The sequence below is a fragment of the Bubalus bubalis genome, chromosome 17, assembly GCF_019923935.1.
Source record: "Bubalus bubalis isolate 160015118507 breed Murrah chromosome 17, NDDB_SH_1, whole genome shotgun sequence".
Taxonomy (NCBI): Eukaryota; Metazoa; Chordata; class Mammalia; order Artiodactyla; family Bovidae; genus Bubalus; species Bubalus bubalis.
Window position 1 is genome coordinate 10,486,822 of NC_059173.1, and position 112,850 is coordinate 10,599,671.

Genomic DNA, 112,850 nt, shown 5'->3' on the forward strand with positions numbered 1-112,850 from the left:
GAATTTCCAAAACTCTGTTCAAAGACGGTAAAACCAGGACTTTCTCTGTTCAACAGAAGGAAGAGCAATGTAAATATCTGAGAAAGTTGTTACATGCCACACTGCTTCCCTTACAACCACACAGTAGAGGGCCTGGAAATACTTTGTATAAATAATAACTAATAATAACTTGAAATTTATTTTTTTCCAGAAGAGACTCCACAAATCTAATATCTATTCAAGTAATATGAGTGTATCTCTTAGGTGGAAAGTAGCTTCATCTCCTTGAACAGTGACTTAATCTGTGAATCTAAGAAGAATGGATAGATTCCACCCACTTCAACTAGAGTAGCTACCAATCATGGTACTATATTCTCTTTCACTTCTGTAGCTTAAGGTATGGTTAGAAAAGACTTAAGATGTTGACCACAAACACTCTGCCCAAACCATTAGTGCAGAATAATTCCAGTTCTGGATGCTCTAGTTTTATAGTTTCAAAGAATGGTAGAGCTGCTAGTAGCAAAAGCAAGAGTTGACTCCAACGGATCTAGGCCCCTGCAATAGAATCTTTTCTGTGAGCATAACAATGGTGTCTGGGTGTCTGCATCACGCCGAGCCTCTTGCTTTAGTTGGTAGAACTTGTACTGTGTCCAGCCATATACTCCACAGTTGAGCAGACCCTGAGATGATGTTGTTAGAGCCTGGAGGAGATGAAGGGGTGATGGAGCCCATCCTTCAGGTTTTCAGAGATTTGAGGAGGAGTTCCATTCCTCTTATTTATACATCATTGTTATATTCACTTCAAAAATCAAGATTTGGTGTTGTTTTTAAAAACCATTTTTCATCTCTTCCTGAACTCACTTTTCACACTGTTCTTTGTCATGAGAGTTAGTCATATTTCTTACCATATACATACAGACAAAGAAGTGGTTTCAATATCCCACCTTATTGCCCCATTTCCTGGGTTAGGCTTGAGGAAACTGCCAAGCAGCATAGTCTGAGAGCCCCAAAAAACCTACTTAAATCTGACAAGGAGGGAAAGAATCATTCTTTTCTTTGTTTCTTTCTCTCTGTTCACCTAGAATAGCTAATTTATCTATTCATTTCACTCTGGATGACAGACAATCATGTCACTATCAGTGTTTCATAAGAACATTACCTGGAAGAGCTTGTCTTTTGTTACCCATCCCTTAAAAAAACATATCAATAAAATGAAATTGGTTAGAGACACACAAGCTCTGAAATGCATGGCAGCACTTTCATAAAGATATCCACCTCCTCAATGGGGAAATTTTCACATTTTTTAGAACTGAATGCAAATAATATATTTTTCTCTTGCAATGTAGAAAGAAATACCCTAAGCGGGGGGCGGGGAATGTGCTTACTGAATTCTGGCAGTGTAAGAGAACAGGATAAGAAAGTGTAAGAACAGACATGCTGGATGTTTTTTTGAAGATGTTACCTGGAGAACATAGAGGGCCATATGAAGTCTGGTGTCCTGTAGTTTTGTCAGCTTTATGATCATCAGAATGACAGCTGTGAAAACACCAAGCACAGATCTTGTTGCCAATTCTGGGTATCTGAGCATAAATTTTTTCAGTATAAACACTTAAGCACTGTGAGAATTACAGGAATAATGAAGACTAGCAGTGAGATAAACCAGTTATATAAACCACTGGCTTCAGGTCTCTTCCAACAGCAAGTCTCCACTGCTATTCCTCAGCGATTAAACTCTGCAGATTATTAAGAATAGTAATGGAAGCAAGACATACTATAGGAAGGACATAAGTTACAATTTTTAACTTATGTTTATTAAGCCTTTTCATAAACTTTATCCAATCTGATCCTCACATTATAACTCTGTGTAGTAGGAATGGCAGGTGTTAATATCTCTGAGTTCTGTCATGACATTTCCTCTCATATTATTTCATGTCTGCTGCTGCTGCTGCTAAGTCGCTTCAGTCGTGTCCGACTGCGCGACCCCATAGACGGCAGCCCACCAGGCTCCGCCGTCCCTGAGATTCTCCAGGCAAGAACGCTGGAGTGGGTTGCCATTTCCTTCTCCTATTTCATGTCTAATTATCTCAATTTCTAAAAACATAAGAAGGAAAAGAAGTTAAGGAGGTTGAGAAAAACTGGAAATATGGGTGGGACCAAAGTAAATTTTATATGCTGGATAGGAATTTGTAGTCATACTTCTTGGTGAAACTACTTTGCTTGATTACAGTCTAACAATTACCCTTTTCACTGCCCAGATCTTTCAGTTAAGATACCCACCTGGGCTCCAGCAGCAAAAGAAGGCCACTGGGTAGAAACGTACTCGCTGTTCCATGATATGAATCACTGCCCACTGTTCACTCCCCAGAAAGCCAGTCGATTTCAGAAACTTCTTGTAAAGTGTCTGGGCTTGAATGAGTAAGACCTAAACATGGGTTAGAGCATTGAGTAGTCTGCCTAACGCTTTCTAAAATTTCCCTGTCTAGCCTGTCATTTTGGAGAGAGCCTTCTCTTAGGATCTGACAGCAGGAAAGACCATCCTCTTATCTTTATTGTCTTTACTATCTGAGATCAGGTTTTTCTTTCTTTTTTTTTTTTTTTTGAGAGAAAATTCTCCAGAGTGATCTTTTGCTTGGCCAGGGAAATGGACAAATGTTAGTCAAACCTGTGGTTATCATGTTCAATATAATTTACATCAACCCTAAAGCTTTTATTTTTCTCAATGAGGTTACTTGCAATAATGCATGGGAAATTAAAACTAAGATATAACCAGATTCTCTTGTAAAACACTTTCTTAGAGGTTGTGTTAGTGTTCTAGCTTAATACCTTTTAAATAAATTCTTTAGCACTTGGCAGAGCTTAATATTCTCAGCTCCCCCCAAAAAAAGTTTTAGGAAGTTTCTTACTATCTTTAGATGGAAAACAGATTGTTTTTCCCTTCCAACTGGGAACAATTTGAATATGCTTTAGTTAACAAAATAAATATACGTTAGTTAAATATCTTTTCTGTGGGGGAGTGAGTTAGGTAATAAACCTGAGCTTCCCAGGTGGCTCTGTGGTAAAGAATCTGCCCACCAATGCAGGAGACGTGGGTTCTATCCCTGGGTGGGGAAGATCTCCCTGGAGAAGGAAATGGCAACCCACTCCAGTATTCTTGCTTGGGAAATCCCATGGACAAAGGAGCCTGGGTGGGGCTACAGTCCATAGAACTGCAAAAGAGTTGGACACAACTTCAGTGACTAAAACAAATAAAACAATAACAACAAAAAAATGTGACCAAATCTGAAACTTTTTTCAAATAATCCAGATCTTCCTGGTGGCTCAGACAGTAAAGTATCTGCCTTCAATGTGGGAAACCCGGATTCGATTCCTGGGTCAGGAAGATCCCCTGGAGAAAGAAATGGCAATCCACTCCAGCACTCTTGCCGGGAAAATCCCATGACGGAGGAGCCTGATAGGCTACAGTCCATGGGGTTGCAAAGAAGTCGGACATGACTGAGCGACTTCACTTTCACTTTTCACTAAGTTAATAACCCAATTCCTTAAGTTAAGTCATGCATTTTCCTTTACCCACAGACACAGGAATCAAAAGGAGGCGGAAGCTTGATTTGAGATTATTTATGTCTAGTAGAAATCAGTTTACCATCTGCTGATTAAAAAAGAATCAGAATGCCAGTTCTGAATGCCCACTGAAGTCTGGGTTATTCTGAAGGAGCAAACAGGAATCCCCAGGGTCTCATGTTTAGGGAGACCTGTCTCTCTTGTCAATCAGTTCTAAGTGAAAACCATCAAGGCCATTTTAACATAAAGTAGTCACTGTGCTTTCTTTACCAAGTCACTGATTTGATCAAAGCTACCTCCATAAATTACTTTTGAATTATCAAAGAAAATACTCCACAATTGCATTTCATTCACACATGCTAGGTATGCTAGCAAAAAAGAAAAAATCTGTGGGATAAAGTTGGTCTACAAGCATAATTTATAATCCCTGAACTAGCATGTAAAGAGGAGAAAACGATACTGAAAAGTAGATTTGGCAAATAAAAAGGCATATTTCCTTGCTTACTGATTTTGTCCTAGGCAGTTATATATAAATAACATATTGTCCCACAGATGATTATTTGTCCATCATTCTGATGATATCAAAGGAATATTTAGTAACTGTATAACCACTCTGTACTTTAAACTCAGTTAGATATAGGATAAGTGCAAATTTATATTCAATAAAGAACTGAGAAAAGAAAACTCTAATTATTTGGAAAATTAAATCAAAGAACATGTTCTGTGCTCCAGAAAATCATACTATATAAAGAATATGCTTGACACACACTAGTTTTTTGGTCTGGTCCTTCATGAGGATCCACAGGAACACATACTAGTTCTAGAGTGAGCATAATTCTCACCTAATGAATACAGGCTCTTTTCCCCACTTACCATTTGACCTTGGGAAGTACAAAAAACTGAGGAAGTAATTAAATTATCAATATGTACCAGTCACTTTCTTGGTTCTAGGACTATAAGAAGTGCCTCTGTACCACATCTTTCCCAGGCAGGCCCAGAAATATTACACCACCTCACCCCACCCCATCCCACTTTCCATAAAGGCAGATGGGGAGGTACAGTACCACAATGGTGAAGAAGCTGAGTACAAAGCTGGCCAAGAAAATGATGAGCCCATAAAAATAAAGTGTGCTACAGACTGATGTGTTGGCAGAAGGCAGGAGCTCAGCCATGGCTGGTGGTGGTGAGTACATCAGGATACACCTAGGAAGAGAATCAATGGTCAGGAGTGTTGCTACAGGTTTAAGACCAGAGAGATAGCTATTTGGTGCGACAAAAGTTAATGAGTATGTAATTTTACTTACGGAGAAGGCAATGGCACCCCACTCCAGTACTCTTGCCTGGAAAATACCATGGACAGAGGAGCCTGGTAGGCTGCAGTCCATGGGGTCGCTAAGAGTCAGACACGACTGAGTGACTTTACTTTCACTTTCCCTTTCATGCATTGGAGTGAGAAATGGCAACCCACTCCAGTGTTCTTGCCTGGAGAATCCCAGGGACAGGGGAGCCTGGTGGGCTTCCGTCTGTGGGGTCGCACAGAGTCGGACACGACTGAAGTGACTTAGCAGCAGCAATTTTACTTATCATCTAGCTAAGCCTTGTCTATAATATCTTGTTCCTTCTACTGAAACATTCTCATCTAGTCACTTTATGTCATATTTCTACTTAATGTATTTTTAGCCTTGACTATAGCCCCTAGCCATAGCCCATGTAAAATACAAGCACCTTGGCCAGCATGGATGTACAAAGTCTTCTTCCATCTTTATTTATAGAAAAGAATAGGTGTAGTCTACCATGGAAATGATAGGTTTGTCCTCACTTACCTGTGGCTCTGGCTGAAGTTGCGGAAACATTCACTGACATTGCCCAAACAGAATACAGGTACCATCAACAGTAGAGGTATCAGACTGGGAGGAAAAAAAATTATCACCCTAACATTCAGACTTTTTTATGCCTTTTCCCCTGTGCAAAATATTCTCCTATCCTTCTCCCAATACCATTACCCTACCCACTCTTCATGAAAACCTACACATTTAATTTCTTCAAGAAAAATACTTCAAAAACTTTAAGTATACTTTTGTTTCAAGTTCCTGCTGAAATGAAGCACGAAATGCATTTTATATCTAGGTTAATAAAACCTAACAGATTTTCACAGAGAGTCTCTGGGAACTGTGGGCTTCCCAGGTGGCAAAGTAGTAAAGACATAAGAGATGTGAGTTCAGTTTCTGGGTTGGGAGGGTTCCCTGAGCAGAAAATGGCAACCCACTCCAGTATTCTTGCTTGGAAAATTCTATGGACAGAGGAACTTGGCAGGCTACAGTCCATGGTATTGCAGAGTCGGACATGACTGAGTGACTAAGCATGCACTCTGGGAGTTGCATGATCAGATTAAAAAACCAAGTGGGTCAAAATGAAAAATCTATCAAGGACCTATGTGATCTGTCCATTCCCTAAGAAATTTTCCAAAACACAGTCTTAAGCAGTTATTTATCCAGCTTAATATATGCAGATTCCTATAACTGGAAAAGATCCAGGAGTAAAAGATTACAATGTCTAAAATCAACTCAATGTGACCATCACTTTAGGTGAGATACAGATCCTTTCTGAGTTTAGTAAAAGAGTCTCACCCAATGTTTTAAACGTGAATAAGTTCTTGAAAATCATCTATTACAGCTTTCATGATATATGAAAAGGAATTAGAAGTCAAAAGACTTAAAGGAAAAATATTCACTCAAGGTCACATACAGTTAACAGCAGAATTGGGGCTAAAACCCAATCTGTAACTTCAAATTGCTTGCCTATTTTACCTGGGAAAATGAAATCAGTGATTACACATTTGTTGCTTCCTACTCAATAAAGCTATGTGAGGACCAAGGAGTGACAGAATGAATGGAAATAAGAGCTCTGTCCTTTTAATTGTTCCCACCTGGACCCAAGAATGATGAGTGTACACCACACTAGGAAGAAAAAAAAAATCTTACCTGGACAAAATGATGGCTATTTGACCAATTCGGCAGGTATAATCTATAACCTATGAAAATAATAAATGTGAGTAATGTCTTAGGATATTGCCAATCATATTATAATACCAAGTCATCACTTACTATTTGATAGTACAAAAATTCCCAATAACAGGTTTGCTTCAGTTAAGCAATATTTGATAAAAAAAGTAAATAAAATGAATAGTTCCTTAGCACTGAAGATAAAGAGAATTTATCTGTATTATTGTATATTAAAAAATACACCAGTAGCCACAAAGAGGGCCTGCAGAGAGTAGATTAATATAAGATTTGGATACCATAACAAATTTTCTTAAGAAGAAAGGCAAATATGAAATTACACAGTAAATCTTCATCTTCTAATAACTGCTCAATCCTCTCCTCTTTGAAATCAAGGAAGGTGTAAACTGTTCAGACCTTATAGGTGGAGTAAAAGTCTATGTATAAGATGACCAGCAGAACCATTAACAGCCCAGGGTTAGTATAAGACAGAATCAAAAAAGGCACCTTGAATATAAGACCTATCTAGAAGGAACCCATGTTCCCTGCATCGGAAGGTGGATTTTTAACCACTGAACCATGAGGGAAGTCCCCCTGCCCTTCATTTTTATGATGAAAAATTGAGGCCCAAGAAAGGAAGATGATGTGCCCAAGGTCATACAGGAGATAAATGACAGAAATAGGTTTAGAGGACAGATCTCCTAATTTACTTTCAAATGCTCTTTTCACAATGCTAAAATACCACTTATTCATTCAACAAACATTTGCTGCATTTAATCATGTGCATGACAGGATACCACTTTCATTTGTTCTAAAACTGTAGGCTTTGGAAAAAATATGCTGGGAGGCTTTCTAGATTCATTTATTCCATGGTGCTCTTGAACAAAAATTCTCTTTCAAAAAGCCATGACAGAATGGATAAGGCATAAATAAGATGACTAGAAAATTGAGTAAGATAAAATACACACAAAGACAGTTAAAGAAATGAACATTGCTAACAACATAAAAATGTATTCTGCTAAATCACCTAGTGATTTACTTAAAGAATCAAAAATAAGGAAGTAAGAGTACTATACAATGGAATACTATTTAGCAATAGAAAGGAATGAATTACTTATATACAATGAATGAACTTCAAAAGCATTATGCCAAATAAAATAAACCAGACACCAAAATATTTTGTATGATATATAAAATATCTATATGAAATGTCCAGAAAATGAAAATCTATAGAGACAGAAAGTGTATTAGTGGTTGCCTATGGCAGGGTGAGCCAAATACAACATAGAGACTGAACAACAAGGGCAGGGCACCGTATGGAAAACAAATTTAACAGTAAATGTGCATGAAGGATTTTACTGAGTGAAGAAAATATTTTGAAACTGATTTATGATAATTTTACAACCTGGTAAGTTTACTTTTAAAACCACTGAATTGTACACATGAAATAGGTGAATTATATATGTAAGATATGTATACAAAGAAAAGGATCCAGGTATACTGACTTATTTACCAAATGTTCTCTTCTCTTTCTGCAATGCTAGACAGTGTCAACAACTCTTCTGTGACTCAAAGAAGGAACAAGTTGCTTCCTGGATCCATCTTGTTTTCTAATTACCATGCATTTATTCCTCTGCCCTTCTGCAAACCAATATGTGTTACCCACACATACCAACAAAACATGTCAGAGCACAACACTCTGCCTTTCCAATACCCACAACCCAAATCCCATGTAAGCTAGCTGGGCATTTTCCTACCTGCTCACCAAGATCGTCTTCTTTAACAGCAATGATGGATTGGCATAGAACCAAGAAGGATTTCCCTTACTGAAAGGAACTAGGCAGGAATGGTAATACTGTAAATAATGTTTCCTATAATCAAATCCTGTTGGTGGTGGTGGTGGCGGCAGCAGGGGTGGTGATGGTGGCAAAAGAGTAGAGAAATCATGTCAACAGAGTGGACACTCCATGAGTTTTCTCTTTTATTAACTCCCATGAATTCACCTAGTCAGTGCTAAGTGCTAAACAATTTGTCAAAGACATGTGGATTTGTTTTAGCATACTGTTCTTAACTATCTGCTCTGAATAAAACTTACCAGTGAAAAGGTCCTCTGTGCACTCTGGCTAGGTTTCATCCTCAGTTCTTTGTACAAATACCAGATATAATTGATGGTGTAGAAAAATGAGGAGATGTACAATACCTAGATGAAAATCAAAACAACTGATCATACCTGTCCCACTATGGCTTCTTTCAATTTATTTCATTATTTCCTACTGTAAGAATCCTATCTACTGGTCTATTAGTAACTTACCATCTAGTATCTCTATTATGCAAAACTGGGCCAAGTCTGAGAATTCAACCCAGGCCTACCTAAAATATGTCCCAGCGTCCTTATTTTATCCTTTTGACTGTTCAGAGGAACCACATTATCCACCTCCTCTCAGTCAACTGTTCTATTTTTCTGAGGATATCATAGAATCTTTTTCTATTTCATTTTTTAATTGAAAAGGATATCAGAAGGGTACAAACGAACTTTTTTACAAAATAGAAGTAAAATCACAGATGTAGAAAATAAACTTAAGTTTACCAGGGAATAAGGGGTGGGGGAGGGATAAATTGTGAGATTGGGACTGACATATACAGACTCCTATATAAAAAATACTTAACTAGTTAGGACCTACTGTATAGCACAGGGAACTCTACTCAATACTCTGTAATGGCCTATATGGGAAAAGAATCTAAAAAAAGAGTGGATATTTGTTTATGTATAACAGATTCACTTTGCTGTATACCTGAAACTAACACAATATTGTAAATCAACTATACTCCAATAAAAATTTTAAAAATAAAGAAAAGGACATAAGAATTTCCATTTCTAATAATGAAAGCCTAGGCTATCTAAACCAAACTTTCTATTCAAAAGAACTAAACATGAATATTTTTTTAATCTTTAAAAACAATGAAGAGCTGACAAGATTGCAACAAGCCAGCAGGACAAAAATCCAAGAGAAGGAACTTTTGCTTCCATCTTTGATGAAATAAAAGGAATAGAATTTGCACCTCAGCCTTAAAAAACTAAAACCTGGACAAAATACATGAAAACACCCTGTTTCCAAACATCGGATAACAATCAGTACAGAACAGTAATCCCTGAAAAAATAAAAACAAACAAATTGAACCCAGCTAACCAGCTGGGCAAAGTGAGTGTGGTGAAGGGGTATCCAAAAGAAATAAGCTGTCTGTGAGTTGAGACAGATTTCAGTGTTCATGGAGGCCAAGGCAGCTAAAATATGTGAAACAAATTATCAGAGAAGAGGCAGATACATAGAGACCTAGCGCTCTGGAGGTTTGCAGAGGTACCTTCAAGTTTTTGGTTAAGTATTAATCTATACACATGGGAGAGAAAACCATGAAGAAGAGAGAAAGAAGCACCAGAAAGGAGTATGTAGAACAATCTTCAAAAAAAGAATCCCTAAAGGAATAGTTTGTGTCTCCATAAGCCAGTGTGGAAATACTTCCTAATCCATAGGCTGAATGTCAGTATTGTAGAATAATAATGTAAAATCATAAGAAGAGTACTGCCCTACTAATCAAACCAAATTAGCTGTACATGAAATACTGCCCTGCTGCTGCTAAGTTGCTTCAGTCGTGTCCGACTCTGTGCGATCCCATAGATGGCAGCCCACCAGGCTCCCCCGTCCCTGGGATTCTCCAGGCAAGAACACTGGAGTGGGTTGCCATTTCCTTCTCTAATGCAGGAAAGTGAAAAGTGAAAGTGAAGTCGCTCAGTCCTGTCCAACTCTTGGCGACCCCATGGACTGCGGCCCACCAGGCTCCTTACTGCCTTAACTAAGCTTAAAAGCAAGCCTTCAAAAAAAACAAAAGATCAAACAAACGCAGAGTTAACTACATTGAAGACAAAATTCCTGAATTTAAAGGGGATTTATATGTATATATAAAACCTAATACTCAACAATATAAAATCTATAATATCTGGTGTGTATTAAAATATTTTAAGTCATGTAGATAGGCAGGAAATTATGGCCCATAATCAAGAGAAAAATTAATCAATAGCAATGGACCCAGAAACAACATAGATTATAAAAATTAGGGGAAAAAAGTTAAAGGAACTATTGTAAATATACTCAGTATGTCCAAGAAGGTAGAGGAAAGCATTTGCACAACATTGAGAAATGAAAGGTATAAAAAAGATCAAAGTTGAAAGTCTAGAGATGAAAAATATATGGAATTTAAAATACGGAGAATTAGAAACTGCAAAAAATTAGTAAACTTGAAGACACAGAAATGGAAACTAAAATGAGACACCTAGAGATAAAAGATTTTGAAAAAAGGAAACAAAACTTCAGTAAGTTATGTAACAATACAAGCAGGCTAATAATCCCTAATATGGAATTGGAATTCCAGCAGGAGTAGAGAGGAAGGGAGGAAAAAAATATATTTGAGGGAATAATAACCAAAAATTTTCCAAATTTGATGAAAATACAAACCACCATGTCCAAGAAACTTAATAAAACCAAACATAAGAAACATGAAGAAACCATACCAAGGTACAACATAATCATGAAATTAGATGTCAAAATCCTCAACAAAATATTAGCAAACCAAATTAAACAATACATAAAAAGGAACATACACCATGATCAAGTGGAATTTATCCCAGAATGCAAGAATGGTTCAATATCCACAAATCAGTCAGTGTGGTATACCATATTAACAAACAGGAAAATAAAAATCATGATGATCACAATAGATGCAGAAAAAGCTTCTGACAAAATTCAATATCCATTTATGAAAAAAACTCTCCACAAATTGGGTATAGAGGGAACATACCTCAATATAATAAAGGTCATGGATGACAAAACCACAGCTAATATCATACTCAACAGTGAAAAGTGGTCCTCGAAGATCAGGAATAAGACAAGGGTGCCTATTTTCACCACTTCTATTCAACAGTAATAGAAATCTTAGCTACAGCAATCAGACAAGAAAAAGAAAAGGCTTCCAAGTTAGAAGAGAAGAAGTAAAATGGTCACTATCTGTAGATGACATGATACTACACATAGAGAACCATAAAATCTCTACCAAAAAATGACTAGAGCTCATCGGTGAATTCAGTAAAGTTGCAAGACACAAGACTGATATACAAAAATCTGTTGCTTTTCTATACATTAATAAAGAACTATCAGAAAGAGAAAGCAAAAAAACCAATTCCATTTAAAACAGCATAAAAAAATAAACTTAACTAAAGAAGTGAAAGACATATTCTGAAAACTATAGACAAAGGAAATTTTAAATGATACAAAGAAATGGAAAGATACACCATGTTTATGGATTGGAAGAATTAATATTGTTAAAATGTCCATAGTATCCAAAGCAATCTACAGACTCAAGGCAACAATCTCTATCAAAATACCTAGGAGTACTAGAACAAATAATCCTAAAATTTATATGGAACCACAGAAGACCCAGAATAGCCAAAGAAAGCTTGAGAAAATAGAACAAAGCTAGAAGTATCACATTCCCTGACTTTAGACTACAGTACAAAGGTATGTCATCAAAACAGTATGGTATTGGCATAAAAACAGGCACATAGATCAATGGAACAAAATAATGAGCCCAGAAATTAACCACACACTTTTGGTCAATTAATCTATCAAAAGAGGCAAAAATAAACAATGTGAAAAGATACTCATCAATAAGTGTTGCTGGGAAAACTGGACAGCTATGTGTAAAAGGATGAAATTCAAACATTTTACCACACCATATAGTGCCTCCCTTGGTGGCTCAGCAGTAAAGAATCAGCCTGCCAGGCAGCAGATGCAGGTTTGATCCCTGAGTCAGGAAGATCTGTGCAAAAGGAAATGGCAACCCACTCCAGTATTTCTGCCTCAGCAATCCCATGGACAGAGGAGCCTAGTGTGCTACAGTCTAAGGGGTCGCAAAAAATTGGACATGACTTAGCAACCAAACAACAACTATTATGATCACACCATATACAAAAATAAACTAAAAGTGGATCAAAGACCTAAATGTAGGACAGGAAACCATAAAACTCTTAGAAGAAAACATAGGCAGAATACTATGACACAGAAATATTTTTTAGGATGTCTCCTTATGCAAAGGAAACAAAAGCAAAATAAACAAACGAGATCTTATTAAACTTAAAAGCTTTCGCCCAGCAAAGCAAACCACTGAGAAAAAGAAAAGACAAACTACAGAACAGGAGAAAATATTTGCAAATGATATATCCAATATGGAGCTAATATATGAATATCTCATACAACTCAATATCAAGAAGCCAAAAACCAAATTTTTAAATGGGCAGAAGAACTGAATAGACATTTTTCCAAAGAAGACATACAGATAGCCAACAGGCACACACAAAAATGTTCAATGTTGCTAATTATCAGGATAATGCAAATAAAAACCACAATGAGATATTATCTCACATCTGTCAGAATGGATATCGCCAAAATGACCACCAATAACAAATGTTGATGAGGATGTGGGGAAAAGGAGAACCCTAGAACAGCTGGGAATGTAAACTGGTTCAGCCACTATGGAAAACAGTATGGAGGTTCCTGAAAAAAATATAATTACCGTATGATCCAGCAATTCTACTTCTGAGCATATATAGCCAAAGAAAAAGAAAACAGTAATTTGAAACGACAATTTCAAACTCCAATATTCATAGCAGCATTACTTATATAACCAAGATATGGAAGAAACTTAACTGTCCATCAACAAATGAACAGATACAAAATATGTGGTATATAAATAAATAAATAAACACACACACTAGAATATTACTTAGCCATAAGAAAGAATGAAAATTTGCCATTTACAACAACATAGATGGAATGGGAAAGTATAATGTTTAGTGAAATAATCAGAGAAAGAGAAATACTCTATGTTACTACCTATATGCGGAATCTAAAAAATAAAACAAATTAATAAATACAACAAAACAGAAACAAACTCACAGATATACCAAATAAACAACTGGTTGTGCTAAGCTGCTTCAGTCCTGTGTGACTCTTTGGGACCCTATGGATTATAACCACTTGTTTATATTCTTGCCTGGAATATTAACAAGTGGTTACCAGTGGAAAAAAACAGATGAGGGAGGGGCAAAAAATTGGGTAAGGGATGAACAACTACAAGCTACTATGTATAAAATAAACAATATACAAAGATATATTATACAGCACAAAGAATATAGCCAATATTTTATAACTTTAAACAGAGTATAATCTATTAAAAAGTGAATCACTATGTAGTACATCTGAAACTAATAAAATATTATGCATCAATTATATATTAATTAAAAAAAAGAAATTCTGACACATGCTACAACATGGATACACCTTGAAGACATTAAGCTCGGTGAAACAAGCTAACACAAAAGGTCAAATACTGTATTATTCTACTGATATGAGGTACCCAGTGCTTCCCAGGTGGCGCTAGTGGTAAAGAACCCACCTACCAATGCAGGAGACAAAAGAGACCTGGGTTCAATCCCTGCATTGGGAAGATCCCCTAGAAGAGGGCATGGCAACCCACTCCAGTATTCTTGCCTGGAGAATCTCCATGGACAGAGGAGCCTTGTGGGCTATAGTCCACAGGGTCGCAAAGAGTCAGACATGACGAGTCAGACAAGAAGCAACTTAGTACACACATGAGGTACCCAGAGTAGTCAAATTCATAGGTGGTTACCAGAGGCTGGAAGGTACAAGAAATGGAGAGGTATTATTTAAAAGATACAGAATTTCAGTCTGGGATAATAAAAATATCTGGAGGTGAACAGTGGTAATAGTTGCACAACAATGTGAATGTATACTGCTGAACTGTATACATAAAAGTTGCTAAAATACTAAAGTTTGTTATGTATTTTTACCAAAACCTAAAATTTTTTAACAGTTAAATGGAAAATTCTATGTTAAATGTGTTTTACCACAATTTCAAAAACTACAACTAATTCATTAAATAAATAAGCTACTGTTTTTAAGCCCTCTATAGCCCATCCCTTCCACTGATTACAAACAAAAACTATCTGGTAAAAATATAAAAATCAACTACTTGAGGACTGTGAAAAGTAAACAAAAGCAAGTGGATTACAGAAGACAGTCAAATGTGAAGAAGTGAACTGCACAGAAATAAGTTTCCCAAACTTTTTCTCACAGTTTTGCCTCAAAGGTGTGCCCCGATCATGCTGCTGCTCAATGTAGGCACCTAACACTCTAATAGAAACCCATCCTTTAGGCTACAGAAACCAGAGAAGGGCTCCCATCAGATAGGAAGGTATGGAAAAGTATGGGGAGAATCCCAGAAATGATAAGAGTCAGAAATGAGGATGCTCTGATTCTGTGTGTGATTCCATATAAGTCTCAGCCTAATCCCTACACCATGCATGAGCTTGGCAGTCCCAAAACAGCATAGCCAAGGCTTAAAGAAATAGACTGAGATCTGAAACACTGCCTAAAAATGATGAGATGATAATTACATTCTATATATAAAGAAAAGAAAAATGTCACTGACTCTCATGGGAGAATATAATCATCAAACGCCAACTCAGGAATGAGCCAGATGTTGGCAACATCCAACCGGTATTTTTATTTTTATTTTTTTGCTGTCTGTAGCAGAGTTTTATTAAAGTGTAAAGGGATAGAGAAAGCTTCTGACATAGACATCAGAAGGGGACATAAACAGTGCCCCCTTGTTAGTTTTTAGCAAAGCATTACATGCTGATTACCAAGCATTTTGAGATAGTTGTTAATTTTTAGCAAAGCTTTCTATACTGGTTAGCAAGCATTTTGAGATAGAATTGGCACAAAGAGAGTCATCTCTGGCCATAAAACAATTGACATGAATCTTGAAGACAGGCAGATTTCCAAGCAAATACAGAGGTTCATTAATATAGCTTATTAAGAAAAACATTTTCATGAGTAAGACGTATTGGTTTGCTGAGCCATTAGCAGCTCAAGGCTTGAGAAAAACGAGTTCAGGAGGAACCAAGTGTCGTCATGGAGCCTCCTTTAATCCTGTGTAAAAGAAAGAAAGTCAAGTCGCTCAGTCGTGTCCAACTCTTTGTGACCCCACAGACTGTAGTCTACCAGGTTCCTCCATCCATGGGATTTTCCAGGCAAGAATACTGGAATGGGTTGCCATTTCCTTCTCCCCACCCAGTATGTTTAAAAGCAACTATTTACAATGCATTTAAGGAGAAAAAAGTAATGCTGAAAATTCTCCAAGCCAGGCTTCAGCAATACGTGAACCGTGAACTTCCAGATGTTCAAGCTGGTTTTAGAAAAGGCAGAGGAACCAGAGATCAAATTGCCAACATCCGCTGGATCATGGAAAAAGCAAGAGAGTTCCAGAAAAACATCTATTTCTGCTTTATTGACTGTGCCAAAGCCTTTGACTGTGTGGATCACAACATACTGTGGAAAATTCTGAAAGAGATGGGAATACCAGACCACCTGACCTGCCTCTTGAGAAACCTATATGCAAGTCAGGAAGCAACAGTTAGAACTGGACATGGAACAACAGACTAGTTCCAAACAGGAAAAGGAGTACGTCAAGGCTGTATATTGTCACCTTGCTTATTTAACTTATATGCAGAGTACATCATGAGAAACGCTAGGCTGGAAGAAGCAGGAGCTGGAATCAAGATTGCCGGGAGAAATATCAATAACCTCAGATATGCAGATGACACCACCCTTATGGCAGAAAGTGAAGGGGAATTAAAAAGCCTCTTGATGAAAGTGAAAGTGGAGAGTGTAAAAGTTGGCTTAAAGCTCAACATTCAGAAAACGAAGATCATGGCATCTGGTCCCATCACTTCATGGGAAATAGATGGGGAAACAGTGGAAACAGTGTCAGACTTTATTTTGGGGGGCTCCAAAATCACTGCAGATGGTGACTGCAGCCATGAAATTAAAAGACGCTTACTCCCTGGAAGGAAAGTTATGACCAACCTAGATAGCATATTGAAAAGCAGAGACATTACTTTGCCAACAAAGGTCTGTCTAGTCAAGGCTATGGTTTTTCCTGTGGTCATGTATGGATGTGAGAGTTGGACTGTGAAGAGGGCTGAGCGCCGAAGAATTGATGCTTTTGAACTGTGGTGTTAGAGAAGACTCTTGAGAGTCCCTTGGACTGCAAGGACATCCAACCAGTCCATCCTAAAGGAGATCAGCCCTGGGATTTCTTTGGAAGGAATGATGCTAAAGCTGAAACTCCAGTACTTTGGCCACCTCATGCGAAGAGCTGACTCATTGGAAAAGAGTCTGATGCTAGGAGGGATTGGGGGCAGGAGGAGAAGGGGACGACAGAGGATGATATGGCTGGATGTCATCACCGACTCGATGGACGTGAGTTTGAGTAAACTCCGGGAGTTGGTGATGGAGAGGGAGGCCTGGCGTGCTGCGATTCATGGGGTCGCAAAGAGTCGGACACGACTGAGCGACTGAACTGAACTGAACTGAACTGAAGGGAAAAAACACTTGAAATAATTTTAGGGGTGAAAGAAATAGGAATGTTTATTAACTTGATTGCAGTGATGATTTCATACATATATTAAAAATGTACACTTTAAATATATGTAGTTTTTGAATACATAGCTCAATAAAGTTCAAAAAATAAAGTAACATTAATCACATCTGTGCCAAACACAAAGTAATTGTTATTAGCGACAGTTTTATAGATTTAGGAGACTGAGTTCGGAAAGATGAAGTATTTGCCTAAGGTCACAAAGTTAATCAGGTCCAGGATTCCAATGCAGATTTTTTTCTTCTAGTAAGATAATGCTCAAAAGCCTTCAAGCTAGGCTTCAACAGTACATGAACTGAGAACTTCCAGATGTACAAGCTGGATTTAGAAAAGGCAGAGGAGCCAAAGATCAAGTTGCCAATATCCACTGGCTCACAGAAAAAGCAAGAGAATTCCAGAAAAACTTCTCCTTCATGGACTACAGTAAAACCTTTGACTGTTGTGGATCACAACAAACTGTGGAAAATTCTTAAAGAGAATTTTACCAGACCACCATACCTGCCTTCTGAGAAACCGGTATATAGGTCAAGAAACAACAGTTAGAACCGGACATGGAACAATGGACTGGTTCAAAATTAAGAAAAGAGTACATCAAAGACTGTATATTGTCACCCTGCTTGTTTAACTCATATACAGAGTACCTCATGTGAAATGCCAGGCTGGATAAAGCACAAGCTAGAATCAAGATTGCCAGGAGAAATATTAGTAACCACAGAAAAACAGATGACACCACCCTTATGGCAGAAAGTGAAGAGGAACTAAAGAATCTCTTGGTGAAGGTGAAAGAGGAAAGTGAAAAAGCTGGCTTAAAACTCAACATTCAAAAAACTAAGATACGGCATCTGATCCCATCACTTCACGGCAAATAGATGGGGAAAAAAATAGCAACAGTGACAGACTTTATTTTCTTGTGCTCCAAAATCACTGTGGACTGTGACTGCTGTCATGAAATTAAAAGACACTTGCTCCTTAAAAGGAAAGCTATGACAAACCTAGACAGCATATTAAAAAGTAGAGACACCACTCTGCCAACAAAGGTCCATATAGTCAAAGGTATGGTTTTTCCAGTAGTCATGTACAGATTTGAGAGTTGGACCCTAAAGAAGGCTGGGCACCGAACAATTGATGCTTTCAAACTGTGTGCTGAATGAAGAATCATCTTGAGAGTCCCTTGGACTGCAAGATCAATCCAGTCAATCCTAAAGGAAATCAACCCTGAACTTTCACTGGAAGGACTGATGCTGAAGCTCCAATATTTGGCCACCTGATGCAAAGAACTGACTCACTGGAAAAGACCCTGATGCTGGGAAGGATTGAAAGCAGGAGAAGAAGGGGCAACAGAAGATGAGATGGTTGGATGGCATCCCTCATTCAATGGCCATGAGTTTGAGCAAGGTCCGGGAGTTGGTGAAGGACAGGGAATCCTGGTGTGCTGGAGTCCATGTGGTTGCAAAGAGCTGGACACAACTGAGCGACTGAACTGAACTGAATTGAATGAAGGACAGGGAAGCCTAAAGGGCTGCAGTCCATGGGGTCGCAAAGAGTCAGACACAACTGAAATGACTGAACAACAACAAAGATTATAATATTAATTGTTTATTATTACCTGAGAAAATACAGCCTTAACCCTATCTATGAGGTTATAAGCAGGACTGAATAAAGTATGTCTCTAAGATACTTAAATTCATACGAGATAGGTAACATATTATTAGTACCCGGAGTTCATATCACTAATTACATATTAGTATTTTCCTACTAAATTAAAACAAATTTCCCCTCTAGCAACAACTCCCAGAGGAAGTAACCAGCAGTGAGTATAGACTGCACATTAACCTCTACTTTTTTCACATCCCAAGTCTCAGAAACATTATATACTGATAGTACTAGATAGGTTAATCTACTGATAAAATCTATGAAAGATATATAACTTACATATAATCATATGTAGCATTTCTAAAAGTCAACGTTTATTATATTAATAAAAAATGCAATAATCTCAAAAGATGTTGACATATACTCCATTACATGAAAATATGGTCACAGTATGTTGAATAATAAGAGCACATTATAAAGAGTATAAATATATTATATTTGCTCTAAAATGCATTTATCTATAGAGAAGAAGATTGAAAATACATAATATACATAAAATATTAAAGAGTAATTATATCTGGGATTTAATTACCTTTTTGCTTCTCCATATTTTCCAAATTTTCTATAGTAAGTAGTTTTTTAATGTGGAAAAACAGTAAAAGCTATTATTTCAAAGTGTACCAATAAATAAAAGGGTCCCACTTTCCAGGATGGGTTACCCTCACTTCTTATTTAGATCAGAGTGTGCCTTTCATACCAGATGTTGTCACAGTCTAGTAGCACTCACCTGTCCAACTACTTGCAGGTTATAGCAGACAATGTCCTTATTGGCTGCTGAAGTACCATAGAGAAGTGCCTCAGTGAGCCAGTATATCCCCAAGAGGAGGTCAGAGAAGCTCAAGTAAAACAGCGGTCTTCTCTGTCAAAGCAAGAAAATTCACACTTTCAAAAATGATGCAGCCAAAAGGATGTATCAATCAATTAGGTTTAACCTTTCTAATATAAAACTGGGCATAATTTCTCTGGGGCCTCTGCTACTGGCTAACTGTAGGGAATCTAAATGAACAATCCAGGTAGGAAGGAATCTGTAATCTCAATTATTCCAACTGTTCTGGAACCAGAGGAACTTCTCCCTCACAGAGACATTCCTTCCTCAGATACAGGGTCGAAGGAAAGAACAAAAAAATGAAAAATTCTGTAATGGAGACATACCTCAAATGGGAAATTTTAAGTGTTCAAGCTGCACAGCCAACATCTTCTAACAATAAGACATGAGATCTGAGTGTTTTAGGATATGGTTAAGAACACGAAGAACATGAAAACAGGTGTTTTTAAATTTTCGTATAGTTTAATTTGCAATTTTTCTTTACTGATGTATAACTGACAAATAAAATTAAAAGATAATTCAAAGTATATGTGATGATCTGATGTATATATACACTGTGAAAGGATTTCCTTCAAGTTAATAAACACATCCATCACCTCACATATTTAACTATATAACATAAATGTGTGTGAGAACATTTAACATTTACGTCCTATTCTCTGAGCAAATTTCAACTATACAATATAGTGTTATCAACTATGGTTATCATGTTATATACAAGATCCTAAGATTTTATTCATCTTATAGGCTTTCATATTAATGAACGTCAAGATGGAGAAAAATACCAGCAAGAATTATGTCTTTCAATTTCTAACTACATTCTGAAGTTTGTCTGTCTCACTTTCTAGTATCCTTCTCCTTTTGGTCTACACACTCCCACTTTCTTGAAAACAGTTTTGGACCCCCATGGAGAAAATTATAAAATGTTTATTAAAAGACCCCAAAGATCTAAGGTGACTGCTCATGAACTGTAAGATCCAGTATTATGAAAATGTCAGTTCTCCTTTAACTGATACACAGATTAAATGTAAATCATTATATCTCAACATATTTTCTTGTATAGTTTGATGAAGTTGGCTCTAAATTTGATACTGAAACACAAAATATCAAGAAAACCATGACATTCTTCAAGAAAAAGGAGAAAGAGGACTTATCCTACACATAGCAAAACAATGTAAAGCTGGAACAATATAAAGCAGATACAGTGGTACTAGCCCAGAGATGGACAAATAGATCAATGGAACAGAATGGAGTCTCAAACAAGCCTAAGCATGCAAATATATATATAAGATTCATAAACTTTTGATACATGACAGAGGTAGTAGCTTTCTGGGTGGAGAAAGAACAGGCTTTTCAAAATGTGATACTAGAACAACTGGGTATCCATATGGATAAAAATGAAATTGGGCCCCAACTTTCTATTTCACACACTCAAAAATTAGTCTCAACTGGTTCAAAGACCTAAATGTGAAAGACAAACATCTATAAAGGTTTTTTAAAAAAAATTTTTAAGGCAATATAGAAGAATGTCTTCAATTTTAGGGAAAGTTTTTCCTAAACAAAATTCTAAAGGAAATAGTTAAAAATTTGCCCACATTGAAATGAAAAATGTTTGTCAAAAGATACCATAAAGAAGGTGAAAAGACAAGCTACAAGGTGGGAGATCTTTGCAACACATATGACTAACAAAGGAACAGTATCCAAACAATATTAAAGACAAACAAAAACTCTTAAAATGCAATAAGAAAAACTAATTTTAAAAATGGACATAAGATTCGAACAGGTAGTTAAGAAAGAAATTCAAATAACCATAATCATGTGAAAATACATCTGACCCAATCAGTAATCAAGGAAATTAAAAAATTAAATTTACAAGGAGACCAAAGTCAATCAATCATAAACTACAAGGGGACCAAAAGTCAAATCAGTCAATCGACAATGAGACTGGGACTTCCCTGGTGGCCAAATTAAGTGGTTAAGAATCTGCCTGCCAATGTAGGGGACACAGGTTCAATTCCTGGTCTGGGATCTAAGATCCCACATGCCTCAGGGCAACTAAGCCTGTGCACCACAACTAGAGAATAGCCTGCTAACTGCAGCTAGAGAAAGCCCACATTTAGCAACGAAGATCCAGCGCAGTCAAAAATAAATAAACTTTAGTTTTTAAAAAAATCTACAGTGAGACAAAAATTACACACCCATGGCAAAAAAATTTTAAAGTCTGACAATATCAAATACTGAGGGGAGCATGAAACAATGAGACAGTTCATACGCTGCTGGCACAACCATTTGAAGAAAGCTTGGCATTATCTACGGGATATCCATATCCTATAGCAACTGTATTATTAGGTAAATACATTAGAGAAAATTTTTGCATGTGGGCATCAGAAGACACCTACCAGATTGTTTATAGTAGCACAGACAGATAAACTGTGGTATGTTCATAATACAGAATGCTAAACATCATTGAAAAAGAAATGAAGCAGAGCTATACACAACACCATGGACAAATCTCAGAAGTAATAATGAGGGAAAAAAGCAAATCACAAAGCAATACATCCTCAAAAATGCAATGTTATCCCATCTATATTAAGTTCAAAAATGCAAAAACTAAATTCTTTCACAGATTTTACTGGTCTATGACCTATCACAAGTTTATAACTGTTAATGGGTAAAAAATTAAAACAGAATACAAAATAAACTCTGGAGCAGAAAGGCAGCCAAGTAGCTCTTGTGAGCAAGAACATAATTATAGTCAATGATTCAACAAATAACCTTAAACATAGGGAACCGCTGGTCATTAAAACATACCTAAGGTCGTTCCTGGAGAAATAAAGGATAAAAAGAGGTTTATATACTTTCACTCATGGTTGGAAAATCATGAGTTCTAGTAACAGGAGACAAAATTAAATAAACAACAAAACCTGGGGCTTCCCTGGTGGTCCAGTGGCTGAGACTCCCAATTCCCAGTGCAGGTGATCCAGGTTCAATCCCTGCTCAGGGAACTAGATCCCACATAACGAAACTAAGAGTTTGCATGCCACAACTAAAAGATCTCGTGTGCTGCAACTAACACCAGGTACAGCCAAATAAATGAATAATATTTCTAAAAATATATATGTAAAGTATCAGATCAGATCAGATCAGTCGCTCAGTCGTGTCAGACTCTTTGCGACCCCATGAATCGCAGCACGCCAGGCCTCCCTCTCCATCACCAACTCCCAGAGTTCACTCAGACTCACGTCCATCGAGTCAGTGATGCCATCCAGCCATCTCATCCTCTGGCGTCCCCTTCTCCTCCTGTCCCCCATCCCTCCCAGCATCAGAGTCTTTTCCAATGAGTCAACTCTTCGCATGAGGTGGCCAAAGTACTGGAGTTTCAGCTTTAGCATCATTCCTTCCAAAGAAATCCCAGGGCTGATCTCCTTCAGAATGGCTGGTTGGATGTCCTTGCAGTCCAAGGGACTCTCAAGAGTCTTCTCCAACACCACAGTTCAAAAGCATCAATTCTTTGGCACTCAGCCTTCTTCACAGTCCAACTCTCACATTCATACATGACCACAGGGAAAACCATAGCCTTGACTAGACGAACCTTTGTTGGCAAAGTAATGTCTCTTAAAAACAAAACTGATGCATCTATTGTTGAAATCAAAAGATATGTCACCCCTTCTGTTTAACAAGATACTATATAAAAGGCAATACAAAGACATGTATGATAGAAACCATACTTTAAGAAAAATACAAAACATAAAAAATTTAAAACTTTTTTAAAAAGGTGGTCCACTGGTAAAGAATCTATGCTTCCACTACAAGGGACACTGGTATGATCCCTGGTCAGGGAACTAAGATCCCACATGCCATGTGGCATGGCCAAATGTTTTTTTTAAATAAAAAATGTTATAATAAAAATACAATCAGCATAGTAGTTAAGAAAGACATGAAAAAGCTTAATAATGATCCTAAACATTAAAGAAAAATCTTAAAAAAAAACACATATATTTGTACTTGTCTAACTAAAATCAAGAGCAAAATAAAATGCAGAGACAGAATGCATTATGTGAAGGTCTTTCCCTGAGGAGGTTCTGGGTCCAGGTCTATCCGGTAAGGCAAAACACCTAAAGCAACCCATATTAACACTCTCCCAAAGCCCCACTTCCCAATATTTCCAGTGAAATCAAGTTACAAAGAATATCAAAAGTGACCTTCATACGGAAATGAAGTCACACAAGTGTAGTGAAGTACATCTATTTGCCTTTTTTTTTTTTTTTTAACATTGGCTGGCCTAAGCCACTTTCTTCTCTTTTCAGGTTGCTTCTCTGAGTCACTGTTTAATCAGCTAGTCCACTCAAAGATTTCCCATGGATTTCTCCAATTTACCATAATTATTAATTTAATAATTATCTTTTTCTTCAGATTATACCCTCATGTGTCTTTGTTGTTAAAAATGTTACTTAACAAATAAATAAAACAGTGTAGTATGACTGACCAGAGAAGGCCATGGCACCCCATTCCAGTACTCTTGCCTGGAAAATCCCATGGATGGGTAGGCTGCAGTCCATGGGGTCACGAAGAGTCAGACACAACTGAGCGACTTCACTTTCACTTTTCACTTTCATGCACTGGAGAAGGAAATGGCAACCCACTCGTGTTCTTGCCTGGAGAATCCCAGGGACAGGGGGAACCTGGTGGGCTGCCGTCTATGGGGTCGCACAGAGTCGGACACGACTGAAGCGACGCAGCAGCAGCAGATGACTGACATTTTTATGCTGGAAAAATTAGAATCTTCCCTAAATCAAGAAAACAGAATGTGTAGGAACCACTGAATTAATAATTACTAAGGTCCTTCAGGCTCTGGTTATGTGAAAGGTATGAGCATTGAAGCCAGAGAAATTGAAGGTTGCACTCCAGGCCAAACTAGACCCCACATCTTTATAAAGCTCTAACACACGGTCATGGCAGAGGTCACCCTAGAGCAGCGATTTTCAACCAGGAGTGACTGTCTCTTCCAGGAGACATCTGACAACATTTGAACATATTTTTGGTTGTCACAACTGGTGAGGAAGGTTTCTGCAACATCCAATAGGTAAAGTCTGCTAAACATCCTAAGATGCAGGACAGCTACCTACAACAAATAACCATATAATCCCAAAGGTCAATAGTGGCTGAGACTGAGAATCTCTACTTAGCCCTCTCTATGTAACTTTATATTTTATTAACTTAATCACACCTGAATTAAAATTTTAATAAACATCCAGGAAACAAACATTAAGGAAATTCACATCACAGGAAGATGTGTGGCCTAAGACTACTTTGGCAGGCAACTAACAATACAGCATCAAGACTTCTACTTTCTAGTTTTACTTACATAGCCACATTCTGTCTCTGAAATTCAAAATTCTCTTTTCATTAGGCATTATATTTCAGTGGTTTAAAAGTGTATAGGAGAGGGACTTCCCTGGTGGTCCAGTGGTTAGGATTTTGCCTTCCAGTGCAGGGGGTACAGATTCCATCAGGGAGCTAATATCCTACATGCCTAAGGGCCAAAAAACCAAAACATAAAACAGAAGCAATATTGTTACAAATTCAATTAAGACTTTTAAAATGGTCCACATTAAAAAAAAAAAAAATCTTAAACAAAAAAAAATACAGGTGAGGAGAGGCTTTGGAACAAGATAACTCTGAACCCAAAATCTAGTTTTAATACTTACTAGCTATGAGACCTTAGGAAAATCCATCAATTTAATAAGGATTCCATTTCTCCATCTATAATATCAGACTAATAATATCTACCTCACAGGATTATTTTAAGGATTAAATGAAAAAAAAATTTTTTTTTTTTTTGGCTGCCCTAAGCAGCATGTGGAACTTTCCCAACCAGGGATCAAACCTACACCCACTGCAGTGGAAGCACAGTATTAACCACTGGACTACCAGGGAAGTCCTGCAAAGTGTATTTAAAATACTGGGCATATATACCAGTAATGTAATAATTATGAAAAATTGTGTTTAATTTGAAGGGGGATTGTAGTTAAGAGTTAAGACTTTTGAAAAATCCCTGCTCTGCTACTTACTGTGTAACTTGAACAACTTATTTCATGACTCTGAGTCTCAATTTCCTGATCTGCAAAATTTAGCTCATAGCATTCTTCTCACAGGACAGTGATGAGGACCAACAAGATACAGTATTTAATATACAGAGTTAAAGTGGGCCAAATAAAACCTAGTGACATTTTCTACATTACAAAAGTTCTCTAATATAGGTTCTAAATTACATTTTGCTTAATTTTGTGCCACCTGGCCTGATTTAAAAAGTTTTCTTCTGTTTTTCTTAAAATATTTTTTTAAAGGCAGTGAAAGCCCAGAAACCTACCCACTAGGCCACCAAGGAACTCCCTGGTTGGTTTTTTTAATACCTTAAGAATATTCAATTTTTATTTGTCAATTATATCTCAGTAAAAGGAAGGGTTTTTTTGGTATGATTAGTTTTACATAGGACGTATTTTTGTTCTATTTTCACTGTTAAATGTAATTGCCAGAAGGCCAGAACAGCAAAATAAATATCTTTTGTATAGCAGTCTTTGAACTATTTCCAGCCCCACTAGCAATTTTACCAAGATATCAACATCAGAAAACTCACCTCTTGGCAGGACCCTACCACGCTTAGAGCAAATTATAGGCTTCCAACAACACTCCATTTCCTTGACTTTAATAATTAAGGCATACTCCAAAAAAAATCTACATTTATCCACTAATCCACATCTAGTCAATTCCTCAGTATTAAAAATTATAGTTAAAATAACTACCTAAAAGAAAAGGGAGATCTATTGGCAATGTCTAAAGCATCCCAATGTATCAAAATGACAAATTTACAAGCAACTTACAGAATTATTCCATCACTTACAGGGGACACCCACCTCACTTAATTATTTCAAAGGCTAAATCACTGAAAATTCAAATCCAACACAAAAACAGATGGCTCACCTCTGGAGATTTCTGTATGTTCTGGAATATAGCATAGGCAACAAGTGAGCTTGAACCTATAACACTGACAGAGGTAAAAGACTATCATTAAACAGGACAATTGCGGCTCCTTTGTTTTTGCTATTGATTTTATATACTTACTGACATATAACTGATATAAAATAAACTGCACAGTTTTAAAAATATGGAATGCTTAATGAATTTGTGTGTGAATTAAGCAGGGGCTATGCCAATCTCTGTATCATTACAATTTTTAGTATATGGGCTACCAAAGTGAGCACTTTGCAACTAGTTTTGAAAATCAATCCTGTTGACCAAAATATCCTTTAATTACTTCAATCTGTTTTTTATTATTGTAGTTGTTGATATTATTACAGTTTATTATTCAGAAAAAATCAGCACGGTATAGAAGAGCATCTCTCTCTAAAGAATAAAAGTAAATCCCCAGGGGGTGGGGGGCAGAGAAATAGAAACTACAAGAATTCTCCAGTTCTGCTTGTAGTAGTTTAAACAGTCACATTACATGAGATCAAATAAACTTACCTCAGAGTAGCCATCACAAACTGTATCCACTGTATTGCAGAAAAAAACTAAATAAAAAGAGAAAACGAGAATAAAATTAAGTCTTTAAATTTTAATATTCAACCCTACTCTAATTTCACCATTTATTAACTATCTGTGCAGAGCACAAACCCTTCATTGCCTAATCAAAACATGTTAGGTCTGAAAATGAGTAGAAGGGGTGAATAGGCCCCTGGAAAGCCAGGGTGGCCCTTTTTCCTCCCTTATTGCTACATCGCTGAGAAACACTAAGATAAAAAGAATAGAGAGGTGGACAGAAAATGACTGAATAAAAAAAGAGTTGGATGAGAAAATTAATAGAGTCAAGAATAAAATGGAGAAGAGGTAGAAAAAATTAAATTTTGAGAGAGAACAGCCAGGTAAGTGGAAAGAATGGGTAACAGAAAAGGCAAACAGACACTAGATGAAGTTGACTGCCAGAGAGCTAGACAGAGAAAAACAGAATAGTAAGCAACAGGGGAAGAGGAAGAAGAAAAGTTAATTGCATGGAGAGAGATACTGTTAGTGAAAAATACAGACCAGGGAGGAAGGAAGGGGGAACAAAAAAGAAGAGAGGGGCTGCTTCTAGTCTCACCAAATCCCAACTGTCCTCCAAAATGCTAGTCTCCAGTAGGAAGGCCATACGGACTTCAGCCTCAGCTAAATTTAAGCAGCCTGATCCTTCCTGGTCAGGTTCTGAATTCCAAGCAGTAAACAGGTAGCTCCACCCTTAACCCAGCTGGGCTCCTCCCTACCCAATCCTGCCCTGTATCTTGAGGGCAAGGAGAGAAACTAGTGAGAAGTGGAGGAGAAAGCCAAGCAGAAAGAACAAAAATAGAAAGAGCAGGTGACAAGGAAACAAAGTTCTAAAAAGCATTAGGAATTGTAAGAAGTGGCAAGAGGTAGGAATAATAAAAAATAGAGAATGAGTCACTAAGAAAAGATAAATGGAGCTGCAAGGGAGAAATGGAATAAAAAAATGGATAGAAAAATAGGGAAGAAGGGAATTCTGTTTGAAATCTGTTCCTGTTTAGGGACAATAGCCTGTATTGGGGAAGAGAGACTGTATATTCACTCAATTAGTCAGTTTTTAGGAATATCTGGAAAAGGTGTGAAAGAAGAAGGGGTTATTAACGTCTCATATTTATTTAATATTAACATTTTCTTAAATATTCTGTACCAAAATTCCCGCCATATAATTACATTACTAAATTACATAGTTTAATATGCTTATGTTTATATATCAACTTTGTATAAAACACTGTTATGAAATATATAAAGACAAAAAAGATACAGACCTAGACTTCCAGGACCTTATACCATAGTAAAAAAAATAATTTGAATTCCAAAATCTTGAATAATTGTCACAAAAAATAATGTACACTGATTGTCATTTGAACATTATCTGGAAGAACTGGAAAAATTTGGACAAAAATTGGGGGAAGGAGAAAGCAGAAGGAAGAATATTTCATTTACATAACTATTTATATTTCATCTAACCATTCCCTCATACATTTCACAAATATTTAATGATAATGTAAATTCAATCATGAGTAACTTAAATATATTATTCATTTTTTCCCATGAAATTAAGAATATCATGTGCAGTGGAAGATAGGACATTGTTAAGTGGAGGTAGGCTCTAATCACTTTGCTTAAATTATTAGATAAACAAATTAAAATACCAGTATATTTCTGGATCAGAAACTCCTACCATAAAGTCTTAGTGTTTTGAGGCCTCTAATCACACATCTATCTAATAAGGGTGAGGGACTAATTACAGTCTCACCAGTGATAAGAGAATGTTTTTGAACAAAGGACTCTTGTCTCAGTCAAGAACAAATGTCAAACTGTTCAGAGAACAGCCACGGCAAATCAGTCTGCTACTCTTGGCAAGAGAACTTTTCTCTTTTGGCCTCTCTTCTAAAACAGCTTATGCCACCAACCAGCATTTGGGGATTTACTTTTCTATTTTTCTCTATAAATTAATCCCTTGCCTGTATATTTAGCACTGTTTCCCTCTGACATGTCTTTGGAAACATAATCTTCCCAAATCCTTTTCTATAAGGGCTAATCGAAGCCCAAATGATGAAGTGGGTGATATATATTTTCAGTTTTCTCTTTTCGTTTTACTTAGCTCCTTAGCAAGTTAAAACACATCCCAGTTTGCAATGTAATGGGCTACTAGTATATGTTCAGTTCAGTTCAGTTCAGTCGCTCAGTCGTGTCCGACTCTTTGTGACCCCATGAACCACAGCACACCAGGCCTCCCTGTCCATCACCAACTCCTGGAGTTCAGCCAAACTCATGCCCATTGAGTCAGTGATGGCATCCAACCATCTCATCCTCTGTCGTCCCCTTCTCCTCCTGCCCTCAATCTTTCCCAGCATCAGGGTCTTTTCAGATGAGTCAGCTCTTCACATCAGGTGGCCAAAGTATTGGAGTTTCAGCTTCAACATTAGTCCTTCCAACGAACACCCAGGACTGATCTCCTTTAGGATGGACTGGTTGGATCTCCTTGCAGTCCAAGGGACTCTCAAGAGTCTTCTCCAGCACCACAGTTCAAAAGCATCAATTCTTCTGCACTAGTATATGTCCATGTGTGCTAAGTCACTTCAGTCATGTCTGATTCCGTGTGACCCTATGGACTGTAGCCTGCCAGGCTCCTCTGTCTGTGGGATTCTCCAGGCAAGAATACTAGAGCGGGTTGCTGTGCTCTCCTCCAGGGGATCTTCCCAAACCAGGGATTGAGCCTGAGTCTCTTAAGTCTCCTGGACTGGCAGGTGGGTTCTTGATCACTAGCACCAACTGAGAAGCCCTACTAGTATATATGACATATCAATTTAACAGATACTCACTACATTTCTACCAGAATCAAGTTACTGCAGTGGGTACAAAGTCAAGAAAAACACCTATGTAATAAAGTATTTTAATTAAGCAAAATTAGTACTTAAAGAAAATTTCTAATAATAATCATTACCAGTTATCAAGTGCTTTCTATGTAAGCATTTTAATCCTCAACACAATCTTTGAGGTAACAAGTATTATTCCTATTTTACAGATGAAGAAATTGAGGCTTAAAGAAGTTGAGTCATTTCTCTTCTGATTACAGAATTATCAAGTGATAACACCTACAATCAAACTCAGTCAGTCTGATCACAGTTCTTACTCTTAACAGTACAGTGTTACTAATAGGAAACTGGTTAATGGAAAAACAGGGAAAGGTAATTTAAAAAATTAATGGGCCATCAAGAGAATTATTTTATTAGACAATTTCATCTTAGATATGATAACAAAAGCACAAGCAACAAAAGAAAAATATATATATAAATTGGCTTCTTCAAAATTATAAACTTTAGTTCTTCAAAGGATACCGTCAAGACAGTAAAAAAGACAACCCACCGAAGTATTTATAAACCATATATCTAATAAGGGGATTTGTATATATAGAGAGAATTCCTATAACTCAATAATACAATCCAATTTAAAAATGGGCAACAGGTTTTGTTTTGTTTTTCCTGCACTTCACAGCTTGTAGGATCTTAGTTCCCCAACCAGGGATCCAACCTGAGCTCTGGCAGTGAACGCACAAAGCCTTAACCACCGGACCACCAGGGAATTCATAGGCAAAGGCTTAAAATTAAAGGCTTATCCCAGAAATTATACAAATAACCAATAAACACATGAAAAGATGATCAACATCATAAGCCACCAGGGAAATACAAATTAAAATCACAATGAGATGACATTTCACACCTACTAGGATGGCTATAATAAAAGACAGTAGCAAGTGGATGATGTTGAGAAACAGGAAACCTCATCTATTCCTGATGGACATGTAAAACATTGCAGCCATTCTGTCAGTTTCACAAAAGGTTAAATATATCCTGTATGGCTCAGCTCCTAGGTATAAACCCAGTTCTACTTCTAGGTATACACCTAAGAGATTAAAACATTATGCTCACACAAAAATTTTGACACAAATATTCATAATAGTGTTATGCATAATAGACAAAAAGTAGAAACGCCAATGTCCATCAATTTGGTGAACACATAAATGTGTTAATAAGATGTGCTATACCAGTTCAGTGGAATATTATTCAGAAGTTAAAAGAAGCACTGATACATGCTACATCATGGATGAACCTTGAGGTCATTCAGTTCAGTTCAGTTCAGTTCAGTTCAGTCGCTCAGTCGTGTCCGACTCTTTGCGACCCCATGAATCGCAGCACGCCAGGCCTCCCTCTCCATCACCAACTCCCGGAGTTCACTCAGACTCACGTCCATCGAGTCAGTGATGCCATCCAGCCATCTCATCCTCTGTCGTCCCCTTCTCCTCCTGCCCCCAATCCCTCCCAGCATCAGAGTCTTTTCCAATGAGTCAACTCTTCGCATGAGGTGGCCAAAGTACTGGAGTTTCAGCTTTAGCACCAGTCCTTCCAAAGAACACCCAGGGCTGATCTCCTTTAGAATGGACTGGTTGGATGTCCTTGCAGTCCAAGGGACTCTCAAGAGTCTTCTCCAACACCACAGTTCAAAAGCATCAATTCTTTGGTGCTCAGCTTTCTTCACAGTCCAACTCTCACATCCATACATGACCACTGGAAAAACTATAGCCTTGACTGGACAGACCTTTGTTGGCAAAGTAATGTCTCTGCTTTTGAATATGCTATCTAGGTTGGTCATAACTTTCCTTCCAAGGAGTAACCGTCTTGAAGTCATTAGGCTAGGCGAAAAAGCTAATGACAAAGGGCAACATATTACACAATTTCATTCATACAAAAAGTCCAAAACAGGCAAATTTACAGCAACAGAAAGTAGATTAGTGTTGTTTAGGGTAAGAAAGTTTGGGAGGGAACTGGGGACTGACTGCTAATGGGTACAGGCTTTCTTTTTAGGGTAATAAAAAATATTTTAAAATTAACTAGTGGTGATAGTTGTACAATTCTACTGGAAACCACTGAATTGTATACTTTAAAAGGATGAATTGTATGGTATCTAAATTGTATCTCAAAACTCTAATGTCTAAAAAAACGAAGTTTGGGACAAAAGCAAGGAAGGATATTTCCCATTGCTGAAATTCATGATATAACGATTAATGGATAACATGTTTCTGTCTTTACTACTGAAAAGAATATTTAGAATAAAAAGTGTAAAACAAACACTGTAAGAGGGAACCGAAGATAAACATTGTAAGAGAGCACCTGACTGCTCTAAATGAATACACCACTCCTCACCTGAACAAATTACACTCCAGGGCTTTGGTAAAGCTTGGAAGTTAACCCAATAAACCACTGAATGAAATGTGAGAGTTCATGTGAAACTGGAAAAACTGCTAAAGTTGTAGAAAACTGTAGAAATTGCTAGAAGTCATAGAAATTGTAAAAAGCCATTGATAACTAAAACATTTTTATAAGGAGAAAGGACGGTAGACTTGTAATTGTAGTTATTTGTATACGTACTTAATGTTAGTCTCTCCTCTAGGACTGCAGGGGGCACATCTGTTCTTTTCACCAGGTGTAACCCTTGTCCCCAGAAGTGTTTGAGTAAAAGATGTTCAGTAAATAGTTATTAAACATTGAAAGCTTCTTAAAGGAGTACGGGGCTTGGAGAAAATCATACTGTGGAGCAAATCTTCCCTCTGTAACAATTTTTTAATGAGAAGTCTGCCTGAAGTGTTCATTAAGACATCTCTGTCAAAAGAACTACTGTTGATATCACCAAAAGCCCTCAGGGAGAGGATAGTGCCAAAGAACAACATGTGATCTCAGAAGGGAATGAAGAAAGAATCAAATTTTGAAAGACAGGCATGGAATAGTTTCTCTCTCATTGACTTGATTCACTTATTCACAGAACAAGAATGTATTGAGCATCTACCATGTGCCAGACACTGTTCTAGGTGCTGGGAACAGTGAACCCAACAGACAAAACAACAAGAAAAACAAAACCAAACTCATCCTTCATGGGAAACAGATACTAAGTAAAATTAAGAAATTGTACAGTATGTTAAGTTGACGAGTGTTATGGAGAAAAAAATAAGGGAGAAGAGAGATGGAAAGCAGACAGTTTTAAGCCCAGTTAGGGGAGAATCTTGAAAATCAAATGCTGTTTTGTCCTGTAGTCAATGTGTGCTTGTGTGCTTAGTCCCTTAGTCGTGTCTGACTCTTTGTGACCCCATGGATGGTAGCCGCCAGTCTCCTCTGTCCATGGAGATTCTCCAGGCAAAAAGACTGGAGTGAGTTGCCATGCCCTCCTCCAGGGGATCTTCCCAACCCAGGGATCAAACCCAGGTCTCCCACATTGCAGGCGGATTCTTTATGTTTGAGCCACCAGGAAAGTCCCCTGAAGTCAATAAGGAGCTATTATCCACTTCTGAGTATATGAATGCTCAGAGAGAACCGATTTTTTCAAGGATGGTCAGGGTAGATCTTAGGAAGCTGACATTTAAGCAAAGGCTTGAGGGAAATGCAGGAGCCAGCCATAGGAGTATCTTGAAGAAAAAGTGTTCTAGAGAAAGAAAGCCAGTATAAAAGCTCTGAGGCAGAAACATGCCTTGTGTATAAGAGAAAGAGCAAAGAGATCAATGAGATTGGGGGGTCATCAGCTTGATGATGTTAGGCAAAAAAGATGGGAGAATTTATATATTAGTTGTCTCAGCAGACCATGTCCTTTTCCTTCCTTCTTATTTCACTAAGCCAACATGCCTTGCCGTCTCCTCCTTCCTGCTGCTGCTGCTAAGTCGCTTCAGTCGTGTCCGACTCTGTGCGACCCCATAGACGGCAGCCCACCAGGCTCCCCCATCCCTGGGATTCTCCAGGCAAGAACACTGGAGTGGGTTGCCATTTCCTTCTCCAATGCATGAAAGTGAAAAGTGAAAGTGAAGTCGCTCACTCGTGTCTGACTCTTAGCGACCCCATGGACTGCAGCCTACCAGGTTACCTCCATACAATACCCAGAGTGAGCCTTTTAATTTTCCACATGTGTCAACTGGGATTTTATGACTTCCTAAATATGGAGACTTATACTTGGCTTATTTGTGTAGATGATGGTTGTCAAGGTCCTGAAGTCAAGAAATCTAATTATATCATGAGGTAACTAACTGGGACCAGTGCACTATTGAAAGGGAGCTTAATACAATTACTATATGTTTGCAATTCATAGCAAAAGTACCAGTGTTTCCCTTTCCTCTCCAACCAAACCACTTCTTTCACTTTTTTCAAAACACACTTCTAAGCGAATCATGACTAGAAAGTCACTCCTAATCAACCATACCAACCACCACCGATGTACTCTAGGCATTCATACACTCAGAAGTGGAGAATAGCTCCTTATTGACTACAGGGGACTTCCCTGGTGGCCCAAACGTAAAGAATCCGCCTGCAACATGGGAGACCTGGGTTTGATCCCTGGGTTGGGAAGATCCCCTGGAGGAGGGCATGCCACCCACTCCAGTCTTTTTGCCTAGAGAATCTCCATGGACAGAGGAGACTGGCGGCTACCATCCATGGGGTCACAAAGAGTCAGACTCGACTAAGTGACTAAGCACACAAGCACACATTGACTACAGGACAAAACAGCATTTGATTTTCAAGATTCTCCCCTAACTGGGCTTAAAACTGTCTTAACTTTCTGTTTCAAGAACTCCTTCAAGCCAAGCCAGTCATTCCCGAAAGCATCATGCTCATTACAACTTCTTTTTAATTTGTTCTTCATCTAGAACATTCTTTCTTCTAAGGCTTTACTCCAATTCCACCTCCTACATGAAGACTTTTTAAACCACTTTACCTCACAGTAATTATCCCTTCCTCCAACTTCTATTCATTTGTCTATGTGGCACATTTTATTTAATAATTTACCAGGGAAAACTCAAATGTTTCTGAACCTTCCCAACACACACACACAGACATAGGATTCTCTTAAAATTTCTATCTAAACTGGCCATCCAAGATTGGCTATTATTTTTGATGACTCTCTTATACACACATATATACACAAGTACACACACACACATTTATTGGACACCTGCAATGGTTACTCCAGGCTTCCCAGGTGGCTCAATGTGAAGACTCCACCTGCCAAAGCAGGAGATGGAGCACACAGGGGTTCGATCCCTAGGTTAAGAAGATCCCCTGGAGAAGTATATGGCTACCCACCCCTATACTCTTGCCTGGAGAATCCCATGGACAGAGCAGCTTGGTGGGCTACTGTCCCTGGGGTTGCAAAAGAGTTGGACACGACTCAGTGACTATACAACAACACAACAATGGTTAATTTGGTGCTAAATCACTGCAGATGGTTGATTGCAGCCATGAAATTAAAAGACGCTTACTCCTTGGAAGGAAAGTTATGACCAACCTAGATAGCATATTCAAAAGCAGAGACATTACTTTGCCAACAAAGATCCGTCTAGTCAAGGCTATGGTTTTTCCAGTGGTCATGTATGGATGTGAGAGTTGGACTGTGAAGAAAGCTGAGCACCAAAGAATTGATGCTTTTGAACTGTGGTGTTGGAGAAGACTCTTGAGAGTCCCTTGGACTGCAAGGACATCCAACCAGTCCATTCTAAAGGAGATCAGCCCTGGGTGTTCTTTGGAAGGACTGGTGCTAAAGCTGAAACTCCAGTACTTTGGCCACCTCATGCGAAGAGTTGACTCATTGGAAAAGACTCTGATGCTGGGAGGGATTGGGGGCAGGAGGAGAAGGGGACGACAGAGGATGAGATGGCTGGATGGCATCACTGACTCAATGGACGTGAGTCTGAGTGAACTCCGGGAGTTGGTGATGGACAGGGAGGCCTGGCCTGCTGCGCTTCATGGGGTCACAAAGAGTTGGATATGACTGAGCAACTGAACTGAACTGAACTGAAGCCCCTTATAATGTGTTATGTAACTTATTCTTTTATCAGCACATCCATTTGTTCATCAAGTCTTGTGAATTCTACCCTATAAAAGTTTCTCAATCCCATCCTCATCTCTTCATCTTTACTGTTAGGATCTATTACAGGACCTTAGTTTCTCCCACCAAGACTACTGCAATGAATTTCCCTGCCCTCAGCTTTCTGCCTTCCAGTGCACCCCCCTTATTGCTGAGTGACAGCAAATCTAAGTCACTCTCCTGGATAAAGCCTCTGGTGGCTCCAAATCTGTTATCTTGATGAGACCCTTAACAACGAAACCCCCGTTTACAGCCACAGATTCATTATACTTTCCCCCTTGCTAGAAATACTCTTTGGTGTTTGCCTTATAAACACCTCTTTTTTCAAGACCCAGCCACCAGAGGTTTTCCCATCCAGAACTTTCCTTGACACTCCTGGCTGACTGAATCTCCATTTGTGTTTGCACAAAATTAATAGTCTTATTTTCTACCAATTACATTATAATGGTTATAAGGCCATTTCCACGCCTCCACCTCCCACCACGGAGTCTGTTCAGTACACAGATCTGCATTCTGTATTCCCGCGGGCAAAACCAGGATACGGGGCAAACTACCCTGAACAAACACTGGTTGAAGACAATTACTAGAACTTTCAAAAAAATTTTTCAGAGAGCCTAGAACATAGGTAGACCTATGTCCTATGTCAACTTTCAAGGAAGCGTATTTTTAGAGGAGCCCGGAGCCTCCCTGGTGAGGCACTCACCAGAGCAGACCTAATATCGGACTTGGGCAGCGGCAGAAAAGGCCTGACCGCCACACTGACGAAGAGTTGAGTCTCACTGTCCAACTCCGGTCGCGGCTGAGGGAGCGGAGTGTGACTGACTGAGGAAAATACTGGGCCACCTGGCGGAGGGGTAGTTGCAGTCAGACTGGCTAACAAAGTAGCAACAGGTCCCAGCCGACTGCCTGACGGGCTAGAGGCAGAAGCAAATGAAGGCCTGCCTCGTCGCCTTCGAAAAAGAGGAGAGACAGCAAACGAAAAGTTGCTAACACGCCAAACGCGAGCTTCACGCCGCGCCTCAGACGGAGGATGGCCGGAAACGGCCAGGAGGAGGGCCAACCTCGCAGAGTGCGTGTGCGCAGCAGACTCTCCTTCGCCTCGTCCGCTTCCTCATCCCCTCCCCCAGCCTACCCGGCACTGCCGTCCGTCCCCCACCCCTTACGCGGCCCCGCCCTCTCACCCTCGACCCTTGCGGGCTTCGCCGAGTGCGCACGCGCGGCAGCTCCTTTTCCCCGCCCCCTCACGTGGCTCCTCCCTCTCAGCCTAGGCCGGCGTGTGCCTGGTGGGCTGTACACGTGCGCGCACCCGAGCCTGGCCGCCTGAACTTCGTGGTCCCTGGCTCGGCTTTTCCTCCACTACAGCCTTCCCAGCACCTACTGCCAGAATCCGGCGTTATGGCTGCCGCCATTCCCCGCGCCGTTTCTCTCTCCCCATTATTTCCCCTTCTCCTGTTCCTCCTCTCCGCGCCGCAAGACAGCAGTGGCCTGCACACCAAGGGCGCCCTTCCCCTGGATACAATCACTTTCTACAAGGTAAAGGGGCCGGGGATTTAGCGCGCAGGTGCAGCCAGTCCGCCCAGGGGAGCGCGCACCCGTGGGGGACGCAGGGGACTGACAGCTGGCAGGAGGTGGTCTGTAGCGACGGTCCGGGGACTTCCCACCGTCCTGTAGGACTGGTGGACTCTGGGCCCAGACCGTATCCTGACCATAGAGCATATGATCGAGGGTCCCCAAACACCTTTGCAGTATTTGCATTTGCTTCTTCTTTTGCTAAAGAATTGCGGAGATGCAGCCTTCCCGTCGCCTAAGGGAAGAGGGCGGTGCCGGGCGAGATCCAATCCTTGAGTCCCAAGTTGGAGAACCGGAGGGCGGTGCGAGGCGGATGCCATCAAGCTCCAAGCAGAGCTGGGGCGAAGGTCGAAAGGCGACTTGTTAGCCTGCGTTTCAGCGCCCCTCTCGCGTTGGCTTCGATTGCAACCACTGTATATTCTGCGTCTCCTTAAAAAGTGCAGGTTTTAAGAATAAGTTTCGGTTCGTCCACCGTGTAGTGAATGTCTTGGGCCTGGTGACAGATAAAATTGGGTCGAGACATGGAAGAATTCGCCTCTACCCCTGCCTCCATATTTACAGAATTAGGGTCTTGGCCTGGGTAAATGGACTTTGGGAATGTTGAAGGCTGAATGCAGTCCCAGTCCTCTAATTTTGCACCCACTGGCACCTTTTTAACCTCGCCCGTTGTGATGAGCAAGCTGAGTGTTGAGAGAGAGCCAGTCGTTTTATTTTCTTAATTTGTACCCATTGCTGGGAAGTGAAACCAAGAAGTGGAGCGCTAAATCTGTCTCATTTGGTTGAACTCAGTATTTTTGAAAGGGTTCCCCATTGTGGAGTTGGCACCTGTGGCTCACTGAATACAAAGTTTCAAGAATTCAAAAGTGTAGGTATGACCAGTTGGTTGTCAGGGACACCCCCACAGCACCCTTTGCTTTGGGGGCCTTTCTTGGCAAAGGGAACCTGCTACCACCCAAGCATAGATATGGTATAACATCACAGACCAAATGTGACTTAGAGGGAAACTTCGCACTGTTAATGGTAGCGGTATTTCCTCATCGATTGGTGTGTCTCCATCTTTATAGCTACCACCCTAGTCTAGGTTATATCTTAAGTAGTTTCCTCACTAGTCTCCAGATTTTCACTCTGGAGCCTCTCAGTTGGCTCACACGGTAGCTGACTTCCTGCATGATCTGATCCCTGCTTCCCTCTCCTTTCATCGAACCTTAACGATTCGCCTCTTTGTCCCCTCTGCTTCAACCACCCTTGCAGTGCTCTGTCCTCTGGCTATTCCTAGCTCCTTATTGCCTTAGGCCCTTGTACTTGCAGGTCTTTGTGACTAGAACATTCTTTGCTCAATCTTTGAAAGGTTGGTTGCTCCTCTTCATTCAGGCTTGTGTTAAATGTTATCTTTTCAAATTACCTCCACCCCCTGCACTCCAGGGGTTTTTCTGGTGGCTCACACAGGAAAAAATCTGCCTGTTGTGCAGGAAACCTGGGTTCCATCCTGGGTCAGGGAGATCCCCTGGAGAAGGGAATGGCTACCCACTCCAGTATTTCCTGGAGAATCCCCATGGACAGAGGATCCTGGCAGGCTACAGTCCACAGGGTTTCAGAGTTGCACACGACGGAGTGATAAACACTTTAGCTTTCTCAATTTCTCCCTCGTGCAATCTGAAGTGCCAGTCACATTGCTCTGTTTGATTTCTCTGAACTCTCATTACTGGTGTTTTTTTTTTTTTATTGCCTAGTGTTTTGTCACCCACTCCAGTGTTCTTGCCCAGAGAATCCCAGGGATGGGGGAGCCTGGTGGGCTGCCGTCTATGGGGTTGCACAGAGTCGGACACCACTGAAGTGACTTAGCAGTAGCAGTAGCAGCAGTGTATTGTCTCCCACACTAGAATATTATATACTTATGAAGGACTACCTTGTCTGTCTTGTTCACTGATCATCTGCACGACCTAGACCTGTTATCTAGAAGATGCTCAGTAATAATCTGTTGACTGAACAAACGTTTTCTCCAGTCTGTTTCTAAATCTCACTCTCTTCCATCAGTGTAGAACAAAAGGGGAGCTTCCTAGGGTTACTGTATCCAGGGGTCTTTCTGTGATCTCCAGTGTTGTTTTTTGGTTTGTTTCTTGCCCTTTACGATCACTAAAAATAAGAGACCCTGTCTGTTTCCTTTATTTCTGTGTTCACTTAGAACAGTGCCTGGCAATGATAGGCTGCCAGTACCTTTTAATTCAATGAATGAATGATGAACTCATCAATACATTGAAGAAACAAGGTGCCTAAATGTAGGTTAATGTGAAGCAGATTCCCCAAGGATGAGGAAAGGAGAGAGATTTCTAAAGCAGTTCAAAGGTACAGATTGAGTAAGAGAACAAGAAAAAATTAATCATGCAAATGTTTGCCATTCAAACGAGGGCTTCACTTGTGGCTCAGCTGGTAAAGAATCCACCTGCAATGAGGGAGACCTGGGTTTGATCCCTGGGTTGGGAAGATCCCCTGGAGAAGGGAAAGGCTACCCACTGCAGTATTCTGGCCTGGAGAATTCCACGGACCATATATAGTCCATGGGGTTGCAAACAGTGGGACATGACTTAGCGACTTTAACTTTGCCATTCAAAACCATTCTGTGATGGCTAAAAATGGTGAAAATAAAAGATGAAGTCCTCTCTATTCTATTTCAGTATTAAACCACTGTATGATTATTAATCCTGGAGAAGGGAATGGCAACCCACTCTAGTATTCTTGTCTGGAAAATGCCACGGACAGAGGAGCCTGGTGAACTACAGTCCATGGGGTCATAGAGTCAGACACTACTGAGTGACCTAACACACACACATACACACAGAGAGACATGATTATTAATATTATTCTATAATATAAATGGAGCTCCCTTTGAAGCTCCCATGTATTTTTGTAAAAAATTTTCTCCTTGGACATGTTGCATCTGCTACCAAAGCCTACCCTGGGTTTGTTCATTTATTAGATATTTTTGGAACATCTGTCATGTGCTAGGTGATGTTGGGCACTAGGGATACAGCAGAAAACAGGTAAGAGAGGGTCCCTATTCTCATAAATGTATATTCTAGTGGAGAGGACTGACAACAAGCAAATAAGGATTTCAGAGAATGATTAATGCAGTGGAGAAGCTGGTGCAGGGTGGCATGATAGAGTTCGATGGAAAGGAAGCAGAATTAGATGGTATGAGCGCAGGAGGCCTCTCTGTTAGAGAGGACATTTGTACTCAGCTTTGATAACCATGGAAAGGCCCAGGGAAAGGGCACTCCAGCCAGTAGAGACAGCAAATGAAAAGGACCTGAGTAGGAATGTTTGTTGAAACTAAAATAAGGCCAAATGGGCCAGAGGGATGTGATCTGATTTATATTTTTAAGTCTTCCCTGCTTGTTAGGCTCCAGAGCTCAGACTTCTGGGGATCAGTGACCATTTAAAGATTACCTGTTCTGGACTCTACTCCCTCTTCCTTTGTGTCCCTGGGCACTGTTATATATTTTTTAAAAGCAAATGGACAGCAAACAAAATAAGGAACACGGACTAACAAAAAGTGGAATAGTGTCAGCTTGATTTAATTACAGCAGTGATTGCCTGTGTTGAAAAATTAACCAGCCATGATGACTTTGATTAGAAAAATAAAAGGTTGTAGGAGGGAAGGCAGTGCTACTGACCTGAGGGAGCTTATTAGATAAAAATCTGTGCATTGGGTAAAACCATCAAAGTGAAGTTTTGCATTTCCTCGTTAAGTTAAACATAGAATTGCTATATGACCCTGCAGTTCCACTCCTAGGTATGTTCCCAGAAGAGCTGAAAAGAGGTGTTCAGACAAAAGCCTGTACACAAGTGTTTATAACAACACTATTCACAAATAACCGTAAGGTGGAAACAACCCAAATATCCCTCAACTGATGAATGGATAAACAAAATATGATATATCCATACAATGGAATATTTATTTGACCATAAAAAGGAATGAAATACTGATGCATGCTATAGCATGAATGAATCTTGAAAACATTATGCTAAGTAAAAGAAGCCACACACAAAAGGTCACTTAGGAGGAGGACTGAGGAATGACGGCTTAATGGATATGTGGCTCCTTTTCAATGATGAAAATGGAAAATATTCTGGAAGTAGGTATTAGTGATGGTTGTGCAGCATAGTTAATGCGATAAATTCCACTGAATCGTACACTTTAAAATGGCAAATTTTATGTGATGTAAATTTTACAATTAAAATAAAAATCTTGATCCTGACAGTTTAGATCCTAGAAGTCTAATGTAACTGCTTACGTTAACCAGTCTAAACTGATCTAACTGGTTTAGAGAGGGGACACTGTCCCAAGCCTAGCCTCTCAGCAACTTCCTGTGAACTCTGAAATTGCAGAGTTCAAACTCTGGACCTCCGCACCAGAGTGTCTTTCATGGTGCCAGCTCCTTTATAGATGGCTGGTTGGTTCCAGAAAGGACCCCTGGGATGATGGGCGCGACAGGGGCTAACCTAGTGTGTGCTAAGGGTAGGCTGCCTTAGTCTTACCAAAAGGGCAGCTGGAAGAGAAGGCCTTAGAACGTCTACAGCATTGTTTATTGCACAGTTTGATTAGTGTGAGCAGCTACTTAATGGGGTCCCCGGGACACAGCAAACATCATCAAATTGTTAAATGTATCGAGGGATGAAGAACGAATGAATGAATGTTTGTGAAAGCTTGTCTCCCTTGTGGGCTTGGTTTTCACTCTGAAAGAGGTCCCTTGGGAAAGGGAATTAGCCCCAAAGGTCCTTGGGAACCCTTACTTGCTCAGCTCTATGTGCCCTCAGGTCATTCCCAAAAGCAAGTTCGTCCTGGTGAAGTTTGACACCCAGTACCCCTATGGTGAGAAGCAGGATGAGTTCAAGCGTCTGGCTGAAAACTCAGCTTCCAGTGATGATCTCCTGGTGGCAGAGGTGGGGATCTCAGGTATGGATAAGTCTGGAATGACTGAGGAGGGCAGAGGGAGAAGAAACTAGGGGTTACTTCCCTGTTTGTCAGAACACCCCAGCATCTTATTGTCTGAGCCACACACGTCTAGTGTAAATGGGGTCATTGCCTTTCAAGGAGTCTGGTACCCATGGCAGGCTTAGCTTGAGCAGATTCTATGACCACAGAAACTCAGCTCAAACGTTTACTGTGTGCCAGGCCACTGTGCCGAGTGTTTTACATGTATGTCATCCTTGTGGCGACTCTGTGAAAAGTCTTACGATCCCCAAATGAAGAAACAGATGCTTAGAGAGACTTGCTCAAGGTTCTAAAGTGACAGGCCTAGGACTGGAGCCCCACACCTCCCATACCACTACCCAGTAATAAACACCTCCCATACCACTACCCAGTAACAGGTGGTCTTGGTGAGGTGTAAGTGACTAGTTGTCATCGTGTCAGCCCTTGGGGCTGCTACTGCCTGTTGGGAAAGACAGCAAATAGTAACAGCTACCACATGGTGGACTTCCCTGGTGGCTCAGTGGTAAATAATCCACCTGCCAATGGAGGAGACGCAGGTTCGATCCCTGGCCAATCCCTGGACAGAGGAGCCTAACGGGCTACAGTCCATGGGGTTGCAAAGGAGTCAGAGCAACCAAAACCACCACCACCACATATTAAACGCTTAACTCTGCCAGGTTAAGTGGCACATATCCCCTTATTGGGTTCTCCCAAGAGCCCTCAAGTGTTAGGGTCCATGTTCATTACCTACCACACATTCCCTTAGCTCTGGCCAGACTATACTTTGTAACCCTGAAACACACGCAGGTCATTCCTGCCTCAGAGCTTTTGCTCTTGCAGTCCTTTCTGCCCGAAACACTCTTCCCACATCTTGCTATGTCTGGCTGCTTCGTTTTCAGGTCCATGAGTTCATGTCATCTTCACAAGGAGGCCTTCTCACCCAGTCACTGTATCACCGTTTTATTTTTGTCATGGCACTAATCAGTTAACATTCTTTTGTTTATTATCTCTTCTCACCCTTTGAAGAGTGTAAGCTCTTGCGGTCAGGGAGTGTGGTACTCTTAATCACAACTAAATCCCGAGCACTTAGAGGACAGTCCCTAGCACGTAGTGGCACGTATAATAAATGTGCAGAATTCCCCCTTTTCAAATGAGGAAAGTGCAGGTCACAGAGGTTAAAGGACTTGACTAATGCCACACGGTTAGGGAGTAGCAGAAGAGGAGTTCTGACAGCCGGAATTCTCCTCAGCTCAGATAGGCCTCACAGCAACCTCCTGCCATGCCTTTTCAGGGTCTTGTTCCTCATTTCTGGTTTCCATTCACAGATTATGGAGACAAGCTGAATATGGAGCTGAGTGAGAAATACAAGCTGGACAAAGAGAACTACCCAGTCTTCTATCTCTTCCAGGATGGGGACTTTGAGAACCCAATCCTGTATACTGGGGCAGTTAAGGTTGGAGCCATCCAGCGCTGGCTAAAGGGACATGGGATCTACCTAGGTATGCCTGGTTGCCTGCCTGCGTATGACACCCTTGCTGGGGAGTTCATCAGGGCCTCTGGTGTGGAGGCCCGCCAGTCCCTCTTGAAGCAGGGACAGGACAACCTTGCAAGTGTGAAGGAGACTGACAAGAAGTGGGCCGAGCAATACCTTAAGATCATGGGAAAGATCCTGGACCAAGGTGAGGATTTCCCAGCATCGGAGATGACCAGGATCACCAAGCTGATTGAGAAGAACAAGATGAGTGATGGGAAGAAGGAAGAACTCCAGAAGAGCTTAAACATTTTGACTGCCTTCCAAAAGAAGGGGGGTGAGAAGGAGGAGCTGTGAGAAGGCACTCCAGGGTTTGGTGGGGTGAGGAGGGGTAAGTTACCTTCTGGCTGTGAAACTCTCCTGGGATATAACGGAATTGTAGGAAAAGTGGCATGAAACCAGAAATCTGAGCATGCGTGGATACTGACGCTGACGTGACTATGCTTGGAACATCTCTGTAGCCGGTCGCGAACAGCTGGTGAACACTTAGATGGCTTGTGAAATTCCCCCTCAGAAGGAATTGGTGCTATAAAGAGGAGTATACTGCCCAGGTTCTTGAAAGGTATGATTCTGATCCCAATTAAAGTTTCTGTGTTTTCATTAAGTAGACCTGTAGCCATTCAGTTTTCTTTTACAAATTATACTTTGGCCTGTGGCCTATTTTTTCTTTGGAACTTATTTTTTTAAAGCTAAGGTGGTGTGGAATCTGCTCTACCAGGGTAACAGACTATCCTGGTAACTCTGTGGAAACTAGGCTGAGCTCAAGACCTACCTTTAATTTCCTTTCCACAGCTGTTCAGATTCAGGTGGACTGATTGCAGCTGGTCGAATGCATTGTCCGTTTTCTGGTCCTTGAAGTTGAATAGCAGTAAATTCTTTCCCATACTCCTTGAGATACATATAGCAGATTCTTAGTTTTACCAATATAACCTGGCAGGTTTCTTTAAGAGTTGCATTTAGACAGCTAAATGATATAACTCAGTTCAATTTTAAAGTTTCTTTAGAAAGGGATTGTTTTCCATCTAAGTCACCTTGTCGCTGTTGATTACTCAGTAACCACCAGCTTTCTAATAAGCAGAGTGGGAGAGCACTGTACTGACTTTCAAATCTCTTCTCAGGAGTGATGAGCAATTATCGCAATAAGTAAGCTTCATGGTAACATTCACACTTCCATACTTAACTATTTGAAAATATAAAATTGCAGCTTATAAAATGTCTAACTGTACCCACACAAAGAAATTTAAGTTGAGCAGTGTTGGCAAGTAAAACTTTCAATTCTTTGTTCCTCCATTTCAGCCAGATTGGGTATTTAAAATCACTGGAAACAAAAAATATAGCAAAACTCATGTGTTTAATTGGATGGAACAACAACAAAAAAAATCCCACAGCTTAGGCTAACAATTCAAACCAACTAGATAAAAAATGTTTAAGCCTAAACACCTGCCCATAGCCAGCACGGATACTCTCAATATTTGGCAAAAGAATAACTATTTATATATTAGGCCCAGTAATTTCAGTATATCCCCTACTCATTATTTCAGTTCTAACTGAAAAATCTGGAAGATCTTTTTCCATGCTTCTCACTGGTAAACTTGTTGAGCTGTTCTAGTTTTTTCTCATCTACCTTAAAACAGTCATTTCCAAAGAATGAAGTATTCGTTGTATTATAGAAATTAGAGTAAGACAAATGACAGGTAGAGAAAGGACTCTAAAACTAAATTCAGTCCTCGAACGTGGTCCCATTTCTCAATTGTAAGGGGAAAGATAGAAAAGTGGCAACCCACCCAAGGGCATTTCATTGGATGGGTCCATGCCTTCTATCATTATAAGCCTAGGGTCTTGAGTTGAAGAAATGTGGGCTGTTGGATAGGACTGGATTGTCATACATCAAAGACTCTTTGCATAAATATTTTTCATTAAAGGTAGGCCGTGTTTCTCATTTAGAATCTGCAGTGATTTGTATATGCCACACAAAAATCTTCCCTAACACGTCCAATGGATTCCTTCCCTCTACTTCTTAGCATATAATTACTAATATTCTGTAGCTCAGATGCTACTAACTAGACTGTAATAAAGGCTATGGCTTCCTACAATCAAATGCTACATAATTTTTAAGGGAATTTCCAGATAAACTGAAGCACAATGAGCCCCTGGAGCCAACATGAGTCCTGTTCTTTTTTTTTTTTTTTTTCATGAGTCCTGTTCTAAAGAACCTGCAAGTTATCTCAAATAGTGCCAAGGGTAATTTTACTAATAGTCCTTGGTAATTGGTGGTATACACACACACACGAGGCATTAGAATTGCTTTAAGAAAGAATGGTTCTTCAATAGAGAACTTCTAAGATAGAATCAAGATGAAGAATGTGAGGTGGGGGGACACTGATTTTTAGCTCATTTCATCAATGCTTAAGAGTTTGAATCTTACCCATCCCTTACCTTACTGCCTGGCCTTAGTAGCCTTATCTGCAATAACTGCTTTTCTCACCCGTAAACAGTACATTATCTGGGACCCACTTTTACTAGGTATGTGGAAGCTGAGGTTGCAAAAAACCTGTACGCTCAAGCATAAACACAGGTACTCCACAAATAATTTTTATAAGCATTTGGCTCATGGTTGCTTACCCTCCGCTTGTTACTATGAAATAACATGTCTGCATCGAGGCAGTGACAGCATCTCAAAAACAGGGAACATGAAAAAAATATAAACCTGAGTCTACCTTTTGAGGAACTCAAAAATGGCAGTGAGAAACAGCCAAGTGCCCATTTTTTTGTTAAAGGGGAAAAAAAGAAATGTTGAGGTGGCATTAATTCATAACTGAAGAAGCAAAAACTGACTTTTCCAGGGCTCAATTAAGGGCATTTAATATCACAGGACAGAAAGGAAACTAGGAAGAAAAACAGCTCTTCCCACTGTGTTGCATGTATGAATAAACGTTTGATCTCAGCCTGTAGGTTCATACACTCTTGGATAAAAAAAACCATGTCATCAGCCTGCCTGAAATCCTCCAGTAACTTCCCACTAAATTTAGAAATCTCATTCCTTCCCCAGGCTACAATTTCCTGATTGCTCTAATCCCCACTCCACCTTCTATCTCGATCTGTACCCCTCTTCCACTCCTTTAAGTCCCAGGCACTTGAGCCATTTTTCCCAATCCTGGAACATGCCTTTTCCAAGGCTGACTCTTCATCATTCAGGTCAGATGGCACCACCTGAGAGGTCCTCTGGTGACCCCGCCTGTCATATACCCTGACTTATATTTTATTAGTCAGGAATTAATTACAAACTAATATTTACCTTTATTGTCTCTTCCCCCACTTCAGCCACTAACTAGGATACACAGTCTCATTTACGATTGTATCAGCAGAGCCTAACATGGAATCTGGCACACAGTAAATAAATGCCCAATACATGTATAAATCGAATGAATGAATACTAAAGCGCAAGGTGCTATTAAAAGGACCAGTGTGGCCTTGGAGTAATTTTAAATTCACAAGTATTATCATTTTTTCTGAGGAATATAACAATACAAAATTGAAATGAATTACACCATTTAAAAAGTTGTGGCTTCTAAGAACACGAACAAAAATGAACCAGGCAAAAGTGCCAAATTGAAAGTGTTTTATATAAATCAACCCATCCAGTTTAAAGTAGATCTGCTATGCTTCACTTAATTCTGAAGAAGGAAGAATATATGCTTCCCATGTTAATAAATCAGAGCAAAAAAGTAGAGTTTCAATAACAAGGCTGTAGATACATTGAAACCCCTTTTTATATTAAAAGTTAAAATGAAAGACAAATCCAGATTGAACATAGTGACTGCAAAATATAATGCAATTTTGAACAATTAAAATTATGAAAATATACAAAATTGATGGGCAACACAACTAGGCATTTGTACATTTTCCATTATGTGGAGAACACTAAAAATTTCTCTACCTTTTATCCACATCAGATATATGATTTAAACCAAATGTTTGCTTTGGAGAGTCTTAACTTAGGATCTCAGTAGTATAAAAAGCAGTAATTTTTCAGTCTGTAAACAGTAGTCTTTTTTTTTTCTCCTTTCCTTTTTTTTTTAAATATCAATTTTCCACACAAAATAAAAACAAAAAACCCAAACAAAGTAAAAACAGCAGCAGCAGCAATGAGTTATTTGGGAATTCTCTTCAAATACCAATGACATACAATTGCTGGAGAGGGTGCTTTTTACTCATGTAAGAATATATATATATATATATTTTTTTTTTTTTAACTGTACACAATTTATAGTGCATGACAGTTTCCAAAAGAACAGATCAATAAAAGATATTGGCCATTTCTGCATAATTTCATTCTTTTTACAATTCTCTCAAAATGTAAGAGGTTGGATCTAATTGAAATGCTACATTTAGTGGGGAAATCAGTAAGTAACAAGCATAACCCCAATGTAACATTATTTGTCACTGAAACCAGTAGAGGACCCAGACGCCCCTAGGAAAGAGAACAGCTAGGCAGACCACTGAGTCACACACTGTCCCTGAGGACCAAGGCCAGCTCACTGAGCACACACATTCTAGAATGATCATGGTCAGCTGATAGACTTGTTTCGAAGAGCATTTCTACTTCTATGTACAGTATTTTTGGATATTCAGAGAAACATCATTTCAAGAACACATGCCGTACACACAGAGCCCCACCCCCCATCCACAAAGTTCCATCTAAATAGGCCATAGTTTCATGAAATGTTATGTTATTAAATTAGATTTGGAATCAATCAATTTTTAATTCATCTTGTTCAAAGCAGTTCTTTCCTTTTGGGATGGGGTATGACAGTTGTGGCTACCAATTAACAACAAAACTAGTTTTTTGAAATTACTGGATGGACTAAGATTTCCAACAAGTCTTATTTTGAAAAGGTAATTTGGTAATTTTCAAAACAGTTTCCTTGCAAGTTGAGACACTTATCACCCTATCAAATTGTGAATCTAAAGTCGAAATGATGGAAACAAAATGCAATTGCTTTGCATAAACAGATTTTCCAAGCTCTTTTTCTGGTTGCTTTTAAAAGAAAAAAGTACCACATTTCACTGGAGAAGTGAGTTGGAGAGGACTTGGAAGGCCTTCAAGACCAATCCTCCATTAGATACTTGAATTTCCTCATCAAATTCATTTCTTTGCTTTTTCAGAATTACTAACTTTAATGTTATTTGGATAACAAAGACCAAAGACTAAAGCACAGATTCCAACACAAAAAAATTACCAAAGCAATTGTATAAAATGTGTAACATTTTCAAGAGCAATGTTTACCTTTTCTGTCAGACCAACCACTGAAGCTACAGTCTTGGGGAGCTCCAGGTGAACAAGGTTAAACACCATCCTGGTATAGCTCTCAAGTTTGAAAAAAGTAAATGCAATCTCAAACCCAACTGGTAATGTTTCTTTTGCCAGCCTAAAACTTAAAACCTAGATTAAATCCATATTAATATACATTCTTTCCTTTCTTCCTTCCCAAACCCCCCACTTAAAAAACACTAAATATTAAATCTTTACTTTCAAGCATATATACACATATATGTATATATGCCTGAAAATATACGTATATATGTAAAAGCATATACATATATATATATCTCACAAAATCAATGACACTGGTATTAGACTTGCCTGCATAAATTATGTACACCTCTCTTCTTTAAAACAGTGATTCCTGTCTTTCCCAAACAGACAAAAGATAGCAAGCTAGTCCTCAGCAGGCTTATAAGTGGTCTGTACTACTTTCCCCTCCAAACAGCTGTAAGTTAACAGAAGCCTGTCTCTGATTTAACTCTCGCAGGAGCCAGGATGGGGATATCTTGGCCACTGGCGTTATTAAGCCAAAAAATGAGGGCCTGTGATCATCTGAGTGATGCCCTTCAGTGGCAGGTGCTTAGGCCAAATTTAATTGGAAGCCCTTTGAGTACCTACCTTGGGTTTTGCGAGAGCTAAGCAGCTGGAAAGAGGGCCTGCTCCCAATCATGGTCCCCCTCTACTGGCTTCCTGCTTCCTAAGGCTCAAGGACCAGACCAAAACACCCACTGCTATAATGGTAGGGCCATTCAGCTGCTCTGAGTTCAATGCTTTATGCTTAGTTTCTATTGCTGCTTTTATAGGACACCCCCAACCACCACCACCAACCACCAGATGTTTCTGGTGATAGAAGGGAAGAAGAAAAGTGGGGTTCTCTTGTGGCTGCCATATGCATATGAACATGTATAAAAAGTGGTCAAACCCAGACAAGGGTCCTGCTTCTGAATTATATACAATAATTTAATCAGTTGTATACATTTAATACCTAAAAAATTAATTCACAATCAAAGTCCTTCATGCATTTTATGAGGAAGTTCTGGATTTAAAATGATGGTCAACCAGATGTAGTTTTTGCCTGGAAATATGATGTCATTTTCTCTTGTAGAATCATCAGTGCCTGTGGTTCACACTAACTTTTAAATTTTTAGTTTCTTTGTGGTCTCAAGTCTTTTTTTCAGCAGCTCCCCAATTTCCAGAAGTGAGTGCAGATAACTGCTCTGCACTTTCCCTTGTACAGTCTTTGAAAATTTTCTCTCTTCCTACAAAGGAAATAAGAATGAGTGGACTTGCTCAGAAAGCATTCCCCCAGATTATAGTTTTTCACATTTAAGTTAAAATTACCACTTAACTCCATCAGAAGCTCCATCACAATGGAGTGGGTCATTTTCAATTTCATTAAATGCAAAGATGGCTAAACTCATCACAGATGTCTATTTCTCCATGTGACTTTTTACTAAGACCCTGTTGCTTTAGCATTACTATTCTTTCAAGTAATCTTAGTTATAAATTATATCAAGTCAGAAAATTGAGATTTCTGATCAAGGAAAAAAGTTAGAAAAATTATTACTAAGTACTTGGGCCATAAAGTCACTACTATTTTCTGATGAGCTATACAAAGTAGAAAAACTGAGATTTCTTACTATTAGAGTCATCAGGAAACAGGAAAAAAGCAGAAATTTATTATTAATTTAGACATTATCACAGCCACTTTTTAAAGGCATCATATTTACCAGTATCATCTTTTCTAGTTATAATACTGACACACCTCCCTCCATTTTAATAAAGTCCACAGATTCCAGAGGCCAAACAACTAAAAAGACCAAAGTTTTCCTAAGGCTGCTCAAATATGTGAGTTAAATATTTGCTGCTCATTTGACCTGTGGTAGAGAGCACAAAAAATAAAGGGGATGGGTGGAGTGTTTAAATATGGAAAGAAGGTTGGCTGAAAACTGTTTAGCTTTATGTGAATTTGGCAGTATTTTAAAGCCCAAAAGAAACCAGATAAGCACACTTTATTACCCAAACGTGCATTAAAAGGTATGTACACAAATCTATTTTATTCAGTACTACATATTCTTTCTTTCCTCGTCGAATTTTTTTTTTTTTTTACCATGTACAGATTTTACTTTTTGAAATAATGTAAGGCTTAAAAAGAGGAAAACAAAAATACTAAAAATTAATAATCCCTCAATTAGTACCTCTAATGACTTATATTCATTCTATATAGTCTATATTCATTCTAAAGTATATAGGAAAACAGTTGAATATACAGCTTAACTGGCTAAACCCAAACTTCTAGGCATCAGTTGTCTGATTCCTTTAATCAATCTTTGGAAATGTTAAATGCTCTGAGCCCTTTCCCACAGTAAGCAGTTTGTTCAAAGCTCTAATACGTTGACATTTTTACAAAAGAGGGGCTTACAATCTTTTAAAGCTGGTGTGCCAAGCAAGATTCCATTCATTCCCTTCCCTCCGAGGGTCTAGGTGGAGGTCTTGGGCTGGGATGGTGGCTGCCTCGTATTACTGGGGGAGCTCAGTCATCAGCAGAGGCTCACGTTAGACAAACTACTCAAGAAAATCATTTCCTTAAGATCAGAGTTCCATCACTGCAACAACGAGCTAGAAACAGGTGGCTCCACAACTGCCCTTCTGGCACCTTCCAAAATCCTAAACCTACTCCAGGGTGGTGCATGTTAACTCGCCTGACACCATTTGTTTGTTCTATTAAATTTGTTTTTTAAAAAGAACCTACATTTTAAAAAGTGACTTACTGGGATTTTCCTTGCAGAATTTTAAGAAACCAGCCTAAAAACAATGATCAGGAGAAAACTAATGACTGGTACCTTTGATTCCGTACTTCCTTATTGGCTGACTTGCTCTGGCCTAACTAATACTGACATAATTATTTCTGATGTTCAGCATCTTTCCTTTTTTATGTGATGACTGCTGGGCTGGCAAAGAAACCAACCAATCCAGCAGCAGGCAAGTTCTCAGTCAAGGAGATTGTCCCTGGATTTCTCAAAAGTATGTTTGGTTTCCTCTGGTGCTCAAAATAGGGACAATAATAATTCCACTCCTCAACAATCCATGAATAGTTTTCACAGTAAAACAGCACCCCCAAAAATGTATAAAAGGGAGGAGTGGGTGATGAGGGAATGACGGGGAAGAAGACCCCACCACCACCACAAAAAAAAACTAGTGCCAGGGACCCTCTAATCTCAAGTCCTACAAGGAGAGAATGGTGAACTGAAAACTAACTCGTCCCTGTGAGAGAAGTGAGAACGCTCGACTGTCTCTATGTAACTTACTGCTGATCAACTACAGTCTCTTACCAGTGAGAGGGAAGTGTCTTCTAAAATAAGTTCTTCAAGTTTAAGTGCAATTAGATGTGTTTCAAGTCCTTTAATATGATCCACAACATTGGAAATTAAAGTCTGAAGCCCAGTAACATAGTCTTGAAAACTGGTAAAAACAGGTGGCTAAAAAAAAAAAAAAAAAAAAAGATTTTTAAGAAGTTGAAAGATTATCAGACATATTTCTTCAGTCCTTATATCACATAATTATGTTAAGAGTCAATAGCTCAAAACATATCAATGGAAAAAATAGTACCATCACAATAGGAAAAACTTGGCCAAAGACAGAAAGAGAAAATATATCAAAGATATCCCAGCAGGGCTTCCCTGGTGGTACAGTAAGAATCCACATGCCAATGCAGGGGACAAGGGTTCAATCCCTGGTCCAGGAAGATTCCACATGCCAAAGAGCAACTGGGCCCATGGACCACAGCCACTGAGCCTGTGCTCTAGGGCCCGCAGGGCACAACTGCCAGCCCACACGCCCCAGGGCTCACACTCTGCAACGAGAGAAGCTGCTGGCAATGAGAAGCCCAGGTACTGCTGCTAGAGTGGTCCCTGCTCACTGCTACTAGAGAAAGCCCATGCATAGCAGTGAAGACCCAGTGCGGCCGTAAATAAATAAATCTTTAAAAAAGGAAAAAAGAAAACAAAAAATCCCGGCAATGGTACAATTAAAAAAAAACAGATAAACACAAGAAACCCAGCCAATCAACTAGTAAAGCTAGCTTTTCACTCAAGAAGTTTTCTTTGAAGGAGCAGCATCAACAGAATTCTTTCAACACCAACTGGAGGGGGGCAGGAGTACCAATGTTTGCCTATCGAATGGGTAAAGATACACCACACCATTGGAGAATGTAAAAACAGAAGAACAGGTATCTCTGGCTTGTTGAAAGTTCACTTCATGCCACTTAGCTTTTATGAAAGACCTACATTAGTACCTGTTTTTGCTAACCAAAAGAAATCCAAAGAGGATTTTCACTTTTATAGGAAAAAGGTGAAAAGCATTTGCAGCAAGCTGTTACAGAAGCACCACACACCCTGAGCAACAAGAGTGGCACTGGAACTACACTCAGCATCAAGCCACCACAGCTCTGAACTGTGTCTGGAAGCATCTGTGCTTTATCTCAATTTATTCCTTGTAGCCCATTAGCAAGACGTGTCTTAAGGTAATTGCTTCTTCCCTTTATGCCACTTGGGCTTATGAAAGGTTTCAAAGGAATGCTAAACTTCTTGGTAGCAGGGGAAACCTGTATACGTAGTAATTTCAGATCTAAGAGATAGCCTAAGGAAATCATATTATAAATTCATCTTGTATATTTGTCCATATTTTAATAGCAGTACTATTTGTAATATTAAGAGAAAATTAGGACTTCCCTGGTGGTACAGTGGATAGGAAGCCACCTACCAATGCAGGGGACAAGGGTTCAATCCCTGATCCGGGAAGATTCCACATGCCACGGAGCAACTAAGCCGGCAAGCCCCAATGACTGAAGTCCTTATGCCTAGAGCCTGTGCTCCACAACAAGAGAAGCTATTGCAATGAGAAGGCTGTGCACCGCAGTGAAGAGCAGCCCCTGCTTGCTGCAACTAAAAGCTGGAGCACAGCAAGGAAGAGCCAGTGCAACCAAAAATAATTAAAAAAAAAATAAAACAATAGAAGAAAATTAGAACCAGCTAAACAGCCAACATTGGGAATAAGTTATGGTATATGATTCAAACAGGATGGCACATAATCATTTACAGTAATAAGATACATCTGTATTTGCTGAAATAAAAAGATGTCCAAGATACCTTAGTAAGTGAAAACAAAACAAACAGCCAAGTTCAGGGCTTTTGATAGAAAGTTCTATAGAAAGTTTCTATATTTCTGGCTTGTATGTAGTGGCTATCACTGTTTAGTGGGAAAATGGGTGATCTTCTCTTTATTCATCTTTAGGTTACTTTGACAATCAGAAAAAAGAAGGCTATTCTCATTTTTGGAAATTAGAAAAGCAATATCTACAAAAACACACAAAATCCAAATACCAAAAGCTATTTTGACAAGTACTAGGACTGTAGGGGTTTTCTGCAGAAAAGAAAGTAACAGAGCAACTCTGGTCTATACTTTCAAACACTGCACTCATGATCTGTTAAAATTATCTTGAACAATGAAGGAGAGAAGTGAATAAATGGTAATACCCAGGACAAGTGTCAAATCTACAGAATTCCTGAACTGTTACTGAATTGTGCAGGAAATTAATATTACTAATAAAACCATCAAAATTTTCAAATGACAATGGCTACTATATTGCTACAATGAACAAAAATCTCCCATTAATGAAATAGCATGTCATTGCAGAATAAATCCTGAAAAGAATACAAATTATGTTAATGTTTCACAGATTCAAAAGTTAACCAATTAAGATGGGAGGAAACTCCAAAGTTGAATACAAACAGAAATAGATGAATCTTATCTACATCACATTAATAATATAATCCGAGTTTTAAACTCCAGTGCTTTTATAGAGTACCTCAACTACTACATTCATTGAACATATTCTAAGGACAAAAAAGAACTGCAAAAATTTGAACTTCAGTGGGTTTGGAACTGGTAATGGAACCAATGTACTATTTCTAAAACTATTTACAGTGTTTACTGTAAAACAGCAAATGAATAAAATATTGATCCTGTTGGGAACCATTGTTCTCACTCTGAAAAGAAAGCTACAAATATTGAATGAAATAAGGAATGGAAGGAAGAGGACTATGATATTGGACTATAGCTGGAGGTTATCTGTAAGAATTATTTAAAACTATGTGTGTATGTATCTAAATAAATTTCCTGTCTCTCTTCACTGACATTAACTAGAAGCAATAAAAGCCCAATAGCAATTAGTGCATCTAACAACTAGATCCTAGTATTCTGAATAGCCATTCCCCATAAAGGAACTAGGGCTCAATGGAAAAAATGTATGCTTTCAGTTCAATGGGTGAGTACCAAGTACTTAGAACATTTTGTGGTTTCGGAAAGTAAGGGCTCAAAAACCAATGAGGACATGTTCAAGGACAGGAACCAGCCTAAAGTGGCTCCCAGTAGCCAAATTTGGGCATCCCAAAGAAAATGATGACAATGGATTATAAGGTAAATTTAAAAAAGAATGAGTACACAGTGATACTAAAATAGTTGGTATTAAAAATATACAACTCTGTTTTACAGAATGCCAGATAATAAATGATTAATGATTAGTAGCATTTATAAAAATTACCATTGTGGAACCATCAAAGTAATAAATGATTCATGCAAGTCAGACTAATAATGAATGTTAAAAGTAGTGGGTGAAAAGCTCTAGGGAACAGGATACTCACAGTCTCAATTCACAGATTAATTACACAGAGAGGAAAGACACACTTATAAATCTGAAATTATCAATAATGGGACATAACATTAGTGCCTCCTGATTTAACTGCTAAAAAGGACACAGCATCTAAATCTAATGAAACAACCAAATCCAGATTGTGGTATATTCTACCAAAAATCTAGCTAGACTCTTCAAAGACAAAGACAAAAATTAAAAGCTAAGGAAGTACTTTCAATGAAAGAAGAGTACAAAGAAATGACAACTAAAAGCTGTGTCAGATCCTTAGTAAAATTCTAGGATTTTGAAAAAGACTATAAAGGTCATAACTGAGATAACAGGGGAAAGGTTAATGTGAACATATTATATCAATACTAAATATCTTGGGTGTGAAAATGTCTTGAGTACCGTGGTTTTGTAGGAGACTGCCTTTCTTTTACCCTGGTGTGTTAAATATTACAAAGTCTATACTTTCAAATGGTTCAACAAATGGGGGTGGGGGATGTTAGAGAATGAGAAAGGGCGAGAGAGAAATGTGACAACCATTAATAAGTGGTGAATCTAGGTATGGATGTTTGGGTGTCATTATAGTCGTCTTTCAGTTTTTCTGTATAATTTTTTTTTTAAGCTGGGGAGAGAAAATGAACACATATAAGATCCTAAGATCCTTTACAAAATGCAGGAAAAGAGTGAAAAAAAAAAAGCAGCATGCAGCCAGATTGTTACTTGTATTTTCTCTGTTATTACCATGATGATACTAGTTTCTTTTTTCTTCTTCTTCTTTTTCTGTAAATTTAATTTGTATGGTCGCAGGACACTCTCACAGTAACTGGACACCCAAAGGATAATAGAAATAGTCTGAAAGAAGAAAAATTGCAAATTCATCAATAAGGATTACACTCAGGATACCTCAGGAACAAAGACTATGGACTAAACCAATTCTATGCAAACAACTCTTCTTTGTAAATCCCTTCAATTTCTCTTATAACTCTCCACTCTAATTCTACGGTCACATTGATCCACGTCTTCTTCATCTCCTCCTCAGAATACTGCCTTTACTCTTTCTCCTCACTCTCCCAGCTCTAAACTAATCCTCTACTCAGTCCAATATTCTTTCACCTCCTTGCAGGAAATAGGGATCTATTAACATCCTTTTCACTGAAAAGTCCAAATTTAGGCATGGAATCCAAAGGTTCCATACAATATGCCTCTCCGTGCCCACTTCTCTATCCAGGTAAGACACTGCCTCATGTGCAAACCTTAACTTATGTACGAAGAATTCTCCCCCAGTTGGTCAATACCTATTCTCCTTTGTATTAAGTTAGGAGTTTATAGTATATTCATGTACATATATATATATGTGTATACAATTATTTCTCATTCACTCATTATCTCTTATACACTTGAAATGTGACAGTCACCAAAATAGAGAACACAGTCCTTAGGAAGCTTACAGACTAATAGGAAAAGAAAGTAATTAAACATGTGACAAAAGGAAAAAAGATAATGGACTATGAGTGTTTGTGGTCCTCCTCTTTTCTCTCTGGCTAAAAGAGTTTTGCTACATCAGCTCCTGGATTCTCCTTCATAATGCAGAATCTCAGCAACTAGTGAAGAGCAGCAACAAATGTAAAAAGCAAATTAAAAATTTAACAAGAATTAACTTAAACTACATAATAGTTGAGTCAAAAAAGAGGATGAACAGAACAGAGCTAGATTTAGAGTGAATCTGAGGACTCTCTAGAGATTTGTAGAGCAAATTTCAGAGCTTTACCCTAGCAGTATGAATTAAAATTCTCCTGATATTCTTGGAAAGATTTAGTTCAGAAAATTGAAATTGCTTTTCAATTAACAAAAAGTGGGGATGATGGGTTAAATTATAGGTATAAGGTGCCTATTACCTGTTCATTTTTGAAAATTAATCCTCCACACAATCAAGGGACACTGAGTTTTTTTAGGATGAAAACAAAAACATACCTCAACCAAGAAGACTAGATTTTCTAAAAGAGTAGGATGTGTTTTCAAGTTACCATCTTTAACTTCTAAGAGGTCACCTTTACATTTACTGAAGACATCTGAAAAAGGAAAAATATTTTATGGTTTTATTCAGCTTTTGTTTCAGTGTTATTTTGTACAATCTAGTCAAGAATAAGCAGATATAAAAACTTAATACAGAAAGCGCCCCCTCCCCAATGAACCAAACACTAAAGAATATCTATTTTAAGCTCTTTAAAAAGTCACATGACTACAGCTCTACTGTCTTCAAAAGATAAAAGGCAGACTTATAAATTATACTCTAGGGTCTAAATACCACCCACGTCTTTCCATAGATAGGGCACTCACATAAAAATAAGAATTCAAGTGGGGGATTTAAAGAATTTGTGTCATTATAGACTGAAAGACTAATGAGTACAGTAGAAATGCACCTTCATAACAAATTTCAGGTTTTACTCTCATAATCTTGATCATCTTTTAATTTTCAGCTTCATTTGAGCAACAAAATAAAAAACCATTTAGACTCTGAAAAAGAAAGGCCCGTATAGATTTAAAATGCACAATAACCTATAATGGAAAACAATCTCAAGCTGTACACATGAAACTAACACAGTGCTGTAAATCAGCTATAATGAAATAATACTTTTTTAAAGTATTTAAGAGAGTTAAAAGAAACACATATGTATGTGCTCAGTTGCTCAGCTGTGTCCGACTCTTTGCAACCCCATGGGGTGTAGCCCCCCAGCCTCCTCTGTTCATGCGATTTTCCAGGCTACTGGAGTGGGTTGCCATTTCCTTCTCCACCAGGTCTTCCGGACCCAAGGATTGAATCCACGTCTCCTGCCTGCACTGCAGGTGGATTCTTTACCACTGAGCCACCTGGGAAGCCCTATGTTCTTTACCAATTTCATTGCTAGGAATTTAACCCCAAGAAAATACTCAAATAAGTACCCAAACAATTATGTCCCAAGATATTTATTTCAGCATTGTTACACATAATATATTATGTACTCAGGGTATATATATAAAACCAGTACATGGATACAATATTATGGAATATTATGCAGCTCTTAAAACAAATGGGGTGTGGATATAACTTACATAGTAAGAAGTCCAGGATAACAAAAAATAAAGCCAGAAAAGCATGCATTATATCTTTCCCTATATATATATTTTTTTAAATCACTACTATGTATTTCCATATGCATATGTATGACTGTGCACATTTCTAGAAATACAGACTGCAGAATGTCAACAGCACCTACTTACCTTGGTGGGAATGTGACTGGTAAAGGGGAAAAGACCACACCCATTTGTGTACTGTACTGTTTTACAAAAAGTGTCTACTATTTTTGTAAACAAAACTTTTTAGTTTTTTTTTTGTTTGGGACCATACCATGCATATGTGGGATCTTGGTTCCCCAACCAGAGACTGAACCCACATCCCCTGCATTGAAAGCATGTAGTCTTAACCACTAGAACACGAAAGAAAAAGAAACAAGTCTTTAAAAATACCAAAAGTGTACATTATTATTTTTCAAAATCTCTTGCAAGTTACTATTAAAAAATGAGCTGCTATCAGACAATCAGATACGATATGGGAATCCACAGTTAGAACACTTACCTTTTAATTGTTCTAGTAAAGACTTAAGGCTATTCTCTACTCGCTCCTGGATCTCCACTGTATCCTCTACAATTGACAAACAATGAAAAACTTTCAATTGATTTTTTAAAATAAGATAAAGAAACAAAACCAACACCTGAAAGCATAGGCAAGGACATTTTCTTTTAAGACCCAGAGGCACCTAAATTCCATTACTGAGAGAAAGATGAAGGACAGGAAAAGGAAGGAGAAAAGGAAAAGAAAGGTATTAATCACCTTTCCGCCAAAAGCACTACTAAAATTCTCTAGGAGGACTAAAAATTTATGTATACACTCAATGACGGAATCAACAAACCTTATGATGTGGGAAAAATAAAACAGAAAGAAAAATACATGATCTATAAGGCATTTGTGATTCTCACTGGGTTGACAGATTAGGGAAAAAAAATGTCTTCTCTACAAAGTTTAGGCCTTCATTTTTAAGTAAAAAATTCAATCTGATACAAATGAACCTATTTATAAAACAGAAATAGACTCACAGACATTGAAAACTAATGATTATCAAAGAGGAAAGGGAGTGGAGGAGGGATAAATTAGGAGTTTGGGATTAGCAGATATACAAAGTACTGTTTATAAAATGGATAAATGACAAGGTCTGACTGTATAGCACAGGCAACTATATTCAATATCTTATCATAAACCCTAATAGAAAAGAATATGAAAATATATACAGATATAACTGAATCACTTTGCTGTACACCAGAAATTAACATAACATTATAAATCAATGATACTTTGAATTTTTAAAAAAATTCTAAATAAATGAGTGAATTAAAAGAATTCAATTTGAAATCCAACGATATTTCAACAAACCAAGGATTTCTTCAACTTTTGGACATATGATTTTAAATATGGAACGGACTTAAAAAGGAAGAAAAGGGACTGACTGGTATTTAGAGGTGCCTAACCAGGGAGAGTGGGGGAGGGGAGAAAGGAGGGGTAGAGAAAATAAAATATGAAACAGACTTAAATTTCTAGAACATTACTTGTAAACTGTTAATCGATTTTCTTGTAAACTGTTAATGGATTTTCTTGTATATCAAACCAGACATTCCAGAACAGCTTCCTGCTTCCATCTCTGCCAAACTTTTCCAAATATGTGAGGTGATATTTTGTTGCATTCACTAAGTTTTCAGTGACAAAGATGCTGTAAATATACTCATGCAAGTATACACTTACCTAAACCATTGATGTCCAGCTCATAAATATCGCTAACAAGATAAAAAGAGCTGGTCTGACACTGAGAACAGCCAGAATTAAAGAATCCAGCCATTCTGGTAGGTACAGGACCAAGGAAAGGGTACTGGAAAGAAGAAAAAGTGATGTTCTTTAAATCCACTGAAATTTCAATTCATAAAATACAAAATGAGAAAACAAGGAACAGTAACTACTGGATAAAAATCTATCTCCATGATTAAGTCACAAAGCATTGATCTGCAAGCTAATAATAACCAAATCATTATGATGAAAACAAAAACACTGTATTAATTTCTTGGTAGGTATTAAAAGTTAATCATTACAAAAAAAAACTATTCTGCTTTTCCTCACTATCCAAGTTGGATACTGAAGAAGCCTTTGCAATTCACCAAGTTTAGAAAAAGTTTTATCTTTTTCCTGCAGATGCCATAAACGGGGACAAAATACTGTTCTTTACTACTCATGCATAAGTGCTAAGTCACTTTAGTTGTGTCCAATTCTTTGCAACCCCATGGACTGTAGCCCACCAGGCTCCTCTGTCCATGGGATTCTCCAGGCAAGAATACTGGAGTGGGTTGCCATGCCCTCTTCCAGGGGGTCTTCCCGAACCAGGGATCGAACCTGTGTCTCTTGTGTCTCCTGCATTGGCAGGCGGGTTCTTTACCACTAGCGCCACCTGGGAAGCCCCACTTTACTACTCGCCCAACCCCAATTCCTATTTTCAAAAAGACAGTCACAGATTTTTGCAGCTTTGATTGTAAATAAACACTGATGATACCTGAATGTCCTTCTCAATAAATCGCTTTCCCGTCTCCAGCGCCACCTCCAGCTGTTGAAGGAGCAAACGGAGAATATCAATCCGGGAGGATACTCCATTCTCAGTGGTCTTCTCTGAGTTCTTTGGCCCAACAGAGTGGTTAAGACTTGGAAGTCCACTGATTAGCCTCAACGTTAAGGAACGGATTCTTAACCACATTGTCTCCTCCTCCAGGGAAAGTTTCTTATGTTCTTCAGAAACATCCCTTAAAAAGAAACATTCCCAAACCATCCATTTTATTCATGTCAACTTTAAATCTTTTAAAGTTCACTTTCATTAGTCAAGATGACTTTGAATGATTCCAGCTTTCATTTAATAGCTGAATGATCTTGGACAAACCAAAACAGTCCAAGTCACCATCTTGGTACCCATAATATGGAAAGATAACCTATCTAACAAGGTATTTTCCCCTTATGTGAGACTGGTTTTTCTGATGATAAAATACATAATATAAAAAACTCAAACACCACCAATATAAAAAATATTTTAAAATGGCAGGAAAATGGGCCCCAATAACCTAAGAATCCATAATATTAACATGCTTGGAATAGATCTTTTCATACTTTTACAATACAGATGTACAAAAAATGAACTACAAATATTTATATATTTTAAACAAATAAAATGGGTTCACAGTAATGTTTATACTGTTTTGTAAACTGTATCTTTTTATGACAGTGTGTACAAAAAAGAGTTAACATAGTAAGCCTGGGACTATTATCTTTATTTAGAAAAGCCTGCTTGCAGTGGTTGGTCCCTGGCTGAGGTCTGAGAACCTGGTGTGCCAACCATTTCCTAAATGATCAGAGTGGCTCACTGTGCCTAGACTGTTTACATAATCATGTGGTTTAGGGTAAACAGCACTTTCCTTCTGGGAGTCTGAAATGTTGGTACATGCTACAAAGTGGGTGCCTACATAACCAGTTGATAAAAACCTAGGGCATCAAGTCGTTAATGGGCTTCTCTGGACAGAAATACTGCACACATGTTACTTCATTTTTCGCTGCTCGAGAAAGGAGCATGCCCAGCGTGTTCCTTCACAGGAGGGAGAGAACACTGGAAGTCTGTGCAGAGGGTTCTCCACAAACCACCTGAATCTCTTTCCCTTGCTGGTTCTGTCACATACTCTTCCTTTTGTTACAAAAGACCTTAGCTGTGAGTACAACTACATGCAGAGTTCCTTGAGTCCTGGCAAGTCACTGAATCACAGCATATTCAGAACTACCTTATGTACATGTCTCTGCAACTTCTTAGTTTCCACTTTCCTAGAAGTGAAAGTCACTCAGTCGTGTCTTGCAATACAGTCCATGGAATTCTCCAGGCCAGAATACTGGAGTGGGTAGCCTATTCCTTCTCCAGGGGATCTTCCCAACCCAGGGATCAAACCCAGGGATTGAACCCAGGTCTCCCACATTGCAGGTGAATTCTTTACCAGCTGAGCCACAAGTTGGTACACAGTCTTTTCAATCTTGATATGTATCACTAAAATTCCCTATAGGAAAGTTATATAAAGTTTTACTGCCACGTAAATGCACAATAGTCATTCTCCCATAACCTTGCTGAGAACAAAGATTAATCTTTTTTTATCCAATAGGTTAAATCTTTGTCTGATAGGTTAAAATACGAATATAGATATAAAGTGCATTTCTTTGAAATTCCTGTTAAACCCTTTGCCCCACTTGTTTTCTGTTATCTGCTTCTTATTGATTTATTGAGTTCTCTGTATATGTGAAGGATATTAATATATATATGAAGAAAGTTACTAATACCAGATACCTCTAGAACTTGTTAACAAATTTACTTCTATATAGCAGGTTAATATTTACAGGGGTCAAATCCTTTGTTTCCAGATCTGATACAATGCTGAGGAAGGCTTTCCCAACTTTTTAAAAATATTTTTTATATTTTCTTCTAGAATTTCTAAGTTTTAACATAAAATCTTTAATCCATCTATAACTTGTTTTCATGTATGGTGTGAAAGAGGAACTTTAAGATTAGCCAGTAATTTCAACATAGGGGTGAGGTTTATTTTCTTCCTTTGGCTTACCTGTATTTTCTGATCCCTACAATATACATGTTATTGTATGACATAATTATGTGTATATATATTATATATATATATATATAATATATAAAACTCTTAAATTCATCCTAATTCTATTTGTTTGGGATTCAGCTTGCTAATATTTTATTGAGTGTTTTTACATCTGTATTCATAGGGGATATTGGTACCTAGTTTTTTGGTTTTGTTTCTGTTTTTGTTTAATTAATTTATTTAAATTGGAGGCTAATTACTTTACAATATTGTAGTGGTTTTTGCCATACATTAATATCATCCTAATTCTTTAAAAATAAATTTCTTGGGGTTAAATTCCAGTTACCTGTCTTTTGGATCCCAGCTAAAGAAAACATTTAAGTCTCTGTTGTCTCGCAAGGCTTCCCATGGAATGTCATCTTCTTCTGGCCGAAGATTCATTGACTTTATACTTTCTGCTAAGCTGGTTGATCTGGGATATAGAAATTTTATTTAAGTATTATTCAATAGTAAAATAGCCATGAAAACATACTAGCCAGGACTTTGTTTTACTAGAAAGAAAGAAAAGGAAAGAGTAAAGAAAGGAAGGCTTTACTATTAAGAAGTAAAAGCTCATATAACACGAAATAGAACCAAGCACTGATCATATTGGCCTGCTACACAGCTAGAGAAAGGCATCTGAAAGCCCAACCAAAATAAAATTCATCAGCATTAATTCCCAACATCTCATGTCTGTGGGATATGGGGAACTTTGTAAACACAACATGGACCAGGGACAATGACCATGGCCCAGTTGGCTTCTGTGGGGAACCTGGGATGGTGCTGACAATACTTTATCACTCCCCATGACAGGCACTTTCTCCTTACTTCCCTTTTCCCTCCTACTCCCACCACCTCATTTTTCTTTAGCTTAAGCCCACTAATGACACCCATGAGCCCATTAATGGCTCTCAGCATCTGATCTAATCCCTTAGTTCCTTATTAGCTCTCATGCAATACTTACATATTTGCTTCAAGTAGAAGGTCTAACAACATCCGCTCAGTACGGACTTGTGCAAAATGAAGAGAATTATTCAGCCTGTTCCTAAAAGCGATAAACTCTGGGATCTTCTCAAATGCACCATATTTGTAAGCTTGAATAATATATTCTGAGGTCTGGGGGAGGAAAGACATCACCTTGGTATAAATATTTCACATGTCAGGCAATGAAGACAAACCTTGCAAGACAAAACAAAACACTCAAACTAAAATTAAGATGTTGAAACTAATCTTGAAAGTTTTTGGTCACCAAGCAGAATACCAGCTTTTAAAAATGTTATTTTTCTTCTATCATATACTGGAGTCAAATGTCTTCTTCACTAGTATTATTACTAATAATACTTAGCCACTGCTGCCACCACACAGACTTCCTCCTAGGAGTTATGCCTTTCATTTCAACAGGACTGAAAGTTTTGTTATACACATCAGTCAAAATTTTGATTAGTGCCATAGTGGAAGGAATGTTACTCCATATTTTTCTGCATCTAAGATATACTTTCTTTTATACCAAAACACCAGTACAATATAACCATCCCACTACCATCAGAAGTAAAAAGTACTCTCCTTCAAAAAAAATGACAGGATGCCTCTTGGTTTTGTTTACTTCTGAATAAACACAGGACATACATGCATTGCATCAAGATAGAATTCACCAAACAAAAGACCTAAAAAAATCATGTCATAATCCATTCTGAAGACAGAAAATTCAAAAACCAGATTACCAGTCCATCCAAACTACTATGCTAGAAATTCCGTAAACAGGTAAATAAAGGGAACACTCAACACATGTACTTTAATTAGATTAATACGTATATACAGAGGAAACATGAACAGAGGCAAGATAAAGAATACTAAACAGAAATTCTGGCACAACAGAAGGAAATCTCAGGGAAGAACTTCATGGGTATGGGCCTATGCCATCAGGATCAGAAGTCAGAAGGGCACCCTTTCAAGCTAAGGGAAGTATTAAGCTCAAAGCTGATGTCTGCCCCAAAGATCCTTTACAGAAAAGCTAGTCTTTTTGCACAGCCTCAGTCAGCTCTGTCCCCATCTCCATTATGACTGAGTAATTTGCCCAATAGGAAAATAGGCCAATAGTCAACAACATACCCTCTGATACACAGCCTCGCAGGGTTCATTTCAGGCCGCGGGATTGCGCCACGGGCGCTAATTCAACTGCTTTCGATGCGGCTTTTAAACCCCCATGGGACACCTCGGCGAGCTGTTTGCCTGCAGTATCTGGAGAAATTAAAGACGGACGGACACAAGAAAATTAAAAAGATTACTTGTGATCCTGCAGGTTTAAAGAAGGACTATCTGAAAAAGCTCATGTACCTTCTAGCCTGATTAAGGGACAGTGATACGCCCAATCAAGGAGAGGCCAGGATACCCTAAACACATATGCCTATCCAATGGCCTCCTGGCTTGGAAAACATAGCAAGGTTTAACATCAGCCCTTGCAATAGGACCTTATAGTTTGGGGGGGTGCTGGGAGGGGAAAGGCAGCTGGTTAGGAACATATGATCCAGAGACTAATCAGGACAGAAATTTTATTTTGGTGATTCCAATCAAATTTATTAATTACAGTTGCAAAATACACTGTGATTGAAGGAAAGAACTCAGCCTTACCGAGTGCAGAAGAAATTTTTAATTCCTGAGTGGAACATGGAATACCACTTAAAAAAAAACAAAAGGCAAGAGAATAAGGGGCCACAAAAAAGGAATGCAGTCCTTTAACTAACTAAACGTAATCAGAGTTCCCTGGCTTCTGTTTTTGAGATAGTCCTCCTTTAATACCGCAGTGTAGTATCACTGCAGAGCTAGGAAAGGGCCCAGGCAGCTCCCAACAGGACAAAGACTGAGGAAGCACTACGCTTTGAAGCAACAAGGCCTTATTGGAACTGCAGGCAAAACTGGAAGCCACGGTACTTTAAAGACTTCTGAGTATCACAGAATGTTGTCCGTACCCATTTCTATTCATTTATGCACCAATGAGGCTATTTGGATCCCATATGGATGCCTGAAATGAACCCTGGTCACTGTGAAAATTAGCAGAATATTAATACATGGACATCAAATCCCTGAATGATGATCTCTGTGAATACTTAAAAGGCAATTTTTTAAAAGTATGAACATGTATGTTACTTCTGGAGATATGTGAATATAAGCTCTTAATTCCTGTATTATAAAAATCTACTCCAAATAAGATGACGGCAGACAATGACCTTTCCAAAAAGAAAATCCCTATGTAGATTTCCAAATAGAACTTTCAATCCCACAGCACAAAGCCTTACAAAGCAGATCTTCCAGGATTTTAAGGAGTAGGTGTTCTTTCAAAGAACAAATTGGAACTGAAATATATCAGTCACTCAAGCAAAAAAATCATCTGGGGATGCCAAAAACTACTGAGCATAAAAGATGTATAACAGAGCTTTAGCTTTCCAGAAAGGTATTTCTAATACTGTCAGGAGGTTTAACACAGACAGTACAACACTACAACCATGACCTTTCTTAGCTTCAAACTCCTAAAGTGAACAGTCCACACCACAGTCTCCATTTTCCTATTCTGGGACTCGGCTTAGGCACTATAGTTTAAGGTGCGTTTGCCTTGCTGTACTGTGCCTTGCTTTCAGCCCCAGGACCTAGTCCTCATCTTCTCCTCCCCCTCACAGTTATATACTTTAATGTGATTAAACAGCTGTTTCCCCTAGTTAGTAATAATACAAATAAATTTCAAGTAGAGTTCTAGTCCCAGATTCATAAATGCTTTACTTTTATCATCTTCAGCATCTCATACATTCAGGTGAATTAGTCACTCCTGCCACACATGACCATCAGCAAAATATCAAACAAAGATACCAAAGCCACTGAGGACAACGTGCTCTCTCAAATCACTCCTGGAGATCTCCTTTCCCTGTTACAGTACTTTTGGTTGGGTTGTTTTGTTTTATGTGTGAGTATACTGTTTTCAAAACATTTCTTCAGGTAAAATATATTTTGTGGGGGAAAATATTAAAGCTTAATTTTTATTAGCATAAAATAATGTGCCTTTATTGACCAATTCACAAACAATATAGTTCCTCTAGAATGCTGGATGTTTGAAAACTGGACAAAAACCAAACTCCAGACTTAGATTAATCCCTTAATTTACCCCCCACTCCCACATCAAAGCTATTTGAGAAACAAAACTTTGAAAAGGATTCTTCAGGATATCAAATGTTTATTTAACCTTTCCCTTAAAAACACAGTAATGAGAGTCAGAATAATGAGATTTGAAATATACTCTTCTTTGGAGTCTTTCCTCAGGTAGTGAAACAGAGAATGGCAAGCATAGACACTTGAATACACAGTGAAAACTCACAGATTTATAACTTGACTGCCCACTCATTCTGGGAGATTTTAGAACCAAGGTCCTAGAGATTCCATTCTGACCCTAAAGCTAGGTCAGCAGCTTCTGAACAATATGTTTAAATGCAGGTGCCTACTTCTGTCTCTCCCCAGTCAGAAGTTAGGGCACAGAATGAGATCTGAACAGACACAATCACTGTTGGGAAGTGGAGTCATGGGGAAGAGGGATAGAGCTTAAAAGCCAACTGATGATGCAAAGATTGCCACTCTGTGCTACCCCAGCCCTCTATGCCATGCCTTGAAGTGTGGCAGAATTTAATTATCACAAGCTGAGAGCAACAAACCTGTATTCCAGTGGTTAGAAATGCTTCTGTCCTGTGCCCGCTTTCTATTTAATACACACATGAAGAATTATAGATGAAAGATAACTAGGTATAGCAGTCATAGTTACAAAAGGGCTTTTTAAAAAAATCTTCATGAGTGTTGGCCAAGAAGAACCTCAGAAACCAGCTTCCTTGTTGCTGTTTCTTAGTTGCTGTTAGACCATGAAAATGGAACACTATGGGCAGACACCAGGCATGGCCAAATTCCAGGTGATCAGTCTTAGAAGCACATGAGAAGCAAGCAGGTAGTGACCACTGTTGAGGCATGTCTTTTCTCCACGTATGTTCCTGAGTGGTTCTGCATACTTTGATTTAGTAGAGACCATATGGCTTCCCCACAAAAACTTCTGCTTAACTGACAAGTTAAGCAGATGACAACATCTGCTTGCAGTGAAAAATATGGTGCAAATCCCATCCTTTCATTATGGCACATAAAAACTCTATCTTATTTACTGTCACTTTAAAGTACAAATTATTGACTTAAGGTTCTTAAAATGTCCTTCAAATGGTCAATTTTATAATTGTAAGAAAAGGTAAGTATCCTCTCTGCGATAAAGAGCACAGTTGTCATAAACTTCAGAAATCCATAAAAGTAACAGAGAACAAATGCTATTATAAAATCATATTTGGCATCCCAGGCTATAAACTCGTATGGGCTATTTCTTATACCCTTAGAAAGTCTCTTAGAGATTAAAAGACAGACCTAATAGGCACTTCCTATTCTGTTAATAACCAGTTTTTAAATGCACTTGCAAGGATTCTACTAAACACACTAGTTCTACCAACCACAGCTAACTCTCCACCTCTGCCTAACGGCCTTCGGCCAGGAAGGTATGGCCCATGGCGCTTGCAGGTACAGCACGGCGCGCCTTCATGTGTGCGTCTGTGACTTGAAGGAAGACGCCCTCTGGATCATGTACGTTCAGTGGACCAAGACCACATTAAAAAAAAGAAAGAAATTTTTTTTTTCACTTACATCTTTCTGGTTGGAGTGGAAAAACCTGAGTGCGAAGTTACACGATTGGGATGCAGCAGCATACTGGCCTAGGGATGCGGCATATCGGGTCAGAAGATAACTAGGTCGGAAGGAAAAAAAAAATGTTATACCCATCCACCTCTAGTATCAAATACTACACTTCAAATTACTACCCACCTCTAGTATCAAATACTACACTTCAAATTATTCAAATAGCTAGGCATAAGAAAAGTTTAAAAAATTCTGCCAAAGAAATGATGTAATTCACAGAATCAAATTTTTTTAAAAACAGCAAAGTTAATTCAGTTTTATACAATGCTGTCTTCCTAAAACAGCTCTATGGGACATGGAGAAAATACCCTTGATTCACCACAAAGAACAATCAAAATACAAATTCAAAGGATCTCTAAGATCAATGCATAATGTAGAAGTCTCAACCTCAACTGCAAGGCAGAAGTAGACTTCAAAACAATGTGTGCTAAGGAAAAAGAGTTCAAAGTACATTGACTGTTCTTTTGAATCTGAGGAAAAATTTTTTTAACCATTTCTAAATTGTATAAATTTAAAATTACCACAAAATGCTGAAAGATATAAAAATCTGCTTTGCAATGGGTCATACATAACAGGTGATTATTTTATCTACAAAACATAATACCAGGAACAACGTTTCTGCTAAAATTAAAATACCAGAGTTCCATGTATGAGGACCCCACCCTGCTGGGCTGCTCAATATTCAGAGTATATACTACCAACCCAATGGTGTCATGCTGGATATGCTTAGCATCAAGGCTGGAGTACAGATCCACCACTGGTTCAAACGCCCCCAGCATACAGTAGATTCGAACAAGCAGCAATTTGAATTGAGCATTGGAAGGGCTGTGAGTCAGTCCCTCTTCCAACAAAGTCAGGGCCTGCCACACAGCGGTCTCATCACCTAGAACCAAAATATAATAGCATTATCCAGTTTTTGACAGCAAATGGGGGTTCTCAAAAATAAAAAACAAAAACTTAGTGACGTCATCCCCTCCACTAACTATTTTAAGGATTAGGCTGGGTGGCAAAGAACAAATTTTAGATACAAACCTGAAAGCAAAATAGGGAATTTCCCTGAATAGACAGTCCCTCAATAGTTACCTCAGTTCAACTGAGGTAAGATCTGCAAAAACGATCCAACTTTAAGTTGCTGGGTCTTAAAGAGAAGTCTGGAATCTCACAGAATGCTAGATTCTGAGAAGAGATGGACTTTGAAGGAGAACTGGAATCCACCAACCTTCCCAATACAGGGTTTTCTCTATAAAACCCCAGAAAGATGCTTTCTCTAGACATCATTTTTCTTCTACATGTAACTCTACTAACAGGATGTCAACTAATATTTGAAAAAAAAAATTGCCCTCTAATAATTAAACTAAAATGATACACTTTTCTGGAGTACCAAAATTCAAAAAGTTACACACATCAATATTCCTAATGGGTAAGTAATTTCTCTTTTATGAAATTGTCTAAAGAAAATAATATGAAATGCAGATAAAGTTTTACATACAAGGACATCCATTGTACTAATAAGAGAGGAATAGTAAACTATAAATATACCCACACAGAGAAATATCATACAGCCAATTGATATTAACAAGGAATTTTTAATAGCCAAAAAACCAAACAGTAGTGACCAGTAAAACATACAGAATTCAAATGAGTATGAAGAGTTCATCTCAAGTATATAAAGCATTCACAAAGAGAGAAGGAAATATGCAAAAAATGTTAGTGTCTTTAGGAAGCTGGAAAACTGAGATTAAAATATACCATTTTCTGTTTACTTTTGTTTAGGAAAAAAATGTCTAAAATGGAAAGCTTCAAGCACTGAGCTTCTGAGATTATATTTTATATGCTTTTTTCCCCAAGAGAAAAGAAACAAAATATAACCAAAAATTGGAGTTTTAAATAAATATCATCTACAATCCTACCCAAACTATGTAAACTACCCAAGATCTACTCAAACTACCACTATGATTAATGTATTGCTTTTGAACTATAATTACTTTTACACAGTAGTAATCACTGCATACATCCAATTTTGTGTTTTCTCATGTTGCTAACTGGTCTTCACAATCCTAATTTTATTTAATTCAACATTCAGTGACCTAAACTCTGCAGTAACACTAGATATAAGACCCAGAGAGTCATAGGTGGTTGCTGGCCTCAACAGGTTCAGAATTGAGCAGAAGAGACAGTTGTACAATTACAGATAAATTTTTTAAGTCCAATGTTATTCAAGGATAACCATAACAGAGTTTTTTAACTTCTTCTTTTTTTTAATGATCTCTTTTAAATGGAAACAAAATTTCAAAGTAAATAGTAAAAAAAAAGATTTAATTTACACTTCTGAACTATTACATTCAACATTATGAAGACATTTATCAACCTATTTTATTTTGCAAAATTTAGAATATAACTACAACTCTATGCAAATTCTTCACCAAATCAAAGAACATCAAGGGTTGATGAGGATCTTGGGGAAAAATTTTTTCTAATTAATTTTTATAATATAACAAAAAGGTATAAAATACATTAAGTTCTGAGGATATAATGTATAGCATGGTGACTACAGTTAACAAGACCAGTCCTGGGTGTTCTTTGGAAGGACTGATGATAAAGCTGAAACTCCAGTACTTTGGCCACCTCATGCGAAGAGTTGACTCATTGGAAAAGACTCTGATGCTGGGAGGGATTGGGGGCAGGAGGAGAAGGGGACGACAGAGGATGAGATGGCTGGATGGCATCACCAACTCGATGGACCTGAGTTTGGGTGAACTCCGGGAGTTGGTGATGGACAGGGAGGCCTGGCGTGCGGCAATTCATGGGGGTCGCAAAGAGTCAGACACGACTGAGCAACTGAACTGAACTGAAGAGAGTAGATGCTCATCACAAGGGGAGTAGCTATGCGAGGTGATGAACTAAACTCACTGTGGTAATCATTTTGCAACACATTATCATATAATATACCTTAAACTAACATAATGTAATGTATCTATTATATCCCAGTAAAAATAGAGAGGGGGGAAAATTATATCCTTCATGCCTCGTTGTGTAGCAGAATCATAAAGTCTTTATTGAATTTGTTACAATATTGCTTCCGCTTTTATATTTTGGTTTCTCTGGTCCCATGCATGTGGAATCTTAGCTCCCTGACTAGGAGTCCAGCCTGCATCCCCTACCTTAGGGGAAGTCTTAATCACTGGGCCACCAGGGAGTCCCTGAGTAAGTGATTGAGGGCATCATCAGTTTAAAGTGCTCTTCTTAATCCTGTCACATTCAAATCAGTCTCTCTAGAAATCCTCCCAATTTTCTGAACATTTCTTTTGTTTTTTAATCTATTTATGTATTTGACCGAGCCAGGTCTTAGTTGTGGCATGCAGGATCTTTGGTCTCAGTTATGGTATGTAGGATCTTCTAGTTGCAGCGTGTGGGATCTAGCCCCTTGACCAGGGATCAAACCCAGGTCGCCTGCATTGGGAACGTGGAGTCTTAGCCACTGGGCCACCGGGCAAGTCCCTATATAACATTTCTAATTTTTATCAGATCCACCTTGAACAATGACTATGTCTACAACTGGAACATTCAGCATCACTTCTATTGACTTCAAGAAACCAAAAAAAGAAAAAGGAAAAAAGAATAAAATGAAAATCCTAAAAAAAAGTAAGAAAGAAACCTTGCATCTATAATATCTGTAACTTCCCATGTATTTGCACTGTATGATTTTTGAACAACATACCTTCTTTATTTCTCTGCCCTGTATTTCCCTCATCTGTAAAACTGTAACAATCTTAACTGTATTGTTAACAAGGTTTAAAACATGATTATGTTATGTTATCAAGCAAAGATGGGCTTGATAAAAGACAGAAATGGTATAGACCTAACAGAAGCAGAAGATATTAAGAAGAGGTGGCAAGAATACACAGAAGAAATGTACAAAAAAGATCTTCACGACCTAGATAATCACAATGGTTTGATCACTCACCTAGAGCCAGACATCCTGGAATGTGAAGTCAAGTGGGCCTTAGAAAGCATCACTAGGAACAAAGCTAGTGGAGGTGATGGAGTTCCAGTTGAGCTATTTCAAATCCTGAAAGATGATGCTGTGAAAGTGCTGCACTCAATATGCCAGCAAATTTGGAAAACTCAGCAGTGGCCACAGGACTGGAAAAGGTCAGTTTTCATTCCAAGCCCAAAGAAAGGCAATGCCAAAGAATGCTCAAACTACCATACATCTGCACTCATCTCACACGCTAGTAAAGTAATGCTCAAGGTTCTCCAAGCCAGGCTTCAGCAATACGTGAACTGTGAACTTCCAGATGTTCAAGCTGGTTTTAAAAATAAAAGGCAGAGGAACCAGAGATCAAATTGCCAACATCCTCTGGATCATGGAAAAAGCAAGAGAGTTCCAGAAAAACATCTATTTCTGCTTTATTGACTATGCCAAAGCCTTTGACTGTGTGGATCACGATAAACTGTGGAAAATTCTGCAAGAGATGGGAATACCAGACCACCTGACCTGCCTCTTGAGAAACCTATATGCAAGTCAGAAAGCAACAGTTAGAACTGGACATGGAACAACAGACTGGTTCCAAATAGGAAAAGGAGTATGTCAAGGCTGTATATTGTCACCCTGCTTATTTAACTTATATGCAGAGTACATCATGAGAAATGCTGGGCTGGAAGAAACACAAGCTGGAATCAAGATTGCCGGGGGAAATATCAATAACCTCAGATATGCAGATGACACCACCCTTATGGCAGAAAGTGAAGAGGAAATAAAAAGCCTCTTGATGAAAGTGAAAGTGGAGAGTGAAAAAGTTGGCTTAAAGCTCAACATTCAGAAAACGAAGATCATGGCATCTGGTCCCATCACTTCATGGGAAATAGATGGGGAAACAGTGCCAGGCTTTATTTTTTTGGGCTCCAAAATCACTGTAGATGGTGACTGCAGCCATGTAATTAAAAGACGCTTACTTCTTGGAAGGAAAGTTATGACCAACCTAGATAGCATATTCAAAAGCAGAGACATTACTTTGCCAACAAACGTCCGTCTAGTCAAGGCTATGGTTTTTCCAGTGGTCATGTATGGATGTGAGAGTTGGACTGTGAAGAAAGCTGAGTGCTGAAGAATTGATGCTTTTGAACTGTGGTGTTGGAGAAGACTCTTGAGAGTCCCTTGGACTGCAAGGAGATCCAACCAGTCCATCCTAAAGGAGATCAGTCCTGGGTGTTCTTTGGAAGGAATGATGCTAAAGCTGAAACTCCAGTATTTTGGCCACCTCATGCAAAGAGTTGACTCATTGGAAAAGACTCTGATGCTGGGAGGGATTGAGGGCAGGAGGAGACGGGGACGATGGAGGACGATGGCTGGATGGCATCACCGACTCGATGGACGTGAGTCTGAGTGAACTCTGGGAGTTGGTGATGGACAGGGAGGCCTGGCGTGCTGCGATTCATGGGGTCACAAAGAGTCAGACACGACTAAGCGACTGACCTGAATCCATATAAAGTACTTTCAAGTGCCTGATGATCAATAAGTGTCAAGTGTTATTATTATTATATGGTCAGATATCTTGCTCCAAAACCAAGAGATTAGGAAAACCATGTCATTATGAGCAAGAACAGAAGCTACAAATAAGTGGGGAAGGGTATCTGAGTAGAGACCAAATTACTAAGTAATCAGTTCATTATGGTTTTTACATTAAGATGACTTCTACAGCTCTATGCAACCTTCTGAATCTGGGGCTTCTGATAGCAAGTACTCTGATGAAAAGAATTTCATCCCCACCTCCAGTAGAACACAGTATAACAAGCAGCAGCATATGGGTATATACAATGTCCTACAAAAGTTCAGAAGGGGCACAAAATCTGCAATGAGGAAAGGGGTGAAATCAAGACACATTTGTCAGAGGCACTCTTTGAGTTAAAGTTAGATGAAGGAGGTGATACAGTTATTTCAAAGAGAGGCAACGTGATGTTCAGTAACAGAAACAGCAACAACAAACAAGTAGATTTAGGGCTTTAAGTACTTAAGAATCTGGAGATGCAGGCAGAAGCTAGATTAGAGAGCACTGTAAACCATCCTAAGAAGGCTGACCTTTATCCTCAAGAAAATAGGGCATCTCTGAAGGATTGTAAGCATGAGGAGGACATCAAAATTGAGTGCTTGGTGAAATGACCCACAAGAGCAGGGTTGTCTGCACACACCATTGTCTCCCCAGCCCTGTTTCTTCTGCCGTTTATTTTCATTAATAATAATGCAATAAGTAGCTAGTTATTTTTTCTCAAAAAGTGCTAATAAGAGAAAATGTCAGAGCATGAGACCTAAAGAAAAGGCTGAACCATCAGCTGAATCATTCTTCTCTTGCTCAATGAGTCATGATGTTTCCTTTACCATGTAGTGTGTTTTTGTCTTAAATGGGTTAATCTGAACTATATTCCAAAAAAAAGTATATGCCCGTGTATATAATTTTAAATGAACAAAAATGGCTATTTCATTCCATGGATTCATACACCTATCTTTAAACTAGTTTCTCTGCATTTTAATTATTGTAACTTTGCAATAGGTTGTTTACTCACTATTCAGAAACAATTTAAAACAGAACAGATATCCATTGATTTAAGATTATCCTGAATATAAAGAGGATACTTGGGGGCCTGGGTTCTTCTAGAAGTACCCTGGAGAAAGTCAAGAAGAAAAACCTAAAAGCATAAATCAAAGTCTTGGATTATGTAATTAGTCTAAGGATTTATAATCAATAAAAACAAAGAGTAAAAATAAAGTTAAACTGAAATCACTGGTTTTTACCTGTTTCTCTCCATACATCAATAAGCACATGGACAGCAAGGAGACAGTAATAGTCTGAAAATTGCAATTCGGTTTTCAAACAGGATTTCCCTATAGGGGAAAAAATAATCGTATCTGTATTTTAAGATTTGTTCAATGATTATTGTCCCCAAAGAGTTATGTAAAGCAAGAAAACGACAGCAGGAAGAAGGGTAAAAGAAACTATTAAGAATAAATACCAGAAGAAAATACAAGCCATGAATTAAAAGAGTCAAAAAAAGGTGAGACTATAATCAGCTGGAGCAAAAGGCTTTCAGAACAGAGGTGGTACTCCAAATAGTCCCAAAAGGACTATGCGAAAGGCTGTGAAAGGTTTCAAGTGAAGAAAAGAACAGACATCAAGAGCGATGTACAACTAGTGTAATATGCTCATTACTTCGCCTCGTTTTTTAGAATACAGTTAGAGAAATACTAGCATCATTCACTTAGATAATTTAATTTATATTTTATCACACATATCTAAATAATTTGAACATCATCTACTTCTAAACTAAATATATACCTCACAATTTACAACATTCTTTTTGCTCATTTACATAGTCTGTATATTAAGAATACTAAGGCCTCCAAGCAGAAAATGTGACAATTATCATAAACTCTGCAACTCGTCTGAGTCCCAGTGTGATGAAAAGCTGGCTCGACACCTCAGGAAGAATATGGCTATCTGGGGCCTATTAAAATTGTTTAAAACTCCAAGCTTAAGAAAGATTTTGCATTTTATTACTTGGATAGTGTTGCCACTTGATAAAATATTTTTCCTGCCAAAAGCATTAAAACTGTGCTATGAGTAATAAGCCTCCAATTAAAAAAAAAAAAGTATACAGACATTAAGAAAAAAAACCTAACTTCTAAGTCTTAGCAGAAAGGGAACTACTGAATACTTTGAAAGGTTGCTCACCAAATTCCAGTCCATGCTGGTACCTTAACATCAGTTCTCTGACCACACTCAGCTTCTGGTTCTTATCCATCGTGTGGTACAAGCCAAGTAACCTCGTCAGCTGCACCACACACAAATGTCGCTGCAGGGCTCTGATGTCGGCAGGCAGTGCCAGCTTATCCTCTGTTGGTGTTGACAAAGGAACCACTCCGAGTAACTGATTAATAAACTGCAAAGTTGAAAGAAAAAAAAAAGTACAGGTCTCAAGATGGAACTCATCTTTAGTAGGTCACAATTAACAAATACTGAAATGGTCTAGAAAAAGACATCAAGGAGAAATACAAATTAAAGCTCCATTTTCTACCAAAATTGCCAACACTTCTAACAGTACACTTGCTGGTGAAACTCCACATGTGAAACATTCACTGCTGGTCAAGTGTTAATGCTAACACCATGCAGCATAAGCATTAAAAGATGAAAAGAACTGTGGAAATGTTTCTTAAATCACAACACATTAACATAATATACAATGTAGCAATGAAAACGTTTATTTAAGAAGACGGTAAAAAACAACAATTACCCTAAAACAAATACTCTATTATACTACAAATAAATTCTTAAAGGAAACATTATACACTGAAGGGAATGTCAATAGCCTTAAATTGTTTTTTTGATTAAAGCTTTGAGATAATTATAGATTTGCATGAAGTTGTAAGAAATAACACAGATCCTGTATACCCTCCACCCAGTTTCTTTTTTTTTTTTTTTTGGCCATGCCATGTGACATGCAACATTAGTTCCCCGACCAGGTATCAAACCTGTGGTCCCCTGTGGTGGAATCAGAGTCCTAACCACTGGACTAGGAAATTCTATCCCTCTGGTAACATCTGATATTAAAATGTTTTTAATTCCCTAAATATGGAATAAATTTTTAAAAACATGAGTTCCACAACCAGTTCAGTTGCAATACTGGCAAAAGTGAGTTAGAAGACTGAACTGGAAGGGACCCTACACTGCAGTCAGGGTGCCCGTTTACATGTCACACATGCTCGGATGCTACACTTGGCAGCTGTCAGGATGTGAGAGAATGCTTGAGCAGCACAAATCTGGGGTTCTAAAAGGTGTTTATGGAAGAGAAATGCAGCCAAGGGGTCACTATATTTTGTGTCTTCCCTATATTTTATGATCCAAAATTAATACATTATTTTAAAGGAAAAAAGTTCCAACTACACATTTATTAAACACAGGCTATTTTCACTCCCTTCCAAGATCCTATGAAGATGACAGTGAAGAACAAAAAAGGACTCACCCATAAGGATCAAGAACATGTGAAATGTGAAGAGATGACAGCCAGTAAAAAGCATTAACAAGATTTCAAAAGATAAAAGGCACAAGGGCAGGTGGTAGGTAATAACCAATGTACGGGGTCAAGAACGCTGGAATCCAGTAGTATGCAATGGGGAGGCCACCAATAAGCAGCAAGCCTCTTCTAGTTGCGGAGCCTTGGAAGACTCAGAAATTAAAGGCAGGAAGTATGTCTGAAAGCTAAAGTGCTGGTGGAACTTCAACAGGAGAATCTGCTAAATTCTAAAAAGTTAGACTCCTCCCAAGGTCACTGAGTGAATTCCTAAACCCAGTAGAAGTCAGGGTTTTCCTTCATCCCCAGGAGAAGCTGAACCAGAGACACTGTAGACTCAAGGGGAGACTGGAACGGATCTACTAACCTCACATTTCAGACAACCCCCTAAGAGGAGTTTTAAACGTTCATGGTTCTGTCAGACTGACTGGGGTGAAATGAACAAAAAACAAAAACATTAACTCCAAGAAAGAAAGTTGTATAAAAAAGCTATAATCTCCATACATAAAGTGGCTTTAGTCATAAAAATATAAACACTGAATAATGACTATACTATATTGAGGGGAAAGTACATAAGAGAAGAAGTAGAATGTTGGAAATGAAATTATTGCTTTCCACAGTAGGATCCCATGGACAGAGAAGTGTGGTGGGCTACGATTCATGGCGTTGCAAAGAATCAGACATGACTTAGCAACTAAACACACACACACAACAGGATACCAAGAGATGAAGACTGCAACCATAAAAATAAAGACGTATATGAGCGTAGAATTTAGAAATACAGCATTAAATAACAAAAGAAACAGTTACGAGTTGAAAGTAATTTGTCTGCACAGAGCCAGAACCAGGGCTGGAGAAGGCAAAGAGCTGCAATTGTTTTTCAAGATAAGCCTTGTAGTACCATTTGACTTCTTCAATTTTATACATGTAATTTTTAGACAGAAATAAAAATTTAAATTCCTACTCATCATGCAGTTTCACATCTGTCTTAACTTTGCTTCAATTTCTCTACAACTGTATGAATTTTAACTTTATTATGATCAGATAACCACATCTGTAACAAAAACTCTTGTGGCATTAGTTTTCATGTTTTTTATTAAATGCCCACATAATTTTTATTGCCAGCTTTTCCATTCTTATAAGCCATTTTATATTTCTTGTAAACCATTTTATATATGTAGTTATGTTTATTATTAAGGCCTTCCAACAGGTTTTGTCATAAAACAATATGTTCATTCTCTGTTCTAGTCTTTACAGTTTTACTGCTATACAAAAAGTTTCTTTAAAAACTGGAACTATTTTATTGTTAACTTAAAATCCCAAGACAAAGTAAACAAAATATAAAAATGTCACCAGGGGTGAGACACTTTGGGATAACTGAACTGTATATGGTCCATTCTTAGGGACCAGTCCCATTTTAGAACATGTCTCCTAATTCAGTGGGACAGCAGTTCTGTATGATTTACTTGGAGAGTCCACAATCCTCTGACAAACATACTGCTGAATGGCAGAATTTTTAGCTACTGAAGTCATCCTACATTTAAAAAGTTGTGGCAGCATAATTACCCTTCTCAATTAAAAAGTTTACACAGGACTACAAAACTCACTGCAATAGCCTTCAACCCTTTGTCTCACTGAACAATGACCAACTCAACACTGCTAGTATTTCGCTATTTCTAGAGGGTTCCTCCCAGTAGATTATTACTATATGGGGTCACAGAGTTGACCTAAGATTTTCAAACATGTCGATAAAGTAGAGCTTCTGGTTCTAAAACTGTGCTAGCAAACCTATATGAATCTCAGCTTAATGAGATGTAAGCACTCCTCTAGTGCATTCCCATCCTTTGATGCTTTAATTTACAAGATGGTAAGCACTATGAAGCATGGTCAGTTGTTCCCTACCTTAGCACTCAGCACATAACATGGGTGACTCTTACTGAACGAATCTCTCTCTCCCACATGGCTCTATTTTCTGCTTTAATCCCTCCAGCAGCATGAAACTCATGCTGCGTTTTTAGAGAATTGTGACTATAAAAAAGATCTTTTTCTCACTGAGCCAAATTCTTAACTCCAGGCAACAACTTCTTGCTGGTCCCTGTTCTTATCCCTCTTCTACAGGAGAGCTTTTCAAATTAGGAGAAATAAAGTACTGTCAGCACCAGACCAAACATCTCTCTTCCAATCAACTGTTTCTCAAAGGTTTTCAAGCATAACCCAGAACCTCCTTTTCTGGATATGTTACAATTTATCTATAAAACTTCTAAAGCTTAGTCTGAGCTTAACAGCACTCCAAGAATAACCTTTTCTAAACCAAAAGTGAATGGTGGCAGTCATTTCAGAATCCAACAGAGAACACCGGCTACTTACCAGTTTGGGAAAGCACTGCTCCATCTGCCCTAGACGTGTAACCTCAAGACTGCCACAGCACTGAGTGCAGGTGGACTAAGGGTATGGTCATGAGACAAACGCTGTAGTCATCGCCACTGCACTCCCACTGAGCTTCACTCATTCCACATGGGGGTGACAGAGGCTTTCTGGAAGAACAGACGGTGGAGCCCTGTGACAGGAAGACTTCCAACCTCCACTAATTAAGAGCTTTTTATAAGTAAAGCTGACCAAAAGTCACAGACTTTCTTGATAAACACTAGTATTTCTTAATATAGATATAGCTATATCCTCCCCTGGGCACACTGTTCTTCCAACTGGTAGAGTACTCCAACTGCCCATTACCCAAGGATACTCAGGGCTAAATGCTTAAAAATCTTTAATATGCAAGAAGGTATGAACTTCTCATTAATGGGTGAACTATCTGATCCAATACACGTTGCTGTGGATGAGGAGTCTAAAGGTTTGCCACTTCAGCATGTAATTGATTTGCATTGATTTATTTTGCATTGATTGATATTGCAATTGATTAATCACATGAAAAAAATCCTGATAGTTGACAATTAACTACAATATGGTACCCAGGCTTAGATCCCTGAAGAGATAAAGGACACTAATGGAAAAGCTACAGAAATACAAATAAAGTCTAAAGGCCAATTAACAGTTACCAGTTTCTTAGTTCTGACAAATGTACCACTGTTTTTAAGACGTTAACATTGGGGAAAGCTGGGTGAAGGGTATAGTGTAACTTTCTTTACTATATTTACAACTTTCCTATAAATGTAGTTATTCCAAAATGAAGGGTTTTTTCCCTTTTAATTTTATTGAAGTATAGTTGCTACAATATTGTATTAGTCTCAGATACACAGAAAAGTGACTTAGCTATATTTTTTCCAGATTCTTTTACATTACAGGCTTTTATAAGATATTGAATATAGTTTCCTGTGCTTTTTATTTATCTATTTTATATATAGTAGTGTGTGTATCTGTTAATACTATACCTCTAATTTACCCCTTCTCCCCTTGTTCTCCTCTGGTAACCATAATTTTGCTTTCTACACCTGTGAGTCTGTTTCTGTTTAGTAAATAAGTTCATTTGTATCATTTTTAGATTGCACATATAAGTGATATATTTGTCTTTGACTTACTTCGTTTAGTATGATAATCTCTAGGTCCATCTATGCTGCAAATGGCAACATTTCATTCTTTTTTTATAGCTAATATATCATTTCATGTGTGTGTATGTCTATGATGTATGTATGTAAAGGCTTCCCTGGTGGTGCAACAAGTAAAGAATCCGCCTGCCAATGCAGGAGATGTGAGTTCGATCCCTGGGTGGAAGATCCCCTGGAGAAGGAAATGGCAACCCACACCAGTACTCTTGCCTGGAAAATCCCATGGACAGAGAAGGCTGGTGGGCTACAGTCCATAGAGGTGAAAAAGAGTCGACATGACTTAGCAACTAAACAACAATGTATGTATATACGTGTGTGCATATAGACATAGATATACACATGCCATATCTTCTTTATACAGTTATATGCTGATGAATACTTAGGTTGCCTTCTTGTCTTTACTACTATAAACAGTGCTGCTATGAACACTGGGATGCATGTTATCTTTTCAAATCAGAGTTTTCATCTTTTCTGACTATATGCCCAGGAGTAGGATTGCTGGATCACACGGTAGTTCTATTTTCAATTATTTAGGAACTTCCATACTGTTTTCCACAGTGGCTGCACAAATTTACACTCCCACCAACAGTATAGGAGGGTTCCTTTTCTCCATACCCTCTCTAGCATTTATTATTTGCAGACTTTTTTTTTTTTGGCAGACTTTTTGTTGAAAGCCATTCTGACTGGAATGAGGTGATACTTCATTGTAGCTTTGATTTGCATTTCTCTAATAATTAGTGATGTTGTATATCTTTTCATGTGCCTGTAGGCCAACTACATGTCTTCTTCAGAGAAATGTCTATTTGGGTCTTCAAGGTTTATTTTTTAAAAATCCCTAAGATTTGATGACTGCTTCAGCAAGAATAAATCGTGATTTGACAAAATCAGCAATTAACTGCTACAGTTTTGAAAAAATCAGAGACAGGACATTAAAAGCAAAGTCCACTGGACTTCATCAAACTTTAAAATTTTACTCTGGGAATTTCCTGGTGGTCCACTGGCTAGGACTCAATGCTTTCACTCCTGAGGTCTGACGCCCAGCCAGGGAGCTAAGATCCTGCAGGTCCCATGACATGGGCAAAAACACAACTTTGCTCTGCAAAGGATCCTGTTAAGAGGATGAAAAGACAAGCTGGGAGAAAATATTTGAAACCACATATCTGACAAAGGACTTATATCCAGAATATCTAAAGAATTCTCAAAACTCAACAGTAAAAATCCCTGGTGGCTCAGACGGTAAAGCATCTGCCTACAATTCAGGAGACCTGGGTTCGATCCCTGGGTCGGGAAGATCCCCTGGAGAAGGAAATGGCAACCCACTCCAGTACTCTTGCCTGGAAAATCCCATGGACGGAGGAACCTAGTAGGCTGCAGTCCATGGGGTCACAAAGAGTTGGACACAACTGAGCAACTTCAACAGTAAAAAAAAAAAATCAATTAGAAAATGAGCAAAAGATAATAACAGACATTTCACTGAGGAGAAAATACAGATGGCAAATCAGCACATGAAAAAATGTTTAACAATATTAACCATTAGGGAAATGCACATTAAAACCATAATGAAATATCACTACATATTTATTAGAATGTCAAAAATTAAAAATTGTATAACACCTAATGCTGATAAGGATGCAGAAAAACCAGATGACTCATACATAGCTAATAGGAATTTAAAAGACCTAGTCACTGTGGAAAAGTTAGGCCTTTTCTCTAAAACGCTAAACATGCAGCTACCATAAGATCCCACAGCTGAACTCCTGGGCATTTTCTCAGAGAAATGAAGACTTAGGTTCACGTAAAAAACCTGCATGCAAATGTTCACAGCAGCTCTATTTGTAATAGCCTAAAACCTGAGACACCCAGATGTTCTTCAACAAGTTAAAGTAACTTGTGGTACATCCATATCAAGGAATATTATTCAGAATAATATTGCAGTACCAGCAATGAACATGGTACATGTAACAACACAGATGAACTCCATGGAATTATGCTGAGTAAAGAAAGTTATACATAATATGATTCCATTATATAACATTCTTAAAATGATAAAATTGTGGAAAAAGAAAACATATTAACAGTTGCTAAGGGAGAGGGATGGGTAAAGGAGGAGATACAGGGAGGTGGCTGTGGGCAGAAAAGAGTAGGCAGCACATGGGGGGCACTCTGGTGGCAGAACTACTATGCATCTTGTCTACGTAGTGGCCACATGAATCCACATGCACTACACACACTAAATATACACACACAAGCACACCACACGTATACATACAAATGAATGCACGTAAAACTGGTGAAATCTGAATAGGCAAAGTGGGTGAAAGACATACAAATCTCTCTGTATTATTTCTCTCTCTCTCTCTACACACACAGCAGGAGAATTCAATTACCTACCAGGGGCTTATTCTCACTGAGGCCCAGCTTTACAAGAAATTATGCCTTAAATCTGATAGCACCTAGACTACTTGGCTTGATAGAGCAATATCTTGATAATCTCACATTCACTACTTTCAGCCATTTTAGAGAAGAAACATGAACTCTTAACCTAGTTACAATAAATACAGGTAACCAACAGAACCCTACTTACTTTTGTACACTGTGTAGCAGGCAAGAGGTCAACAAACACCTTGAGGTCTGTGAAACAACAAGGTTTATCCCCAAACTTTTTAAAATACTGGAACATTAATTCCTCTGGATCACCTAAGAGAGAGGAGGGTAAAATATCACTAAATAATTCATGGACTAAAGAAATTTCTAATTTAAGTGTTAAGTCTGATTTGAGAAACATTTATTTCAATTCAATGAAAATGTGCTTCAGTGAGAATGAGGATGACAATGAGGGCAGGAAGATAGCTTGCTAGTTTAAAAATAAATGAATACTTGAAAAAGAAGTTGAATCTTACCAGTTATTACACTGAGGAAATGTTAAGTTTTTCATTCAACTGAAGTTTAAATAGTTAAAAAGATTTCATTAAAGTTTAAATACTTGAGTCTATATGCAAGCATAAAACAAACATGCTTTTCTCCAGTTCTTGAACTACTTAATAAATATTAAATAAATGTTAACTGCATGAAAGATAATTTTTGTAAACAGGCACACCAACAGAAGACAAAGTCAATGGGAAGAGCTGTGGGCCAATAACTCCAAAGTAAAAATGTAAAATTTAAACCTGGATATGCAGAAAGCTACCAGCTCATTTTATTTTTCCTCAAATTAAAATTAAAAATAATAAAAGTAGAATGCTCTCAAATTGAACTAGACTTAGGAAGCAGAGATTTTTAATAAGATCTCTGTAAGATTTCAGGCCTCAGTTCCTTCTGTTTCTAGAAACAGAGATCCCATAACTTTAATCAGATTCTCACAGGTCTCTGTGATCCAAAAGAGACTAAGAATCACTCACTGGTAAGAAAAAGACAAACACTTCTGTGTGTGGAGATTAGGCAAATCCAATTTGTAAGATTCAGGTGGGTGAGAGGGAAGAGAAAGATAGGAGGTGAATATAATAGCAAGTGTGAAAGCAGATCCAAATAGTTTTCTTTCCAGCTTTGGAAAGAAAGCAAGATTTTTTTTTTTTTTTTTTTTGCCTGCACCATGCAGCTTGTGGGATCCTACTTCTTCAACTTGGGATTGAACCTAGGCCCCCTTCAGTGGAAGCACAGAGTCCTAACCACTGGACCACTGGAAATCCAAAAAAACCCAATTCTTTGAAATATATTTTAACAATATTTTGCTGAAAGTCACGTGAAGAATTTTCATTTGCAATTCGGGAATAAATACAAACTAAAATGACTGAGGTAGACCCAAAGAAAGAAGTCAACATAGAATTCAAAACTGGCTGTGAATAATCGACATACAGAATGACAGAGATAGCCAGTTAATTTTAGAATAAACCGTAGAGAACATTAATTACATGATTAGAAGGGACAGAGATGTTCTAGGATAGGTTTTAGATATTGAGAAGTGCTCATCATCTGAGGACAACTGGTCCCTAAAAAACCCTCTTAATCAAGTTTTAATGAGAACCAAATTTCTATAACGATGAATGGGGGGGGGGGGGGAGGTGAAAGGTTCTTTGGAGCTTTATCTTAAAAAAAAAAAAAGAAACTGAAAATGTTTTTAAAGTTCACGATCCTAAACCTAACAAAATTTAGGGTATAATTAAAACTAAAGCTAATTCTAATTCTTAATATGAGCTGATTTTGGCTGGGAACAGTGCTTTTTCCCCATAAAACGGTGAACCAGTACAATATGACCACATTCACTCTTGTGCAGTAAGCTCAACAAGAACCATTTTAGAAAACCATCTAAGCACTTCATCAAATTTCCTCAAGGTCTCTCTTAATGCTCTACTATCCAAATCATTCTTTTCTCTCATCTTGTCATTATCCTTATAAATTTTCTCAACTGTTAACTGCTCTAACTTGGCCAGAGGTTATTTTATCAATGGTTTTGTGAGTGCTTAGAGTAGATTTTCAAGAAATTCATTCATTCATTTCTTGAAATCCTCGAACTTTTACAGAACTGGCTATTTTACTTTGAAATTGATTTTGATATTATTGTTAGGTCAGCAAAAGAATGCCTGACAAAGACTCTGATGGCATAGAGAGAAATGTTAAAGTTAAGCCAAGTTGCACATGTGACTGAAGCCTAATTTTATTAGTGATCCATTCATCAGTAAGGTTAAGAAGACATTTGCTTCACAAAACACAATTTTATCACTGTAGGCCTCCCTTGGCTACGCCCTTGGGTACCGCCCTTGGCTACGGAGTGTGTCCTTATCCCTTCTCCATAGTTCCCAAATAGTATTACAGCTTCTTACCCAGTTTGTACTCATCATTAAAACCCTGACGTCGTAAACGTCTAATCAGCTCCAGTTTAGCTAGATGTGGTCCTCGGAGATGGCGAGAATTTTTAGATTCTTCTGTTATCCGATCTTCTATAAACCTCACAGCTTCTTCTGCAGAATAATGTACTTCTCCTTCTAAAGAGCTGGGTATAAACACATGAAAAAGGTATTTTGTGCCTCTACTGTTCTGTGCCAAAATTTACAAGTCAAGCCAAACTGATTTCAAGAAACAAATTAAAAATAAAAAAAAGTACCTGATAACAATAAAACAATACAAATGAGAATAAAAGCTATGAGCATATTCTGATGGTTAGTATGACACATGATTCCTCCCAGTTCTGGCATCTGATTATTACAGAGACTAACCACCTCTACTGCTTTCTTAAAAAAACATTATTTATATATTTTTCATATATAAAATATTATCTAATTAAAAATATAAGTAAATTTTAGTGCTAAGAAAATGAGTCTGAGAAAAATTAGACACTTAGTTAATATTATAAAGTAAGCATCAGTTCATAATTGATTATCATGAGTCTTATTTCCTTATTCACGTTTTTAAAAGATCCTATTTATGAATACTGTCTGTAATAGCCCCCAAAACAGCAATTGGCAACAATACAAGTACCCATCAACATGAGACAGATTGAATGAATTTTGTACATTTCTAAAACGGAGTTCTCTTAAGTCACTAAAAAGAATTAATCAAATCTGTGTTTACTATATATGGAAAGATGCCCAAAATACATTTTAAGGCAGGAGAATATCAAGTTGTAAATCATTACATCTAAAAGAATTTCATTTTTATGTTAAATAAGAATAGTTATGTTAGTATATGCATAATATAAATAAATTTGGAAGACACCAGAGTCTTTTTCAAATAAATCTGGAAGATATCAAACTATTATCAAGAGTAATTTCTGTCAATCATATCTCAATAAAACTGGGGAAAAAACATCCTGGGATGATAGGGTCTAGGAACTAACATTTTTTCACACCATACATTTCTGTCCTAATTTAGGATTTTTACAATGGACATGTATTTATTTTAAAATGGAAAAAAAAAATCTTTCTTTGAAAGAGATACATTATTGAGACAGAATTCAATTAGGCTTATAAGGAAAGTGAAGTCGCTCAGTCGTGTCCGACTCTGCGACCCCATGGACTGTAGCCTACCAGGCTCCACCCTCATGGGATTCTCCAGGCAAGAGTACTGGAGTGGGTTGCCGAATTTCCTTCTCCAGGGGATCTTCCCCACCCAGGGATCGAACCCGGGTCTCCCTCATTCCAGGTAGACGCTTTAACCTCTGAGCCACCTGAGAAGATCATCTTTTTGCTACAACATATTAAAAAGTGCTGTAATTTAGGAAAAGAGACAACTTACTGTTCACCTTCAGCAGGAGGAGTCCAGGCCTCTTCAATCAGTCGAAAGACAGAATCGAAATAAGTCAGATAGAACTGCCAGTCATCTGAGCTAAAATCAGATTGAATGGTGCACACAGGATTAAACCCAAGTTGTGACAAATCTGCCTGAGGAACCATGATACTCAACTTATTTTCTAAGTGATATTTTAGTCTTCATTAGGAGAAATCCAATCTTCCCTCTGGGTTTCTTCTACAGCCCTAAAAGGGCAGCAACTCCAAAGATATTTTCAAGGTCAAACACTTCTAAGAAGCTATTTTTTCCTTCAATAAAATAACCAGGTCTAAAAACCTAATATTCTTTATAGAAAACCCGCCACATCAGTGCTTCCTAGGTGGGCTGGGGGGAAACCAATACTTAGTTTGACAAATTAATGAAATTTCAGCATTCATTCTGAATACTCAGCATCCTGGTGGCAAAAATTTCACTATACCTCTTTACTGAAAGATGAAGGCTCATCAAAAACTTTTAAAAAATATCCAGGACACACAACTAAAGGACTTCACTTTATGCCCAGAAATCTCAAAAGATACAGTCCAAAAAAATCAAAAAGCCCCACTCTACTCTCATAGTTCAAGAAGCATCTACTTACTTTTTCAGTAAGAGGCGCCGAGAAAGGGCGTTACACTCTGGCCACCTGCTCAGTTTCTTGTACATAGCCATGCATTTATTTTCCCGACTCTGAATCTCACTTGTCAACTTCTCTACAATTAAAAGCAATAGAAGTTAGTAAGCTGGTTTCATTTTCACTCAGAAATCAGAACAAAGTCCAAATACAATAAGGAAATTGTCACATGTTCTTAAAATTCACTCTCTCAGAAAATGGGATCACCGTTAGATACAAAGTTCTATCTCACTAAAGGTTATTTTCCTGAAAAGAAAAATAGTATATTTCTGATATAAACTTTTAAATCCTGTTTTCCTATAAAATAAAAGGATCCAGAACATATTGAGTTGACGATCTAATATATGGGATACACATAAAATCCCAAGAGTATCTGAGGACTGTATATTTAGACCATAGACTGACCATCCACACACTTTCAAAACACTGAATAAGCTTGGCCTTGAACAAGATGAGAAAGGGGAGATGTTAGGAGGAAGATTAAAAGAAAAGAAATTAATCAAATTCTTCCAACAGCTGGGAACAAAAAAACTAGGATTAAATTTCTGACCAAATTATATCTGCCCTGTTCTTTTAGAACAGTTTAGCAGATTAAGGATGCCAACAATTATATTATGAATTTTCTATAGAAAATTTAAACTTTAACTATCCATAGAACTACAACCTAACTGAATAAAAATACAAAGTTGACTTCTACTCACCTGCAAGGAGGCCAAAGTTAGAAAGTAACATTAAAAATAAAAACAAAACTCTTCCTACATTTTACAGAATTAAAATAGTTAAAACTATCAGTTACTGATATGGTTTTAGTAAAGGATATACATTATTGTATGAAACAAAATCTTTTTCATGGCTGGACCTAATGAGTTATGAGGCCATAAAGTCACAATTAAAAAACAGAGTTGTCAAAACGATAACTGCAGTCCCATAAATTCCTCCTAAGGAAATCAAAGATGTGTAAATATTTAGGAAACAAATTGTTATAAATGTCTAAAAACAGAGAAATAGTTAACACCATCTATGAAGTTCATACAAACAAATTTTCTAACAAAAAGGAAAAAAGTATTTTCACAACAACAGAAAAGAGCTCTAACTTCTTTAACATGTAAAGTGCTCTTGCAAATCAATAAGAAGATTAACCAAATTTTTAGAAATAGGGAAAGACTAAGGAAAAGCAGCACAGAGAAGAAAACATTAATGATTTTTAAACAATTGAAAAAATAATTATGCTCCCTCGTGGCTAAATAAAAAATTGTTAAGGTATGTTTTATCTAACTGAAAAACAAAAAGTTTGATAATATAGATGGGTAAGTATGTAAAGAAACAGGCCCTCAATTACCTCCTAATTTTCCTCTGATAACATCCAAGGCTTCCTGGTACTTTCCCAAACGTTCCAGGATCATATAATAAAGTTCAACCTTATAGAAAAAACAAACAAAAAGTGTAACCACTGAAACTTTTCAATAATAAAGAGATATGTCATTTATATGTTTTTAAAAAGCTGTCTAATAGAAAAGAACACTATCTTCAAATAAGATGAAATTAACAGTGAGAATCAGGCAGCAGTATCTCCCCTATCTGTGTATATCTCAACAGAGAACACTTGCTCGAAGCACGCAAGAAACAACAGCTCCTTCATTCACCACGCCTAGGCTGGGGAATTCCATAGTTTCACACTTACACCAAAGACAAGAGTGAGGAACTAGTTCTCTAAAGGGAATAAAGCAACAATTCATAATGTTGTAACAGTATCAAAAACATGTAAATACAAAAGTGGGGTTTAAATTACTCACTTCAGCCTCTGCTTCTATCTTGTCCTCTTTCACCATTTTTTCTACCATTCTCTCAGCCAGGGGCAGAAACATTGTTTTTGAGAGGTTTTCATCCTGTGCTGATATAGACTGGAGGAGAAAGATACATGTTTCATTCTAATTTCTTCCCTGTTTGCACTATTTATATTATCGCCATGCAGACTATTATTGTGACTCTGGCCCATAATTAACAAACCACTATGTCAAATATCAGACCTAATTTGAATTTACCAAGAAAATACATTAGAGATGGTTTGCTTTACAAGAGATTTCTTAAGATTATCTTACACATTCTTGAAACTGTTTTTACAATATGACCTAACTTTTAAATAGGTCATTCAAACATTTTTCTTGAAATATATTAGGGGGGTTACGTTTATACTGTTTATTATAGATAAACGGTACCAAGCATTTGAAGAGAAAAGCTTTTGCGATGTCTTCTTGAGATGTTCACATATTATAAGGAAATGCCAATTTCTTCTATTTATAGCATGGCTTACTTAACAGCTACAGTTGCCTCAGACTGATCATTAAAATCGACACATGATATTAATCATTTTAACATTGCCAAAGATTCTGCCCCGAGCTCATTTGCCTCCTGTAAACAACCTTTCAGAGTAGTTATTACGCTTATTTTACAGATAAACTAAGGTTAAAAAGATTTCCCAAGAGCTCAAGACACGGGGTAAGGCCAGTATTTGAAAAGCAGACTAGTGTGAGCCTCTCTGGTTCTAAACTGCTACATTTTAACACCTTCCTCCCCATCCTCTCATACACAGTATCTCATTTTGGTCCTCACTGTGGCTCTGGGAGATAAGCATCTCCATTAGGCAAAAGAGCAGACTGAGGCTCAGAAAGAAGTGACAAAACATGGTCACCCAGTTCAACGATCTGTTCACTAACCAATAATATCAAACATTTCCGGGCTCATACTTGATCAAGCAACCTAGTAATAGATCCAAGGTTAAGGGGAAATACACTGTGTATTACACACAAATAAACCAATATATCAACTCATAAAGAATATCAAAACTCAATTCAAAAAAATCAGCTGACAGTGTACCAAGTCCCTGTTTGACACATGCTGCAACACATTACCCAAGATGTTCAGAGGACACATTAAGGACAATTACTGTACACAAAAATAAAAACAAATCTCAATCCCATTCTGAATGCCATACTCACTTGCATAATTAAGCTCATCACAGACCAAAAGTAGTAAGGGTTTTTGGGGACAATCTTATATAGAGCCATGCCAGCCTGAAAGACAGAGCACCATAAATATTTTGTTTAGAAAACATCAGACAGAGAGCAGTTAATGATATGTGGCAAGAAGTTTCCTAGGAAAATAACCACGTGTTTACATATGCCAGTTACTGTAAGTGCCTAGTAACTTGATGGTTATGCTCTATAGGCTAATAAGAGAGGTAATCAAAACGGCAAATTTTTACAAGATCAGGAATGATATTTCATCTTTTAAATCACATTTTCTCAAACTGAAGCCCAGTGTTCCTAGAGAATACTGCATTCCAATATAGTTCTCGTAGACTACCAAGCAAAAACAAATGTGGCTTATGACTATATATCAATAAACAAACTTTACTGAAGCCACTGCACTAATCAATTACAGTAAAATAAAAAAATACAGCATATTTAAACTTCAAAGTTAGACAAAATTACTATGACAGTATTCAAAAAATAATTCTTAGGTTAGGAAAACATTCAAGTTCTTTCAAGATACCATTAATTAGAATTGAACCCTTTCATTGTATAATGTATAATACTCAAATACTTAAAAGCAGAAACAGGCATAAAGGAGCAAAAATCTATTTATGTAAAACTGAGAATCTGTCCATAATTGCCCAATTAGTTATCAATGCTAAGAACTCTGTCAGCTAATTATCACAGTTACTATTGAAAAAAATACATGGAGCCCCTATAACAAGGAGTGGAAGGAAATGTCTATTCCTGCCAAGAATACAAAGATTGAGTCCTGATCCCCAAGGCACTTAAAAGCTAGGGGAAAAGAGCAATATTCAGACAACTAAAAATATTCTTGGCAATAAAAATAAACATCCTACCTGGGGAAATTCCCTGGCAGTCCAGTGGTTAGGACTCAGCACTTCACTATTGGGGGTGGGGTTTGATCTCTGGTCGGGGAACTAATAAGATCCCACAAGCCACCGAAAAAAACAATCACAAACAAAAAAATATCCTATACAGAAACACCATGCTAGGGTGTTTCCAGGGGTTTGCCAGGTGGTTGAGCAGTAGAAGAATTCGCCTGCTATGCAGGAGACGCAGGAGACTTCGCCCCTGGGTCAGGAAGATCCCTTGGAGGAAGAAATGGCACCCCACTCCAGTAGTCTTTTCTGGGAAATCCCATGGACAGAGGAGCCTGGCAGGCTACAGTCCATGGGATTTTGTAAGAGTTGGACATGACTTGGTGACTAAACGACAACAGGGTGTTTCCAAGGGAAGCAAGGTTAATAAGTTTGTTTATTCCTTTTTATTTTTTTAAGGAAAAGCAGAGAAGAGCCTTCTTCAAAGTAGCAGTCTTTCAGATGGAACTTGAAGGTCAAACACAATGTCTAAAAGCAAAGATGTGGGGGTAAAAATACATATAATCATTTGGAGTGAATTGATAAGTGAGTGAATCAATTTCTTTGTAGAAGCAAAATGAATATAACTAAACAAAAACATTAAAGAAAAGACACGCTGACAAGAACAAGTAGGACATCTAGCAGAAGCAAAAAATTAAGAGCAGTAGAAGGGAAAAGGGCCAAGAGGTAGACAGAGGTACCTTTGTTATTACGGCATTCAAAAAGGAAGCTATATAGAGTAACACTGTGACATTGTATAAATCTATACTCTTCCAAAAAGAGTGTTTTAGCAGTACTGTGAAGAAAGAAAATAGGGAGAAAGAACAGGGGAGGCAATGAAGAACTAAACCAAGAATCGGTATATGAAACAGGGAATTCTCTGGCTGCCCAGTGGTCAGGACTCTACGCTCTTTCTGCTGGGGGATGGGATGATCCCTGGTCGGGAAATAAGATCCTACAAGCCCTGTGGCCAAAAAACAAAACAAAACAAAACAAAAAACAGAGAGAGAGAGAAACCTCAAAAACACCTTGGAGGCAAAATCAAGATGATCTAGATGGTGAAACACCAAAAGGGAGGGGATATATGTGTATGTGTGGCTGATTCAAACAGTAGACACTGACACAATATTGCAAAGCAACTAACTATATGTCAATAAAAAACTAAAAAAAAAAAAAAAACTTTGGAGACGAAACGGACATAGAGGATAAGGAGGAGAGTCCAGGATGGCTTGAGGTCCCTGTTTCTAATACCAAACTGGAGAAATGAAGTAGAAAGCATTAAAAAAAATTTTTTTTTCGATAATTTGGGTAAGGAAAACATTTTATAATGACATACAGAAATAAAAAGGAATATTAATATGAATTTCTAACAAAAGAAAAATTTCATGCCTATACCCTACTGTCTTAGAGGTGCTAGCATTCTGTTGCTACAGAGAATTTCCAACCACAGAGAAGGTGGAAAAACGCGGCCACAAATTGGTGACTCAGAGAACAGGAATGTCACTAACAGAAAAAGGAAAGTCTAGTCATCTATCATATGAATAACTAGCAACTCTTCATTAAGGTGGCTTTAAATATTACCTGCTGGAGATATCTGTGGGGCAGAAATCCTTAAACTTTCTGATTCCCTGGCTTCCCTCCCTCTTACCTAAACCAATTTATGCAAATCGCTCATTATTTACCAAATATTTAGCATATGTTATTCTAGGAACTATGGATTCAGTAGTGAACAAAAACGCTTACTTTTAAGAAACATAGCATGTAATTTATAAAATACCTATTACCCCAGATGGACATACCATTTCAAAATAAGCATACATACGAGCTGAGAACTGTGATTACCTTGAGCAGCAACAAAGGTAGAATAAGAACTAAGAAACTCCATTCTAAGACATTTAACACTAAAGGACTCCATTCTTCCAATACATTAGACTAAGACAATGCAAAAGCAAGCTATGGTTAAAACATTGAGAAGCTGTAACTACTAAGCCAAGTCAAAGCAACAATCTCCAAAAAGCAAGCTGAAAAATTATACATATCTCTGGCAACAAGTTAAACCGTACACAAATAAAAGCTGATCAAGTGGCAGATTATTTTTTCCTTTTCTCAAAATTTACCTTAATATTGCCATTGCATGAACTTCTACTTTTTATTTTATGTGTTTATATTTTATAAAATATATATTTCAAAAATGTATTTTGTGGGATCATAAAATTAACAAAAGCTTTTTAAAAAAACAAAGAACAGAAAGTAAGTTGGAAAGTATCCACAGCCCTACACCCTGGCAATATTTCAGTACATACATCTAATAATATCTTTTATTAAGGAGAGGTGGATGGGAGAGGAGTGGGAGAAGGCCATTTTACAACCTGCTCTCTTCAATCACTACTGGGTTATCTTTCTATGTGAACAAATAAAGACACATAGTACCACGCATGGGTGCAGGGAGTGAGAATGAGGTGTTGCAGTTTTTCTACCATATAGGTGAACTGTAATTTCTTTATCTGCGTCCATATTAATGTATATTTAATATGCTTTACTTAAAACATATTCCTAGAAGTAAAAATGATACTAAGATTTACATGTATATGTTAGTGTTACCAATTTTAAAAATACACCCATTTTACAACAGAAAAAAATTATAATTTCTGAATACTTTTCCTGAGAATATATTCCAACAATAAATAAAAATGATAAAATTTCTTCAAAGAATTATATTTGGGACCCCCAAAATTCTTCCAGTTTAAAAACTTGCCAAGGTGAATACAAAGACTGATATTTAAAGGATTTATCTTAATACAGTATCTTCCACCTTCCCTGTTTATCTAGTGTTACAGTTTGATACTTCAAGTGAAAGTGTTAGTTGCTCGGGTTGTGTCCAGCTCTTTTGCAACCCCATGGACTGTAGCCCACCAGGCTCCTCTGTCCATGGGATTCTCCAGGCAAGAATACTGAAGTGGGTTGCCATTTCCTTCCCCAGAGGATCTTCCTGACCAGGGATCAAACCAGCATCTCCTGCAGGAGATCCTGCATTGGCAGGCAGGTTCTTTACCACTGAGCCACTTGGGAAGCCTGATATTTCAAGTAAATAAGACCAAATAAAAACCCAAGTAGGAAATATCTGCCTTCAAAACATATTATATCCACAAAGCATTTCTTTAAAAAATTCTAGCTTGACATCATAAACCTTTATGAGCTTAACTGGGCAAATTTCATTTCTCTGGGATGCCAGTTTTACTCACGTATCAGCCCCAACATATCCAAATGAGGCACCTTCACAGGTATACAAGGAACACGAAAAATGTGCTAACTAGCAGAGAAGGAGAAGCTACATCCAGGGGGGGAAAAAACGCATCCCAAGCAACATGGATTTTTTACCCTGCCTGTGGATTTAAAAATCTTAGCAGGCTATATACACAGTTGAATTTACAAAATAGATGTAAACTTTTAAAGCTAATTTTTCTAGTCTGTTCAGTTATTGCTCTGAGATTTCTGCCCATTTTCTGAAAATATACCAGCGATCTGATGCAGTGGGACAATCTAAAGGTTGTCCTTTAGATTGTTCTTACTAGAACCAAAAAAAACATACATTAGGCCACAAAAGAACAATCACATTTCCCAAATAAATCAGTTAAAGAATCTGAATAGTTGGTTCATCTTTAAAACACACACACAAATATCTGGTTGATCCACACGCACAAATACAGAGATTGACTCCTATACATGTACGCAAGCATACATGTGCAGACACACACACACACAAGTGCAGTTAAACCACAGTAAAAGGCTTTCAGTGAAAATCCCACAGCCCAGGAGGTTTGGGTATCAAGTTACCTGTTGCATTTTCTTGTATTCGCCCACTCTGGCATAGGCCATGAAGAGGTGAGAGTGATATTCCTCACTATTGGGAACCTTCTTCACAGCTGCCTCATAAAGTTTTGTGACTAACTCCGCTAAGATGAAGAGAAACAGGATTTTAATTACTGATGTGTAACAAATCTTAGCAGCAATTTTTTTTTCCTATTTGGAGGAAACAGATGTCTCCTATCATTAAAGAAGAAGAAATATCTGCTTTGCCTCACCTGATCATCATTCTTCCCTTGCTCAGGTGTTTTCAATAAAGAATGGACTAGGTCAGCCCCCCAATGACATTTACAACATATAAGACTCTCCAGGATCTATCTAGCCTTTCTGTCTTCTTCCAAATTCCTTCCGCCTGACACTTTATGCTCCAGCTACATCAAAATATCTGTAGTTCTACGAGATTCCCTGAGCTGTATCGTATCTCCATGAATTCACATTGTTTCCCCTGCCTGGATTCCCCTTTCCTCTCTTTTCTACTGAGAGAACATCACTTAAGACCCAGTTCAAATGTAATCCCCTCTTGCCAGGAACAGGGCTTCCCAGGGGGCACAGCAGTAAAGAATCCACTTGCCAAGGCAGGAGATGTGTGTTTGATCCCTGGGTAGGGAAGATCCTCTGGAGAAGCAATTGGCAACCTGCTCCAGTACTGTTGCCTGGAAAATTCCATGGACAGAGGAGCCTGAGGGGCTATAGCTGATGCGGTCATAAAGAGTCAGAGAAGAAGTAGCACACGCACATCCATGCACGCTGCCAGAAACTATGCAAGTTCAAATGTAATCCCTTTCTGACACCATCTCTGCTCCTCCACCTCAGTTTGATCACTGCTTCCTTCTGCCACTTTTAAATCTTTTAAATAACTTTCTTATACAATGTATTAATATATAATGCAATATACTATCTATCTATTTTTCCTTATAGACTATGAGTAACATGAGAGCAGAAAGAATACCTTTCCTTTATGATTCTAGTACACTACTTGTCATAGAAAAACTTTCAACCAATACTTGTAGGATAATTTTTTTTTTTTTTAACGCTAGGAGAGAATCCATAGCACTAAACTGACATAATCCCTAAATAATCAGATATACCTCAATTCTTAAGTTTTAATCTTTTATAAGAATGAAAAACAAAACTAAACTATAAAATAACATTTTCTGCCTGCTAGGTTGGCAAAAAAATTGTCTTTTTCCAGTTTTACTGAGAAATAATTGACAAAAACTGTATATTTTTAGGAGCACAACATGATGGTTTGATGGCAAAAAATTTTTAAGTCTAAGAACACCAATGACAAAGATGTGAAGCAACTAGATCTCTTATACACTGCTAGTGGGAGGGTAAATTTAGAAGCAAGCTGACATCATGTTTATCTTTAAGCTGAACCTACACCCTATGACCTAACACCTCCATTCCTAGATTCTAGTGTACTCACCCAAAAAAGTATTTTGTGGCAGAGAGCGTGAATTAACTACAAGCACTTGGATATTAGGTGAAAAGTACAAGTTACAGAAGATGTACAGTATGAGGCCATTTACATTAAGTCCAAGAATAAGCAAAACTAGCAATGTATTGCTTAGAAAAACAAATGTGAAAATATTTTTAAAGAAAAGCAAGAGAATTTAAAAAAATATTCAGGATAGCAAATCCCTCTTACAAAGTTAAAGGGGAAATGAGATTGACAAAGGACAGACAGGAAGTCCTCTAATCGCAGGCATGCCTCATTTTTTTATTGCACTTCCCTTTACTGTGATTTGCAGATACTGTGTGTTTTACACATTGAGGATTTTGCGGCAACCCTGTGTCTAAACAAATCTATAATTTTTCCAACAGCATTTGCTCCCTTTGTGTCACTGTGTTACCTTTTTGGTAATTCTTACAATATTTCAAACTTTTTCATTATTATAAAGTTATAGTGATTTATGACCAGTGATTTTTTTTTAGTCTATTAATTTATTTGGCTGTGCTGGGTCTTTGTTGCTGATCATGGGCTTTCTTTAGTAGTGGGGACTGAAAGCTACTCTCTAGTTGCAGTTCATGGGCTCCTCATTGTGGTGGCTTCTCCAACTGCAAAGCACCAGCTCTAAGGCACACAAGCTTAGTTGCCTGCAACATGTGGAATCTTCCCAAACCAAGGATCAAACTTGCGACCCATGCATTGGCAGACAGATTCTTAACCACTGGACAACTAGGCAAGTTCAACCAGTGGTCTTTGAAGTTACTACTGGAATTGTTTGAGAGCACCACAAATCATACCCATATAAGACCTTGAACAATCAACAAATGTTTGTTGTGTTCTGACTGCTCCATTATCTAGCTGTTCCTGTCTATCTCCCTCTCCTCAGGCCTCCCTATTCTTTGAGACACAATATTGAAATGAGGCCAGTTAATAACCCTACAACAGCCTCTAGTGAAAGGAAGAGTCACATGACTGGCACTTTAAATCAAAAGCTAGAAATGACTAAGCTTAGTGAGAAAGGCATGTAGAAAGCCAAGACAGGCTGAAAGGAAGGCCTCCTGTGCCAGTTAGCCAAGTTGTAAATGCACAGGAAAAGTTCTTGAAGGAAATTAAAAGTACTACTCCAGGGAATTCCCTGGATGGGGAATCAGATCCCACAAGCCAAGAGGTACAGCCCTCCCCTAAAAAAAAGTATTATTCCAGTGAACATATAAATGATAAGAAAGTCAAACAGCCTTATTGCTGACATGGTTTTAGTGATCTGGGTAGACAATCAAACTAGCCACGATATTCCTTTAAGCCAAAGCCTAACCCAGAAGAAGACTCTAACTCTCTTTAATTCCATAAAGGTTGAGAGAACTGGGGAAAAAATTCATGTGACTCACTTTATTGCAATATTCACTCTAATGTGAAACCAAACCCATGATATATCCAAGGTATGCCTGTACTAATAATGCTCGCATTCCTTAAGCTGGGTGGTAGGTTTATGAATGTTCATTTACCTCACATCAAATGTTCTAGTGTGTTACATAAAACATACTGTTCTATAACATGTATTATTAAAGATATGTATCTCATAACAAAACATTTAAGAAATCAACAAGGAAAAACTTTATCTACAGATGAAACTGTACGCTACCTAGGATATCGTCAGAAATAATCTGGCAGGCAGAGGGGTATAGATTAAAGTTGACCATGTGTCACTAATTGCTGAAGGTGAGTAATGGGCACAGTGGGGTTTATTATGTTATTCTGTTTCTATGTTTGAAATTTTCCATAATAAAAAGTGGGAAAAGGGGCTTCCCTGGTGGCTCAGTGGTAAAGAATCCAGCTGCCAATAAGGAGACCCAGGTTTGATCCCTAATCCGGGAAGACCCCACATGCCTCAAAACAACTAAGCCCACATGCCACATGCTCGAGCCTGTGCTCTAGAGCCCAGGAGCTGCAGTACTGAAGCCCGTGCTCTGCAACACGAGAAGCCACCACAACGAGAAGCCTGCGCACTGCACCAGAGAGCAGTCCCCGCTCACCCCAACTGGAGAAGAACCACCGAAGCAGCAACAGAGACCCAGCACAGCCAAAAATACATATTTTTTTAAAGTGGGGAAAAAGCAACTCTTTCATTTAGCAAATAAAAATGTCATAAATGAAATTCAAATCTTCATTCCAATTCAAGGATCCTAATATGTGCAAAATAGCCACTCTGTCCACAGCCTTTGCAGGCCATGATCAATGCATCAGTTTACTTGCTGTCATCCATCAAATCACAAGTGGTAAATAAATTAGACAAATATAGAAGTCAACCAGAAATATCCAAAAAATTAAGCACAGTTTTAAAAACAGTGGAAAGAAAGAAACGTACGTCGGTGCATCTCCCGGTAAAGAATAGTCAGTGCCTGCAGCGAGTTGTCATCTGTGGGTTCAAGAGCGGCCACCTCCTGTGCCAAGATGAAAGCTTCCTCTTGCTTTCCAGTTCTCTGTAAACCAATTGCCTTTAACACCTGAGAGAAAAGACAAAACTGCTTTTAAAGGACAGAAAAGGAAATGTGAACCAAAGAAAGGCAATTTGAAAGCACAAGGTAAATTATAAGATACGCCTAGGTTGCAAATCAACTATTTTACTAAAAATATCAGCAAATAAAGATTCTTTCCTATTTCAGTCATATTAAGAATGCACAAAGCAAAACAAAAAAAACGTACAACACCCCTTAAAGGGACCCTGTGAAAACAGAATAATTAAATTAGAGGAGTCATGTCCAAAGAAAACAGCAGTGAGCTTTTAATTAAATACTATTTATGGCATTTAAGGGATCAGGAAAATATATGGCCTAAGAAATACTCTGAAAAACACAGGCACTAAAGAGATTAATGAAACACCTTTCCCTTTAAAGACCTTTCCCTTTAAAGATTACAATATATAACCCACCAATATAAGTAACTCGAAGGCAAATGAACGTACCTTAGCACAATGAAGATCTTTATGCTTTTTCAACAACTTATCTGCTTGCTGAATTGCCATTTTATTATTACCATTATCAAGATAATCTATGAAAACAGAAGTTAGGGTCATTATATTCCTTCAACAACAAATATGAAAAATGCATAGGCTAGTATCAGATATTTCAAAAAGTGTCCTAATTTGGTATTTAAAAATGTCACGGAGTGATATGAACTCTAAACAGCCAGGATGGTCCAGAACCCAATCTTATATTTTGTTACAGTCATTTCTCATCCAAAAGCAATATAATCCAGTTATACTAGTCCTTAATGAAGACTCAAGACCAAATGTATTTAGATGACAGATAACACTAATATTTTTACCTATGCCAAACAAATGGATTTAGTCACACAAAAATTAAAATATCTAAGAAAACAGTTTATTATACTCAAACTTCAAATCTACCAAATGGACCACGTTCCCTCAATAAAATGTGTACTGTGTACTTATTATGCCACAGAGTTAAGAATAATTTGCTGGGGGAAAAAAAGAGAGACAGTAACAGGGGTGGCAAATTAAATCCAACAATATTAGGAGTAGACAAGGTAGGAAAAACAGTTCTTTCATATACGTTAGTTGAAACAGAAACTAGCACTGACTTTGAAGAAAAATTGCCTTCTAAGTTCCCTAACCTATGCATCCATTCCCAAACTCAAGGAATATGGAGACTTGCTATAAAATTTTGTTAAGGAAGAAAAGCAATCAATTATTATTCAAAAGTAGAATAAAACCAAAGATTAATTTCCAAATGAGAGGATCTAAAAGAAAATGAGAAGTGTGTTAAATGGGCAACAGTGGTAGATGTTAATTCTATATACAGGAAGATGACTAAACGCTGACCAGGCTACAGCCTACTACTACTACCACCAGGTCCCTCTTGGCTCATCGAGGTCCCAAATCAGCATGGGAACAGACAAAACGCGAACAACTCAAATTAATCTATGGACCAAATGCTGGTGAGGACAGGGAACAAAAGCAACTCTTATTCACTGTCGGTGGGAACGCAAAAATGGCACTGCCACCTTGGAAGACAGGCTGTTTCTTAAAAAACTAAACATACTCGAACCATATGATCCAGCTCCTTGTTATCTACCCAAAGGAGATGAACACTTACTTTCACACAAAAATCCGCACATAAATGTTTACAGCAGCTTTGTACATAATTGCAACAAATTGGAAGGAACCAAAGTGTCCTTTGGTAGGCAAATGGATTAAAAAAACTGTGGAACATCCATCCATACAATGAAATATTATTCAGTGATAAAAACAAATAAGCTAGCAAGTCAAAGGAAAAAAACAGAGGACTCTTAAATGCACACTGCCAAGAGAATGAAGGCAGTATGACAAAGTGACATACTATATGATTCCAAGCATGTAACAGCCTGAGAAAGCAAAAATTATAGGCACAGTGGAACAGTCGGTGGATGCCAGGAGCCGAGGGAAGGATGAATAATCGGAGAGCAGGGATTTTTCAGAGCAGTGAAACTATACGATGCTGTAATGACGGTATGTGTCAATTATTCATTTGTCAAAACCCACAGAATGTGCAACATACAGAATGAACTCTAATGTAAACTAGTAAACTAGGGAGTTAACAATAACACATTACATTGGCTCAGCAACTGTAGCAAACGCACACCAGTGCAATGTTAGTAACACGGGAAACTGCCCGGAGAAGAGCGGGGTGTGTGGGTGAATAGGAAAAACCGCTCTAGAAAAACAAAGCTGATTAACTTGAAAAATATTTATCCAATAAAAGCAAAGATTCATTTCTAGAAAAGGAAAGTAAGAAGTGTTATAAATGGGAAATAGGGTGGTAGCTGCTGATTCAGAACACAGAAAGATGGCTGAACACAAGCTAGTTCATAATCTACTACAACTGGTCCCTCTTTGCTCCTCAAGGTCCCAAGTTAGCAACAGGGAGAGAGGAGGCAAAGACAACTCAAAATCATCTTCGGCCCTGGTGGCTCAAGGCCAAATAACAGAAACCCACTATCATTTTACCTGGCAGCTTCAAGTTTTCTCCAGTGAATACTTTGCCACAACTTTTAAAAAACAACCACATGAACACATGAGTTTCATCTCTAGTCTTTCTTCAATGCACTTAATACCAATAAGCACCAATAATGCTAGGTACAATGATTAAGAAGACTTACTCTGGAGGAATCTCAATCTAAAAAAGACCAAAGATTTAATACTCAGGTAGAGCGAAATCACAGAAATTTAAAAGCACACAAAATCTTGGCTTGAATACCTAATACCAGTTTTCTTAAATTCTTAGTTCAGCCGACAGGCCACCATTTGTCCTTACAGAATATCTGAGAGACGTTTCAGTTCAATAAATGATATCTTCTCTTTCTAATAACCTGGTGTTGGTCTCATGCAGAGTGAGTTCTAAGTTATGTCTGACTCAATCCTGTAAGACTCCAGGTTCATGGACCACATCTTGAAGCCTTCTCAAAGAATAGGTATCTTTGGTGAAACCCCAGCTCTGAGGATCGCCCCGTAAACGGATCAGACCAGAGGTTAGGACTACAAGGATATTTAACTTTTCCTCTCTGTTATTGACAAGGCTCTGATATATTAATATGCTGTACCCTTGCCCTCTTCCCTGGGAATGGTTTCCACAGACTCTGCTGAAGGGGTAGAGTTAGATGAGCATGTCTAGATCACATAACTGAAGCCCAATAGAGTGGACATTTGACCCAAGCTGGGTAAACCTGGTAATCTATAACTGCAATGCTGAAACCTAGAGTCAGAAAGCTATGTAGAACTCCATTTGGAAGGCAATAAATATTTCCAGTTTGAGATTATCTGGGGCAGGTCCAGAATTTCCATCTGGAAGGAGCCTTGCTGCTAAGTCACTTCAGTCGTGTCCGACTCTGTGCGACCCCACAGACGGCAGCCTACCAGGCTCCTCTGTTCCTGGGATTCTCCAAGCAAGAACACTGAAATGGGTTGCCATTTCCTTCTCCAGGAAGGAGCCTTGGGAGATGCAAATTGGTTAATGGGGAGTGAAAAAGGGAGTAATCTCTTGGCTCTTCATTCATGTAACATTTATAAAAGAATAATGTCAGTTACCTTTATAAAAAAATAGATGCGGGGGTGGGGGGGGGAGATAGGGGGCAGTGCTGATTAAGCAAACAACCTCTCCCTACTTTATCTTCAGCCAGCATTTGGGCCCTGCATAAGTGATGAATAAGCACATTAAAAAAAAAAAAAAGGCTTGAAGAACCTAGCAGAGAAGAGAATAGACACAAACAGATAAGAGCAGCAGAGACAAGTGTTTGAGAAAGAAGCTTCAGATCTTGACAGCCTTCCAGTTTCCATCAGGCTCCAGAACACTGCATTCCTGCCCTAGGCTCCCATAAGGGTTTATAAACAACCTCCTTCTACTTGAGCTTGTGTCAAAGGGTTTCTGCTCCTTGAACCCAAAAGAATTTTAACTAAGACACCCCACCACATTCAGCCTGCTGTCAGGCTCCCCCTTCCTGGAAGCCTACTGATTAATTGGTTGCTGAGTCTTTGGGAAATGTTTATTTCCATTTTATATCACTGACTTTGGGAAATGTTTATTTCCATTTTACATCACTGACTTTGTAATATAAATTATGTAGCATTTGGTGAAAAAAGGCCAAGAAAAATGATATCCTAAGTCTATTTTTTTAAGTCTTTTTAAAAGCTTACTCAAGGGTAATTGTGGCTTGACCATGAGGACTGGTATGGTTCACTTAATGAGAGTAAGCCAGTCAGCCATCCACAAATCAGGCATAGGAAGTAAGATGATGTGTCAGTTAAAGCAGTGTTTTTCAAAGCATAGTTATCACTCCAACTACTGTTTTTAGGTGATCTCTGTAGGCAGTACTAGATAACACAGTGAGAAAGTTGACTTCTAATATTTCCTTTATATTAAGGAGATACTCAATTTAGCATTTCCCTGTCACTTCTTTAGAATTTGCTAATGTCCTCCCCCCCGCCCCCCCGCATTTTTTTCAAACAGAGAAGCAACAGGTCTCAGATTGAGAGTTTCACAACTATCAGAAACTAGTCAAGGGACTTCCCTGGCGGGCCAGTGGTCAAGACTCTGTGCTTGCACTGCAGGGGGCACAGGTTCAATTCCTGGTTAGGGAACTAAGATCCTACATGCCACTGGTTCAACAAAAAAAAATTTAAGACTTTAATAACATTGTTTTGTTTTCATTGTATGTACTTATTCTTATGGTTTGCTTTCTCAGGGCAAGTGACAGATTTTCCCCTAACAGTAACAATAAAGATTTGTTGTTGTTTAGTCACTAAGTGCGGAGAAGGCAATGGCACCCCACTCCAGTACTCTTGCCTGGTAAATCCCATGGACAGAGGAGCCTGGTGGGCTGCAGTCCATGGGGTCACTAAGAGTCAGACATGACTGAGCGACTTCCCTTTCACTTTTCACTTTTATGCATTGGAGAAGGAAATGGCAACCCACTCCAGTGTTCTTGCTTGGAGAATCCCAGGGACGGGGGAGCCTGGTGGGCTGCCGTCTATGGGGTCGCACAGAGTAGGACATGACTGAAGTGACTTAGCAGCAGCAGTAACTAAGTGAAGTGAAATGAAGGTCACTCAGTCGTGTCTAACTCTTTGCAACACCACGGACTATACAGTCCATGAATTCTTCAGGCCAGAATACTGGAGTGGGTAGTCTTTCCCTCCTCCAGGGGATCTTCCCAACCCAGGAATCGAACCCGGGTTTCCTGAATTGCAGGCGCATTCTTTACCAACTGAGCTATCAGGGAAGCCCTGTCACTAAGTCGTGTCCAATTCTTCTGTAACCCCATGGACTGTAGTCTGTCAGGCTCCTCTGCCCACGGGACTTCCCAAGCAAGAATACCTCCTCCAGTGGATCTTCCTGACCCAGGGATTAAACCTGCATCTCCAGAACTGGCAGGCAGATGATTTACCACTGAACCTCCAGGGAAGCCCAATAATACAAATTATTTTTAAATAAATTTAACAGTCAACTTAGAGAAAAATATTAAGTAATTAATAGTACAGATGATATTATAATATAGCTAAAATCATCAGATTGGATAAAAGAATGATAGAAATCTGGGAAACACTGGGTTAAACCACTGGTAAGACTATCAAAATCTACTGAACGAATGAGCTAGCTCCGTTCCTGGGTAATACGGCCAACAGAAGCTCCCCTTCCCTGCAGGTGCAGACAGACGGCAGTAGGCCCCGACACATACAGGCCTACTGTCTACTGGCCCTGTAGAGAAGCCCTGGGACCAACATCCTTAAGAATCGTAAGTCCAATCATACTTACGAATACTGACAATAGAAAAGGGATCAGTCTCACAAATAAAAAGGAAAGCCTTTAAATTAGGTGTCCTTGCAAATGGTTTTAAACCTTCCAGAGTAGCTGAAATTGACAACCTGTACTGTTTTCACTTCCTACAAGGACTTCGGAGACTAGTCAAGATATTGCTCCAAATTTAGAAAAAGACCGAATACAAGACAGCTCCATTTTCAAATTACAATGTCCTTTGCTTAAAAATCCTAAATGCTTGAGAACAGAAGTCTTGCTTTTACCAAGAACACAAATTGTAGGTGAAACTTCTTTTAATCAACAATCCTTTGTTAAATACCTAACGTGCAAGATGGGGGGTGGTGAAGCTGAACTTAAAAACAAATAATGCCTTCGAACTGATGGCCTTCCATCCTGCATCTGTTCCTTTTAAACCTACTTCCCACACGGTATTCAGACTTATCCTTTTACAATGCGGGAGAAAGAGATACATACATACAAAGTGACCACAACAGGATATTCAAGGAACCAATGATTAGTGATGGCTTCCTGTGATCAAATTGGACTTTTTTCAGTTAATTTTTAAATAATAAAAATAATAGTCATAGTGAAAAAAAAGTGATTAGTACAGGTATAACAGGAAAAGAATTATTAGTCTTGTAATCTTGCCCTACGCACACACAGCCCTCTACTCTGTGCATGCTTCTAGGACTTTTCTGTGCATTAACATGTCTTTCTAAGCTTAAAATGTTTTTAGAATCTCAAAGTCTAAGAGCTTTTTAAATGGTCAAGATTTCAGAACAGAAGACTACAGGTTGTGCCAAGTGACTTTTCTACAGAAAGAAAAGATAATATTCACTCACCAAGACACCCTGTCACTCTTGGGGCGAAACAGGACAAGACTCACTGAGCTAACACCACCCAACAGAAGGTTCAGAATATATAGAACAATCATGTGAAGACTTGCGAAGTTTTAATAACGAACTATAGCAAAATAATTACCTGGAGTCTGGCCACACATGGAAGGGAAACATCCTAAAGCACCAAAGAAGTGATTATCATTCAGGAAACACAGCTAGGAAATAGGTTACACACGATTCAGGCTAGAGCAAGACTGCAAGTCAGCAGCCAACAAGGACTACTGTGTAGCACGGGGACCCCACTCAAAACTCTGTGACACCCTATATGAGAAAAGCCTAAAAAGCATGAATACACGTGTCACCGAGTCACTCTGCTGTACACCTGAAACAAACACAACACTGGAAATCAACTATACCCCAATACAATTTTAAAAATAAGTATGCAAAAAAAAAAAAAAGACCGTAACTCAGTAACAAAGATTAGAATGGATCTCATGCCATACAAGTATGTGTGTATTCTAAAGACTACAGAGGTATTTTTTCTTTGAAACTTCTCTATTTTTATTTTACAATTCCTGCATCCTATAAAAATTTATTAAGTGCCATATCTGACCATCACTTCCAACTCTACACAAAACATTTTAAAATAATAATGGTAGAAGAAAGCACTGGAGCTCACCAAGTCACATGGGAATACAAAATCTGTTCAGAACCACAAAGTACAAGAGAATAATTTTAGTGAAAGGAGAAAACAATAAAGTAGGCATTCTGAGAAACTCAAGATGGTTTTCAAAAACCAAAACTGCAATACCCAAACTTACCAATTTATGAGTAAAGAGAAGCACTCTAAAGACATTCGACTAAACAACTAGCTATTACATACAGAGACATCAAAAACAGAATTTCAACCTACCATAATTTCACAATTAATCACCCTGTCCGCTTCTACCCTCAACAGCATCGGCAAAAGCTGAGGTCATAGGCAAAGTTTCTAACAGCTGTAAAATCCTAAACCTTGGTAATATAAATAATGTTGCACAAAAGGCAGTGGGGCTGCAGAATCCAAACTCAGTAAGGGCTGAGCTCTCCAGTGAGAATGGCCACGTTCAAATTCCAGCTCCACAATTCACTAGCTGCAACCCTGAGCAAATTAATCTCTGGCCTTCAGTTTACTACTATGCTCACAACAATCTTACTCCCGAACAGGACGGTTAGCACACAAACAAGCACTCAGTCAATGCTGAGTGTTGTTGACTTTGGGCTAGTGGGTCAGCACCACCAAGCATTAGCTCGTTCATGTTTCAGCTAATGAGATAAATTCAAGGGACAATAGTGGTTTAGGGACACTAAGGTATTTAAACACAAAAGCAGAGGCTGTCCCAAGGTCCAGAAGTCAGAAGTGCTGAAGTCAAGGGCAGTTCTTTCCCTAATTCAGCCAGTGTATATTAATTGCCTTGGAACTCCTAAAAAAAGTATCTTCTAATCTTCTTCCCATGTAACTATAAGAAAAGCTACATAACTCTGGCTTCAGTTTTAATATGACCTACATATCTGGTTAACATAGCCTGGTGTTTAATAATGTTAAAGGGACTAGTTTTCCTATGGATAGTTCAAAATATTCTTAATTCTAAGCAATTTATGGGGCACCAAAGACATTATCTTTGGTCCTAGAGAACAATTTTTAGAAATCCAATGATTCTTAAAAATATTCAATCTTTAAAAAAAAAAAAGTCTGCAAGCAGCTGCTATAAAGCAGTAATGAGCTACCAATTGTGAACTCTGGATTCAGTACTTACCCTCAAGTCACGCTTGTCTACTTCATCTCTGCCCTTTAAAATGTATACTGGAGGACACAGGACTTTACAGCCCTGGGAAAATGGAAATCTACCACTCTCCACCTTTGAGACCTTTGGCAAATCAGTGCCTTCAGCACAAACTAAGGTGATTTCTAACACAGTGGTTAAAAGAGTAAGTCTGGGACAGTCCACAGGGTAAATAAGATACCAGTTTCATGTTAGGTGAGTGACCTTAGACAAATTACACATCAATAAAGCACCCCGTTTCCTCATCTGTGGAAAGAAGAGGGAGAGAGGAAGGGAGAAGGGGACTGGGAAAAACCACCCACCCCAGAAGAAAATGTGAAGATCAAACAATAATAAATATAAAAGGGCAAGGAAAGTGACTGACATAATTAGCAGACTATCCACATTATTATTATTGCTGTTAAATAATAAAAATTTTTATTATTGTTATCAACAAAGCTGTTGCTAGAATCAAATAAGACTCGAGAGCAAAACATCATACAAATTACAAAAAGCACTACCAGTTGTACCAGAAACATAAAGTTACCCCCATCCAAAAAAGTTAAATCATCTCAGCCTTGCGGAGAAGCCTGCATTTAAGTAACATCTACCCTATAAACACGAGGCCTCCTTTTGCAAAAACCACTGACCTTGAAGCCTTCCTCACTATGAACTAGACCAAGACCACACAAGCATCTAAGGGGAAAGGAAATACAAACGGGACCACTGTCCAATTACAGAACGTCTCGATTACTGAAGAGGTTTTTCTCCCTTATTCGAATACGTGATTTTTCCCAACTGGAAGAGCAGAATGCCACCAAGATCTTAAAGCCTGAGGGTTGAGGTAAGCGTTATGAAAGGGGATCCACTTAGCACGCGGAAGGCAGGCTGCAAAGGAAAAACCAGAGAAGCTACAAGAAGGAAGAGCCCTCCCTGCATGCCCCTGGACACCAGCTACTGCACTCGCTTCACCGCTATTTTGAACCCAAGACCCCCCCGCCCCGCCGCCCCCGCTTCCCACGTGTGCCCAGAGCAGCTGTTCCTCCACCAAAGGGCTCTGTATTGGGAGCCTCAAATGCGGGCCTGCTCCTGACTCGATATGGGTTGACCTTGCGTCAGCCCCTTCCCCTCCCTGGCCCTCTGTTTCTCCCTGTGCGCCAAGCACAGTTAGTCAGACAACACTTTAGGCCCCGCTCCCACAAGTAAAAAGTCTTTAGTAGGAATTTTCCCTCACGCAGGGGTGTCCCACCCTCATGCCGGAGCCAGCTTCCACCTGCGGACAGACAACGCAGCCTGCGGGTAGCGCAGGTCCCGGCGAGAGTAGTGTCTCACAGGGCCTGCCTGTCAGGCCGGCTCTGCAGACCTGCGGCCGCCCTGGCCGCGCCGCTACCAACTCAGGGCTCGGGAAAGCCAGGCCGGCGCTTACGCGAGGCCCGTGGCTGCGGCCTAGAGGCCCGCGCGGCCCGCCCCCTGTGCCCGCCGGCTCGGCTCCTGGCCCCTCAGCGCCCCTCCCGGACCTTCGCCCCGGCTTCGGAAGCCCTCGGCGCATTCGGCTGGCGACCAGACTGGCCCCAGGCACTCACCGTAAATGGGTCGGAGGCGCCTGTCGTTAGGGTCCTGCACATGGCCCCGCGTCGCCATGATGACAAGCGCAGGACCGCAGTGCGCACGCGCGGGGCAGGCCCCCGGGAAGGGGCTGTTAAAGGGCCAGCGCCGATCTCGCTCTTCTATCGCGATGGTCGCGGGGTTGTGACAGAACGCGCCGGCGCGGAAAAAACACAGACACCCAAACCGCATCCCCGACCCCCCGCCCCGCAGGTGTGTCACTTCAGTGGCTCCTTTTCCTCCCTTTTGCTGGTGAAAAGTGAGGGGAGGGGTGGGGGGGAAACTTGGTTAAAGACAGGGCTCGGCTGCCCCTGCTCATCCTGTTTCTCCTCTATGCTGAAGGACCAGTTAGACTTGTCTTTGATTCACTGTCGAGGAACCGGAAACTCTTGTGGGAGGGTGACCCCTGGGACAGTAGGGGAAAAGGGGTGCTGAGCGACAAGAAGAAACGTGCCAGAAAAGTTCGGGGTCCCTTCACCCCTTCCTCGGTGCTCAGCCTGCTAAGAAGCATCCTAGGGATCAAAGTTAACATTACCAGTTTGAGGTGATGAGAAAGGAACTTCCCTTCTGTAGTATTTTTTTCTGGAAGACTCATAAACTCAGACTAGTTACAAAGAAAACATCAAACAAATCACACTGAGTGACATTCTACAAAATGCCTGACCGGTAGGCTTCAGGACTGTCAAGGTCATGAAAAATAAGGCAACACTGAGAAGCCGTTACAGACCAGCAATGCTTAAGGAGACACAACAACCAAACATAATGTGATATCTTCCTTGGGATCCTGGAACAGAACAAAGGTCATCAGTGGAAAAAGAATTGAAATTCAAATAAAATCTAGAGTTCAGTTAATAGTATTGTGCTAATGTTGGTATCTCATTTTGATAAATGTACCATGGTAATGCAAGATGTTAAGTGGTTGAGGGGTATATGAAAACTTAATCCTCTTTTCACCTCCTTTGTGAGTCTAAAATTATTCCAAAATCAAAGATTTTAGGATGCTTTTATTGTTTGTTTTTTAAAATTTTCTGCCGCACCCTGCAGTACTTGGGATCTTATTTTCCCAGCCAGGGATAGAACCCCCTGCAGTAAAAGCACAGTCTTAACCTCTGGACCACCACGAAGGTCCCTAAATGCACTGGTGGGGGGCGGGGGTTGGGAAGTGGGGAGTGACTACTTTTTAAAAACCAAATGCACTAGAAACTCTCATCCCAATTCTGTCCTGAGTTCTAGCTGAAAGAGAAAATTCCAGAAGCAATTACACAGAAAAATTCTTATTGAGAACGGGGATGGCTGGGGAGAGGGAGTCCCTCAAATGAAGATATGATCTGTGATCCTCATAGAAAATAGTTCCTAAAGCTGAGGAGAGTTTAAAATATGCTAGATGGGGACCTCCCTGGCCATTCCACTCCAGAGGACATGGGTTTGAGCATCACCTGGGAACTTAGAAACATTATTAGGCACTGCTCCAGACATACTGGATCAAATGCTCTGGGAGCAGGGTCGGCGATTTGTATCTTTACAAATCCTCTTGTGATTTGGATTCAGACAAAAGTTTTATCCTGTTTTAGATCAGAAGCAGGCAAATTATGACCCATAGGCCAAATCTACCTTACTACTGTTTTTGTACAGTTTGTGAGCCAAGAATGATTTTTACATTTTTAAATGGTTGGGGAAAAATAATCAAAAGAAGAATATTTCCAATGTGAAAGTTGTATAAAGTTCAAAGGTCAGTGTCTATAAGTAAAATTTTATTGAACCCAACTATTCATTTATGCATTGTCTGTGGTTGCTTTTGTGCTACAACAGCAGAATTGAGTAGTTGCAACAGAGACCTTGTGGCCCAGAAGGTTAAAATATTTACTATCTGACCCTTTACAGAAAACATTTGCCAACTG

The 112,850-nt window shown here is 38.5% G+C and overlaps 3 protein-coding genes and 1 non-coding gene across 9 annotated transcripts; 1 reads left to right on the top strand and 3 right to left on the bottom strand.

Moving 5' to 3' along the window:
- Positions 1-242: 242 nt before the first annotated feature.
- On the bottom strand, positions 243-37,171 carry TMEM116 (transmembrane protein 116). 6 transcript variants are annotated; one of them, XM_006052977.4, is made up of 11 exons: positions 36,767-37,171; positions 27,112-27,158; positions 26,569-26,632; positions 19,489-19,620; positions 8,632-8,736; positions 6,519-6,568; positions 5,361-5,444; positions 4,602-4,740; positions 2,257-2,401; positions 1,442-1,515; positions 243-680 (listed from the first exon to the last, which is right to left on the bottom strand). In XM_006052977.4, the coding sequence occupies exons 2-11, from the start codon at positions 27,123-27,125 to the stop codon at positions 474-476; spliced, it is 1,014 nt and encodes a 337-aa protein (XP_006053039.3). In that variant the 5' UTR covers positions 27,126-27,158; positions 36,767-37,171; the 3' UTR covers positions 243-473. The 6 variants fall into 6 exon arrangements, 5 of the variants coding, with proteins under 5 accessions (XP_006053039.3, XP_006053038.3, XP_006053041.3 ...); XM_006052976.4 differs by lacking the exon at positions 36,767-37,171 and adding an exon at positions 27,725-28,354; XM_006052979.4 differs by lacking the exon at positions 36,767-37,171 and adding an exon at positions 24,953-25,120.
- Positions 26,747-26,849, bottom strand: LOC112580054. Its single transcript, XR_003104409.2, has one exon. It is a non-coding gene; the product is annotated as a U6 spliceosomal RNA (small nuclear RNA).
- Positions 37,172-37,318: 147 nt separating the features above from the next.
- On the top strand, positions 37,319-44,742 carry ERP29 (endoplasmic reticulum protein 29). Its single transcript, XM_006052982.4, has 3 exons — positions 37,319-37,596; positions 42,448-42,586; positions 43,930-44,742. The coding sequence occupies exons 1-3, from the start codon at positions 37,459-37,461 to the stop codon at positions 44,430-44,432; spliced, it is 780 nt and encodes a 259-aa protein (XP_006053044.3). The 5' UTR covers positions 37,319-37,458; the 3' UTR covers positions 44,433-44,742.
- A 725-nt stretch (positions 44,743-45,467) lies between these two features.
- NAA25 (N-alpha-acetyltransferase 25, NatB auxiliary subunit) lies at positions 45,468-111,084 on the bottom strand. The gene is made up of 24 exons (XM_025267522.3): positions 110,931-111,084; positions 101,360-101,445; positions 100,763-100,901; positions 96,918-97,036; positions 92,167-92,241; positions 90,964-91,071; positions 90,510-90,588; positions 89,138-89,249; positions 88,507-88,596; positions 87,096-87,265; positions 84,863-84,975; positions 77,383-77,590; positions 76,446-76,535; positions 70,358-70,538; positions 69,605-69,704; positions 64,863-65,014; positions 64,206-64,331; positions 61,786-62,029; positions 60,990-61,113; positions 59,772-59,837; positions 58,130-58,227; positions 56,900-57,010; positions 52,794-52,940; positions 45,468-50,720 (listed from the first exon to the last, which is right to left on the bottom strand). The coding sequence occupies exons 1-24, from the start codon at positions 110,986-110,988 to the stop codon at positions 50,598-50,600; spliced, it is 2,919 nt and encodes a 972-aa protein (XP_025123307.3). The 5' UTR covers positions 110,989-111,084; the 3' UTR covers positions 45,468-50,597.
- Positions 111,085-112,850: the final 1,766 nt, after the last annotated feature.

Bases quoted from the DNA above. Each gene is read 5' to 3' on its own strand.
- TMEM116 (XM_006052976.4), bottom strand. From the start codon at position 27,772: ATGGCCTTCCTACTGGAGACTAGCATTTTGGAGGACAGTTGGGATTTG. The intron at 19,621-26,568 runs GTGAGCCATCTG...TTGCTTTGACAG, and splicing joins ACATACAGAAATCTCCAGAG to AGAAGACCGCTGTTTTACTT. The intron at 6,569-8,631 runs GTAAGTTTTATT...TTATTTTCATAG, and splicing joins CACAGAGGACCTTTTCACTG to GTTATAGATTATACCTGCCG.
- ERP29 (XM_006052982.4), top strand. From the start codon at position 37,459: ATGGCTGCCGCCATTCCCCGCGCCGTTTCTCTCTCCCCATTATTTCCC. The intron at 37,597-42,447 runs GTAAAGGGGCCG...ATGTGCCCTCAG, and splicing joins ATACAATCACTTTCTACAAG to GTCATTCCCAAAAGCAAGTT. The intron at 42,587-43,929 runs GTATGGATAAGT...TTCCATTCACAG, and splicing joins GGCAGAGGTGGGGATCTCAG to ATTATGGAGACAAGCTGAAT.
- NAA25 (XM_025267522.3), bottom strand. From the start codon at position 110,988: ATGGCGACGCGGGGCCATGTGCAGGACCCTAACGACAGGCGCCTCCGA. The intron at 76,536-77,382 runs GTGAGCAACCTT...TTTCCCCTATAG, and splicing joins CCAGCATGGACTGGAATTTG to GGAAATCCTGTTTGAAAACC. The intron at 52,941-56,899 runs GTAATAACAGAG...TTTTTTTTTTAG, and splicing joins AAGAAACTAGTATCATCATG to CCACCTGTTTTTACCAGTTT.